The 144,179-nt window shown below is 47.6% G+C and overlaps 2 protein-coding genes across 2 annotated transcripts; one reads left to right on the forward strand and one right to left on the reverse strand.

Annotated features, from left to right (window-relative positions):
- The first annotated feature begins 32,369 nt into the window (after window positions 1–32,369).
- On the forward strand, window positions 32,370–40,627 carry ZC3H12B (zinc finger CCCH-type containing 12B). The gene is made up of 5 exons (XM_056859594.1): window positions 32,370–32,992; window positions 34,839–34,978; window positions 37,444–37,678; window positions 38,136–38,242; window positions 39,207–40,627. The coding sequence occupies exons 1-5, from the start codon at window positions 32,391–32,393 to the stop codon at window positions 40,625–40,627; spliced, it is 2,505 nt and encodes an 834-aa protein (XP_056715572.1). The 5' UTR covers window positions 32,370–32,390.
- Window positions 40,628–46,478: 5,851 nt separating this feature from the next.
- On the reverse strand, window positions 46,479–100,489 carry LAS1L (LAS1 like ribosome biogenesis factor). Its single transcript, XM_056858947.1, has 13 exons — window positions 100,314–100,489; window positions 95,595–95,720; window positions 94,806–94,875; window positions 94,074–94,155; window positions 88,904–89,098; window positions 86,917–86,963; window positions 84,775–84,884; window positions 67,886–67,971; window positions 66,508–66,714; window positions 65,373–65,523; window positions 62,925–63,298; window positions 59,418–59,562; window positions 46,479–46,569 (listed from the first exon to the last, which is right to left on the reverse strand). Exons 1-13 carry the CDS (start codon window positions 100,487–100,489, stop codon window positions 46,479–46,481), a joined length of 1,860 nt encoding a protein of 619 aa, XP_056714925.1.
- Between the last annotated feature and the right edge of the window lie 43,690 nt (window positions 100,490–144,179).

The following is a 144,179-nucleotide window of genomic DNA, read 5'->3' on the forward strand; positions in this document are numbered from 1 at the left end:
GATTGGTGTGGGCTAGTATGAACCTGAATACTGAGATGTCTCCCACAAAAATCCTGCTTCAGATATGCAGTGCATTTTTCTGGCCTTTGTGTAACTCAGCATGGTGTCTTGATGAGATGTCAGACTAGCATCTGGGAGACCTGGGTTTGAATCCCCCCCCCCCGCCATGGAATCTCGCTGAGTGACCTTGGGCCAGTCACACTCTCTCAGCCCCACCTACCTCACTGGGTGGTGGTTGAGAGGATAAAACAGAGGAGGGGAGGAGGAAGTTGTAAACCAGCTTGGGTTCCCATTGGGTAGAAAAGTGGGATATAAATATCTAAATAAAAGAAAAGTGTCATATGTGACATTTTCAGGAGATGCTGTCTACGCTTTCCGTTTTCAGGGTGCATCTTTTTATGGAGGAGCATTCAGTCACATAAGCCTCCCCCTGCACTCTGAGGTAGCTTAGTCCATGAACAGGTTTTCCTTCTGGACTGCTATTTCGGAGAACTACCTCTTAATCTATTGCCAGTTCTTAATCAGAAGCTATGTGGTATAAAACACTGAACTTTGGAAGAGGAGCAGAGCTGTTTCTAGACGGTTTGCTGCCTGATGCCACTGTCACCTCCACTTGGAAGTCAGAGTTGCACTCTCTCCCCCTGTCCTTGATAAATGCTCCAGCAAGCCACACATGCCCCATATGGCTTCTCAGACTCTCCCAAGATACCTCCCTGTTGCAAGAGCTTGGCCATCATTTTGATTGTTCTTGCAGGTGGTTTGGGCTGTTTTTTAAAGAGAGGGCTGGCATCTATGCATATCCCAAACTCTAATGAGATATCTTTGGCTCACAAGAGTCTGGCCATCATTTTGGTTGCCTAAGCAACGTTGGTAATTGGCAGGGCTGCAAGGGCAACCAAAATGATGTCTAGACTCTCATGAGAGAAGGGCATCTTGTCAGAGTCTGTGAAGCTGCATAGGGCACTCATGGCTTGCTGTGTTGTTGTTAGACAGGGCTGGGGGAGATCAGTTTTTTTTCCAGGCACCTGGGATGCTGCAGAAGTGAGAATGGGTAGACAAGAGGTATCGGCCTCTCTTGGCCTAATTGGAGAGCTGGCCCTAAGAGGAGTCTAAAACCACTGTAGTCTGTAGTAGTAGAATAAAATTCAAGTCCAGTAGCACCTTAAAGACCAACCAAATTTGCCAGGTACAAGCTTTTATGAGTCAAAGCTCACTTCACTTATGAAAGCTTATACCCTGGTCAATTTGGTTGGTCTTTAAGGTGCTTTGTGTGTGTAAAGTGGCGTCAGTCACAGCGACATACGCCGACCCCAGCAAGGGGCTTTCAAGGCAAGTGGAAGCAGAGGTGGTTTGCCATTGCCTGCCTCTGCAGAATCTTCCTTGGTGGTCTCCCTTCAAATGTCGACCCTGCTTAGCTTCCAAGATCTGACAAGATCAGGCTATACCATGCCACCTTCCCTCCCCTTTGCTGTGTGTGTGTGTGTGTGTGTGTGTGTGTGTGTGTGTGTGTGTGTGTAAAGTGCCATGAAGTCACAGCTGACTTATGGCGACCCCTTTTGGGGGGTTTTCATGGCAAGAGACTAACAGAGGTGGCTTGCCAGTGCCTTCCTCTGCACAGCAACCATGGTATTCCTTGGTGGTCTCCCATCCAAATACTAACCAGGGCTGACCCTGCTTAGCTTCTGAGATCTGACGAGATCAGGCTAGCCTGGGCCATCCAGGTCAGGGCTCCCCTTTGCTACTGGTGTTGAATTTTGTACTCTGAGAGGAATGTGGAGCAGCTATCTCTCTTGTCTGGCATTGCTCCTGCCCCCTTGAAAGGGGCCTGGTGGGAAGAAAAGTAACAGCTGCTGCTTTTCTCACAGTAGAGGAGAAATTGTGTGTGTGTGTGTGTGGGGGGGTGCCTTCTGTGTACTACCTATAGGGAAGAGACATTTGGGGAGTTTTTTTGCAGGGGAATGGTCAGAGGGGGACTTAACATAGTAATTGTTCCAATGGTACCACCCATGCTGGAGCTTCAAAGGAACTGAGGCTGCAAATGTGGACAGGAAGTGGAACTACCATGGTACTTGGCTTAGGAATACACAGTCAGTCACTAATGCCTGTTCTGGAAAGAGAATTCTTTCAGTAGTCCAAGAAGTTCTTCTATGTGGCTGGTTATGGTCACTCGCATCCTGTATGAGAAAAGGCCTGAAGTGAAAGTGGGCCTTTAATCACTGGAATTTGTTTTTCATTTGGTAAAATGTTAAGTCAGCTGATCTTTTAAACTCTTTTGTTTCACCCTGAAAACTTTCCCAGCCCCAAGCCCTTGTAATTTCGATGAGTCACCACTTGTCTGTGCTTAAGAACATACAATTTTGGAAGGGATTCTATCACTTGCCTTACTAGTAAGCAACTTAACAAATCATTTTTAAAAATCCATAATTGGCAATTGTTATCACACTGCCATTTATTATTTATTTAAGATATCACCAATTCTCCATTTGTATATGCTTGGGGCAGCTTACATGATCATGTCTTGTTCCTCATGCTGTTTAACATCTAAATCACTGATGGAAGAGATCATCCAGGGCTTCAGAGTGATGTGTCATCAGTGTCCTCATGCTCATCTTTCTCGTTCTCCTTTATATCTCATTTCAGAGAGAGTGAAAATGCTAAAACAGTGTTTGGAGGTAGTGAACAGGCTGAAACTTAATTCAGATGTGATAGAAGGGCTGTAGATTGTTTTCCTTCTGAACAGCAAGCAAACAGCTTGGGGGTGCTCCTGGACTCTCTGTTGTCCTTAGACAGACAAGTGATAGAGGTGACTAGGAATGCTTTCTACCAGCTTAAGATGGCTTGCACGTTGCCACCATTCCTGGAGAAAACCAACCTGGCTACTGTAACACATGCCTCAGTAACTGTGAGGTTCCATAGAAAGGGGCTGTCTTTCAAGGTGGTTAGAAATCTCAACTAATACAAACTATGGTGGCCAGAATGTTAACGGGGGCCTGCAACACTGAACATGTTCAACCAGTGTAGTAAATTTGTGTCCAGTTTTGTATCCAGGCACAATTTAAAGCCCTTGATGGCTTGGCTCTAAAATACCCAGATTGTCTCCTCCTGTATAAACCCACCTAAGCCCTGAGATCACCAGAGAGGTGCTTGCTTACTGTGGAAACTTCAGAAGTTTGGCTGGCTGGAGTAAATTGAAGGGCCTTCTCAGACACAGGCCCCAATCTGTGGGATTAGAGGAAGTGCAGTTGGTGCTATCATTGCCAGTTTTTTTAAGCCTTCTTGAAAACCGTTGAAGGAATGTGATGCTTGTGACTTGGGTTTTAATTGTATCTTTAACTGTTGTATTGGATCATGTGTGAGCCAACTTGCTCATTTTTAATGGAAAGATAATGGAGAAACAGTTGTGTTTCTGTTAGCAGTAGGAAGTACTATAAGTACTATACTAGCTCTCTGGGCTAGTCTCCTCACCTAAGGTTTATTTCATAGAATCCTCCCCCTTTTTAATAAACTGTTGCCTCATTCTTCAGACCCTTTATGGGGAGCTGACCTTTTAAAAAGTAAACTACACAGTGGAATCAACAGGAGCAGAATACAGGATGAGACAAATAGCAAGTTGAAATAAGAGAGCCTTTGCCTGGCACCTCAAGTTATCATGGTTGGGCCTACTGGAGGAGGGTGTTCCAGCGGTGTGGTGTTAAAACTGAAAAGGGTTTTAGTTACCAACCTCCTTGCCTCAGATGGTAGGGGCCCCAGACCACAGTTTTTGCTCTCTTGGGGAAATCCAGCATGTGCTGCTGATGTTGGAGGAAATAGCTTGCATACGATCACCTGGTGTGGGGGAAGAGTTTTCTTCCTCTTCCAGGGAATTCACTGACTGTTGCGAGTCCTTGATGGCTTCTGGAAAATCATGCAGAGGCTTTTTGTACTTTCAAGGACCGCAGGAGAAAAACCAACAAATTATAGGAATTAAGTCTGTTTAGGTTCCCTTGATGAATGATGTCAATTATTACTCAGTGGGGGATTTCCCCCCTCCCTTATGATATTATTACAGTTAGTAGCAATTTTTACTGGATCTTGTAAAAGCATTAATGTGTTGGAGAAAATGGCAAACACATTAAACGAAACTTTTTGGGGAGTTTGTGCTGTAAATAGAGCTAATAAGATTTCCATATGCCCCCCCCCCCCCCAACCCTGCATTTAGAGAGAGGTTCTTTTTGGTCCCAAAGAGGCTGCATGTTCTGGGTGTCAGTATCATGCTGCTCCAAAAATATTTGGTATGTGGAAGAGACGGATCATGACTTGTCCCTGCATAGCTGGCACTAATGTTAACACGTCAATACACTGGATGATCTTTAAATACTTGAAAGGAGGGCAGGGCACTTAGAGGAGGGCAGGGAGCTGTTCCTGTTTGCAGCAGAGGCTAGGATTCCCAATAATGGGTTTAAATTATAGGTGGAAAGGTACTGGCTGGATATTAGGGAAACTATTTTTACAGTAAAAGTAGTTCAGCAGTGGAACCAACTGCCCAAGGAGGTGGTGAGCTCCCCCTCTCTGGCAGTCTGCAAGCAGTTGGAGAGACATTTGTCAGGGATGCTTTAGGCTGATCCTGCATTGAGCAGGGGGTTGGACTAGATGGCCCATATGACCCCTTCCAAATCTATGATTCTATGCTGAGACTAAAATATTAGTTTTTTGCTTCTAGGGAGCTTCTGTTTATATTATTTTCTTGGGATTGGTTATTCTGGGAACAGAAAACTGGCTTATTGGAAGCTGCTGGTTTCAGTGGCGTCTGCAAGGTCAGAAGAACCATATGAAGTCTTTCAAAAATATAGTCTCTGCATGGAAATCCAAAGTATTAGCGACAGAGATTCTTGATGTTTATTCTGGCTGCATCAGGGTAAAGCAGTTTTGTGAACAGTGATTTGTCTGCCTTTATGCCTTCTTTGAAAAACTGGAATAGAAAACATGCAATTCAAAAATTATTTAATCACTGTGTAATCTTGTTATAGTGTATTATTACTGGGTGGGCATCTTTTATTTTATTATATGACAAATTGTATTGATACTTGAAAATTCAGCACTATGTGAGCAGAATGCAAGCACTCCTGAAACATTAGTTCTCTCTTTCTGAATCGCATTATCAGCCCCACCAGTCAGTCGTGACTCTGTTGAAAGGAGGTGTTTAGGTAGGGATGCCTGGTTGCTAAGCGATGGGCATCAGAGGCTTAAACTCTTAAAGCTGTAGCACAAAGTTTTGCTTTATGAGTTGTACATGTTAAAACGGAAGGTTTTTGTGCTGGGCCTTTTCTCATTCAGACATATGTTTTATATAAGGCAGACTGTATTACTAGGCTTGCTTTTAGAGAAACTCACATTTCTGTAATTTTACATAGTTTTCTTGATGGGAGAACAAACTCTTTTTTTTTTTTGCCTTCAAGTCACAGCTGACTTATGTCGACCCCATAGGGTTTACAAGGAAAGAGACATTCAGAGGTGGTTTGCCACTGCCTACCTCTGTGTCATGCCCCTGGGATTCCTTGGAGGTCTCTCATCCAAATACTTGCCAGGGGCTGAGAGAGTGTGACTGGCCCAAGGTCACTCAGCAAATTTCCATGGCAGAGTGGGGATTTGAATCTGGGTTTTCCAGGTCCTAGTCCAACACTTTAACCACTACACCACACTGCGCCATGTGCTTGCTTTTAGAGAAACTAACATTTCTACAATTTTGTAATTTTACATTGTTTTTTCTGGTTGGAGACAGAACAAAGTCATTTGCCTCCTTTTTATTAAGTTACTGGGAAAGGAGGAGAGAACAAGGCATCCTTTTCAAAATACTTTTTTAATTATATGCAATTTGTGTACATTTTCAAAAAATTGAAACTGCTAGTTAAACTGTATGGGATCAAAACAAATAAAGAGCTAAGGCTAAATGATTGCCTGGCAGCCTGTGAAGTATCTGGCTTCTTTCATTACCTGCAGCATGTCTGTCGTGTGCAAATGTGGAAGTGATGGCCACAGGCATAAATGACTTTAAAATGGCATTAGACCAATTCAAGGAGAAGAGGTCTCTTAGTGGCTACTAGCCGTGATGACTAAAGGAAACTTCCACATTCAGCGGCAGTCTACATCTGAATCCCAGTGCCAGGAGGCAGCATCAGAGGAGGTCCTCAGCCTCTATGCCCTATAATTGGGCCTTCAGAGTAACAAAGTGGTCACTGTAAGACAGGAAGCTGAACTAGACAGACCACTGGTCTGATCCAGCAGGGCTCTTCTTATGTTAAGACAATGGGGATAGTATTCTTCATGCACTCTCAGCTTGACTGTAGACATCGATTTTCTCAAATATCTGGCATGGCAACCTTTCTCTGTGGATGTGCAGGGAAACATACCTTTCCCTTTCTTTGGAAACTGGAACCAAATAGCACCCCCAACCCCAAAACCAAAGATCCAATCCAACTTTTCTTTCATGTTCTTGAGCAGGAGGTGCTTCAGAAGAGCCCAAGAGGTGTTTTCTTTCTAAGTGCAGGGGAGGAGAAGTGCCTGTTTCCAGGCCCGAGTTGTAGAACACTTGGGTTGGAGTCCTACTGCAATTTCGTAAAAATCTCCTACTGTTTTATGATGGGATCTTGCCCCCTATGGCAGCCATTTTTGTGGTACTACCTGCTACCCTTTGTCAAAATTCCGAAAGTGCCTCAGTGGCTCATAGATGTGGGGGACTCTTCTCTAGGTTATCTGATTTTTAAGTGAATTCTGAACAGGGTGAATTTGATTTAAATCAAATCGATTTAAATAATGAGCCCAGAGCCTTCATGAACTCAGTCAACTTAACCGAAGCCTACCTCCATGTGCCTATTTATCTGGCTTAGTGCAGTTTCCTTCATTTTGCTTACCAGATCAAGGCTCTTCCTTTCAGCTTGGCATCAGTGCCAAGAGTTTTTTAAAAAGTTCTAGTCACCCAGTGTCAGATAGGGCTTCTGACAGCTCCGTGCTCAAACAAGATGGTTTCCCCACAAACAAAATGGAATTCTCCTTGCACTCCTTCCCCCCCATTTTGCACACGAGCTCCGGCCAGAGATTTACAATTGTATGGGGACCCGCCCGTGTAAATCTTCGATCTGATATCGGGTCCCGCCCACAAAGCTGAGGGCTCGGCCATCTCCTCCACTGATTGCTCATGATTGTTTCTGTTTCAGTTTTACTTAAGTCGTTACCGGCAGGAAACGACTACATTGTCTCTTTGTTCCTGTAACCCTATTGTATCAGCCCTATAAATGTATCCACTCTCCCCCTGTCATGTATTCCAACCTTGCGTGTCTCTTACTGAAATCACTGACTTCTGAAATAAATCTTTGAATCGCTGCTCTGCCTGGATTGAAGGTCCATTGCTGAAACGCTGTGAATTTGCTGAAGCCTGACATTAGGTTGGAATCCATCTTTTTTATTTTCTACTAGTTAGTTCTTGAGAAAGATGTTCGCAGTTCGACCCGATCCGCCAAACTGATCCGGCGGTACGAACACCTCTGCCTGTCGGAACAGCAGGAAGCGGTCCTGCCCCGGGAGGAAGCAGCCCTGAGAGGAGCAGTTCCAAGCCGGGAGGAAGTAACCCCGGAAAGGTGCCCCGCAGAACTTGCGGAGGGGGCACCGCGGATCGCCGGACAGTACGTCCACCAATCAACCAAAGGGCCAAACTTCGATCTCCTATATCGAGGCCTGCTGGAGGACTGGTACTCCAGGGAGGAGGAACCGCTCCGAGGCCGAGCTGCAGTCACCTCAACCCCATGCCCCCGAGAAGAGGAACGCCGTCTTCTGCAGGAGCAGAACCACGACTTGACTCGGCAGAACCAGGAGCTTCAGGACCAGCTGGGGATCCTAAGGAGGGAGATGACGGCGCTAGCAGGAACGGTGCGAGGACTCCGATCGTCCATCGTCGCTACGACCTCCCCCCCGTTCATCCTCCACGCACAGCCCCCCGGGACCAGAGAATCTCCTTTGATGGAACCTTTGCCCTGTTACCCCACTTCTTACTACAACTGTCTGGCTTCATGAAGGACCAGGGTGAGACTTTCCCCTCCAAAGAAGCCCGAGTTTGGTACGCCATCGGACTTCTGGAGAAGGAGGCGGTGGAGTGGGCAGTAACAGCAACGGAAGTTAATCCTGGACTTTTGCTCTCCCTCAATGGGTTCCTGGAAGCCCTGCACCGCCGGTTTGAGGACCCGCACCGGGTGGAGAGGGCCAAGATCACCATGCGCAAAATGAGGCAAGGGTCCCGTACAGTACTGGAATATGCCCAAGGATTCCAGTCCCTGGCGTGCAAAGTAAGGGAGTGGAGCGAAACCACCAAGGTCCAACACTTTCGCGAGGGACTGCGATGGGAAGTGTTGGAGGGCTGCCTGACTCTGGGCGACCCTGAAACGGTGGAGGGCTGGATCCGGCTGGCAGGGCAAGTGGAGCACCGTAAGCTTACCTTGCAGTTTGCCAAGGATCGCCCGGGGAGGGAACCCCCCCCAGAGGCCCAACCAGGGGGAATGCCGCGGCGGGGGCGCACCATGGCGAGGGGAACCGAGGCAGGTTCTCGGAAGTGAAGGCGCGTAGTTTCAAAGAGGGGGCCTGCTTGCGTTGCGTGAGAATGGGACACTTCACGGCCAAGTGTACAAACGGATCCCCTGGACAGACGGCAGACAGAGCGATTCCGACCGACCCCCGAGTTCCAGACCGAAGGAGAGCAGAGGGAACACCCACCCGCGACGGCGCGGCATCTCTAAGCGCAGACCTGGGGCCTACTCCGTGTGAACATCGCTGCTGCTCCGGAGAAGCCTCACCGGCAAAAAACGAAGAATGCTTCCTGTGATTGAACCGGCACAGGAGGCTACCTTTCAAGACAACGAGCCGGTTCCGACCTGGGTGAGTGACCAGGGAGAGACTCAACTGGTGCCAGTGGTGTTAAAGAATCCCCGGGGAGGGGATCCAATTGCAGTGGTGAGCATTTTGGACTCTGGCTGCTCCAGGACTTTAATAGACCAGGGTGTGTTTGACCGACTGCAGTTGGGGGCTGTGGAGTTGGATCAACCCTTGCGCTTCCGCCAGATGGACAGGAGCGACCTACAGGGGGCCCCCGTTCATTTGCGCTCTGAACCAGTATTGTTGGGGGTAGGTGATCACTGGGAGCAGATCAGCCTTACCATTGCTCCTGGGATCGCTTACCCAGTGGTTCTGGGAAGCAACTGGCTGGCGGGTCACAACCCCAGCATTGACTGGACGCAGCGTCAAATAGTATTTGAGTCTCCACAATGCCGGTGGCATTGCCGGGAGGACATGCCCGATGGGGTGAGGGTGACTGCCACGACAGCGACCCCCGTGACACTACCCCCGGAGTATCAGGACTTTATGGACGTATTTGAGGGGAAGGATTGTGACTTATTACCCCCTCACTGCTCTACGGACTGTGCCATTGAGCTCACTGCGGACATGAAACCCTCCAAGGCCCGGGTTTACCCCATGAGCCCCCTGGAAAAGACTGTGTTGCGGGAGTTTCTGGACAAGAATTTGGCTAGGGGGTTCATCCGTCCGTCCAAGGCTGCATTTTCCTCACCCTGCTTCTTTGTAAAGAAAAAGGGGACTTCGGACCTCCGGTTGTGCGTAGACTACAGGGGTCTCAATGCAGTGACTGAAAAGAATACGTATCCCATCCCCCTCATCCCTGACCTCCTCAGTCAGTTACAGGAAGGCAGGGTATTTTCGAAACTGGACCTAGCGGAAGCCTATTACCGGGTTCGGATTAAGGGGGGGGATGAGGCGAAGACAGCCTTCTCATGTTGTTTTGGTCTGTTCGAGTTTAACGTGATGCTGTTCGGGTTGTCTGGAGCTCCGTCCTGCTTGTCGTGGTACCGGCGAGGAGCGAGGGCTGTAAGCGTAGTCTGGAGAACAGTCCAAGGTCATTCACAGTGAAGGCAGAGTCCGAGATATCAATACAGGCAAGGGAAGTCCAAAGCGTTAGTCAGAGCCAGTCCAAGAAGTCAGGATACCAGGAATCCAATGGATAGCAGGGAAACAAGGCAGGTAAACAAGGCAGGTACTCAAGGAGGTTGGTGACAAGTTGCTTGCACAACAGCCAAGCCTAACTGATGGCTTAAATCCCTTCCCCTGCTGCTGTAGCAGCCAGCTGATGCTGATGAGGCTGAGTTCACAGGTGGTGCTTCAGCCCTGCTCTTCCTCATCACTGCTACTGGGGAGGTTCCTCTGTAAAGCCTTCAGCCTAGCACTCTGCCGTCTCTGCTGCATTGCCAGACGGACCTGTTTTCTTCTCTGCTCCAGTGGCCCTGGCGAGGCCTCTGGAGACACTGCATGTTGCAAGGTGTCAGGTCCAACTGGAGTCCTTGAGTTGGCAGGCTGCAGACATGGTGAGTCATCTCCTGACTTTGGCTGATCCTCTATTCTGGCCTCTACCTCCTCTTCATCAGAGGAGGTCTCTGCAGGCTGACTCATGACACTGCTTCATGCAACTCATCAACGAAATTTTACATGATTTATTGTTTCGGGGGGTCATCGTGAACTTGGATGACATTTTAACCTATTCTCGGGATCCGGAGGAACACCGGAAGTTGGCGCGGGAGGTACTGCGCCGACTGAGGGAGCACCATGTATACGCCAAACTGTCCAAGTGTGCCTTTAATCAGGACAAGCTTGCGTTCCTTGGGTTTGTAGAGTCTCCCAACGGGTTAATCATGGACCCCGAGAAGGTCCAGGCGGTCCGAGACTGGGAGCCCCCCCCCAACCCGTAAGCAAGTCCAGCAATTTCTGGAATTCGCAAATTTCTATTGGGGATTCATCCCGGATTTTGCCGAGATAGCCCTCCCGATCACGGACCTCCTTAAGACCAAGGGGAGGGATCAGGCGGCCATGGCCGCCAACTACCAGGTGGCGTGGGACGACCACTGCCAGGCAGTGTTTGACTTGCTTAAGAGCCGGTTCACGTCGCAGCCCGTTTTAGCTCACCCCGACTGTTCTCAGCCTTTCGTCCTGCAAGTGGACGCTTCTGACAAGGCAATGGGGGGAGCGCTTCTGCAAAAGGACTCTCAGGGGAGGCTCAGACCCTGCGCTTACTTTTCCAAGAAATTCTCTGGGGCCGAGCTCAACTGGCCGATTGGGGAGAAGGAGGCCATGGCTATCAAACATGCCCTCACGGTTTGGCGCCAGTTCTTAGAGGGGGCGCCGGTACCGTTCAAGGTTTGGACGAACCACCGGAACCTTGAGGCCATCTTGGGGCAGAGGAGGCTCTCAGCCAAGCAGCTGAGGTGGGCGGACTTCTTTTCTAGATTCCGCTTTACCATTAAGCATGTCCCCGGGAGAGAGAATTGCCTGGCGGACGGTCTCTCCCGCATGCCGCAGTACGACTGCAGAGTCGAGCGGCCGCTTGGGTCCCTTTTTACCCCAGAACACCTGGGCTTGGACCCGGAGGGGGCAAGCGCAGGCGTTCTGACCTGGGCCCAAGCCTGAGTGGCACCCCCCTCACCTGCTCCGGTTCTTCCACAAGGCGGCACGAGCAGTGCCACCCGTCCCCTAGGGGTTCAGACCTGGGCCCAGACCCGGGCGGTGGCCGCTCGGCTGTACCAGACCTCCAGCAGGAGGAAGCGCCCAAAGCCTCCCTCCCCCGGGGGCCCTGACCCAGGCGCAGACCCGGGCGGCGGGTCCTCTGCCTCCTCCGGCCCTCCCGCAGAGGGTGACTCACGATTCCCCCTGTTCCCAGGGGGTCCCTGGAGACCTGCCCACTGCAGCAAGGACCAGGTGGGAGGAGGTCCTTCACGAGGAACGAGGGGAGGGCTCCCTGGGGGTGGAAGAGACTGGGACCCCGGAAGGAAAGACATATGTTTCCCAGAAGCTGCGCCGGGAGGTGCTAGAATGGAGCCACAGCTCCAAGACGGGGGGGGGGGGTCACTTTGGGTTCGTTAAAACCCTACACCTGGTTAGGCGGTGCTTTTGGTGGCCAGGGATGCGCCAGGACATCGATGGGTTTGTAAGGTCCTGCCCAACGTGTGCTACCAATAAACGTCTTATGGGAAAGCCCCCTGGACTGCTGAATCCCCTGGAGACCCCGGAGGCCCCCTGGCGGGTGGTTGGCATGGACTTTGTGACCAACCTTCCCCCTAGCCAGGGGAAAACCGTGCTTTGGGTGATCACAAACCTGTTTTCTAAGCAGATCCACCTTATTCTGTGCGAGGGCTTGCCCTCAGCCCACAAGTTGGCCCGCCTGTTTGTTCAACAGATCTTCCGTCTGCACGGTTTTCCCCGGAAGATCGTGAGCGACAGAGGCTCGGTGTTCCTGTCTAAATTCTGGCAGGCGTTTTTGGGAATTGTTGGGGTACAACAAGGTCTGTCGTCAGCCTATGACCCCCAGACGGATGGGCAGACGGAGAGGGTGAATGCTGTCGTTGAATGCTACTTGCGCTGCTTCACCAATTATCACCAGGATAATTGGGTCGATTTGTTGCCCCTGGCGGAGTACGCCTATAATAACTCTGTGCACTCTGCTACTGGACAGTCCCTTTAAGACTGTGTATGGGATGGAATTCGACCCTTTGGGGGCGGTTCCCCTCCCGCCGGGAGGCGACCCTCCGGAGGTATCTGCTTGGTCTAACACCGTCAGAAATACTTGGCCAGGACTTGTTAAACAGCTGGACCAGGCTAAGGAACGGTACAAGGTGCAGGCTGACAAACACAGAGTGCCTCAGTGGGATCTTGTGGTCGGGGAAAAGGTGTACCTTTCCACCAAGAACTTAAAGTCTCTGCGTCCTTGTAGAAAGCTTTGCCAGAAATACGTGGGTCCGTTTACCATATCCCGGGTAATCAATGAGGTCACTGCTGAACTGGACCTCCCCAAGACTCTGCAGGGGGTACACCCGGTGTTTCATGTTAGCCTCCTGAAACCCTTTTCTCCCGCCCCGGATTGGCACCCCGAATCCCCAGAGGCAACACCTATCATGGTACAGGGGGAACAACATTTTGAAATTTCTAGGGTCCTGGACTCCAGGCTGCGGAGGGGTCTGCTGGAGTACCTGGTACACTGGAAACATTTGAACTCAAGTCACGATGAGTGGGTTGTGGCAGAACACGTGAATGCTCCCTCTCTGATCACCGAGTTCCATCAGAATTGTCCCGACAAGCCTGGGAACCCGGGGAGGGGGTCTTTGGAGAGGCGGAATGTCAGATAGGGCTTCTGACAGCTCCGTGCTCAAACAAGATGGTTTCCCCGCAAACAAAATGGAATTCTCCGTGCACTCCTCCCCCCCCCCCCATTTTGCACACGAGTTCCGGCCAGAGATTTACAATTGTATGGGGACCCGCCCATGTAAAACTTCGATCTGATATCGGGTCCCGCACACAAAGCTGAGGGCTCGGCCATCTCCTCCACTGATTGCTCATGATTGTTTCTGTTTCAGTTTTACTTAAGTCGTTACCGGCAGGAAACAACTACATTGTCTCTTTGTTCCTGTAACTCTATTGTATCAGCCCTATAAATGTATCCACTCTCCCCCTGTCATGTATTCCAACCTTGTGTGTCTCTTACTGAAATCACTGACTTCTGAAATAAATCTTTGAATCGCTGCTCTGCCTGGATTGAAGGTCCATTGCTGAAACGCTGTGAATTTGCTGAAGCCTGACACCCTGGTCATATTGTTAAGAAAAGAGGGAATTCAGATCCATCCCTACTTGGACGATATCCTCATATGTGCCCCATCCAGCGAATTGGCATCCAAGCACACCACCAGGGTCATTCAGACACTAGAGGATTATGGCTACCTCATAAATCAGGCAAAGAGCAATCTGGTATCCCAACAGAGGCTCCAGCACCTGGGTGTCATAATAGACACCAGATCCAATTTCCTTTTCCTTCCTCAAGGCAAGATACCAAAAATCTCAGCTCTGGCAAGTTCCACAGCCAGCACCAAGTCTGGATGGCTCTTGTACGGGTTCCATCCCATGGGCTTGGTTCCTTGCTTGCCCCTTACAGTTGCTCCTTTGACCTCACCAGCTCTCTATCCTCCTCAAAGAAGACATAAAAGTCCACGTGAATCTACGGTGGGGGTCCAAGGAGTCCAACTTCAACAAAGGCAAGGCCAGGCCTATCTCCACAAGGATCCTATTCAGATGCACATGGACACTAGCCTGGAGGATTGGGGAGCAACATTTCAGGGTCATCTGGCCCAGGGCTCCTGATTAAGGGAGGAGAGGCTTCTTCCTATCAATGTGGGGGAGCTGAGAGCAATCCACCAGGCTCTGTTCGAGTTTCAGCCAATGGTACAGGGCCGGCATGTTCTGGTGCAAACAGACAATGTCTCAGCCAAGGCCCATTTGAACAAGCAGGGAGGTGTCAAAGAGCTCCAACCAGTCTCCACCAGTTGGAGGCTGTTTTGGTTTGGTCAAAGGTTTCCCAAAATATTAAACTCCAGGTTTTCACCCCAAGTTTAACAGGTAGCTGCCACCAACCCTGGGGTTCAAAGGGTGAGCCTCCAGCCAAGCTCCAAAAGTTAAGTGCAATGCTTACCCTGCAAGGTAGAAGCCTGCTGGGGAAAGATTACACTCCCAAAATGTCTTAGGTTTTTGGTAGGTGGTTTTTACACTCAAACATGGCACTTAGAATTTAGGCTTGGAATCCCAAAATCACACACACAAGCCATTTAAAGGCTAACAATTTATTTATAAGATTCAAGCTGGTTTACAGGAAAGAAAAAGTCATGAAGTGTTAAGCAAGAAAATAATAAACTATTTAGCATAGCTAATTAATACATTCAAAAGCCTTTTTAATTCAAAAGGATTGGCAAAGGTTTCTTGCATCAGGTTTATAGTTACCAACGTCCAAAGATGCTTTCAGCATTCAAGAGTTGCACAAATTGTCCAAAGTTTCTCCAAGCAGGTCAAGTGGACCAGAGTTTCCCCGTAGGGCCAAAATCAAATGGGTTGTTATGCAGCCAGCACAGCTCTCCTGCTGTACCCCAAAGCGTGCATAGTTTGTTTAGGGTTGGTCTGTCCTTATATTTGTTTTCTCAAAAGGATGAGCTCATAGAAACCAATCGAGAAAACGAAAGCACTTAGCTGGTAATTAATCGCTTGGTCAGAAATGCTGACTCCTTAAGTGATGTGTTCAGGTGAGGAAGCTTACAGAACTACCTGCACCTGGACATTGTCATGATGGCTGACTGATTAACTACTAGGGCAAGGCACGGCCTTGCATTCTAGATAGGGGAGAGAAGGCTTTAACAAGCACCAGCTGGGGCCCATCTTGTTCCCTCCACCAAAAGCAGTTTTCAAAGTGTAACTATTTTACTGCTCCAAAATCCTAATAACACAAAACTCATAGGCCTCCCAGGCCTGAACCAAAGAAATAACACACTCCAAGAAATTGAGAGGCCTCAACTTCTTGACAGGAGGATCCTGGTTGTCTGCTCTTGTTGGGAAGCTGAGGTCAACTTCTTGTAGGCGGAGTCTCACCTGAAGTCCCTTTGGGCAGAGCACATCCAGAGGATCCTAAATGTTCAGGCAGACTAGCTGAACCGTTGGAACATCGATGAGAGAGAATGGTCCCTGAACAAAACAGCCTTTCTGGAGATAGTCAGGTGGTTTGAAATGCTGATGGTAGATCTATTCACCTCCCAGGCGAACCATCGCCTCGATTCTTTTCATGATACTTCTACCAGGAGGTGGAGCAGACAGATGCCCTTCTCTCACCGTGGCCCCCAGATCTTCTTTACAGATTCCCTTCATTACTGATTCTACCAAAGGTCCCGAGAAGGATTCAACAGGAGAGGCAGAGGTAATATTGATTGTACCAGAGTGGCCACAGAGAACGTGGTTCTCCACGCTGATGGAGCTGTCAGGAACCATGGCGCATCCCTCCATTCTGGGATCTCCTTTATCAAGGGCCCTTGTTCTATCCAGAGCCTGACTGGCTGAGACTGACTGTCTGGAGATTGAGAGGTAATGGCTTCTAGCCTTGGGTTATTCCACCGATGTAGTCAATACTTATCCTGGAGTTGAGAAAACCATCCACTAGAAGAATTTGCAATTCTTTGTGGAAAGCTTTTGTGTGGTGGTGCAGGTGGAAGCACGTGGTTCCTTTGGCAACCATGGTAGGGAAGCTTCTGGCCTTCCTGCAAGATGGTGTCAAGCAGAGCTTTCGGGTCTCCACTCTACGTAGGCAAGTGGCAGCGATCTCCACGGTAGTACCTATTTTAGATGGTTATGTCTTATCTGGACATGCCCATATCAAGTCCTTCTTAAAAGGGGTCACTCAATCTAGTCCACCAGTTATGCACAGATTCCCCACGTGGTGCCTTCACACTCCTTCATAGCCAAAAAAGATGTCCAGGGTGACCATAAGTTATGCCATCAGGCAAAGCATTGCTCATGCCTACAGATCCTGCAATATTCCTGTGCCCAAGGGGATCATGGCTCATTTTGTCTGTAGTGCAGCCACATCAGTGGCCTTCAACAAGCAAGCCTCAGAGGAGGAAATCTGTTGTGCAGTTACGTGGTCCCCCATCTCTACCTTTGTTAAACATTACCTCGTTAACCCCTTTTCGTCCGCAGATGCAGCACTTGGATGCAGAGTTCTTCAGAACGTGTTGGAGGAAGAGTAATCCCACCCTTGAAGTTACAGCTCTTGGAGATCCCACTTCTCAAGATGCCCTTCCCTCAGAGCGAGAATGGAATCTTGATTACTTACCATGAGGGTTCCTTCTGCTCTGAGGTAAGAAGTGCATCTTGCCCGTCTGGAGAAGATGGGATAATTTTTTTAAAAAAGAAGAAGGACGAGGTGAAAGCAGAAGTCAACCTCTGAGTATCAGAGTACAGGAAGAAACGTACAAAGATATGGAGCTCATCCTTACCTTTCTCATTCCTCATTCATTTACTGTTCACTAACTGTTCTTCAGTGGTTACACTATATTTTACATGTCTTTTCTATAGTTCCTTCTATCAGTTTTCTGTTTGTTGACTCCTGTCTTGTTTCAACTCAGTAAGTTTGCAACTGAACTGGGGGGGGGGATTCCCGCCCAGGAGATGGGAAGTCTGAAATTTGATCCTGCCTCCCTGAGAACACAGCGGGAATGAACCACTTCTCAAGATGCCCTTCTTACCTCAGAGAAGAAGGAGCCCTCACGGTAAGTAATCATGGTTCTAGTCTAAACCCATTGAAATGAATGGGCTCTGTAATGTCACTTGACCACAGTCTCCTACACACAACCCTGTGGGCATAGGAAGGTACAAGTGCACTGGCTCCATCCACTCACCAGTGCAGTCTCTGGCTTGTGATCACAGAATCCACTAGTGTATGAAGTATACATATATAGACTTGCTTTGTGATCAGGAGCATTAAGAAAACAACAACAGTGTTCCTAATCATTAGAGGGAGCACATGCGTATAGAATCATAGAGTTGGAAGGGACCACCAGGGTCATCTAGTCCGACCCCCTGCACAATGCAGGAAATTCACAACTACCTCCCCCCCACACGCCCAGTGACCCCTACTCCATGCCCAAGATGGTCTCCAAGATGGTCAAGATGCCCTCCCTCTCATGATCTGCCTAAGGTCATAGAATCAGCATTGCTGACAGATGGCCGTCTAGCCTCTGCTTAAAAACCTCCAGGGAAGGAGAGCTTGCCACCTATATATATAGCTATGTGTGCATCTACTGTGTTCACAAGCTGGCAATCGTGCATGCGTGCGGTGATCATGCCCACTGCCACAGTGCATGTTGATTTCATTGTGTGTGGAGAGTGCCGACAAGTCGACCTGGATCACCTCTGGGCTTATTCTGCCCGCTAAATGTCATCTTTAATGTCTCTGGACTTAGTCACAATTTGCAAATATGTATTGTTTCACAAGTCTATGCCATCGTTCCTCAAAGAGGGGCTTCCCCATTTATTCTTACAATAGTGCTGTGCAGCTGGCTGAGGCTAAAATTAGTCTTTACACGCAGTAGTGCAACTTCCATAGTTTTTATTTTTATCAAAAGCAGTATGGGGAAGCTACATTTTTAAGAAGAGGAATAGCCAGGAAAGGAGTTGCTTAACTTTCTCCTTTGGACATTTTCAAACCGGAATCCCCCTCCCCCAAGCCAGACACACACTGCTTTTCTTCCCACAGGGGAACTTGCCTTCAGAAGTAGAAAGGCACCTTGAAGGGGAAGAGTTTGGCTGGAGGGAAAGGGTGGGTTAAGCAGTGCCCCCTCCCCACTGCTGAGCCCCCTTGAGGCCCCTTCTCTGCAGCTGCTTTTGGTGCGAAGAAAAGGAAAAGTTTCATGCAGCAGCTTACAGTATTGAATTAAATATGATGCTGGTGAGATAAAAGCACTTTTTCCTAGGACTCGCTCCGTGTCTCCCTTAACCTGGGCTGCTCCCCGTGGAAAGGTGCTGTGGGGCATGGCTGCTTTGCATGAGTAGTAGTATAGTAGGCTTTAAGTCGGAGTCTCTCTAAACTCACCATTCCATCTCCTTTACCGGAGACATTGTAATGGAAAAGAAGCTTATATTTACAGTTATATGGTTGGATTCAGGCTGTTTATATAACATGTTTTCCCATTTTTTCTGTCTGAAGAGTAGCAGTATGTTATCTGGACTAAGCTGCATCATATTTAGCACTGCAATATTTATTGTAAATGTGATTTCAGTGTTGAAATGTTTTCATTTTTGCCACTTTGGGGACCCTGTTTGGGTGGAAAGGTGGCATAGAAACATTTTAAGTAAAATTAATGTAAATAAAATGTTTGTTATGGAGAGAACTCAACATAATGCTGAAATGGCGGTCTTGAGAATGAGTCTGTGAATAGATATTTTGGTAAGGTTTTTTAGAAGGCCTCTTGAGAGAGATGAATGCAATCCATTCTACTCATGCCCCTTTAGTGCAATATCAAAATATTCCTCCCCATGTTGCTTGCTTGCTTGCTTATACCTATTTCTTGACAACTCATTTCTTAAAAGCTTTTCTTCTTGCTAGGAACAGTGGACTCTAATCTGGAGAACTGGGTTTGATTCCCCACTCTTCCACATGAAGCCAGCTGGGTGACCTTGGGCTAGTCACAGTTCTCTTCCAACTTTCTCAGCCCCGCCTACCTCACAAGGTGTCTGTTGTGGGGAGAGGAAAGGAAGGAGATTTTAAGCCAGTTTGATTCTCCTTAAAAGGTAGAGAAAATTGGCATATAAAAACCAACTCTTCTTCTACAGGAACCTACCATATTTGGAAAGGACCTGCACATATTCTTCTGGTTCTATTGCTTCTCTAGCATATGTGCTCCTAGAACGTCGTTTTTATGAGGATCTAAGATCAAGTCTCATGATTGGAATGTATTAATTGAAGGGTATAACCCAGTGGTGTCGAACCTATGGCACGTGTGCCAGAGGTGGCACTCAGAGCCCTCTCTGTGGGCACGCGCGCCATTGCCCCAGCACAGAGTTCGCCTGAGTTTGTTCCCCCGGCTGAGGAGGCTGGGGACCAATGGTGCCTTCTGGGCTCCTCCGGGAAGCACTGGGCTCCTTCCCAATGCCATCTCCGCAGTTGCTGGCTGCTTGCTCTGGAAGTGAAGACAACAATGAGCCTTTTGCCAAGGACTGGAAGAGACGGAGCTGGGACAGGGCTGGACCGGGAGTGGGATGCCTGGGCGGCCGTCTGCGGCGGGCTGGTTGGTGACTGCAGCACGGGGGATTGGCAGTGAGAGCCGAACAGGGGTTCGCCTGCCGTTTGTGCTGGAGCCGAGCCCTTCGCTTAGCTCAGGTTTCCACTCTGCTCGTTCATGCAACCGAAGATGCTTCTGACCGCGTTCAGAGGGCTGTCCCCACCATCAGCCCACCCCCCGCATAACAGTCTTTTTAAATTTGTATGAAAATAACAGTTGGAAAAAGAACCAAACTAAGGGGTGGGAGCTATGCTCCAGCTGCTTTCCTTCCCCAACTCGTCTGCCCATGCAGGGTTGCCAACCTCCAGGTAGTTACAATCCGAAGCAAGAGGCACCTCCGTGCTTGTACCAATATGGTTAGGAAAACAGCACCGGAGACCAAGTATACAAAAGTTGCAAAATTCTTATTAGTGCTTAAACATTAAACATCAGTGACAAAACAAAGTGGAATACATAAACAAGAGCATGTCAAAAATATACACAATATATACAACACGGGTTGGAAAATTTATTCAAGAAATATATACCAAGAAGATTGCATTATTCTGTTGCACAGAGACTGCATCAAACCCGTGCTGTTTATATTGTGTATATTTCTGACATGCTCTTGTTTATGTATTCCACTTTGTTTTGTCATTGATGTTTAATGTTTAAGCACTAATAAGAATTTTGCTACTTTTGCATACTTGGTCTCTGGTGCTGTTTTCCTAACCTCCAGATAGTAGCAGGAAATCTGCTATTTCAGTTCACCTGAAGAAAATGGCCACTTTGGCAATTGGACTCTATGGCAATGAAGTCCCTCCTCAAATCCCACCCTCCTCAGGCTCCACCCCAAAAACCTCCTGCAGGTGGCAACGAGGGACCTGGCAACCCCTAGCCCCATATGGACTTCTAGCTGTGTTGGCACTTTGCGATAAATAAGTGGGTTTTGGGTTGCAGTTTGGGCACTCAGTCTCTAAAAGTTCGCCATCACTGGTATAACCTATTTCGGAGAAATAGACAAAATCAGAAGTTGAGAGGGGTAGCATTATACATTAGGGATGATTACATCTGCGAGGAGATCCAGGACTTAAACGCTGGAACCCAGGTTGAAACCATCTGGGTAAAAATTAAGGGAGAGAAAAATAGTGATGTCATTGTGGGGGGTATATTATAGACCCCCAAGCCAGACTGAAGAGTTAGATGATGCTTTCCTGGAACAGATGTCCAAACATTCAAAAAAGAAAGATGTAGTAGTAATGGGAGATTTCAATTATCCTGACATCTGTTGGAAGGCTAACTCTGCCCAAACAACTAGGTCCGACAAATTACTCACTTCCCTTGCAGACAACTGCATAGTCCAAAAAGTGGAAGAAGCAACAAGGGGAACAGCCATTTTGCATCTGATCTTAACCAATTATGATGACTTGGTTTATGGGGTAGAAGGAGTGGGATTTTTAGGTGGGAGTGACCATGTTCTCCTGGAGTTTGTTATACAGCAGAAAGGAGAAGCAAGAAATAGTCAAGCATGTACTCTAGACTTTAAGAAAGCTGATTTCAATAAATTTTGAAGGCACAATTTCAATCAATTCCCACGAAGAGAAAAAAAGGTAGAGGTTTGAAGAAACCAGGGTGGATGACCAAAGATCTTTTGGTTGAGATAGGATTTAAGAAGGGCATGTACAAGAAATGGAAAATGGGAGAAATCAACAAAGAGGAATTCAAACTAGTAGCCAGCACATGTAGGGAGAAAGTCAGGAAGGCTAAAGCGCAGAATGAGCTCCAACTAGCCAGGAAAGTTAAAAACAACAAAAAAGGGTTTTTTGGTTATGTTCATAACAAAAGGAAGATCAAGGTCACAATCGGGTCATTGCTTGGAGAGAATGGTGAGTTATTAACAGGGGAGGCAGAAAAGGCAGAATTATTTAACTCCTTTTTTGTATCAGTCTTCTCCCAAAAGGGGAATAGTGCTCAACCTGGGAATAATGGAGCAGAGAATACAATAGGGGAATTACAGCATACTATATATACTGAGATAGTACGGGAATACCTGGCTACTCTTAATGAATTCAAGTCTCCAGGGCCGGACGACCTGCATCCAAGGGTGTTAAAAGAACTGGCTGAAGTGATTTCAGAACCACTGGCAAAAATCTTTGAGAATTCATGGAGAACAGGAGAAGTTCCAGCAGACTGGAGGAGGGCAAATGTGGTCCCCATCTTTAAAAAGGGGGGGGGAAGAAATCCCAAACAATTGTCGCTCAGTCAGCGATAATCAGGTAAAATACTAGAGCAGATAATTAAACAGACGGTCTGTAAGCACTTAGAAAGAAATGCCGTGCTCACTGACAGTCAACATGGGTTTCTCAAAAACAGGTCATACCAAACTAATCTCATATCTTTTTTTGAAAGAGTGACAAGTATGGTAGATGAAGGGAATGATGTAGATGTAGTGTACCTTGATTTCAGTAAATCCTTTGATAAAGTCCCCCATGATCTTCTTGAAACCTAGTAAAATGTGGGCTGGACACTGCTACTGTTAGGTGGATTGGTAATTGGTTGACCAACCAAACCCAAAGGGTGCTCATTAATGGCACAACTTCATCCTGGAGAGGAGTGACCAGTGAGGTACCACAGGGGTCTGTCCTGGGACCGGTACTATTTAATATTTTATAAATGACTTGGATGATGGAATAGAGAGCATGCTAATCAAATTTGCAGATGACACCAAGTTAGGAGGGGTAGTTAATACCCCGGAGGGTAGGGTCAGAGTTCAGAATGACCTTGATAGACTGGAGAGCTGGGCCATAAGCACTAAAATGGATTTCAATAGGGAGAAGTGTAAAGTACTTCACCTAGGCAGAAACAACATAAGGCACAGGTACAGGATGGGAGAGAGTTGGCTTGACAACAGTACATGTGAAAGAGATCTGGGAGTCTTAGTGGACCACAAACTGAACATGAGTCAACAATGTGAAATGGCGGCTAAGAAGGCCAATGCAATTCTGGGCTGCATCAATAGGAGTATTGTGTTTAGATCAAGGGAAGTAATACTACCACTGTATTCTGCATTGGTCAGACCTCACTTGGAATACTGTGTCCAGTTTTGGGCTCCACAATTTAAGAAGGATGTTGACAAGTGGGAGCGTGTCCAGGGGAGGGCGACCAGAATGGTCAAAGGTCTGGAATCCATGCCCTATGGTGAGAGACTTAGGGAGTTGGGTTTGTTTAGTTTGGAGAAGAGAAGGTTGAGGGGAGACATGATAGCCATGTTTAAATATTTGAAGGGATGTTATGTTGATGAGGGAACTAGCTTGTTCTCTGTTGCTCCAGAGACTAGGACATGGAGTAATGGATTTAAACTAATAGAAAAGCGATTCCACCAAAACATTAGGAAGAACTTTCTGACGGTGAGGGCTGTTCGACAGTGGAATGTGCTGCCTCGGAGGATGGTGGAGTCCCCATCTTTGGAGGTCTTTAAGCAGAGGCTAGATGGCCATCTGTCGGGAGTGCTTTGATTGTGGGATCCTGCATGGCGGGGGAGGTTTGGGGTCACTGGGGATGTGGGGGGAGGTTAATTTCCTGCATTGTGCAGGGGGTTGGACTAGATGACCCTGGTGGTCCCTTCCAACTCTATGAGTCTATGATTCTAAGTTATATTATTCGTCTTCTAACAGATTGGACTAATACCTCTGTGTCTGAGTTAATACCCTATTTATTAAGCGACAGCTATCCTAAGTTTACGTTGGTAGTGGCAACATTTTATCTCAGTCCTTATATCCCTTAAATAATAGATTTAGAATTATGCTGCTCAAGATTTATGAATCAAGGAGCTTCTAAAGGAGAAAGGAAATAATAGTATTATCGACTTCTGTAGCAGTCCTGGTCTGTACACCCTTTCCCGCAATGCATACGTGTACTTAAACCCTGACCTGGAAGACCCAGGCTAGCCCGATCTCATCAAGCTAAACTGGGTCAGATCTGGTTAGTATTTGGATGGGAGACCCCAAGGAAATCCAGGGTTGCTACACAGAGGCACACAGTGGCAAACCACCTCTGTTTGTCTCTTGCTTTGAAAACAATGCGGGGTCACCATAAATCAGATTCAACTTGGCGGCACTTTCCACGACCCCTTAAGCTAGACCCTTTCCTCTTGCTCCTCATTCTCAATATTTCTCCTGTACCTAACTCTTCCTGTGCTGCTTTTGCTTTACTCCTCATCAGTTTTCTTAATAAATAAGAACCTTCCTGCATCACTCAGGCTTTTTTTTATGATGGCATGCCTGGTTTCCTTCATCTATTAAAAGGTGATACTTGCATCAATCACCATTTGCTTATTTAAAGACAGAATTTCCTCATCTCTTCCCCTTTCCTAGATTTTGCTTTTGTTCTTCCACAGATGTGGGACTGTTAGCTATTAGACTAATGTTTCTATAGGTTTCCTGGGAGGAACACCCACCCAAGGAGTGAGTCAAAGTAATCCTGTTGATTTGATATTTTTAGATGCTATCATTTTCTCCATGAGGACAGTCAGTATGTTCAAACTAGGTTGATGATATAGCTTTCTGGCCTGGATTTAATTGTGCCTCTGTGTCTCAACATTTAGTAGCTCCGTAGGGACAGTAATGTTTCAGGTCTTATATAATGACTTCCTCACAAATGTTGACTTGGGGGCAATAGTGATTTCATCTCACGTGACATTCTTTTTTTTCCTGTTCTTTTTCAATGGAAAGATGACACAACTGAATTTTCCTGGTTAATCGTTCTCAACTGAGAGTTGACAGTTACTTTAAAAAAATGCTGAGAAACTCCTGTGAGTCATGGAAGTGGGTGTGTTTCTGTCGAGAGCAGCTTTCATAACACATCCACCAATCCATCACCAGAGGCCAAAAAATAGAAAAACCCCTGCACACCGGCTGTATGCTGGCAGAGAGCAGTCCTCCCTGACTACATGCAACACCTCCCAACCTGAATTACAGCTGAGCAGCTCTCTTAAAGGCAAAGTGGAAGTGAGTATGCTGGCAGCTGCGACCCCATGTGCTGTTGAGGTGGATTTTCTGCTTTGCTTTTGAAATCTGTTTTGGATTTGGGGCAAAGGCAAGCGTCTCTTATTCATAATATTGTCATTCAAAAGAGGCAGTCTCTTGGAAGCATCTGTGAGAATCGTGAACAGTGATGGGAGGCTCCAAAGTGTGCTTAAAGTTTTACGTAGAGAAATAGGTCAAAAGAGTGAATGTGGCCCAAAGAGGTAATAAGAGGAATGGTAAATAAAATGCTTTAATATTTAAGGAAGGGTACCTTACCATTGATAGAAGTTCTGGGAATGTGAAGTAGGTTCCAGTTCTCCATTAGTATGCGTACTACATGTTACACTTAGGAGGGACAGTTTGCATTGGGAAAGGGAGGGGGTGAGCATGCCCATGAAGCTTCCCTGCCATGTTTACCCTCAGCAGGGTACTTGTGTCTACCTTACAAAATGGGATCTAGAACTCTGGTTAACAGAATAAATTGAGGGAAGGCAACGTTCTGGAGAAAAGACTTGCATCTTCTCTTCTAAGCCTTCTCTATGTGGAGGACCTCCTCTCAGACTCTTGGCAATAAAGAAAGGGCTGTTGGGGTGTTATTACTACCCTGACATCAGTGTAATGTATCAATTGCCCTATACTACTTGCTACTTAAAATAATAATCTTGCATTGTTAGAAAAAATAATGAAGTTCATCAATAAAATCATAAAGGTTTGGTTTCTGAGGCTGCTTATTGAACAAGGAATTGGACACAGCAAATCCACAGACTCTTCCTTACTGTGATGACTTGCTAGAAAGTGTCAGTAAACCAGTAAGCAGGTTAAGCAGTCACTGAATCATTTTTCATAAGGATATCTGTGTATCTTCTTCATTAATTTCCTTTTCATTTCTTTTCTGCCCTGTTGTTCCCTTTAAGCATTTGCTTTGCTCAGCGCAGGACAGTAGGCTCTAGATACTTTTAAATAATAGTGAATTTATTGTGCACACCAATGATTTGATGTATTGTGGAAATACAGGTAGATGTGAAAAAGAAATAACCTGGAGATGTCTCTTTGGGAATGTGATGCTGCAGGGGTGTTGCGGGGGTCAGACAAACCCCTCCTTCCTGGCCAAAATAAATGAGCAGAAGGATTAGTAAGGCATCTGTAGTGATAGGGCCTGGCAAAAATCCTAACAGGAGGAGAATCCAGTAGTGACGGAGGGGAACTCACCAGAGTGAAGGGCATCTTGAGGTATTTAAAATTTATTTAAAATTTAAGAACCAATGTGGCTTAAATATGCATCTGAAAATATGAAAAGGACTTTAAAAAAATCACAACAGATTACATAGGATCAGAGTCCCAGATACAAGAGCATGGGACCTAAACAGATGTGAATCCAGTGAGTGCCTGGCTCAGGGGGCACCGGGTGCCATTCCACAAAAGGTTCTGAGCCACATACAGAGAGCGGAATTCAAGTATAATAGATAATACGAACAGCCTGTAGTAGTCCATTTCTGCCTGATCCACTACTGAAAGGAGTTTAGGGGATTGGTACAGACCTCATGGTTAGACTGAAAACATCCGGACAGCATTCCAGTTTCTTTCTGCGAAAGTTCAGGATGTTACACGTATTTTCAAATCCTTGAACAGAACTCATTCACGGTAGGCTACCACAAGATTTCCAGAGAGATTATATATTTTTTAAAAAAATGTTTAATTCATGTATACCTTTCTCTCCAACAGTGACCCAAAGCGGCCGCTTGGTCAGTCTTTCTTGGCCTAGGCACAGGGTTGTTCAGAGAATAAAACTGGAGGGAGGAGAGACTGTTGAATTCCTTGGGGATAGCTCAGGGTAACGAAGGATCACTAGATCTTGGTGACCTACTCCTGGAGATTTTGAAACCCTCTGTGGGCTGTAGTCAATGCCACCATTATTTAGTCCCCGTTGAGTGGCAATAACGGCTCTGTGTACTCTTTGGTCACTTCAGCAATTTATTTCCGGTGTATGGTAATGTCCACACTGTGTTCAAAAAAACCTTTGCTAAATAGTGTGAAGAAGGAGGCTGCAGTTTCTTAGTTAGATCCATCCAGTTTTCCCACTCAGTCCTACCCAATTTCTGTCCTTTCTAAATCCCCCATCCCACACGGCTTCTGGCCAGACAGAACCCATCATCTCCAACCATTTGAGGTGGTGGGACTCTTCCTCCCTTTTTTCACCACTGGAAAATCTGGTTTGGATCCAGCCCTCTTTGTCCAAGGACAATACCTGAAGTAAATATAAATATTTCCCAAAATAAAGGGTTGATTCAGACACTACTTTTCCTTGTGGCTGCCTTTAGGACCTTGTATCACCCCGTGACAGAAGTTCCAGGCCTCCCAGCTGTGTGGGAGCTATACTCCAGTTGTGATGGTGTGGAGAAGGGAGCTTGAGCCTTCCTTCCGTGCCATTTTTGTAAACGGAGCCTGCTCTAGGGAGCCACTATCTGCTCACTTTGGAAACTTTGGTGTAGCTGTCATTGCCCAGGTGTTTTCCAATGAAGTCCACAGCTACCTGGGCCGTTTCAGGTTGCAGAAATGACATGGGCAAATAGGCAGAAGCCCCTTCTCCATGTGTGCCGTGTCCACAATCAGAATATGGTCCCCGCAGACCTGGGCAGTGGGAGCTGCATGCTTCCCATGTATTACAAAGTTCTCAGGTCAGCCATGAGAACTTTGCATTGCGTTTATCACCCCTACGAATGTCAATGTGTCTGGGAGGATACCCTTTGTGTGTGTATGTCGGGGATGAGTGGTTCATAACGTATCAATTTCATACAAAATCAAAATTCTTTTTACAGTAGCAGTTTATTTTTGTGTTTGTGTTTTATGCAGCACCCCTGCTGTCTTATCATGAGTCTGGATGAGGCTTAAGAAGTAATTGTTTGTATTGTAAGCTTTATAGAATGGCCTGTGCCTCTTGTCTTTGCATCTGTAAAATGCAGGCAATTAATCATTATTATGGTATTATGTTATCGTTTTTATGACTGTAAGGCTGTGATAACATAGCTCAGTGTGCTTTTGTCCTGTGTGATTAATATAACTTTTGGCTTGAGAAAAGTACTTCAGGTAGAAAGGGTAGAAATCGCAAAAAGCCTTTGCTTTATCTCTGATTAAGCAATAATGTAAGAATGCCAGTTGCAGATGTGTGAAAGGATCTGACAGCTCAGGAAGAGAAACAAATTGTGGCCATGTTATCCCTAAATATGATCCTTTCCCCATTTTATTTATGATGGGTTCAGATCCAAGGTCTGGTTACTATCTTGCCTTGTTTGTCTCCAACTGACATGAAACTGAGGATAGTTAAATAAGGCGGTTGGTCTTCATCTGATAGTATGCACTTTTTAGGACTTGTATTTTTTAAAAAGTTGTAAGCCACTTTGAGTCTTTTTTCGGACATAACTGTGTTAAATGTAAAATAAGTTGTCTGGAACACTGAATTAGGGTTCATTTTCATAGTTTCTTCCAGCATAGTAGCTGCTGGGTGCACTGAGTTCCCCTGGCCAAGGCCAAATGCAGGACCCAGCCACAAGAAGTAGAGTTGCCAACCTCCAGGTACTAGCTGGAGATCTCCTGCTATTACAACTGATCTGCAGCCGATAGAAATCAGTTCACCTGGAGAAAATGGCTGCTTTGGCAATTGGACTCCATGGCATGAAAGTTCCTCCCCTCCCCAAACCCCGCCCTCCTCAGGCTTCACCCCAGAAATCTCCAGGTATTTCTCAACCCAGAGCTGGCAACCCTAGCGAGAAGGCCAGCAGTTCCTGCAGGACTGTGCATAGTGACTTGCTGCCTGCTCCCGCAAGAGTGCCAGTGTTAGGGAGTTCTACAAAGGCCACTGCTGTTAAATATGGCACCAGTGGATGGAAGTCTGTGTGGTGCGTTGTTAACAGATCAGAGGTGGTAATGAGCACTGTGATCAGCCATTGGTTTCTTAACTGAGTCACACACTGATTGTTTTTAAATTTCAAAATTCCCCTTTTTCATTTGCATAGTTAAACTGGATTGCTAAAACAAGGGATTCACCAATTCAGAGAGTAGTTTTCAGTTTCTGATTGAGGTAACTTTAAGGCAACAGAATGCTTTAAGGAGACCATCTTACTGTAAAACTATTCCTCTCTTGCAAAATGTGTTACTGGAATTGTCTTTACCATATTAGTAGCTTAAGTTTGCTTATTAGCCTGGTAAATGCTGGGGGAAATTTGGTGGAAATGGTAATGACCCTGTCCAAAGCCAGTTTTTCTGGGCTGTATAATTCAAAATAGGTGAGTTCTGAAACAGATCTTTACTACCTAGGGGTTGTGGGTAATGCATGAAAGGAAATCGTGCAACAAAACCTGGAACCCAGGATGCTGCTTTCAGCAGCACCTGTAGATCAGTTCTGTCGCTATTCCTCGGCCACTGCTTATTTCACTGTAAATATATTTTGTTGTCAACAAAAATGTACAAATGTTACTTTTAAGTTCAGAAGCTTTTACCTAGAATTAATATCTCTCTTAAATAATAATAATAATAGTTTACATTTATGTTCTACCTCTTTTCCATGGGGCAGCTCTGATCAGACGAGGCCTGCTTTTCTTCGGCAAGGGTGACTGTATCATGTACCTTAGATCAGGGGTGTCAAACTCAATTGTTATGAGGCCGGACATAAAAGTCACTTGGTCGGGCTAGGCCATGCCTCGCCAGCCCAGATCAAGAGTGGGGGAGGGGGCTGGCTGCCTCGGCTGGCTTGTGGGCCAGATAAGCACTCTCAAGGGTCCAGATTCGGCCCGTGGGCCTTATGTTTGACACCCCTGCCTTAGATCATGGCCCAATACTATATTGTGTTCCTTCTTATCTTTTCAAGCAGCCTTCCATATTTACAGTTATAGGGTTGGATTCGGACTAGTCAATTTTCACCAGTCCCCCTTTCTGCTGCAGATCCTGAGGAATGACGTGTGTCCTGTCTGCTTCTGTGCCCCAAGAATGGCATTCTGTGGAGATCAGTGGGCTGCAGTGGGAGGGGAGAGGCAGTAAAGTTCCATTCTGCCTTTGGAAAACAGTCTGGATCCAATCCATGGCAATTATACAGATAATTTAAACATGGGTTCTTGTAGGCTGTGTGACCTTGGTCTTGGTATTTTCTTTCTTGACGTTTCGCCAGCAGCTGTGGCAGGCATCTTCAGAGGAGTAACACTGAAGGACAGTGTCTCTCTGTCCTTCAGTGTTACTCCTCTGAAGATGCCTGCCACAGCTGCTGGCGAAACGTCAGAAAAGAAAATACCAAGACCACGGTCACACAGCCTGGATAACCTACAAGAACCAATGAACTCTGACCGTGAAAGCCTTCGACAATAATTTAAACATGCTAAGGATGGTAATCTTGAAAACTCCATCCACAGCCAGGAGGTTCTTGAGAGGACAGAGCAGGTAAAGAAGGGGATATTTTCAGTGCTTCCATTTTATATGCCAGCAACTGATTTTCAGTAAATAAATGAACACTGAAGCATTTCTTCTGAAAATGAGGTTCCGTTCTTCAGAATTAAGTTTCTGTGTCACAAATGCAAAGGTCTATTTTACAAATCACTACACTTAGTTGAGCAGTACACCTGCTTGGCCCCATCTTGGCTGTGGCCCTGTTTTCCAGCCAGTCTTCAAATTACATTTTTGTGTATAATGGCCCACAGTCATATATCCACATCCTATCTATAAGGGCTCCCTTCTGAGGTATCATGCATGCAGTTCAGTTTAAACAATACACCTGCTCTCAACGACTTCTGTGCCAGCACCCTGTGCATTTTCGTCTTACTTGAGTTGTTTCACAGAAGAAAATAGGAATACTCCTATACTTCTGTCCTCTTACCAAGGTCACTGTTGTGCTTGATGAAGTTTGGTTGCCTCCTGCTGTATCCTTTGTCTGTTTGTGTATGTCCGTGGCAGCCTGTTTTGCAGTGGTGGTAATAAACTGACTGAGCTTCTTCTTTAAAAGAAAAAGAATACCCACCAAACAAAAATCAGGCACCCCAGAATGTTTCAGCTTATGATGGATCTGATCACACTTACTGTAAAATAGCTACAATTCAAGCTGGTTCAGCAAAATTTAATATCTGGATTGTGCCTGTGTGGAAGGGGAACAGTGCACTGGCTTTCTATGTCCACATGTGTGAAATAGTATGCATGGGGGTCTTAGAATCAAGATGCATTCCCCTCCCCTTCCCCAGAGAATTAGGGCACATCCCAGCAAAAGCAACAGGACTTAGTTGCATCCACCATGTCCCATTGGTTTCATTGGAGTTTAGATGTGACTAACTGTTGCTGGATTGTACCCAGGAGAGGGGGCAGAAACTAGGGCATGAGTGCACACTGGCACATGTGCCTCAAAGGCAAAATAGGGATAATTGGAAAATATGGGGCTTTTGTAGCTAGTAATATAGAAAGAGCCTGTGTGGTATAGCAGTGTTGTGCTAGGATCTGGGAGACCCAGGTTCGTATCCCCACTCTGTCCTGGGAACGTCCTGGGTAACCCTAGGCCAGTTACACACTCTCAGCCTAACCTGCCTCACAGGGTTGTTATGAGGATTAAATGGAGGAAGGAAGGGTGATATTGTAAGCCTCTTTGGGTCTCCCATTGGGGAGAAAGCAGGGTATAAATGAAGAAAATAAATAAATGGCCGCACTGATACCTTTTCTCGTATTGAGACTATTGTTGAGTTTAACATCAGGAATAGCCTGGCTATTTAGCAGAGTTTTGAAGTAAGATGAAACTGCACAGGGTGCTGGCATAGAAGTCGTTGAGAGGGACCGTAGCTCAGTGGTAGAGCGTCTGCTTGGCATGCAGAAGGTCCCAGGTTCAATCCCCGGCTTCTCCAGTTAAAGGGACTAGGCAAGGAGGTTATGTGAAAGACCTCTGCCTGAGACCCTGGAGAGCCGCTGCCGGTTGGAGCAGACAATACTGACTTTGATGGACCAAGGGTCTCATTCAGCATAAGGCAGCTTCATGTGTTCAACACCGAGAGCAGGTATATTGTTTAAACTGGATTGCATGCATGATTCCTCAGACGCGAGCCCTTATAGGTAGGCTTCCAAGTAAACATGCTCTGGGTTCTGTGCCTTATAGTGTTAATTTTTTTTGCAGTAAAAATGAACCAGACTAAAGCCCACAATACTTCTTTTTGTTTTTCAGACCTCACATCTCTCCATTCTCCAAAAGGGAATTATTTCAGTCAGTCATCATGACTAACGTGGCTTATTGATTTCTATAAGACTGAAATACAACTAACTTCCTCTGGATTGGCACCAACATCTTTAATCCTCAGCAGTGGTTGTGACAGACAGCTGCTTGACGGTGCATTAACTTAGGTTGTGAATTTGCCATGTGGGCGGTGCTGGTATAATAGTCATCGCTATCTTAAATGCAATTGTTGTAGGGAGTGAGGGAAAAGGAATTCAATTTCTTGGACCAAGCTTAACATAATTGCAAAATGTCTTTCAAATCAAATTAAATAAAATGCCTTTTGCAAACATGCATTTTGCAGTAAAGTGTTTTGCATCAAAGTTTAATTGTGCATGTTGTGTATTTTTCCCCTCCAGAAGAACATATGGTTGGCTTTACATGCATCACAGACAAAGCCCAGCCTCAGAAGTAGCAGCCACGTAATGCTGCGGAGTAATCATTCCAGGCAGTTTTGGAAGTGAGACCAATTTTGGGGTATCTGGCTGGAAGGTGAACGTGATGACGGCCTGGTCTATGGTGGAAAGGCTGAAAATGGAGAAGAGGCGTTGCCCAGAAGAGAGACCTGTAGAGCAGGATGGCGGGGATTGCAGCGCCGAATCTGAAGAATGGACCAGCTCAGAAAGTGAGCCGGAGCAGCCCGGCTTCAGGAACAGTGCTGGCAACACCCCGTGGCGGGAGAAAGAGCTTTCCCACAAGCCCCATCGGCAGCTCTGCCGCTCTCCGTGCCTGGATCGTCCCAGTTTCTCACAGAGCAGCCTCCTTCAGGATTTGAAGTTGGAAGAGAACAAAGCCAACTTGAACAAGGAGTATCAATCTAAAATTGATTTTGCTGTAAAGCTGGGCTATGCCGGAGATCAGATTCAAGCTGTGTTGAACAAGCTGGGTCCTGACGCTCTAATCAATGACATTTTAGCAGAACTTGTGCGACTTGGAAACAAGGCTGAGAGTGAAGGACAAGCCAGTACTGGAAGCACCGCTAGCAGTGCTGGCCCTGGGACAAAGGAGGCGGCCAGCCCGGAACTGTCTCTGGAAGATGAAGTGGTGGACAGCTCTGACAATTTGAGACCGATCGTCATTGACGGAAGTAACGTGGCAATGAGGTAACTCGGCGGCATTAGAATACCTTTAAGGAACACTGGGCTGTGTGTGTATGCAAATATTCAGATGGAGGCCACCTTTAGATTTTGTTCTTTAGTTTTGTTTGGAATTGAAGGAGATTTTCTGCTTGAAAGAGAAGTAAAATTGAAGGACGGCCCACTTAAAGGACAGTTGTGAGAGCTGTTCTGAAAACAATCGACTTTAGTACATAGTCTCACAAACTGCTTTTGAAGCTTCTTGGTTTCAAAGGCACTTTGCTACACAACACAGAGGCGGTTCCACGGTTCTGTGTATGGATGGGCGAGGGGAACAAGTGCAGCAGAGGCCTTCCTTATGAATGCACTGGGTGGGATCCTGTGGCTTATCAGTGAATGACACCCAAGAGTCAATGGACCCTTTGAAGAAGAAGAAGGTTGTTTTTTATACCCCGCTTTTTTTACCTTTAAGAAGTCTCAAAGCTGCTTACAATTACTTTCCCTTCCCCACAACAGGGACCTTGTGAGGAAGGTGGGGCTGAGAGAGTTCTGAGAGAACTGTGACTAGCCCAAGGTCATGCGGCAGGCTCCAGGTGAAAAAGTATGGAATTGAACCCAGTTTGGATGTTCCTTTGCCTCCAGAAGTCCTTTATGAACATGGGAAAGTTGATTACCAGGTTTGCATGACCTAGTAGCCACACTGAATGGGGGGCGGGGACTCTATTGGTAGGAAGGGGGAAATTACTTTCCTGCCTTTTGGGTCAGTGAAGATAGCGCTTACAGAAGTGTCAGAAAGGGGCAATTACAGAGCCAGTCTGATGTAATATTTAGAATGTTATAGTAGGGTCTGAGAGAGCCAGGTTCAAATCCCCAATCTGCTGTTGAATCTTGCTGGGTGATCTTGGGCCAGTCACCTACGTTCAGCCCAACCTACCTCACAGGATTGTTGTGAGGATAAAACAGAGAAGAGGAGAACAATGTAAGTGGCTTTGGGTCCCCATTGGGGAGAAAGACAGGGTATAAAGGAGGTAAATAGTTTTCTTATCACCCCCTTCTCGGCATAGCCCCCTTCCCCAAGCCATGTGTGTGTTAGTTCACAAGGTGTCCTGTGATCGGAGGAATCAGTTTTACCAGCATTGGAAAGGTCTGTATCTAAAGAAGTGTGGCTCACGAAAGCTCATACCCTGCCAGCTCATACCCTGCTGGACTCTTGCTCTTTCCATCTGTACTGTCACTATTGTGAGATTCAGGACATTATTGTTAGTCTGCGGAAGGCCAAAACGTCATGCCTAACAGGCATTGGTCATTTTGTATGTTATTTTGATACATTTATACTTAACTAGACACATTTAAAGGATTCAACACTTTTTAATCATATACATCCTTATTAAGGGTTCCAATTGGGCAATACAAATGGGTTGCGTATTGCGCAACTGCTTCAACCCCCCCAGCCTTACAATCTTTTTTTTTTTTTAAGCAAATGAGAATAACAAGACCAATGTTTTTGGCACCATGTTTTTTTTTCATTTTTCCAAATTAAAAATAAATGGTATGAATGGCATTAACTTAAGTAAATTATTGATATTTGATTCATACTCAGTGGGGATTATTTTGCTATGTGGAACAGAACAGTTTAAATTTTACAGCCTGTTCACTAAGCAGATAGTTCACATTAAGGTCTAGCCAGAGCTCATTAAAGGGAAAGATTACTGTCAAATGGATGCCAGGCTTTTTGACAGCTTCTCTCCCTCCCTCCCCCCCATTCTGTTTTCTAATGTGGTCCTCTTCTCTGGTTTTAGTTTATTTTAGACAGCAAGTAGCACCACAGTCCTTCATAGCAATGCTCTCTAAAATACTGTGCTCTGTTTTTCAGTCACGGGAATAAAGAAGGATTTTCCTGTCGGGGGATTCAGCTAGCTGTCGATTGGTTTCTGGAAAAAGGTCACAAAGACATTACAGTATTTGTGCCTGCATGGAGAAAAGAGCAGTCTCGACCGGATGCACCAATTACAGGTAGCAGTTCAAATGTAAGCTTGTTTTCTTCAGTTGGCAAAACAGTTGCTGTTACCAAGAAGACAGCTTTTAGTGTGGAGGTCACTAATGTTACCTGTTGCAGTGGCATTCCTGGAAGGAAGGAGTACTCAAACTGTTTGTGACACTAAATTCCATCAGATGGTAGTTTTCACCTCTGTGAATTCATAATGTGTCTGCATATGTCGCTTCAGTAGACTTGGCTACCAAATTAATGTTTGCTCTGAGAAATCACTGCACTAGCCAAGAAAAGTCACTTAGTAAGGCAGGTGACTAATTTCTTCAGGCCTACCAACTGTGTGCAAGTTAGCGTAATTTTGTGGTACAGGGAAGGTAGCATTTCTGTACTGCAAAGGGACCAGTGAGCGTTTTCTCCCCGTTTTCATGGGCTGTGGAGCACTGTATGTGAGGCTGTTCCCAGGGCAGAACACAGGGACCCTTCTTCTCCAGGGGGACTGGTGTCTTGCACTGGCTTCTTATACTAATCTCCCCAGCACAACTCAACACTGTGTTTTCAGTAGTAAAACTTGGAATGTCTCTCATCTTACAGACTTAAGAGATGTCAGCTTCTCTGTTTTCTCCATTAAGGTTGTTAGAGCAATGTCATAAAGGGCATGTTGTGGCCATGTCGCAATTTAATCTTAAATTATTTGTCTCATACTTGATATTGCTAATCGCATGTCACACCTGGTAAGACTTTGAAGTGGATTGATATAAATTGAAATTCCTCTGTCTACAAAAGAATTCTCCAGAGCTGTTCAGTGAGGAGAGCTGGGGAGGTCTGCCTGTTGTGTTGCGACTATTGGTGGCGGCGGAATGTGCCATCAAGTTGCAGCTGATTTGTGGCAACCCCGTAGGGTTTTCAAGAAAACAGACTAACAGGTAGTTTGCCATTGCCTGCCTCTTTGTAGCAACCCTGGACTTCCTTGGAGGGCTCCCATCCAAGTCCTAACCAGGGCCAACCATACTTTCAGCTTCCAAAAATTGATGAGATTGGGCTAGCCTGGGCCATTCAGGTCAGGGGCCCAACTATTTCCCATGAGTATAATCCAGAAAAGGTTAGGCATACCTCCAACCTGTTGTTTTAGAGCACTTCACAGTGTAGTTGAATAAGTCCCACTGATTATATGAGCCTTCAGGTGCTTTTGCATGATCCCTCCCAAGCTTGCCTCATCCCTCTCCTTCGACCTTCTCTGGGTGTTTCAGGAATGTTATTCAGTCTTGACACACAGTGAACCAGAAGCTTGCTAGTCACCCGTGGCCACTGAGCTCACCAGCATACTGGTTGTACCCGCCTCTGGTTGCAAAATGTCTTCTCAGAACTTTGCGTGAAAATATGTGAATGCTATGATTATTGTGCTTTTAATGGTGCTTTTGGGTTGACACCTCCCTAGATTTCTGTGGGTACAAGGAAGGGGGATTATTTTTGCTGCTGTCCCCGAGTCCTCTGATTCTCCTCCTAAGCTTTTCCTGGGGCGGGGGAGTCTCCTGTCCCCAGGAGCAGCATTTTGAGGTGGTATTTGGGACTGTAATGGAAGGGCTAATAAGTGGGGGGAAACAAACTTGCACCCGTGGAAATCCAGGCAGGATCTAACCCTCAGTTGTGGTGCCAGGCCCCACTGGGGGGAATTGAAAAGGTCGTTATGTTGCATTGTTGGCAGTGGGGCTTTGCTTCTTTCAATGGCTCGGGTCCTTGGGGGATAATGCCTCATTGACAAGGAAGATGGGATGGGGTGGTTGTGGATCAGCATGCAGAAACTGGGCTCGCGCTGATGGAAGACTAAGGCACAGTCTGGCCAAACAGCCGATCACCAGTCCTCTTCCTGGATTATACCATCTGAAACTGCAATTAAGAGAACACATTGCCATTTTGTGTGTGTTTGTGTGTATGAGGGGAGGAAATCCATACACATAGGAAAAAAGTATGTTCAGGAGATGGCTAGACTAGAACCCCTCTCCCTGGTGTCCTTGGTTTCTCTGTGAGTTGGGGTTTGGTTTTAAATATGGGAGAGCATTAAAGCATGTGACCTCTCACCTGCAGTCTGAAGTCCAGTAGCAGTGTCACCACAGGGCAATTTAGTCTGAACAAAAATGTGAGAGGAGCAAAGGAGGAGGAATTAATTTTCAGACTGCTGAAGACCGTGATGAGCATAGGAGGTTTCATAACGAGCTAGGTACCACTTCATCACCTTTACAGGTGGCAAAGGAAAGTCTGGAAGGATGGTGATAGTAAAGGTAGAACGCACTGTGTGGGGTGAAAGGCCCCTGTTCTGGAAAATACCATAGAAATCCATGGATGAAAAGTAGTGGCCCAAGACTTCTTCAGCAAAATAATATTGGTCAAAACATCCTTCTCTTTGTTCCATCTACAGAGCTGCTAAGAACAACATATTCTTTATCAGGGCATCTTGATTTTAAAAGGTTCTTGTATAAATGTAACTTTGCAGATCAAGAAATTTTACACAAACTGGAGAAGGAAAAAATCCTTGTCTTCACACCATCTCGGCGAGTTCAAGGCCGAAGGGTAGTCTGCTACGATGATCGCTTCATAGTGAAACTGGCTTATGACTCTGATGGCATCATTGTGTCAAACGACAATTACCGCGACCTTCAGAACGAAAAGCCAGAATGGAAGAAATTCATTGAGGAACGGCTGTTGATGTATTCTTTTGTGAATGACAAGTAGGTTTCCTTTTTCACAAGGGGACTAACAGGCCTTAGCAGGATCAGAGGAGCATTCCTATTATCTTAGGTGCTGTGGAACACAGGCAGGATGGTGCTGCTGCAGTTGTCTTGTTTGGGGGCTTCCTAGAGGCACCTGGTTGGCCACTGTGTGAACAGACTGCTGAACTTGATGGGCCTTGGTCTGATCCAGCAGGGCTTTTCTTATGTTCTTTGAGTGCCGGAAGACCTTTGCTCACATTCTCAGTAGTCCTTACAGCAGCCCCTTGGCAGGAGACTAGTTTTATTTCTCCCATATTACAGATTGGGGAGGGAGAACCTCTCCTGCCTAATGAACAAATAGTTGAAGTGACTTTGAACTGTGGACCTGGTTCACATTCTTAGCCACTCCATCATGCCGTAGTTTTAGGTAATTTGCACGTTAGCTGATAACATTGTCCTGTCAACGTTTCACCAGGTTTATGCCTCCTGATGACCCATTGGGACGCCATGGCCCCAGCCTTGAAAATTTCTTAAGGAAAAAGCCCGTTATTCCAGAACACAAAAAGCAACCATGTCCCTACGGTAAGTGTGTAAGACTTGAATGTTTCATGAGTTGGCGTAAGCCTGCCTCTTTAAAAGAAAAAAAAAATACACACATGAGTATGTCTGTGATAAGCCTAAAAAGAGCAGCAGGCTGATGGGGCGGAGGGAAGGGGCAGAGTGCACTGAAGCCCAGTTGGAGGAGGGAGGCGCTTAGATGGGTTGAAACCTTTGGAAGATGGTTGGAAGAAGAGGGGGTCGCCCAGTGAGCTGTACTTAACAGTAGCCGCAGTTTGATGTTTTTATTTAAAGGAAAAATTAATAAGGATCATTGTTTGTAGTAGAGAAAGAGAAGTGTCTGGCCATGCAATCAGGACTGTAAAATAATCTCTAAAATAAGTTTGAGTATGTATCATACATAAAAAGTCCATGAGTATGAATGACCCCGTATTCTAGAAACTAGTACAGCATAACATTGCCACGAAAATATGGACACATTCAGTGTCTATTGATGGGTTACTGAACCTTGTAACTATTGCATGGAAATTAGAGCAGCTATTGATTTGATAAATTGGAATTTTCACATCCTGTAAAAGATCCAGATTGCTATTTTAGGTGTTTTGAAGGGGAGATAGGGTACAAGACCAGTGGGGATTTTGACAGATTCTCCCTTTCCCCAGAAAAGTGGTTTGCCTTGTGGTTTGAGGATTTACCCTTTGAGAAGCACAAACACAGTGGTTTCCTTGCCAAGAAGAATTAGTTATGAGGTTGTTTAGAGCCTACCCTTTGGGGTATTTGCAGCGTCATCCTAAACAGAGTTATATCTTTCTAATCCCATTGATTTCATTGTTTAGGATGACACTGTTAAGGCCCCAAGCATCTTGGATGCCCACTCTTTATTTTTCTCCATTCATGTTCAGGGGCCTAAGTAGCCCAGATTGTTTTAGTGATATTTTTACAGATCTCTTTTAAAGGATCATATCTAATTTGGGAGGTTTCTTTACAGGGAAAAAATGCACCTACGGACACAAATGCAAATATTACCACCCTGAACGAGCAAACCAACCCCTGAGATCCGTAGCAGATGAGCTTCGCATCAGTGCCAAATTATCTGCTGTGAAAACAATGAGCGAAGGAGCTTTGGCTAAATGTGGCACAGGCACTCTTTCCAAAGGTGAAATCAATTCAGAAGTGAAGCGCATTGCTCCCAAACGTCAGTCGGATCCAAGCATCCGTTCTGTGCCTGTGGAACCCGAGGAAAGGCTGTTGATGACTCGGAAGTCAGAGGCCAACTCTGTTCCTTCCCTTGTTTCTGCGTTGAGTGTACCAACCATTCCACCTTCCAAAAGCCATGCCGTTGGGGCATTAAACACCCGCTCAGCAAGTAGCCCTGTACCAGGGTCATCTCAGTTCACCCACCAAAAGTCCTCACTGGAACACATGGCCAGTGTCCATTATCCTCCCATCCTGGTCACCAATAGCCATGGCACTTCCATCAACTACACAGAACAGTACCCAAAATATGAGTCTTTAGGAGATCATGGCTATTACTCCATGCTCAGTGACTTCTCCAACTTGAGCATTAGCAGCATGCATAATACAGATTATTATGGGGCTGATGTAGACCAAGGTATCTACTCAAGGAATTCTAGCCCCTGTCCAGAAAGCTGCTTAAACCATACAAGTAATGATTCTTATTCCTCTTACACTGACTTGTACTTGGGTGTAGGAGATGCAGGTCCAGAAGACAGTGTCAAGATTCATCGACTTCCCCCACAAAGTCGTCTTCAGCCATTCTCCCATGGCTACCACGAGAACTTAACTAGAGTTCAGAGCTTTGGTGCCGAAGGGTCGAAGCACCTTCCTCGCAAACATTCAGCTTCCCATTTAGCACTGCACGTCCAACACCCGGTTGTTGGCGCACGGTCCAGTTGCCCAGGTGACTATCCGGTGCCTCAGAACATTCACCCGTCAGCCACTGCCCAGCCAAGCCGTGCCCTCGTCATGACGAGGATGGACAGCATTTCTGATTCTCGGCTCTACGAAAGCAATCCCGCTCGACAAAAAAGGCCGCCCCTCTGTCGAGAGCAGCATGCCAGTTGGGATCCATTACCATGTGCGTCCGACGCCTATGCTTACCACTCCTACCCACTCAGCAACAGCCTCATGCAGCCATGCTATGAGCCTGTTATGGTGAGGAGTATGCCTGAGAAGATGGAACAGCTCTGGAGGAATCCTTGGGTTGGAGTCTGTGGGGAGCCCCAAGAGCCCCACATTATCCCAGAGCATCAATATCAAACGTATAAGAATCTCTGCAATATTTTTCCTGCTAGCATTGTCCTCTCTGTAATGGAGAAGAATCCCCACATGACAGATGCACAGCAGTTGGCCGCTATGATTGTTGCCAAATTGAGAACGGGGCGTTAAAAAGAGTATGGGGTGGGGGTTTTCTTTGGAGCTTCTCTTTGAATTCCAAAAGATAAATAATGAACTCATAGTGCAATTATTCTGGAGGAGATTTCCACAATCCTAAAGATAGTCTCGATTTGTAAATATTTTCTAACTGCGTTATACAACTCTGTATATTGTTGTAGCAATTATATTTAATATATATGTGAAGCATTCTGTAAAATCAGATTGTGTTATAAATAGAAGTATTTAAAAACATTTTAAAGCGGGGATTTTTAAAAAGGCATTTTACAGGAAGTGCATACCTTATGCATGGATGTATCATTATTGAATTCGAAAGGTCAGATGTTGGTATGTCTGAGACAGATCATTCAAAACTATTAGCAATTATATTGCATGAGTCAGTGTATAGTTTCAGTATTAACTGCCATGTTGCTTCGTAGCAAATGTGGCTTTTAAAATAAGCCCTGTGCACTTGACAAATCCTCACAGAAAGGCATCTGGCCTGTCAGGTATCCATCTTCAAGGAGTGACAACCACATCAGCCCAGTCAGGTGACAGGATTGGGTCCACGATGTGCCCACAAGAGCACTGGCTCACCAATCCACAGGCTCCAGCGTGCATTGGCGCTTTGGGGCGGGGGCCATCCAGATAATTTTTTGACCCGGGGGAATCTCCCTTGGGCACTGTGGGGTTTTTCTTTGACTCACAAGAAGCGCTGCCTCACCTTAAAAATAACGAAGGGGTGGTCAATGTGCCTACGGGGGGCCACAGTGTCCACATTGGACCTCCTGGATAGTCTTAGCCAGTGCTCTTTTGGGCTGGAACAGGCGTGGCCAGTAGCAGAGGCAACAAGATCTTCAGCTGCCTTTTGACAGATGAAAATTTGCCCTTTTTGAAAGTTATGCATGGAATTTCTGATCTCGGGTGCCTGCTCACTCTAGATGGAGATTCAACTACCAATCAGGAATTGGGACTTTGTAACCAATTCAGTTTAAGTTCTGCGTTCCTGCCAAAAGACACCAAGAAATTATTGTGCCTAATGGATGCTGATGTGATGTGCCCCCCCCCCCCAAAAGGGCAGCCTGTTTTAGTTGATGTTGCAAAGCAGGCTGACCTGGAAAAGGGAGGCTTGGAGCTTTGGCTTCCTGCCAAATTGTTTCACTTTTGCACTTTAAAATCCATGCCAAGGTGTGCATGTACTTCCGGGAACTCTTTCTGACAGGCCAAAATTATCCGTCTACGGGGTGGCAGCGTTTGTGCCAACTGGTGGGCAACTTTGTAACTGAATGCCTCCCCTGGTGGCACTGATGGTGGCAGTGGCTTTTTAGTTTTTCTTTTGTAAGGCTGCACTGACTGGGACACCCTTTTTAAATCCATGTGTATTTCAACATTTTGAACCACTACTAACTCGATACGTCTCGAGCTAGGACTTGTTGACTTCTACTGTAGTTTTTTTTCATGAAAGTTGAGAAGGCCTGGTTTATGGCCTTTTGTTTCTTCATGAGAAGGTGTGACACTGCCTAAATGTTTCTTACTATGAAACACACAGAACGTGAGGCTGCAGTCAGGGTTGTTTCTGGTGTTTTGATAATGGCTTGCATGCTGCTTTTCCGGTTATTTGTTCATCCCAAGGCCAAAAAGCAAAGACAAACCATCAACAAGAGATTGGATCCTGTGCTCAGGTTGTCTGAAGGCTCATTTGCTTTGTGCCAGCAATGTACACTTTGGGTGGTACTGTGGAGGGACCGACATGCAGTAAGTCGCTGGTGGCCTGGTCTAGATCCACGCGGATCCATTCTGCTAAGTGCTTTCTCCCGGTACGAGGAGCCTTTGTTGAGCCTCTAGGGGAGGCTCTTTGCACCTGGGAAAGGCACCACCGTTTGTGGCATGGATCTGCAGGATCCACGCCCATTTGTCTTCACTCAGAAGGGCAGACTTTGGCCCCTGGTGCCCAAAGCAGAAGAGGAGACCATTGCCAGCTTGCGGTGTGTCTGGCCGATAGAGTGTGCAGGAAAAGGCTGTCTGGATATGCCCTTTTAAATTTGGTCACGGATGACATCACTTTGGCTGTGAACAGTCGGCTAGCTCAAGGGACTGAGTGCTTTTGTGCACTGCTGGTGTTCAAATCTGTGTCACAATCACAGATTGTAGTTTAACACTTGAGCTGCTGGCTGAAGATGTGGGATGGCATTCCTCACCGAGGGTGACCACCCAGAACACCAACTGTTTTATCCGGTCTTTAAGAAAGGCACAGTGGTGGCACCGATTGGCACAGTACTTTAACTGGCACACCGTCACCCAGTGACTTCCAGAATATTTGGCATTTCAATCTGCATTTTTGTTTTAAAAAAACGTTGGGCCAGATTTCTCAGCCAGCTTGTCGGGATGTGATCTCTTTATCCTTCAGTTACTTTCTACTTAAAGCAGCTGAGAGCAAATGCCTCAAATAACCAGAAATGACCTTTTGTTTGTTGATACAAATTGTATCTCTTTCTTGATTGTATAAAATAAATGTACAAAAGCCATCTCTAGGTTAGCTTCAATATTGTACTTTCATCACTATGTTTGTGACACTGTGTGTCACACAGAAGTAGCCCATGGAGGATTATGAATCTTTTTATTTAAAATGGGCACTTAACCGTTTCTAGAAGAACAAAGACAACTTTTCAAATCCACTTTATTAATATAATGTGCACAAAGTGTGTACAGTTAAGGGCACTATGCTGCATAAGCTATCTTAAATCTATTTATTAAATGAATGCATTCTTGCAATGGATTTCTTTTTTTGTAAAACGTATCAGTGTTAATAAGGTAGATGTTGATATTTATATCCAGAGCTATTAACAGTAAAACTGCTGTAGATTTTGCTTTTGTTTTCCACGGAGACTTGCTACAGTATGATTTGAATTCAGTGTGAAAATTTATTCACCCACACCCTCTTGCATGGATTTCTGTTTCTTGTATGTATAAGAACAGATGTTCCCCATTTAACTCCTATTTTAAGGTGCTCTCTGGCAAGGGATTTGGGAGCTGAGCAGAAGCGATTGCATGAGTTTTTATTTGGGGATATTTTCTTGTAACCGTCTTGTCATATAGTTCTTAATATATTGAGATTTTTTCAAGCCTCTTTTTAGAGCTTTCTTGGGAAAAAATATTGGTCTGGAGAGGTAGTGGCTTACCAGAACTGTAGCACACCTCTTCCTTAAACCCCTCTCCCTAAAATGCTCCCCCAGTTATTTTTCTGCACAAAGATTCTGTTTTACAAGGCAGGGAGAATGAAACACTCTAGAAGGAGCCTGCAAATTTCTGACTGCTGTTTATTTTTCTTCAAGAAACTTTTATGCCTGGTTCTGTTCTATATCTTGATCAACTTCTGTTAACCCTTTCTCTATAGCCAGTTCAAACACACTGACGTTTCACAGTAGACTTTGCTTTAAAATGCTCTTTTTGAGAGTACAGTATCCAATTTTTAAAAAAATTGTGTAGCAAAACGGCTTCAGAATATGTATCTATATAGGTTTTACATGGCCCAGTGGAGACCATATAACATTAATCCCTCACTTGACAAATATTAATTTGAATTTTTAGTTTATTTAATTTATTATTGAAAGTGCTTATGTTTTCAGTTTAATAGTTGACTGAGTTGTGTCTGGAAAGTGCCAAAAGGGTATTTCTTTGAATGTGATCTTAAGTTAAGTGCTTTTGTAAATAGTAACTGTTTCCTTGTACGGTTTTTGCTTGTACACGTTATTTGACTACTGTTAGTCCTGTTGATGTATTATTGAGCTACAGTAGTTTGCTTTCCTCATTTGTAGAATTAAACATTACTGTTTAATTGTTGTAAAAAAATTTATAAGATCTCTTTGGGTTTTTGGTTGACCCAAATATAATGTAAGTCTCAATGACAAAGAGTGAAGATGGGTTTTAAAGCCAATTGACCTGATCCAGTTTGAACGAGGCGTGCATAGAAGCTGGCTTCTGTGCATGCAACGCAATCAGATGGTGCTGCTGTCTTGGGATGCTCACCCAGGGCTTATTGAACTAGCTGGGTGTGCCTTTTGATGCTGAAGGTGATGCACACCACCATCCATGGCCACTGTTGGTCATGCGCAACCAGAGCTGGGTCAGGGCCAGCATGTGGTGTGTCTGTGAGCAGTATACTATTTTTGTGCAATGCTTGATTTACAGATGCATGCTTGAGGCATCCACTGGCATGGGCATGCATGCTGCCTTTTAAAAAAGTGTTTTACAAAAGTTAAGTGGTTGATATAATTACCAAAGCATCATCTTGCTGGGGGCAGAAACCAGCTTTGCTTAATGTGAAAATCTATGCCTTTGGACTTTTTTTTTGGGGGGGGGGGAATCTAAAGAGGACAGACTTTTCCTAGCAAGCCAGTTGTAGATGTTTCCCTGTCATACTTCCTGTGTGGATGGTAAACTTCGGTGAATCTCTTCTCGATAGGACGTCACCTCAGCAACTGCCTGATAACACTGAATAAGAATGTGAGTAGGCCAAATTTTGTCAGGTGTGTCTTCCCCATAGTGTGCATCTGAACCAGTGGTTGGAAAGTCTAAAGTAGAGAAGTTTTTAGTGCTTAGAAAGCTGACCAGAGACACATTACTATTTGAAGTGCTAATTCTAAGGAATTATGTGGCACATTTGCTGGACAGCTGAACATTCAAGGGCTCAGAGCATTAGACAATCCTTGGCAGACATCTTGGCAAAGGGATCAGTCCACCAGCCACTGCTGATGCATACCCCCCTCCCCCAGTTGGGGCTTCGGCAGGAGCGTACTTCCCTGAAAGTCATGGTGCCTAGTCAGTGTGTGTGACACCCTGAAGGGTGCTATTTGTACATGTATGGGCTTTCAGGTACAGACTGTGTTGTCATTTCAATCACACACGAGGCTGTTTAATGTGGCTCAGCCTTACTTGGTACTTTGGGCCCACAATTTGTGCTGAGTGATGCATACGAAAAGGTTTTTGTACTGATGCATCCCAAAGGTTGTTACAGGAATGGTCATCTTATTTTCCTCCCTGTTCCTTAGCGCAATTCTGAATACTGTATACCAGGTTTATGTACCTATTTTATATCCCAGCATTTATATAAATGTATCCAGTATTCATTAAAATGAGTTGCTTGATCCATCACCTTTAAAATTGTCTTGTGAATTTCTCTTTATGACTTTTGAAAAAATACAAGCTTACTTGGAGTAGTTGTCAAAACACAGTCTACAGATTGTCATCCTCCCAATATTTCAAAATTGTCTATGAATTCAAAAGAACTGAATGATGCGCCTTCGATGCTGTTCCTGTCTGCTGACTCCCAGAAACAAAATTTAGGGGGTGCTTGCCCTGACCTGGTTAGCCCGATCTCAGAAGCTAATCAGGGTCAGCCCTGGTTAGTATTTGGATGGGAGACCACCAAGGAATACCAGGGGCATGATGCAGAAGCAGGAAATGGCAAACCACCTCCAAACATCTCTTGCCTTGAAAACCCTACAGGGTTGCCATAAGTCAGCTGTGACCTGATGGCACTTTCCACTACCAGTAGGCTGGTTAGATACTCACCATTAAGCATGACTATTGTGCACGGTAACTAAGCCCCAAACCACCTTCAGAAGGAACACAAAGAATATGGTCCTTTTGGGGGGTTCGAGTATTTTTTATTAAAATGCAAAAGAAGTGTTAATATAGAGAGTTTTATTATTAACTGTAAGGCAAGGAGTTTACAGATTCATTGTCCTCCATAATTTCAGTGCAAAAAATCAACACCTGCAGCTAAGTAATGAGCTGCCCTGGACAGGAATTCAGTCCTAAGTCTGGACACCCGTCAGCACTTTCTCTTCTCTTGTTGAAATCCCACTCAGAAAAGCTGAAGGCCGCTTTTTAATTTCTGGAGGTCGCTCTGTGTCCACAATAATCCCTCAGGACTGGACCCAGTCCATTCTGAGGAGCTGCCGGGGGGGGGGGGGGAAGGAAGAGAATAAAGTTTTTAAAAGTTTTGTTTCACTGAACACACCATTTCTAATTTGAAAAAGATTTTAAAACAAGTAATTGTTACAATCGATGTGTTGGGCATAGTAAAGAACAAGCCAATGCTTCATCATTATATGTCATTAACAACCACACATCAAACAAATTAAAGTTATTTCTTATAAGCTACATAAATAAGCAGGGGACCTGCTAGGACTTCCCCTCCATTATTTCCTCTTTTCCTTCCCTTTGTACTTCAAACTCAATGACATTTCTTGGTGCTAGAGTGACCGAGCGCCTGGGATTCGTCAAGCCCTGCACCAGAATTTCCCCCCCTCACTGCTGCAGCCTCTTGTTTTCCCAGGCTGTTGAGGGTTAGAGGTCGAACCGTATTGCAGGAGTGGGCGGGGGCGATAAAAGGAAATCAGCAGTCTGCTTATGCATGAATGGCGGTACTGCCACCTTCTGCAAATGTGAAATCCAAAGCCTAATCTGTATTGCGTTTTATTAAAAACAACTTTATATTTACTAGAGGAGTACATCAGTGGACCACAGTGAAAGTTTCCTTTTCATTAGTTAACAGGGACTTCTGAATACAAGAGCTATGACAGGAGCAATTCCTGTGCTAACAGCCTAGCAACTGCCATGCTCTCTGCAGCTCAGAGAACAGATTTTCCTGAGAAAATGCAAAGACAAGCTGCTAGACCTGCCTGTGTAGGAAGAGATGCAGGGTAGAGCTCTAGAGTTTAATAGATCTCCACACTTCAGCAAATGGTTCAAACATCTTGTGAAGAAGCAAGACTCACTGGAGTTCAAGGGGAAGTTGATTGTTTTTATTTTTTGTTGGTTTTGTTTTTCCGACTATCAAGTTTGCGCAGCAGCTAACAATCTATTCAATGCAAGCTCAGATCAACTAAAGCTTTAACCAACACATGATTAAAATCAGCAGTCTCATTCAGAAGCCCCTCCCCCAAACATTTTTAGTAGGGTTGATTGATCAAATCACAATCGCCAGTCGTAAATGATTGATGATTGGATTGTGTGTTTGCCAAGCCACTTAGCAGAACATGCAGGTATGCATGGTTGGACTTATGTCTACAGATCAACCGATGCATGTGGCTTAAGTAGTGCAGGAAATGACTGTGCAGCTGCCAACTAATTTGTAAGGAGTTTGGGAAGTTTGCTGATCCAGTGAACTAATCTTGGGATCAGCTCATCACAATCGCTCTCATCTAATATGGTAGGTTCATCTGACGAATTCATTTGAAGCAAGGTTTGTGGCATCCTTAATTTTCAGCCCCTCCAGAAAGAGGGCGAATCAAAACCCTCATGAGTTTCTTTTGGCCACTCAAAAAGTATCTATTCCCAAGGGCTTTCCACAGGCAAGGGACCAGCACCAGAATAACTGCATTTGTAGTATAGATCAGTCTGTTTTCTTTATGCAATCTGCATCTCACCTTCCTACCTCCTAGACCACCCCAGGAAATTTACAGTTAACAGTAAAACACAAGATGAGAGAATAAGAATAATATATGAAACAAGCCAACCCCTAAAAAAGGCAAGGTGACCAAAGCACACATGATGGCAATAATCCACTCCCTTGAAAGTGGCCAGCTGCAAGAGCAACACCCAGGCAAATATCCATTAGTTTCAAAGGTCCTCTGGAACAGGTTTTTAAGACTGCCCCAAAAGAAGAGGGGGGCAGCCACACTTCCAGTGGCTGGGAGTTCCACAAATGGGGGCAGCAGCTGAAACTTACCCAGTGTCCATCAACCATAATTCCAGTAGCAGGCTCTTGCAAGAGGGCAGAATGGACTGAAATCACAGGGGGTGGGGTGGGGGTTGTAGTGGCAGAAGCTGCTCTCAAGGTATTTTGGACTCGCAACAAACTGGGAAGCCAGTGCAAGTGGCAAAGTACTGGTGTTATATGTCAAATACATACAGTTGCCTTATACTGAACACCGAGTCAGACCATTTGTTTCTCAAGGTCATTACTATCTACTTTGACTGGCTGCAATTCTCTGGGGATCAGGTGGAGATCTTTCAAGTCACCGCACACCTGATCCTTTTTACTAGAGATGCTGGAGATTGAATCTGGGACACACACAAAGCTGCCTTATACTGAATCAGACCCTTTGTCCATCAAAATCAGTATTGTCTGCTCAGACTGGCAGCAGCTCTCTAGGGCCTCAGGCAGAAGTTTTTCACATCTCTGTAAGTCGGTTTGCTTCTTCCTTAAGTGGCAGAGAAAGTTGGCATATAAAAACCAACTCTTCTTCTAATTCCTTTAACTTGAGATGCTGAGGATTCTGAAAGCCAAGCAGATGCTCTACCACTGAGCCACAGCTTCTGCTCTCTACCTGCAAAGCAGATGTCCTACCCACTGCCCACAGCCACTAAGTCTCAATTCAAGTTTCCAGATAATCTTCAAAGGCAGCACCACCTAAAGCACACAACAGCCATTCCGTTTGGATACTACCAAGGCTGGTGTGACAGTGTCCTCCAAGGGCGGCTGCAATTGGGATGCCAGCCCAAGTGACCAAAGAGCAGGTCCATGACTTGCAATATCCAGCAAAAGTGCAGGGAGTCGGTAGCACCCTGAAGCTGTGAGCCTGATCTCTCAAGGGAAATACTGCCTCACCTAGCGCAGAAGGTTAATTCCTGGGTCAAACTTACTGCCGGGCCATTTCATCTATATTAAGTGCGTCAACTAAGCCTAATCTACCCTTCTGCTGACTCCAGTTTAAGGTTTCCACAGCTGCTGTGGAATTGGATGTAAAGGAGAACACGGTATCCTAATCAAATTGAGGATACCTCGTGCCAAATACCTGGCTAAACCTTCCGCGCTAGCTCTGCGCAGACAACCCACCTGTTCATTGACTCACCATGCGGGGAGGGACAGTGGCCATGAGCATGCTGGCGCCACCTTCATGCAAATGCTGAGTCATCAGCACTGTTTGAATGTGCGGAGGAACTGCCTATGTACACAACCCCTCCTGGTGATCAGCAGCATCTGGAAAGCGGTGGCTCTGATCACAGGGAGTGGGCCTACGCGCAGGTTGCACCAGGCAGAAAACACGCCACTCTTACCTGCTGCCCCTCCATTAGTTAACACGAGGTGAGCATGACTGTACATTACTATGGTTTCACGTAGATATTAACTAGCATGGGAGATGAGCTGGAACCCTGCAGTGTCCTGAAGACTAGAGGCAGTGGGGGAGAGCAGGTAAATCTCACCCTGGAGGCAGATTCTGGTCTCAGTTACAGGGCAAGAGGCTTGTGTTCAAAAAGCAAAAGATTCTTTCCGTTACAGGCTTGGAAAGGGGTAGGGAAAGTGTGTGTAGGTGTGAGAACAAATGATGTTTGTAATCAGCCATATAGAACAGGCAGACACTGATCTTCCCCTGCCAAATGTCTTGTAAACATGAGCAGCTCCCCATCGGTGATTTCTTCCGGAAAGCAGCTGCATCCTGTACGTCACTCAACCTCTTCCTCTTTTGCTTACAAGAGGCTGGGGAAGACCCTCCTCCCCATGACAGGTGTTTGATACTGATACTTGGCTGTCAAATTCCCCCATTAGTATGCAGAACTTCCTTCTTGAGAGATTTCACAATTGAGAACCTAACCTTATCCCCCCCCCTTCAAAACAGATGCTGGCCACCACAAAATTCACACCTCACTGCTGAAGTGAGATCTCTAGGTTTCCATGCAGGCGGCTCACCATCGCTCTTAGAACAAGAAAAATCTTTTAACACTGATGTCACTTAAATCTCCCAAGTGGGGCCAGGTGAAGCAGAAACAGAAGACCCCCCCCCCCCACAGCCTGGTATTTGAAAAGGTTCAGACAAACCAAAAGTGCCTCTTGTCAGTCTATGTTTAGGAGCCAGTGGCTGAGCGGGATTTCTTCTCTGTGCTGGTGGGGGAGGGTCTGGCTGGTGGCCAGCAGAGGAGAACCTGGAGGCGTCGAGAAAACAACCAGCTTGAGTCACAAAGCGAGTGAGGTCGGATGACTCCATTCTATCAATGATTTAAGGAAGAGGAGTCCTTCGGGAATCATCGGTGACCAATCTGTTCTCTCGCACACGGGATCAGCAGGACTCGCAATAAGAATGGAGAGGATCTCCTCTCATGCTGCATGCTGAATTTCCCTTGTATCTCAGGGGGTGAGTTTGGGCCCAAGTCCTGGAAAAAAATGTCTCCTTGCAAAGACGTTGGTGTGCTGGCAAATTAAAGGAGGGAGGGATGGGGGTGGTGTGAGAAGCCGACACTTGACCAGATGCACCTGGAACAGGACCTCAAGAGATTCACCATGGTCCTGTCTGGTGGGTGTGCTGGTCCAGGAAGGGATGTCAGGCCTGAGGAGGAGGTGTCTCTCAGTGGCTACTAGCCACAGTGACTAAAGGGAGTATCTACGTTCAGAGGCAGTCAACCTCTGAATCCCAGTGCCAAGAGGCAACATCAGGAGAAAGCCTCGGCTTCTATGCCCTGCTGTTGGACCTCCAGAGGAACGGGTAGGCCACTGTGTAAGACAAGATGCTGGACAGGATGGACCCTCACTGGTATGATCCAACAGAGCTCTTCTTAGGAGCCATGTCTGCTAGCTCCTCCTGCACTGCTGGGGTCAGCTATGCTGCCAGAGATCTAGCCCCAAGTAAAACAGCTTGGTCTGCTGCTGTTGGCACCCGTGCCGGGGGGTGCCTCCCCCTGTGGTATACAGAGCTCACCCTCTCCATTTGCCTGACTGGCTGCTGGAACACCAACCTTACCCCCTCAGGAGGTACCCTGAACGATGAAGCAATGCTAAAGGCACTGCTGATGAGATGATTTCTCCCACCCTACATACCCATTCAGGGCTCACCTAGATGACTCGCGTGACACGTACCAGGGAACCAGCGAATGTTGCCATGCCCTGTGGAACCGGATGCGGCCCATGAATGTGGCACGGGTAGGAGGGGCGACGTATCACCAAGCTCAGCCGTCAGTGACAGGCTCTGTTCAGCTTCCCTCCCAGCTTCACAGATGTCTTGACCAGCCAAGGGGTGCCAGCAACCACAAACAGTGCAGGGAAGAGCACAGAGGGCTCAGGGCGGGCTGCAGAAATTCCACATGGAAGGGAAGCATTGCTGCCAAGCCCTACGTCCAGAGAGTCTGGTCTATCTCACCTCCCCTGCCAATCATGGGATGCCGAGGGCCCTGGTCTTCAACGACTGGGTCAGGCCCTGAATTAAAGGGGGTCACACCAAGCAGCACTACCACCTTTTTTAAAAAAGGACAGAATGAGAGCAACAGGGAGGGAGGGAAAGACAAGAAAGAGAGGAAGAAGAAACTGGACCCCAGGTAAGAGGTTGGGGCTCAAGGAAGGTCCCAACTTTGAGAAGGGCAAAGCTGAAGCACCGTTCATGTGGGACAATGGCCAGACCTGCTGGGCCTTCCAGTGGCTCCTTGAACTGCCAGGGGCCCTTGGCCACACCCAGCACTCCTGTGGATGAACGCAGCAGGGATGGGGGGAAGCAGAGGGCGCTGCCTTTGGGAACAGATCACCTGTCATTGGGAAATACCCTGCCAAAACATCTCCAGAGAAACACTAGCTTCCCAGGGGCACAATATGAAAAATGCCAAAGAAAAAGGCTCACAAGCCAAGGCATGAAAGCAAACGGTGCTCAGAGAAAAGGAGGATGCACATAATTTTGCCACTTCACTTGAAAAGCCAGACAAGCCCACCAGCCTCCTCTGTGCCTACATGAAGTATCTGAAAGCAATGAATTACCCAGCCTGAAAACTCGTCGCTGGGGGTCCAATCAAGGAGGAGGAGAAAGAGGAGGAGAAGAGTTGCTTTTTGTATGCCGATTTTCTCTACCTTTTTTTAAAAAAGGAGAATCAAACTAGCTTACAATCTCCTTCCCTTCCTCTCCCCACAATAGACACCTTGTGAAGTAGGAGGGGCTCAGAGAGTTCCAAGAGAACTGACTAGCCCAAGGTCACCCAGCTGGATTCATGTGGAGGAGTGGGGAAACCAACCCGCTTCACCAGATTAGAGTCCACAGCTCATGTGGAGGAGTGGGGAATCAAACCCGGTTCTCCAGATTAGAAATTTCCACTCCTAACCACTACACCATGCTGGCTCTATAAACATCCCAAGGAAACAGCCACCTTCCAAAGCAATCTCTTCTACTAATGCTGGCACCTCCGCTTGGTGTTAGGAACCTTGTCCTGTTGCAACTCATACCCCATGGGCACCACACCACACCAACTCCCCCTCCCCACCCCATATTCTACTTGGCTAAGGCTAATAAGAGAGCCGGGTATCTATCAGTATGGCAACACCATAATACTTCTGGCCCAGGTTTGCCAAGTTGCCAGGACGTCTCCTGTGGCCAAACTCCCACCACATACATCTATTCCAACAAATTTGCACAATTTACTGAATGCCAACAGTACTAGATGATTTCTGCAGGTGTAAGGTCCAAAAACTGTTATTGGTTTCCCCATTCTGATGAGCTATACCATTGGGCTACCCTTCCTAGATGGGAATCGATCAACATTCATAGGTATAACTCCATTCTCAAGCATCAGAAACTGCATCCAACAGAGTCAACATTCACATATAAACATCAGTTATCACTGACTATCAAGCCAACTTATTAGAAGTATGTGCACCATCCTTATGCAGCCCCAGATAGTAAAAGACAAGTCCAGATGTTTCAGTAGTAGGCCTAAAGATGTATTCTTCCCTTGTCTCACATGAAGCTGCCTTATACTGAATCAGACCCTTGTTCCATCAAAGCAAGCACTGTCCACCTAGATTGGCAGCAGCTCTCCAGGGTCTTAGGCAGGGGTCTTTCACATCACCTACCTGCCTAATCCCTTGAACTGGAGATTCCAGGGATTGAACCTGGGACCTTCCGCAAGCCAAGCAGATGCTCTACCCCCTCTTACTTTAACTTTTAGATTAGTGAGTGTTTCACTGCCACTGGACAGGAAGAAGAGGTGGTATCAACAGTACCAGCTGATGGATCGGCTGATCTCGAGGGGCCTCCTTTACCCACCTCCTTTTCTAACCCTTCTCAGGGCAGTGAACCCTTACCCAGGCGCTGAACATGTTCAAATTTAACAGTAACTGTGGACCAAGGCAAAAATTACATTAGGAGACAATCCAAGCTGTCCCCCTGTTCCACCCATGAGCCTCCTCCTAGGCAAGAGAACTATTTTGCACTCTACGCTGCTAAAAGCCATTAGCACCACTTGCAATGATGGATTATGCTGCTCCCAATACAGATCAGCCCTGACTAGGAAGGCCCAGGCTAGCCCAATCTCATCACATCTCAGAAGCTAAGCAGGGTTAGCCCTGGTTAGAACTTGGATGGGAGACCACCAAGGAAGTCCAAGGTTGCTATGCAGAGGCAGGTCATGGCAAACCATCTGTGTTCATCTCTTGCCTTGAAAAGCCTATGGGGTCGCCATTGGTTGGCTGCAACTTGACAGCACAAGTTAATCAGGGCCAGCTACAGTAGTGGTTACCATGCCACACGCACTCCTCAGTACCTCGCTGAAGAACCACCTTCTGGGAGCAAAAGAGGTGATGATATGGTTCTGGGAATCTAACAAGAAGGGCACATCAATCGCAGGTCCTTGGTTTAATGCCCCCTCCCACTTGAATGACTCCAATTTTTATGCAAACTTGGTTTGCAAATGCATTTACACACCCTCGTGCCTAGTAAATCCTTGAGGCCTGTGAATAAAGTTCAAGGACCGACAAACCAACACCCTAATAGACATAACACCATGAAGCTTCATGTCCTTGACTGTACCATCTCTGAAATGGTTGAGTTCATTGTCATGTCTTCTGTGCTGACCTGCATGGGACTGCGCAGGCCGGCCCCAGAGGAATTTTTTCAAGCTTCTTGAAGCTTCAGAGCGCTCAGAGTGCTCTTTCTCCTTGTGTGACCAGGGCAGGGGGAGCGCTTCTTCCCTCGGTTCTCCTTTTGCCGCCGTGGAGGGAGGATGTGATCTCGAGCAGAGTGAAATCACCTCACAACTATTCGACCATTGTCGGAGGTTTTACTTAGCACAAATGGCTTTATTCCACAAATGTTCTAAGTGTGGGATGAAGATAGCTTCGAACGACAAGCATTCAGATTGTCTGTTTTGGAAAAAACTGTCTGCAGCCCACTGAGCAAAGATCCTGGCATATCACCATTCAAAGGAGAACAGAGCTCCGGATCCTGGTACTATATGCCTATCAGGGCATGCAAAAATCATGGTGCATATTCCTGCCAGAGCAATGAAGCAGCTCTTAATTCAGCAGCTACATCGGCACTAGATCTCAGGCTTAGGTTATTGCAAGTGAACGATGTTACTGCAAACCAGGGCCCCCCAACCTTTCTGCCTGTGGGCACCCTTGGAATTCCGAAACACTGTGGTGTGTGCTGCCACAAAATGGCTGCTGCAGCTTATCTTTGGTCACACCGTTGAAGATCCTTGTGCTGTGGTGGCAGATGCTGCCGAAGCAACATTTTAAAAAAATCTGCCCAGCCAATCAAATCTCCCATGGCCAATCAAAAACCTCGCTGGGCAAAAGCCCCACCTGGCCCCACCTCCTTTCTAAAAACACTTGATGAGAGCCAGGAAAGATGATGGCAGGTGCCATGGTTCCCACAGGCACCACACTGGGGACCCCCCTGCTGTAAACTCACTCGTCTCCTTCCCAAATGGTTGAACTGAAAAACTAGGGACTAACTCAATGCATAGAGCTGAGGTCATCTGTGGCTTCTAAGAAGAAGTCAAGTAAAGAATTAGCCTCAGTCTGGGCAGAATTTGTGGATTTTCCTTTGTACGTGCTCACATTCCAGCTCTGTTGGCTTAAAGAAGAAACACGTGGTCTAAGTAACTAATTTTAAGGGCTTGGAAATTCAAATCTCCAGCTCACATTGATGCCTGAGCAATGGAACATCTAAAATTAGCAGCCCAGGAACATGTAATACTTTTGTGAACAAAAAGACAGTATATAAATTTAACGGCACATGGGATATCTTTCTTGAGTGCTTTGATGACAACCAGATTTGCTCTATCGTAGCCAGTGTAATCCAATATAATTTTGACACACAACTCTTTCCCCAATTTCTTTCCTCCCCCACCACCCCCATTTACTTGAACGAGGAACTGAACTGTGAATTCACACACCAAGAATATAATTTTAGATGCTGCTTCTCTTCCAGCTAACTTTGAACTCAAGCCAAATAATTATTTTCTTTTCTGAATCTCAAGGTTTTTTTTAAATAACATATTGGGCTGCTTTGATAGAAGGTTACTGCACTAAAGAAAAACCATAATGTTAGCAGGAGGTATCCAAAGATCCAAATGCCTGCATGCTCTTTCTCTCTCTCTTTAATTATTAAGAGACCATGGAAAATTTCAATACACTATTTAAAAAAAAATACTGTGAAAGCTAAGAGGGAAAAGAGTAAACAGGGAAACAAAGAACTTGTTCACAAATACTCCTCTAAGAAAGATTAGTTTGTTAAAGGGGCTGTCCGTATAATCCAGTTTCACCAGTATCAAAAATGGTTTACTACTGCAATAAACAACTGCCACCATTAGTGCTGGTGGCTTAAAAAGTGGGGAAGCGGTTACTACCATGGCCTGTCTGTGTGAGCAAAGTCATGTACTTGCTGAACTTGTGCAAAACTGTGATGATTCTGCCTCTGATAGACAAATCACAATTAGCAAATGTCTAGCTTCTGGAAGGGAAAGGGAGATCTTGTGTAACGCTGTGCTTCCAGAGTTTGGAGGGGCCGTAGCTCAGTGGAAGAGCATCTGCTTGGCCGGTAGAAGGTCCCTGGTTCAACCCCTGGCATGTCCAGCTAAAAAGGACCAGGAAATAGATGATGTTAAATGCCTCTGCCGGAGACCCTGGAGAGCTGCTGCCAGTCTGAGTAGACAGTACTGACTTTGATGGACCAAGGGTCTGATTCTGCAGAAGGCAGCTACATGTGTTCAAACACTACACTGCCTAAGAAAGTAACAGCAATGCCCCAGGTGTTGGCCTTCAAAGATTTGTTTCATGTGTGTGCAGGTGGTGGTGGCGGGGGGCGTTTGCGCCCAGCGTTTTTTGTCTCATGTAGCACAGATCCAGCGCTACAGGTTTCTGGGATTCAAGCGCTTTAGCAGCAGCAGCTCTGTGTTGAAGACAAGAAGCTGAAAGAGAGCGGCTGACCTGTGGCAGAGGCAGGGCAGGAGATGACGGCTTCCTGGTTTGAAACTCAGCTGCTTCTATGGCGCCATAAAGGCAACTGCCAGGGAAAGGGCTTGCACAGATATCCCAGGCTGACCCGGTCAGCTGTGACAAAACCAAGGCAGTCCGCAATCCTGTGGCTTCACATCCTCCAAGGCTCTCTGCAGCTCTAACTGAGGACCGCTCACTCAGCACCACTTAACACACAAGCAAACCCATCCAAGTGCTGATGTGTAGCAAGTCTTATGCTCCTGCACACAGTCTTGCACGAGGACACATTTAGGGGAGCAAAGATCTGAGGGCAGGGGTCCCCAATGGGGTCCCCAAGGGCATCATGGTGCCTGCCAACACCTGTCCTGGCACCCTCCAAGAATCTTAAGAAAATGGATGAGGCCAGGTGGGGCTTTTGCCCAGCAAGATTTCCAAAGAGCCATGGGAGATTTGTTTGGCTGTGCAGATTTTAACCAATGTTGCTTTAGCAGCAGCTGCCACCGCAGCACAAGGACCACAGAAAGAGCTTCTTTCTCCAAACTGCAAAGCACTGTCCTCTTGTCAAATAAGAACACCGGCAGAGGAAGCTCCAGAAAATGACCCACCGCAGCAAGGGCACCTAATGATTCTTGTAGGTTATCCGGGCTGTGTAACCGTGGTCTTGGAATTTTCTTTCCTGACGTTTCGCCAGCAACTGTGGCAGGCATCTTCAGAGTAGTAACACTGAAGGACAGTGTCTCTCAGTGTCAAGGGTGTAGGAAGAGTAATATATAGTCAGAAAGGGGTTGGGTTTGAGCTGAGTATTGTCCTGCAAAAGTATTGTCCTGTAAGTATCAAGATAATGTGCTAATGAGGGTATGGTATGTTAATATGGAACCATTGTATCCTGAAGTGATCTGTTAATGTGTGTAATCCAAAACTAATCTGTATGGCTGTTGTTGAATGTTGTCTTTGTCTGGAGGTTTTTCAGGGCAGGAAGCCAAGCCTTATTCATTCTTAAACTCTCCTCTTTTCTGTTAAAGTTGTGCTGATGTTTATGAATTTCAATGGCTTCTCTGTGCAATCTGACAAAATAGTTGGTATTACACATGTGGATTACACACATTAACAGATCACTTCAGGATACAATGGTTCCATATTAACCTACCATACCCTCATTAGCACATTATCTTGATACTTACAGGACAATACTTTTGCAGGACAATACTCAGCTCAAACCCAACCCCTTTCTGACTATATATTACTCTTCCTACACCCTTGACACTGAGAGACACTGTCCTTCAGTGTTACTACTCTGAAGATGCCTGCCACAATTGCTGGCGAAACGTCAGGAAAGAAAATTCCAAGACCACGGTTACACAGCCCGGATAACCTACAAGAACCAATGAACTCTGACCGTGAAAGCCTTCGACAATATTTTGGGCACCTAATGAGTTCACCATCAGAACAGCTGAGCAAGATGAACTGGAGGGGCTATAACAGACCATAATTGCCCCCGCTGCTGTGGCAACCCATGTTAGATTGTTGGAGACAAAACGGTCCCAGTCCACAGTGCTGACTCAAACTGACAATTAGAAGCTTCCAGGAAAAGACTAGCTACAACTGAAGGCCTGCGTAGGCCTAAGACGCTGCTCGACGAGTCTAAATGTTAGGTCGCAGCAGCTCCTGGTATTTTTAGCAATAACGTTCTGGTAGTGTCTCTCGGTGAGAAGTACAGATTATCATTTTGCATCAGAAAATGTTTTGTTGTGTGGCATAAAAATCCATGTGCACAAGGTTCTTGTCATTGCTTCTCTGTAGGTTAACTTCACACAATTCAAGGGTGGTGGATGAATTCATTTCTTACCACCTGCTTTCTATACTGGCTCTGATATTAAATTAATAGGAGCTTTTAAAACAATAATGGGATCACCAGAAACTGGGGAGAAGTTAGTTTAGGATTACAAGCATTTTGTTTGTGGGGGCGACAACCTGTACCCAGCGAGCAAATGAAGGGAACACCTCTTGTAAGATGAAGCCTACCACCCGGTTCCTTTCTTAAAATACTCAACTGCGGCTACATGCTGGTGACCTATCAACTTGGGATTTGTGCACCAGATTTAAGTCACAAATCCCAGTTTGCGCATGACTTCTGGTTTGCTCACTCCATGCTTCTCCGCCACTTCCTGGGAGGGTGGGCAGCCTGCCAGCCTCTCCTGCCCAGTGCCCAGACAGCTGAGACCACAGGCTCAGGAACGTCAACTCTACAGATGGGGAAGCCCAGAAAGGCCTCCCTGGCCAGAGAGTCCAGAGAGCCCAGGGCAAAAACAGCCATCACGGATCTGGACGCCTAATAACCCCTCAAATCCAGATGATAAAGTAACATGTCTTGAATATATTTACATGTGGTCTGTCACTGGGAACACTGGAAGGATGGACTTTGGCTGATGTCCTATTAGGGCTTTTTTTTAAAAAGGGTACACTTTTGAATATACGTCTTAGACGTATTTATATTCTGATTGCCTCCCCGAAAACTATATCACAAACAGCTGCAAACTACCAAGCAGGGAGGCTTTTCCATGCCAGTTTGTGATACAAAACCCACACAATCATCACTGTGATACTCACCTGACACAAGGTGGGGCTCTCTGGTCTCCGTTCACCGGCTGGTCCAGAGCCGACATCATGGAATACTCTTCCACTCTCAGGGCATCGGGGTCATCTGTCTGACCGGGCAGTTTCCCCAGAGGAAAATGCTGCCACTTGGTTCCCTCTGTGAGAGAAGAAACGTTGAAGGGGCATCACACACCGGGATCTTATGTTTTTGACTTGGGGACGGCACGCCCACCGGGGGCCCCGCTCTCTGGGCTGATTCTCAGTGTTTTCATTCCAGCTCCCCGGGTTGCTCTAGGCTTTGCCTTAACACCCTTTTGGGCATGAGATCAGGGCAGAGGGGGATGCGAACTCCCCCCATGGGTGAAGCCGGCATTGATACAGCTCAGCAAATGGGGAGGGGGGGATAGACAGCTCCTATTGCACTGACAGAGATATCGCCCCGATCTGCATCTGGGTTGGAGACTTGTTGGGAGCTCCACTGACCGCTCTCAAAGACCAGGGAAGGAGTATAAATATCAAGGGAACAACCTGATAGCCTGAGCACAATCCCTCCTGGATAGAAAATTCAAAAAATACCTTCATAACTTGAAAAAAAAAAGTATGATCAGTACTTTGATCAACACATATAGGGTACGCTTAGAACTTGATATATTCTTGACTCCAGGCTGTTCCTGGAAGTCTGCGAAAAGGAGACATTTGCCATCTCTTTTTGGAAATCTGCTTTTGCGCCATCTGGATTTGGGAAGTGACTATTGGACCCCCCCCCCCAACACTTTGTGCTACTCAACTGTGTAAAAGAGTAGGTCAACTGAGAAAGAGGGAGACAGATTTGGGAAAAGAACCAACCGCTGTCAACTCACAGGTGCTCTGACTAATGGCAGTCTTTGGATCAATGATTCTGCGCACCTGGACGGAATTCGGCCTCCTTCCCTTTAATACTGGAAGGCCCCAGGTCCCGATAGGGGGAATTACTCTTGCCTAACAAAAGGGAGAATTTCACACAATCTGCTTCAGAAACTCATTGCTACAAGATGTGAGGTCCATTAGTTTAGGTGGCTTTAAAAAAAATGACAAATCCACATAGGAAGCTCCTGATAATTTATCAGCCACATTAGCTAAATGGAGCTTCCATGTTCAGAGGCAGTGAATCCTGCTGGGAAAAGGCAAATGATGGCTATCATCCTGATACTGAGAAGGATTAAACTGCCCTCTATGGGAAACAGACCTGGGCCTGACGCAGCAAATGAATTATTTGCTTCTTCATATGGGAAAAGGAACAGAAGGGGAGAGATGAGGAATGGCAAATTTGTAGGGTTTCATCGCATACTGGGATGAAAAGTTTTCAAATGATGTTGTACTGCCTGATTTCCTGCCACCTTATTTGACTGTGAAATACATTTGGATGTTTTATCCACTCTGGTTGAATTTTAATTAATTGGACTGACACTGAAGGACAGGTGTCCCCAACGTGGTGCCCGTGGATGCCTTGGCACCCAACACCTTCTCTGGTGCCCACCGAGTGCTTTCAGATAGTGGGTGGGGCCAGGTGGGGCTTTTTCCCAGCAAGGTTTCCGATGGGCCACTGCAGATTTGATTGGCTGCACAGATTTTTAAGAACACTGCTTTGGCAGCAGCTGCCACCACAGCATAAAGATCTTCACTGTGTGACTGAAAGCGCACTACAACAGCCTTATTGGGGCTGGCCCCGCCTTCTGCGGTGGCCATTTTGTAACAGCCATTTTGTGGCTCCACCCATGCTGTGTCAAAATTCCGAAGGTGCCCGCAGGCTCAGAAAGGTTGAGGACCCCTGTTGAAGGAAAAGGAGATTAAAAACCACTCTTAAAATCTTCATCCCTCTGTGAAAGAAAAGAAATATTCTCCCCTCCATAGCACCTGTAGCCTTCAGGGCTAAGGGGGGGGGGGAGGGTTGGTCTAACAGTGGCCAGCAAAACCAAATGGAGCAAAGCTCCATAGAAGGAGCAAAGCTGCCGTGTAATGGATCAGCTCAGGAGGGATCAAGTCTTTGCCACATGAATTGTCCTTTTACCTAAGTATGTAAGTTTGCATTAGGGCTGCCAATATCCAGGTGGGGGGCTGGGGATCTCCCACTATTACAATTGATCTCCAGGCAACAGAGAGCAGTTTCCCTGGAGAAAATCACTGCTTTGGAGGGTGGACTCTATGGCACTGTACCCTGCTGAAGTCCCTCCCATCCCCAAACCCCAACCTCCCAAGGCCCCACCACCAAAATCTTCAGGTGTTTCCCTACCCAGAACTGGCAACTCTAGTTTGCAAGCACTGGCCTTCTCCTTCCCTCCCCCCATTCTACAAATCCAGCCCAACTACATTACTAGATCTTACTAGGGATATGTGCAATTAGTGTCAAATATCATATCTTGTAATCTGCTTATTGATCGACTGTATTTCTTTTTACCATACCTGATGTGATAGAAGTTTATAAAATTATACATGGGGTGGGCAGAGTTGACAAAGAGGACTTTTCCTCCCTCTCCCAAACTACTAGAACTCGAGGGCATCCAATGAAGCTGATGGGCAGTAGATTCAGAAAGACAAAAGGAAATAATGCTTTACACTCAAGTGGGTAAAATGTGGAATTTACTGGCAAAGGATGTAGCAGTGACCCCAGGCATTAAAAGGGGATTAGACAGATTCACGGAGGAGAGGCCTATCAGTGGCTATCAGCGTGGTGTAGTGGATAAGAGCAGTGGTTTGGAGCGGCAGACGCTAATCTGGTGAACCAGGTTGGTTTCCCCACTCCTCCACATGAAGCCCACTGGGTGACCTTGGGCTAGTTACAGTTCTCTCTGAATTCTATCAGCCCCACCTACCTCATAGGGTGTCTGTTGTGGGGAAAGAAGGGAAGGTGATTGTAAACCGGTTTGATTCTTCCTTAAGTGGTAGAGAAAGTCGGCATATCTACTAGCCATGGTGACTAAAGGGAACCTCCCCGTTCAGAGGCAGGAGGCAACATCAGGGAAAGGTCTTGGCCTCTATGCCCTGATGTTGACCCTCCAGAGTAACTGGTTGTCCACTGTGTGAGACAAGATGCAGGGCTGGATGGACCCTCACTAGTCTGATCCAGCAGGGCTCTTCTGATGTTCTCAGACTTGTCATGTGCCTGCAGCCCCCATGAAAAAGGCGGACTATAAATGAAAAGACTATTAACAATCCACTGGCTGGCTTCTAGACTCTTTGGATAATAGAATGTGAGTGAGAGTGGTCAGTGCCACTTCATCACCTTATTCGGTTGCTGGCTTTGGGCAAGACATCAGCAGGGAGGTGTTGGTGTTACGCACTCCCTGGCTGGCACAGTGTGTTACCATTGGGCCAAACAAGCCCCAGATCCTGCATCCCACCCCTCTCCTTCCTCCCCCCAACCCATTCCACACACTCCACCCAACCACTGCTGCTTGTGCGCACATTTGGAGTTGAAACCAGCTTCCAACTTGACACATGGACAACTCTCCTGCCCCCACCAAACTGAGAGGCAGTGAGCACCTGAACTGACTTGCCAGGCCGATCCCTGGAGTGCGGCCCTCTTCTCAGCTAAAGCCCTGGAGTTCTCAGCATGGAACGATTCTGGCAGAGGCACAGACTGAGTTTCCATCTCTTCCTCCTCCTCTTCCTCGGCCAAGTCTTCCTCTTCGGCAGGCCCCACCAGCCATCCCGCACTCTTGTCGAGCCTGTGGGCTGCCCCACTCTGTTTGGCTTTCCACTGCAAGCTCTCCACTGTATAAATGGGCTGCCTGCGGAGTTCTGCAGCTGAGCCCGGGTTGGGGATGGAGTCGGCTTCTTGGGTATAGATGGAGGTGAGGTAGAGAAGTTTCTCCTGCGTGTCCGAAGGCAAAGGGGGCTCCGTGCTCAGCAGGATCCTAGGAACAAAAATCAAGCCGAGGCAAAAACAAGCATTCTTAAATGGGCATAAGGGTGAATAAGAACCCAAGAGAAGACGTGTCAGATCAGCCCAAAGTGCCATCAAGATCAGACACCCGTTGCCCCCGGGAAGTCCATAAGCAAATCATAAAGGCAGCTGCAATCCCCTACCCTTGGCCCATCCCAGCACGTGGTACTAGTGTCATACTGCTTCTGAACATGGAGGTTCCATTTACCCGGATATACTTCCCCATACAACGTAATGCCATTCTTTCTACTTTGGGGAATGCTCTGCTGTCAGTTGTCTTTGCTCCAGCGTGGTGTAGTGGTTAGGAGCGGTAGACTCTAATCTGGAGAACCAAGTTTGAGTCCCCACTCCTCCACATGGAGCAGCAGACTCTAGGTGGTAGAGAGTTGGCATATAAAAACCAACTCTTCTTCACTGTGTGATTGAAGGTAAGCTGTGGCAGCCATTTTGTGGTTGTCTCTGCCTCCCATGGCCGCTATTTTATGGCTGCTCCCACCGTGTCACAATTCCAAAGATGCTCACTGGCTCAAAAAAGTTGGGGACCCCCCTGCTCCACCCACTGTACCACACTCCTCTCTTCCTTTGGGCAACATGTCAGGGAAGGTTGGAGGTGGCAAGAAACCGGCCCTGCTCCCCACTTTCCTTACAGCCAGCTCAAAGCAAAACCAGACTTTTCTGCAAGTGCTAGAGGAGAGGGTCAGGGATGGACCCCCCAGTCTGAGACAGACCCCTCCCTCTCCAAGTTCCCCATAATCTGTGGGAAGGGTGGGCCAGGGAAAGATTTTGTACTGGGCATCCAGGAGAAGGGAAGCCATCAGGAATGACAACCAAGGCGGTGGAGTGGTAAGAGTGTTGGACACGGGCTGTGGTTCAAACACCCCCTCCCTCCTGTGGCCACAACAAAGCTCACACTGAGGTTCTTGAAGGAAGGGTGGCACAATAACACACGTGGGGATGGGAGAGGATATACTCATCGGTCACCCCAGGCTACCTCTTTAGAGACTCCTGCCTACAGGCATTACTAGAAACAAAAAAGACAAGCAAAGCATGCACTTTGCTCCTGTACTTAGAAACATGGTATTTCTGTTGAAAGAAACACAACCGAAATGGAGATAAGACACACTGCCATCGTCTCAACTGTTCATCAAGAAAATGAAACAAGAGGCACCAAGAGAGAGGGCAGCTGGGCCTTTGGCTAATTCCCAAGGGGTGATTACTCCAAAACAGTACGGCAGCCTCACAACTTCCATGCCGTGGGCCATTCTCCTTCCTAGTCTGGCGGACAAAATGATCAAGAAGACCTTCCCAGAAAACCAAGCAGGTCTATGATGGGATACAGGAAAGATGGAGCCTCTGGAGCAGGGGTCTCCAACGTGGTGCCCGCAGGAACCATGGCACCCATCGACTCCTTTTCTAATGCCTGCCAAGTGCTTTTAGAAAGTGGGTGGGGTCAGATTCAGCTTTTGCCCAGCAGGGCTTCTGATTGGCTGTGCAAATCTTTTAAAAATGTTGCTTTGGCAGCAGATTGCACCACAGCACAAAGATCTTCACTGAGTGAATAACGGCAGGCTGTGGGCATGGGAGAAAATATTTTTAAACAGTATGCTCATTTTAAAAGGCATCCTCCTAAACAGAGCTTCTGCCTGAAATGTGGAGGAGTTACCATGAGAGAGATGCATGATCTCACTGTGACACTTTCTCATTGACTCCGCCTCCCGTGGCAACCATTTTCTCATTGGCTCCACTTCCCATGGCAGTTATTTTCTCATTGGCTCCACCTCCCGCGGCAGCCATTTTCTGGTTGCACCCACCACCCTGCGTTGGAATTCCAAAGGTGCCCACAGACTCAAAAAGGTTGGGGATTGCAGCCCCAGGGTATGAAGGCTCCAAGCCCTTTAGAATCTGTTAGGGCAGAACTGAATCCACAGCGTTGGAGAAGCCAAAAGGCACACCGTCTGCACCTGGAAAATACTCCTAGGTGTTAAAGCCACAGAGCTCAACTCTTCACACCCAAAGTCCAGGCCAACTGAATGATGTTCACTTACAGATGAAGGAGGTGGGGACTCGCCCAACATGGAGCTTCCAAGCAATCCTCAAGGAGCTTCAACCACTGAAGCGAAACACGATGGAGAAAAAGCCCTGGAGAGGCTTCGCTTGTGTTTTTGGAGCTCTTGGAAGAGCGCCTTGACTTTTTCTCTTCAGGCCGAACCATGGAAGAAAAGAAAAAAGGAAGAAATTTAAGCTGGTGGAACGTCATGCGTAATCAATCAGAAGACCCGGCAGAGAGCCAGATTGGCCCTGAACTCATCACGTGGCCATGAGCCACCTCCTGATCCGGGCTCAATTCTTCCACCTAAAGAATGGGTGTAAGAATGTCTTATTTCACATTTAATCTTAAGACTAGAAGGAAATCAACCCAATTGCTGCTACTTCCCACAAGCCTTCAAGGTAGGGCAAGGCAGGTAATGCTGGCTACTTGTCAGTTTCAAGACAAGGACTGGTGGCTGGAACTGATCTTTACTTACCACACCTAGCAGGCAAGTGTCTTATTTACAAGCCAGTTCTAACAACTGAAGTAGTGATTCTTCATTCCAATGCCCCTGAAACCCAAGTTCTTATTACTTTAGGTAAACCGTGACCTTCATTTAGGATCCTCAAACTGTATTTTACTGAGATGTTGGGATATACAAAAATGAAAATCATAAAGGCTAAGTCATGGAGGAAGAACCAGACAAATCATCAACAGGCTCAAAGACCTTTCAATGCCTTCTGGGCCCTAGAAGTATGTGTGCTAGTTTGATTTTGAGGCAAAAGGAAAGAGGGCCACACCAAACCAAAACAGAGACAAAAAGCAGCAACTGGTGCAATGGAAAAACTGTTTAAATAGTTAAACTGCCCCAATGCATTTTACATAACACTTTTTCAGGGGGATCTTTCTTTACTCAAATGTCCTGAGCAAGCAATGAAACCATCCGTTTTGATTTTGAAACATCCAAGTTAATTTACAGTCAAGAGTTAGATGAGAAAGAGAGACTGGAACCCAGTCACAGAATCTTACTGGGTTCTGCGTATTAAATACATACACACCCACTAAGGACCATGCAGCGGGAGATCTTAGCTTCTAAGTCCACCACCTCCCTTATTGGCGGCGGGTGGGGGAGGCGCCTCTGAGACACTCACTGGCATGCATGTTGGTCTTCAGAATTTCCGTGATCCAGCTGATGAGGTACCGGGTCTGGAGCCCTGAGTCCCGTGCGTGTTGCTTTAGCTCGCTGAACATCTTCTCGAGGAGGGTCTGTGTGAAATCTCTGGAGTGGAGACCCTTCAGCAGCGGCTGCCAAAAGCAAAGGAATGCTGGGGGGATTCTAAAATCCCACTCTTTGGTTTCTGTAGACCGCAGCCAAAGGGGAGCAACAGGTTATGGTTTTAAAAACAAGCAAACAAGGATGACACAAAACACTTAAGAGGGGGAAAAAACCCAAACCCTATGCCCTTCAAGTTTCACAGCAACAATGACTAAAGGTTATTTTATTTAAGGATATCAGCTGGAAGGGGGCAGCTGAAAATGGCAGCTCCTGGCAGACAGGCAAATCTTGCTTAAGAACTCTCCTCAATTGCCTGAATCGGCACAGCCCCCCTCCACATTAACACAGCCCACATTTGCTTTCCCCACCTTCAATCTACACTTTTGTAGCTGATATTATAATTGGTTTTATTGTTCTATTTATTGCTTTTATTTCCATTTCATTTGTATTAATTCTATTTTAAATGTATTTTTAAATGTTGTAAGCCGCTCCGAGTCCTCTGTGGTGAGAGAGTGCAGGGTATTAAACAAGCAAGCAAACAAACTCTACGCCGGCTCTTTCAGGATCAGGTCAGGCTACCTTGCTCCATCTTGCTTCCTGCACTACAAGGCAATTTAAGGGGATGCAGAGTAGGGCCTTCTTTATGGTGGCACCTATTTTCTGTGGTGTTCTGCCTAGGAAGACCCACCAAGGGATATGCATCTTCTTATTTACTTATTCACTTATTTAACACATTTCTTAGCCACCTCTCCAAGGAAAAATGCTTGAAGCAACTCACAACATTAAAAAGTTAAACTGAGATGAACAATAACAAAAGCAGCATTTATAGTAAGTCAAATCAAGGAGACAAGAGCAACAGATGAAACAGCACAGATATTTTAAAAACCTACACAATTCGTCAAATACCTGGGCAAGAATGGTTTTCCCAGCACCTAACAAAGATCAGCCCTGACCTGGACGACTCTTGTAAGCTCATACCCCAAAAGCCTACTCCTCTATCCCTGGAAAGTCTGACTCACCAAGGTAAGATTTCAGGCCCTATACGTGTGCCCTGCCCCTTTGATGGAGGCTTCCCGAGCTGCTATTGCCCAGGTGATGCTGTTCATCTCTGTGTCATGAAAAACTTCACCTGCCCATTCTGACACATCCAGCCCCTGCTGAAAGGAGAGGGCATTTTCCTCCAGCCTGTTGGCCACCCTGCCCAATGAGCACCCTCCCCTTCGGGTCAAGCAAGAGGGAGACAGGACGCTCACCTTGAAGGTCGAGGTTTAAGGTCTGCAGGTCTTCCGCAGCTGGGATGAGAAAGCCATTGCCGAGCATCGCTCTGGCCACCACCTCCCTGGCGCAATGACAAACCCCTGTTAGCATGCTCATCCAAGACCTCGCGCCGACTCATAAAAACACCCGGCATTCAAAACGCGGCATCTCAGAGGAGTCATCCGGACTTCTCCCAGACCGGGCACAGTCAGGCAGATTCTACAAAAGGGGCCGGGCTCCAAAGCTAGCCGCTGAATGGGTCACATAGAGCAAACTGAATTGGGATCAGGATGTATAAGTGGAGGTTAGTTGTGCAGTTTGGTCCTGCTGCCAAAGCAACATTTAAAAAAAAAAAAAAAACTGCACAGCCAATCAAATCTCCATTGGCCAATCAGAAATCTTGCTGGGCAAAAGTCCTGCCTGGCCCCACCCACTTTCTAAAAACACTTGGGGGCACCAAGAAAGAGGTTGGCGAGTGCCCACAGGTACCATGTTGGGGATCCCTGCACTAGTGGCTCCTGCCCTAGTTGCGCTCTGTTGTGAACATACTGGGAGAAAAAGAGCCAAGTCAGAGGGTCAGCAGATGAACGTGGAGCATATGGGGCCAGGGGGCCCAAAGGAGAACCGGTAGGGGGAATGCCACCATTTTTATTGACATAGCTGAGCTGTTTAATTATTTGTTTTATTTAAAAAATCAACATTTTAATAAAAATTATGCACAGAAAAAATTACAACAATGAGAACAATGAATAAGACTTAACATTTTACTGGTTCCAGCGCACCAAGAACAAACTCAATTTTCTCCACAAATCTCCATTTTCCTCTTTAGCCCTCTTGTCCTGTGTTAATTGAGTCATTCGAACTACGCTACAGATTCTTTTATATCCCTGTACCAGTGATGGAGCTTTTCCTTCCAGAGGCTATAAGAATTTTTGTTGTAAACAAATTATTAATTCAACATTATGCACTGTGATAGCCTTTGAAATAATCTATAAGTACAATGGGATAGTATAGAAGAAGAGTTGGTTTTTATATCCCAATTTTCTCTATCTTTAAGGAGAATCAAACCGGCTTACAATCGCCTTCCCTTCCTCTCCCCACAACAGATATCTTGTGAGGTAGGTGGGGCTGAGAGAGTTCGGAGAGATCTGTGACTAGCCCAAGGTCACCCAGCAGGCTTCATGTGGAGGAGCGGGGAAACCAACCTGGTTCTCCAGATTAGAGTCTGCCACTCATGTGGAGGAGTGGGGAATCAAACCCGCTCTTAACCCCTACACCCCGCTGGCTCTCAATACCCCATCCTTTCATTGACCACTTCTAAGTATCCATTTTCAGAACTGGAAGAAAAAAAGTAGGGGAATAAAACCCAACCTAAAAACTAAAGCTGGGTACCCGAAGTTGGGTGAAAAGAAAATATATATAAGTCTTTGCATACATACTGAAAGTATAATTTATTAGGAGCGCTACCGTATATAAAAGTTAAAATTATTTAAAAGCATTAAAATGGCAAATGCCCCCCTCCCCCGCATAGGAGAAAAGCCTAGTCTGACAAACAAGGGAGGAGACAGATGCACTGATTTATTTATATTCTGCTTTTCTCCCCACAGTTGGGACTCAAAGCGGCTTAGAGCACAGTTCTCCCCTTCCCCATTCTCTCACAAAAACAACCACCACCCTGGGAGACAGGCAAGGCTGAGAGTTTGTAATGGGCTCAAGGTGAGCTTCCCTGGCAGAATTCGAACCCAAGCTGCCAGGATTCTATTCCGCCGCTCTACCAAATACACCACACTGGCTTGTCAAAGTAGGGCATAAATAAACACAAGCACTTTTCCTATACTTGATGGAGGCGCGTGCAAGTATTCCATACTCTGGTGCATATTTTAAAAAGAGTCTCCCTCATCTCTTTTCTTCTTATTAAAACATTTTGCTTTCTGGTGTAATTTATGCACAGTTAGTTTCATTTAAGCCGAATTTGCTAATGAGGACTTTAACGTGTGGGTCATTTTAATTGCTTAGAACATTGCAGCCATTAATTTTTTACTAAATTCATCCTTAACATGAGAAATGCTTTCTACATAAAAAAATCTTATTTTAAATATAGCTGCAATTAAAATTTAAATAATTTCCCCCCAGGTATTTATTTTATGTGCACCAGATATTTTATATGATCTTTTTCTATCATGGAGCCTTGCTAATTAGTTGTCGGAGAATTATCTTTTTCAATCTTGTTTCATGATCCACTATTTTTTAAAAAAATTACTTTCCAGATTTATACCCTGCCTTCCTCCCCAAGGAGGACACAAAGCAGCTTACGCCATTCTCCTCTCCTCCGTTCCCCCCTCCCCTGTGAGGTAGGTTAGGCTAAGCAGGTGAATGGCTGATGAAAGAAGTTCCTGTCCAAGATCATAGAATCATAGAGTTGGAAGGGACCACCGAGGTCATCTAGTCCAACCCCCTGCATAATGCAGGAAATTCACAACTGCCTCCCCCCCAGATGCCCAGGATCACAATGCCCGGCATTAGAGTGACAGCTGACAAACTGACTAGAAGATGAAGGGGACCACTCTTCCGTTTTAAAGGGTTACTGAAATAGGCTTGCTGCCCCCTTTAGAGTAGACGAATAATATCCTAAAGTTATTTACTGGTAACTATTTATATAACAGGGAGGGAAGGCAGCATGTTATAGCCCAATCTCGCCAAATCTCAGAAGCTAAGCAGGGTCAGTACTGGTTAGTATTTGGATGGGAGACCACCAAGGAATACCAGGGGCGTGATACGGAGGCAGGCAATGGCAAACCACCTCCGAACATCTCTTGCCTTGAAAACCCTTCAGGGTCGCCAGACGTCGGCTGCGACTTGACGGTGCTTTACACACACACATTTATGTAACAAAAATCATTAAGCTGAAGAATATCCAAAGCAAAAGGTGAATCACAGATAGCAGCTCCCCCCCACCCCAGGCCCCAAACCAGAGGCTGGGAAACTCCTGCAATGAGAAAGGAGATACCCAACTTCTGGGTATTGCAGCTGAAAAGCTATTTCAGGCTTGAGGTTTTCAGATTTACGACCAATTTACAAGTTCTGTCTTTTCCCACTCTGAAACTGAGGAAATCCTTGCCGGTGAAATGTAGAACTGAAATTTCAGCATTTGTTTGGTCTTCAGGCCTACACTCCAGACAACAACCGACCTCAGCTGACTGCTGGGGGAAAAGCCCTTCCCTGGCTTCTATGTTCATCACAAGGAAAAGCTAGCCTTCTCTCCAGATCATTTTTATTTAGATTTTATTACAGTTTCCAATAATCCACCTTATATAAGAATAGGACGCTTAAATGATACAGCATTAAAAACCCTGGCAATATTATTAGCAACAGCAATTCTCAGCATTCATGAGCCATCTTTAGAGAGTCCAACCCACTTCATATGCAACATTTTAATAGCACTACAGCACCAACATAAACACAATAGACAAGAGCACACACATCTTTTTTAATGCACAGAGGGATTAAAAATATTAAAATAGCGGAAGCCAACAACTTTGGAAATTTGCAGAATTTGGGATGGTTCCCAGAAAGGCCCTTGAAAGCTGTTCTGATGCATAAATATCTGCTGCATTTGCCTTTCCACCCCCTTCCTCCGCCAGAGAGCGCCCAGTAGCATTCCTCTGCCCCCATCTTATCCCCACAACAGCTCTGCAGTGTGGGCTGTGTTAAAGAGTGCCTGACCGGCCAAGGGCATCACATTAGCTTTGTGGCAGGGCAGAGCTTGGAATGTTGACCTCCGTGGTCCTGAACTGGCCCTCTAACCACTACGCTGTCTACTTACACCATTAGCAAGACTAACACAACTCCCCCCACCGAGGGCCTCTCGTGGTCTATGAAGCAGTGAATGGAATAACTTTTTTTTTAAGGGGAAGGTTGTCCTACAAGAATAGGAACCCCAAAGGATGAAAAACCAGGAGAAAAATAATTGAAATTCAATCAGTTATAAAATCCGAGCCCCTGATCTGGATGGCCCAGGACAGCCCAATCTTGTGAGATCTTGGAAGCTAAGAAGAATCGGCCCTGGCTAGTACTTGGATGGGAGACCACCAAGGCAGTCCAGGGTTGCTACACAGAGGCAGCCAATGGCAAACCACCTCTGAATGTCTCTTGCCTTGAAAACCCCATGAGGGGATCACCACAAGTCGGCTGGGACTTGACGCCACTTTCTACCCCGACAAAACCTGAACATATGTGTATAACATACCGTGCACAAGATCGTTCAGAATAACTGCAGCAGAGAGTCATTGTTACTTTGGGCTTCTGTGGAATTCTGGGGACTTCTAGGGCTAATTATTATTTGGCAGGAATTAAATCATCTTTTTATATGGAGATCTGGCAAGGAAACACCAGCACAACCATGGCAAAAGGTGGCGGCAAAGAAAGACACCTGAAACATTCACCATGCTACTGGGGTGATCACTGTACGGCAGTCGGAAGGAGAAACGTGTCCAGGGATTCCCCCCTCCCCTGAGATCTCCGCAGGGCAAGAGACTCTTGGATGCCTCCAGGGACTTCCCTGCCAGACCTTGGGCTTCGGAAGGTTGCTCCAGTCTACTTCAGGCTGAACGCGCTGGTGAGGAGGTGCTTGGAGAACACCCAAGATGTGGTGGCTTGCCCCAAGACAAGAGGAGGCAGACAACCACCCCCTCACAGTGTCTTTCAAGGACAACAATGGAGCTGAAAGAGCCACGTTGCTATTAGCCAGTTGGCTGGAGGAGGCTGGCTACAAGGGGGGGGGGGGGAACAGAGCAGACAGGCATCAGAGTGTCAAGGAACCTCCCGCTGAAAAGGCAAAACACACCAGAAACAGCAAAAGTGGCATTCAGAATGAGCCCAGCCGTCAACTACTTAGAAAGAGCACAAAGCCATCTGGAGTGTAGAGAAGAGGGGCAGTTAGTGGACGCCTGGGACTTGCACCCAGGGATGGTCCAGGGAGTGGCCGTCATTCAGTCACATTGACCAAGCGATCAGAAGATGCTCAGCGCAAAGAGAAATGGCAAAGAGCTTCGGCTTCTTTCCTGAAAGGACCCACTTCTCAAAAAGCACTTCCCACAACCTACAGCCTAGAACTTTCCATATTGGCTGAATACCCCAGGGGTGGGGTGGGTGGGCACGTCTTGGTTTTGCAGAAGTAAAATTGGAACCTGGCACTTTCACTTCTACCAAAAAACGGAAGTTTGGCTTCAATCTGAGTGGCATTTTGGAAGGACTTTCACTGGCCTTTTGATCGCCGGAGAGTGAACCAATAGTGGACGCCTTCACACCGTGCTGTGACCTAGCCCCAGCAATAAAGTTAAGCCACTTACCTGCCTACATTTCACAGAGGATGTTGGCAAGCCAGACTTTGACCTGAACAGTCATGGTCTGAAAAATCTGCTTCCCACCCACCTTTTTAAATATTTTGTAAAATCCAGCCTAATGAAGAGCTCTGCTAAGCTCAAAAACTTGCAGTGTTGTGTGTCAGTTTGGTCAGACCTAATAAAAGACAGCCCCTGATCTGGATGGCCCAGGCCTACTCAATCTAGTCAGAACTCAGACATTAAGCAGGGTCAGCCCTGGTCAGTACTTGAACGGGAGACCACCAAGGAAGTCCACAGTCACTATGCAGAGGCAGGCAATGGCAAACCACCTCTGAATGTCTCTTGAAAACCCTATGGCAGTGATGGCGAACCTTTTAGAGAATGAGTGCCCAAACTGGACCCAAAACCCACTTATTTATCGCATAGTGCCAACACGGCAATTTAACCTGAATACTGAGGTTTTAGTTTAGTGGCCCACATCTATAATGAGGAGGTAGCACATACCCATCAGGGTTAGTAACCCATGATGGACTTTTCCTCCAGAAATTTGTCCAATCCCCTCTTAAAGGCATCTAGGCTAGATGCCATCACCACATCCTGTGGCAAGGAATTCCACAGGTTAATTACATGCTGGGTAAGTGGGTGTTCTTTCTGTTAGTAGGGGATTTCACTGAAAGGTGGGAGGCTCCACAAAGCCTGCACTGTGGCCCGAGCGCTCTTCTCCCCTCCAGCTATGCCACGCTGTGAGCTATGCTCCCCTCCAACCTAGCTCCTCTCCAACCCCACCACGGGAATCACCTTTGCCACAGACTCAACAGGCTGCCGTCCGTGCCGCACCCTCACGCCGCATGTGAGCCGTTCGGCATGTGAGCCACCCTGCTACATGTGACAGGGGAGGGAGGAAGTGCTCCAATTGGGCTGCTGGGCAGAGGGGCAGGTGATGTGAGAAATGCCCTCAGGCGCACGTGGAAAGGGGGAGGGGAGCAGCCCGGCCCCGTGTCCCTCCAGCTTTCTAGTAACGAATTCAGGCGAACTCTGTGCTGGGGCGATGGCGCACATGCCCACAGAGAGGGCTCTGAGTGCCCTCTTTGGCACGCGTGCCATAGGTTCGCCACCACTGCCCTATGGGTTCGCCATAAGTGGGCTGCAACTTAGCAGCATTTTATAAGCACACATATATGGCATGTATGGATACAATCATACATGTGTGTGCAAAGTGCAGTCAAGTCACAGCTGATTTATGGCAACCCCAGCAAGGGGCTTTCAAGGCAAATGAGAAGCAGAGGTGGTTTGCCATTGCCTTCCTCTACAGAGTCTTCCTTGGTGATCTCCCTTCCATGTACCGACCTGGCTTAGCTTCTGAGGTCTGATGAGATTGGGCTATACCAGGCTGCCTTCCCGCCCACAAACATACATACACGTATTTTACGAGCCTTTTCTGATTTTGCACTTTCCTAAAATCCTTAACTCCGTTACAGCATTTGGTGTTTCTCACCTTTCAAGATCACAACTGATGGGCCACTGCCAAAACTCTAGCGGTATACACCGAAGATCAGAGGCGGCACTATGAGAAGTATGTAAAAACTGCTGTCTGATGACAACTTGAACATTTACCCTTTACAAAAAAAAAGTGTAGAGCCTTTTTCAGGAGGTGATGACCATTTCAAGAATCTCCAATTTCTCATCTGAAATGATGCAGTCAATTTTCCCACCTGCAGGCCCCAGGTGTCAGGCTGCTATCTCGGTTTCGTTATTGCCTCTGTCTCTGTGCTGTATTGTCTGCCCCCCAAGGTCGCATGCCTAAGCCTAAGCCTGGGAACTCAACTCCTGGGAAACTGTATTCCTGCGTGTAATCTCCCGCCTTTCCTGCCTTATAATATCTCCCAGCTAGTGAGCCTTTCATAGCTGTCATTTTATTCGTTTGCACTGTATGCCTATTTGATCAGTAAAATCCACCTGTTTGGACTCTATACGACTTTGTGGTGATTTCTGGTTCTGTGGGCCAAGGGCTGACATTATGACAGCTATCTCACATCTTCACCGTTCTCCTAGCCAGGCTGGAGCCCAGGGGGGTTCGCCTGCCACTTGGATGGGAGCTGTGCAGCTCTCCAGGTGATCTACTACCCTGGAGCCCTTCTCAGAGGACCCTACTCTGTTACAGGACTTAATTGCTGAACTTTTCCGGACGAACCGAGAGGTTTGCCGCTTGAGGGGACTGGTACACGCGCAGTGGCAATCTCTTACAGGACGTCTCTGGATGTTAACATCGGAGGATACTGATGCTCGTTTAGATCTTCAGGACTTGGATCAATTACTGGACGATGCCCGATTGGCGACTGAGGATTTACAAATATTAACTGGACTTCTGGATAATCTTATTTCTCGACAAACTCTTTCTACCATGGCGGGAGCCCCACCGGAGGGTTTTTCCCTGATCCCGGATGCGGCCAGCTGCCAGGCTGAGGCCAAGCGAGTCGCTATTAGCACCGCTCTTCTCCTTGTGGAATGTACAAAGGACACCCCGGTAGCCACCTTGGCTCAAGTTTTGACCCCGACGTTTGGAGCCGAGGCATCCGCACTGGCGGTTCGAGTACAACCTCTGCTGGGCGGGGAACCTGACCCCATACTCTTGCTCCTCGAGACAGAACTTTTGCCGCGCATTACGGCAGAGGCTGCCCTAAGACTTGAGAACGCCAAAGTTCTTGCGGATCAGCAAGCCGCCGAAGCGGCTAGGGTCGCAAGAGAGAGAGAGGCGGCGGAAGCAGCCAGGGCGGCTGCAGCAAGGAATCAGGCGAACGTGGACACGCGCCCCAAGGACTATGTACTGGGACTATCAGGTCTCACCTTTTCCCCGGCATTTGTCCCGTCGCGTACGACCCAACGCGCACGCCGTTTGGCTGACCGACGTCGAGACTCAGATGAGTCTGAAGACGAGGATTTATATGGGGATAGCTCTCAATGGGCCACGAGCTTCCGAACCAGTAAGCCTCATCTTACTGGGGGCCCAAGTGAGGAGGTTCATCTTTTACGAGCCCAGAATCGGGAGCTCTCCGACCGTGTGGATCAACTCCAAGAAGTAATGGAACTTATGCTTCACGAGAACAGGCAATTACAACAAACCCTGATAGCTCAGAGACAGCCCGTTCCGATACCGGGTCAGGCGGTACCCGTACAACCACCCGCTAATGTGCCTGCTCCACCCTTACCTCCTGGAGCTCCTGTTGCTCCTCCGCTCCGACCACCCGTGCAACCACCTGCTAATGTGCCTGCTCCACCCTTGCCTCCTGGAGCTCCTGTTGCTCCTCCGCCCGGACCACCCGTGCAACCGGGTCAGCCCGCGCCCGGCCCTTGGAAGCAACTCAAATTGAGGACTACGTATGACGGATCTCTTGAGACTTTGCCTTGTTTCTTGCATCAAGTGGACAGTTATATGCGAGAACAAGGTCAACTTTTCCCCACGGAAGATAGCCGGGTGCGGTACGTAGCTTCCCTCCTGACAGGCAAAGCGGCTGACTGGATGGTCCTCCAGTTTGACACCCGCTCTCGTGCGATTCGTTCCCTCAACAACTTCATGACTGCCCTGAGAAGGAGGTTTGAGGACCCCTTCCTGGGAGAAAGAGCCAAAACGGAACTTTTACAATTAAAACAAGGCTCTGCTACAGTTCGGGAATTTGCCGATGAATTTCAGCGACTGGCAAGTAAAATTGTAGGTTGGCCCGAGACCACCCTAATCCATCATTTCAGGGAAGCCTTGCATCCTGACATTCTGAACTGGTCTTACATGCGGGGCGATCCCGATACCCTCGAAGGCTGGATCCTATTAGCCGAGGAAGTGGAAAGCCGCCGCCGCTTTATTTCTCTCGTCCGTCAAAAGCACAAGGAGAAGGGCACCCAAAAGCCTCAACCCAAGGCACCACTGCTCGTCCCACGAAATCCCCCACGTCCGCTCCAGGAACGTGAAGTCCGATTTCAGAGGGGTGCCTGTCTTACATGCGGAGAAATGGGCCACTTTGCAGCCGTTTGCCCACGCCGCCAGGAATTATTTCGTCCCAGCACGACAACCCGCGCCCGAGGTCGTCCACCACGCAGAGGCACCGCGGCCACCCGCAGCGCAGCTCCGGGAAGGCCCACACCCTCTGCACTCCATGCCGGGGACCCAGCCTCCCTGCCTGCTTCCAACGACCCCGCCGGGTCTCGGATTACAAGTGCCCCATTGGGGGACAGCTTTCCCTCTTCGGATGAGGAAAACCCTTGGATTTCTCCAGCCTTAAACCTGGAATCTCCCCTCGACTTGTCAAAAAACGGCTCCGGTCTGTGGTGAATGGAGCATCTCCACAGACCTCTCAGGATCTTCCTATCAAACCGAATGCTCCTACCAAAATCAAAGAAGTGGACTCCACCGTCTACGTAGATGCAGTTTTACAACAACTTAACGGAGGTCCACAAATCCCCGTCAAAGCACTAATTGACTCCGGTTGCTGTCGCACTCTCATAAGCGAAGCCACGTTTGCTGCCCTCAGAGCCGACTCAGAGGCTTTACCCGCCCCCGTCCAATTTGCTCAAATGGACGGGAGCCAATTCCAGGGGGGTCCAGTTGATCATCGCACCATAGGGGTGGCAATGGGAATTGGTTCCCACTGGGAACAAATAGACTTCACTATAGCCCCTATCCGATTTGAAGTGGTCTTGGGAATTAACTGGATTAAAGGACATAGTCCCAGTATTGATTGGGAAACAGACACTATTTCTTTCGCTAGTCCCACCTGCGACCAGCATCGGCAAAACTTTGCTCTGCCATTTCCGCCCGTTCCAGCGTTAACCTCTACTGCCCCAGTACCACCGGCTCTACCCGCTGTATACCGGGACTTTGAAGATGTCTTCGACCTTAAGGAATGTGATGCCTTACCCCCCCACCGGGCCTCAGACTGTGCGATTGAAGTAGTAAAGGACTGCACATTAACCAAAAGTAAGATTTACCCTATGAGCGCTTCCGAGCGCACTGTCCTCCGGGACTTTTTGGACAAAAACCTCGCCAGAGGGTTCATTCGCCCTTCGAATGCCCCAAACTCGGCCCCCGCGTTTTTCGTCCGGAAAAAAGAGGGCGACCTTCGCCTGTGCATTGACTTCAGAAAGCTCAATGCGGTTACCCAGACCAACGCCTATCCTATCCCATTAATATCGGATATTTTGGGACAATTACAGGAAGGCCGTGTGTTCTCTAAATTAGACTTGGTGGAAGCCTACTACCGAGTCCGTATCCGCGAAGGAGATGAACACCTCACTGCCTTCTCTAGCTGTTTCGGAATGTATGAATTCCTTGTAATGCCGTTCGGATTAAAAGGGGCCCCGGGGGTCTTCATGCAACTCATCAATGAAATCCTACATGACCTTCTATATCGTGGGGTGGTGGTCTACTTAGATGACATTCTCATTTATTCGAAAACTATGGACGAGCATGTGACTCTGGTCAGAGAAGTTCTACAACGCCTGCGTAACCATCAACTGTTCGCTAAACTAGCTAAGTGTGAATTTCACCAAAGCAAACTCACGTTTTTGGGATACATCATCTCCCACCAAGGTCTTCGCATGGACCCCGCCAAAGTCCAAGCCGTCCTCGATTGGACTCCCCCCACCAACCGTAAGCAAGTACAGCAATTTCTGGGATTTGCAAACTTCTATCGGGGATTCATCCCTAACTTCGCCCAAGTGGCTCTACCCATTACGGACCTGCTGAAAACTAAAGGAAAAGTAAGCTCGGCTGCCTTGCCCTCCGCAAAGATCCTATGGACTGAGCAATGCCAAGCCGCCTTTCTGGCCCTCAAACGCCTCTTCACTTCGGAGCCGGTGCTACGGCACCCAGACCCAAATCAAATGTTCATTGTGCAAGTCGATGCTTCCGATGTAGCCATGGGAGGGGCTCTCCTCCAGCAAGGACCGGACGGTCTTCTTCACCCTTGCGCTTACTTTTCAAAAAAATTTGCGCACGCTCAATTAAACTGGCCCATCTGGGAGAAAGAGGCCTCTGCAGTTCATCATGCACTGACTTTATGGCGGCAATTCTTGGAAGGGTCTAAAATACCCTTTGAAGTTTGGACCGATCACAAAAATCTAGCTGCCCTCACGGGGTCCCATAAGCTATCGGCGAAACAACAACGGTGGGCGGAGTTCTTTGCTCAGTTCCGTTTCACCCTGAAGCACGTCCCTGGGAAGCAGAACGTTCTCGCGGATGCCCTCTCCCGTTTACCACAATATCCGGTAAAACTCGAAAGACCCACCAACTCTCTGTTCACCCCTATGCAACGTGGGGCCCTACCTATGCTGGCTGTGCAAACCCGATCCCAGCATCAACACACCTCGCAAGCTCCGCCAGCCCAACCGGCTGCCCAGCCGCCACCGCAACAGACCGGAGTTCCCGCCCCTCCTACCCCTCCGACCGCTCAGCCGCCTGCAGTCTGCGCGCCGCCACACGTAAGCACTAGCCCTATAACTATTTCTCAGATCTCCAGAACCGACGGGGGGGCTCCCTCCAAACTCCCCATCTCCGAATCCTTTTTAACTGTCCTTCGGGACCAGTGCCTTTTAGAACGTTCCGCTCATACCCTACCTCCTGGTGTTTTGGAACAAGGGGGGTCCTGGTACAAAGACTCAAAATTGTATGTACCCAAAGCTCTCCGGAAGGACGTTTTACATTTAGCTCATGGAGCCAAAACAGCTGGGCACTTTGGGTTTCTGAAGACCCTTCACTTATTGCGCAGACAGTTCTGGTGGGGGGGAATGCGTTCCGACATTGACTCCTTCATCCGCAGCTGTCCCGTTTGTGCCGCTGCGAAACGATCGCAGGGCAAACCCCCGGGACTGCTACAACCTCTTGAAACGCCCAGCAAACCTTGGGAAGTGATCGCTATGGACTTCATGACTGATCTCCCTCTCAGTGGGGGTAAAACTGTGTTGTGGGTTGTTACTGATTTGTTTTCTAAGCAAATACATTTGATTCCATGTGCAGGGATCCCCTCTGCTCAGAAACTGGCCCGCCTCTTCGTGACGCATATATTTCGTTTACATTCGTTTCCGCGTAAAATAATTTGTGACCGCGGAAGTGGTTTCGTTTCTAAGTTTTGGAAAGCTTTCCTCAAGTTGGTGGGGGTGGAACAGGGATTGTCTAGTGCATACCATCCTCAAACCGATGGTCAAACTGAACGTGTCAATGCTGTACTCGAATGTTATTTGCGTTGTTATGTTAACTACCACCAGGATAACTGGGTGGAACTGCTACCTTTAGCAGAATATGCCTACAATAATGCCATGCATCAATCCACAGGTTTTAGCCCGTTTTTTGCTGTGTATGGACAAGATTTCAGTCCCATCGTTCCTACAGATAATGTAGAGGGGGAGGGGAACCCCGACATTGCCTCCTGGGCACACGCCCTCCGTACCACTTGGCCCTGGCTCGTTAGCAACCTCGACCGGGCCAAACGTAAATACAAAGCGCAAGCTGACAAACATCGCTCCCCCGGGGGTGATCTGCAAGTGGGTGCTTTGGTTTACCTTTCCACCAAAAACCTCCGGTCCACCCAACCGTGCCATAAACTCAGCGCCAAATTCATTGGCCCTTTCCCCATTACTCGGGTCATAAACCCTGTCACAGTGGAACTGGCTCTCCCCAAATCTTTGAGGCGTGTGCATCCTGTTTTCCACATAAGCCTCCTCAAACCCCATGTTGCTTCTCCACGGTGGCATCCGGACCCACCGCCTGCGCAACCCATCATGGTGGGGGGGGAAGAACACTTCGAAGTCTCCAAGATCCTTGACTCCCGTATTCACCATGGTACTCTTCAGTATCTAGTTCGTTGGAAACATTTCCCCCCTGCCTATGACGAATGGGTGCGCGCACGGGATGTCTCCGCCCCCGACCTCATTGACGCCTTTCACATTGCTTACCCGAACAGGCCAGCCCCCTTGCGAACTGGGAGGGGGCCTTGAGGGGAGCAGAATGTCAGGCTGCTATCTCGGTTTCGTTATTGCCTCTGTCTCTGTGCTGTATTGTCTGCCCCCCAAGGTCGCATGCCTAAGCCTAAGCCTGGGAACTCAACTCCTGGGAAACTGTATTCCTGCGTGTAATCTCCCGCCTTTCCTGCCTTATAATATCTCCCAGCTAGTGAGCCTTTCATAGCTGTCATTTTATTCGTTTGCACTGTATGCCTATTTGATCAGTAAAATCCACCTGTTTGGACTCTATACGACTTTGTGGTGATTTCTGGTTCTGTGGGCCAAGGGCTGACACCAGGCTAGAGCTCCAAACAACACAGAACTCCAGATTAAATTGATGTGGAAATTCCAATGATTCAAGATTCATAAAACAAGATAGGGCTGCAATCCATGTGGAAACGGGGGGGGGGGGGGAGCAAAAAGAAAACACCCAATAGCAACCTCCCCAGCAGCCCAACATGATTTATGAGCATTTTAGATCACGATGGGCAGCCAGGTTAGTCTTTCAGTAGCAGTAGAAAAGAGTAAGATTCCAGTAACACCTTAAAGACTAACACAATTTCTGGTAGGGTATGAGCTTTCGTGAGCTATGTTTTGTTAGTCTTTAAGATGCTACTGGACCATTGCTATGAGCATTTTAGTTCAACAGTTTCCTTTCCAAGACATCAGGATCTGGGACTCAGCCCTTCAACGGCTGAGCTCTTTTCTCCGTGGTCGGGGACAGAGAGTGATGCTAGGGGAGGAGGTCTCACATCGGCGCCCTTTCATGTGTGGGGTGCCGCAAGGTGCAATCTTCTCCCCTATGTTATTTAACATCTATATGCATCCTCTTGCGCAGCTTGTCCAGAGTTTCGGGCTGGGATGTCATCAGTATGCTGATGACACCCAGCTTTATCTGTTGACGGGCGGCCATCCAGACTCTGCCCCGGACACACTGGCCAGATGCTTGGATGCAGTGACTGGGTGGTTGCGGCAAAGCCAGCTGAAGCGAAATCCATTGAAGACGGAGGTCCTGTGGCTCAGCTGTGGTGGCCTCGGGGCAGGGTGCCAACTCCCGGCTCTTGACGGTGTGCAGTTAACACCTATGCCCGCTGTCAGGAGCCTGGGTGTAACCTTGGATGCCTCCTTATTTACGGAGGCCCAGGTCACAGCTGCGGCCTGGTCGGCTTTTTTCCATCTCCGCCGAGTTTGGCAGTTGGTGCCTTACTTCTCCTGCCCCGACTCAGATACAGTGATCCATATGATGATCACCTCCAGGCTAGATTACTGTAACTCACTCTATGTAGGGCTGCACTTGAAGTTGACTCAAAAACTCCAGTTGGTACAAAATGCTGCGGCAAGGCTTCTTATGGGGTTCTCATTGCAGGCTCATATCACGCCAGTGCTTAGCTGCGCTGGCTCAGCTGGAGTATCGGGTCAGATTCAAGGTGCTGATTATTATCTTTAAAGCCTTACATGGTTTGGGACCTTCGTATCTGCGGGACCGCATCTCCTGGTGTGTTCCCCAGAGGACTCTTCGTTCAGCTAATAACAATTTTTTGGTGGTCCCCGGCCTGAGGAGTGTCTGGCTGGCCTCGGCCAGGGCTTTCTCTGCCCTGGCCCCTGCCTGGTGGAATAGCCTCTCTAGTGAGACCAGGGCCCTGCAGGACCTCAAAGAGTTCCGCAGAGCTGTTCTGCCAGGCTTATGGTTGAGGCTAGCTACGGTTCCTATATATAAAGGCTGGCCTCCCTAACCTCCCCACTGCAGTAATAACCTTTTTTATTCAACCTGGTATTTTCCACCTGCTCGCCTACCTGAAGTTTGTGTGTGTTGTGATTCATACTTTAGAGGCACCTAGGTAATTCAGTATAATATTTATATGATTTTATAGGGCTATTTTAAAATGTATTAATGCTTTTATTGAGTTAATACAAGTTTTATATTTTGTAAGCCGCTCTGAGCCTGGCTTTGGCAGAGGAGAGCGGGGCAATAAATGGAAATAAATAAATGGTTGTTGGAAAAAGTCGGCACGGAAATAGTTTCAGAGTATGTGTATTTGAGGAGATCACTACAACTGTTTGGGCTCCTGGAGCACTTGTTCCATCCCTGCAACTACCTATGGAAAACCGAGTTCCCATCAGACTGCTGCATGAATGACCAAGAACTTGGAATGAGGCCATGCAGAAGAACATCAGAAGATCCCCACTGGATCAGACTAGTGGTCCATCTAGTCCAGAATTCTGTCCCACTGAGCGGCCAACACACACACACACACACACACAAAAACACAGAGAGACAGCTTTAGTTCAGGGCTTCTTAAACTTTCTCCACTCCCAACCCCTTTTCACCCGAGAAATGTTTACGCGACCCCAGTATATAGGTATATAAAATAGGTATACCAATCAAACATTTACTGATAATAAATCACAAAGAAATTTATTTTAAATTTTAAAAATGTTTCATGACCCCCACATTCAGTTACGCGACCTTATATGGGGTTGCAACCCACAGTTTAGGAAGCTTACTTTAGATTACTCCTGTGCCGAGAGCAAAACATGTTCTCCTCCCTGCCAGAAAAGATACACAGAGACATAGCATGCACCGCCAGCATAAAGCAGGTGGATGAGCACACCAACCCCATGGAATTCTAGCAGCAGACAAGCACCCCTCCACAGATATCCCTCCCATCCCAACGAATTATAATGAAAGGCATGTTGCTGGGTCATCCGGCTGACTTCTCAGAGCATAAAAGCAACAAACGTGACCAGAAAAGGGTCCATTCTCTTCTGCATTTCTAGTTCTCGCTGAAGAGGTCAACCTGTGTCTGAGCAGGACCTGGTGGGGGTTCATACGACTGAATGGCTCTTTTCCGAAAACACTCCCCCCCCCAACACAAAGAAGGATAGGCTAGAACCTCTTGCCCTGCCAGTTTTCCATATGCAGGGGAGTATTTCTAACAGGGGGACACACTTAGTTTTGTGATCATCCCACCTGCAGTTCAGGGGTCTGCCCAGACACTTCAGTAAGAACCAAGTCTTTAACAATACATGCTTAGCTGGAAAGACAGAAAAGAGGAAGACTCAAGGAGTGGGGAAACTGAAGATTATATCACATCATGGGTGTTAAGGAGAAGAGCGAATATGGGGGAAATGCCCTCTCAACCCCTGTCACTTACAAGCAAAAGAACTTTGACACGTAACATGGAACTCTTTGACACACAACAATATTGCCCTAACCAGCACAAGCACCTATAAATGTCAATCACAGAAGGCTACCAGTTGTAATCAAAAGCCTAGACTGCTTACAGAAGAAGACAAACTACAAGGTGGTGTGGATTCGACCATCTTGTGCATCTCCCCATGGTGCCTGGTTGTCCGCTCTGACCCAGCAAGGTACTGATGCCGACGCACACATTCTGCCCTCACCGGCCCTGCTGGCAGGGGCTCCAGCCTAACACCCTCGATTCTAACAGCACGCGCCAGGCACTGAATCCCAAGCTCTCCGTGGCTGCTCACTGGCTGCTGCGCAATGGTCCCTTTGCAGGCTCCGCTCCTGCGCAAGCCGCCGTGCCCCTTACCTGTTGTCTTGCAGTAAGTCTTTCATCTGGGCCACTATCCACTGCACCTCCGAGGAAGAGCCGCACCATTCTTGGCAGGCCCTGTCAACACTCTGCAGTTCCCGAAGAACCTAAAGGGAAGAAGGAGGGCCTCACTTAGTGACAGGGCACTGTGGGGCGGGCAGTGCAGACAACCTGGCGATAAGGAGCCGGCACACTTGGCACATATGACAGCAGCGGCAACAAATCACATGGCACGGGCCTGCGCCATTCCCCTTTTAGTGCTGCAGGCGGGGAGCGCATCTTTCCGCAGCAAGGCTAAAAGACTACCCAACAGAGCAGGGGGTCCCCAACCTTTTTGAGCCTGCAGGCACCTTTGGAATTCTGACACAGCACGGTGCACGCAGCAAGAAAATGGCTGTCACAGGAGGCGGAGCTAACAAAAAAATGTTAGGGTGCAAGGTTTTATATGTAAATCGAATAGTACCTCTTCGACATATCAGGAAGGGGCTCTGTTTAACAGGACACCTTTTAATCTACACATGCCCAACCTAGTTCCACCTACTTCCTAAAAACACTTGGGGGCACCACAAACGGTATCAGCGGGCACCATGACACCCACGGGCACCACGCTGGGGACCGCCTCGGTCCCAAACTTTGGCCTGCACCCGACTGATCTGGGCCCCGAAAACTCATTTCAAGATGAGCAAACAGAAGCCTCCTTTGCTGCCAGGCACATCTCTTCCTGCACAGAGCAGCATAAATGGTACCCAGGGCTTCAAACGTTCCTAAACAGTTTTCCTTTGCCAAGCAGAGCAGGAGCCAAGCAAGCAAGCAGACAAACAGGGCTCCATGGATTTTGCTTCTGTGTTTTATGGACCAAGATCCAACTTGCTTTTGTATAGTCTGAGAAGAGGCTCAGTGGTAGAGCATCTGCTTGGCATGCAGAAGGTTCAATCCCCAGCATCTCCAGTTAAAGGGACTAGGCAAGGAGGTGATATGAAAGACCCCTGCCTGACACCCTGGAGAACCACTGCCGGTCTGAGTAGACAATACTGACTTTGATGGACCAAGGTTCTGATTCAGTATAAGGCAGTTTCATGTGATACAGAGTTCATGTGATCATGTGAAGAAAGAGCAGAGGATGCTTCTCTTGGCTCTGCACGAATACCACTGTCCCGACCAGCCCAGAGACAGGCAGTTTGCACAGCAAAACGCTCAGTGAATTGTTCAGTGATCCACAGAGGGCCTCGCGTCACCTGACAACAAGGGAGGACACAGTTTTCCCAGTGCTGCTTAGAATAGTTCTGCCAGAGGATTCTTTGCTGATACAGTAATAGAATAGAAAACCAGATTTTGCTCACACAGTAATAGCAGAGAAAACCAGATATCTTTGCTGTATCAATGGCATAGTAAAAAAAACTCCAAGATGTGATCAGTCATGGGCGCAGCTTCCTCTGCTTTCAAGCTAGCTGCCTTGCAATCTCAAGGTCTCAAGATCCTTCACAAATCCACGCCTCTGTTGTGAAAGGAAAGGGTGCCAGGGAGCCATCATGCTGAGGAACTGGGAGAACTGGAGATTCCAGCCATCAATCAGAGGACAGGCGAACAAGGCTGGTGAAACTGCTGACCAGTTGACCAAGGCATTTTGGAAACCAAATGGATCCATCAGCTCTGAGAGCTGGACCAACAATCTCATCCCTCCCACCCCGGCAGAGATTATAGGCTTCCACAATTTGTTGTTCTGAAATGTCGGAGTGAATTTTGGGATTCACATCACCAACACAAGTCAAGCTCAAACACCATCACCCCATATCCATTTTCAAGGGAACCAGGAAAAACATAACATATGCTGCAATGCAAGGTGAGTATGGTTGCCAAAGTCCAGGTGGGGGCTGGAGATCTCCCAGAATCACCCCTTATCTCCAGACTACAGAGATCCCTTCCCATGGAGAAAAGGGCAGCTGTGGAGGGTAGACTCTATGGCATTATACCCCACTGAGGTCGCTCCCCTCCCCAAACCCTGCCCTCCCCAGGCTTTACCCCAAAATCTTCAGGATTTTCAAAACTCGGAGTTGGCAACCCTAAAGATGAGGCATCTCCCACTTGGTATTTAAAAACAAAATGGGGAAAAGGAGGTGTATAAGCATCTGTCAGACTTACCCCAAATTGTTGTTTTTTATAGGAAACCAAAACACCTATGACTTTCTCTAAAAGAGAGGAAAAGAGACCATTTTCAAGACTCAGAAATACACAAACATAGCCCAATACATCCTTTCCAATACAGCTATCTTGGTCCCTGAAATAAAGTGCTTTCCTCAAGCATTAATTTGGCCACATCGTTTTTTTAAAAAAGCAAATGAAACACAGCCAAGTCAGCTAAGAGAAAGTCCCTTCCACCCTGCACAAGAAAAAAGTCACCACCACATCATTATCAGAGGGGCTTGACAGACACATGGATCGCTGGAGGCCTGGCAGCAGCTGGAATAGCCCAGACTAGTCTAAACTTGTCAGAACTGGGAAGCTAAGCAGGGCCGGCACTTGGGTTGGGGAACAGTGAGGAAGGCCAGAGTTGCTGGGCAGAGGCAGGCAATGGCAACCCACCCCGAACGTCTCTTGCCTTCCTACTCTCTTAGAACAATTTTAAAATGAAATAACATATAAACTAAGTAATTTTACAAATGTAGTTCTACAGGTATAGTTAAGTTATCCCAAGAAACACTACAAGACTAGTAGGTGGGGATTGATGTTTTTATCCTCCTATACAGTAAAAATCTAGTAATAGTAAAAAGCACTAGTTTACTATCTAAATATTGGGGTAAAATAGACCCCAACGCAATTATCATTAGATAAAAAAATAACTCAAGGTATCTTATGGTAACTCCAGTTTCATGTTAAGAAGTATGAAGTAGAATGAAAGATTCTTGGAGCTATAATATAGAGCAGGGATTCCTAACCTTTTCAAACTTGCAGGCACCTTTGAAATTCTGACATGGGGGGGGGGCAACTAGAAAATGGCTGCTGCAGGAGGTGGGGCTAACTACAAAATGTCAGGGAATGAAATCTTGCATAACTCTAACACTAGCTCGTCAACATTTCAGGCAGGAGCTCTGTTTAACAGGATGCCTTTTAAAATGAACGCATTGTTTAAAAAATATTTTCTTGTGTACTTTGGACAACACAGAAGGTGGATCAGAAGGTGTAGGGACAATGCAGGCCACACCGCCAGTAATCACTGCAACGGGATATAATCCTATTCTATTATAAAGGTGTCCTCCTGGGCTGTTCCATTCTGGTGATGGAAAGAGCTGACAACTCGCAGCTGACTCCATGGGGCATTCAAGGCAACAGATGAACAGAGTTGGTTTGCCATGGCCTGCCTCTGCATAGCAACTCTGGACTGCCTTAGTGGTCTCCAATGCAAGTACTAACCAGGGCTGACCCTGCTTAGCTTCCAAGATCTGATGAGATCAGGCTAGCATGGGCCATCCAGGGCAGAGACAAACAGAGGTGGTTTGCCATTACCTGCCTCTGCGTGGCAACCCCAGGCTGCCTTAGTGGTCTCCCATCCAAGTACTAACCAGGGCTGACCCTGCTTATCTTCCGCGCTCTGAGATTTACTACCGTTCTAATTTCTATTTTAAAATGCCCTCTGGAACATTACGGTTTTGCACTTTCTGGAAGAATGATGGAAGTGTAGGGGTCTTCCGGCCCTTTGACAGGCCCTTCCGCAGGGCAGAAGCCACCACTGAGAATATGCATGACTGGGAGAGCTGCCAATTCTATCTACTTGCAGGGTGGCACTAACCTGGATGGCCCAGGCAAGCCCATTCTCGTCAGATCGCGGAAGCTAAACAGGGTCGGCCCTGGTTAGTACATGGATGGGAGACCTCCAAAGAATACCAGGGCTGCTCTGCAGAGGTAGGCACTGGCAAACCACCTCTGTTAGTCTCTTGCCTTGAAAACCTCATAAGGGGTCGCGGTAAGTCAGCTGCAAATTGACTGTACCTTAAACACACGCACACTTGGAGAAGACAAGGAAAAGCTTAATGGAAGAGTAATGTGTATCTAAGTAAACTTTAGGTAATTTTTTTAGGAAAGGCATTGACCAAAAAACACACAATTAAAAAAGTCAAAGAGTAAATCTCACCCCGAAGTTCCTGGTGCTTCCGACGGACACTTGATTTCACTTCGTCAGGTTCCTCCAGGCTACTGTCTGCCTCGGCCTCAATATCAGTTGTAGGCAACTCCTCTTCCTCCTCCGCTTTGCATTCTCCAGCAAGGTTGTTGCCCAACTGACGGCTCCAATACGTACGTCGCAGCCATTCCAGGACAGCATCACACCCTGCAGGAGGGAAGCGACAGCATCGTGTTAAACAGACCCCTGCTCTTCCCCGACCGAGAGAAAGAGCGCCAAGTATTATAACTGCTTCCTATTTATTTATTTAAAACACTGATTAGCCACCTTTCTTCCTTACAGAGTTCAAGGTGGCTTACAATATGAATAAAATACATAAAATAGAGTACATAAAAAGACATAAAACCAAAAGTCAAATGTAGGACTGCATAAATAAAACCGTCGTGAGCTGCCTCCTGAAGATCGACAGTGAGGGGGCCAGGTACACCTCCCTGAGGAGGTTGTTCCATAATCGTGGGGCTGCCACTGAAAAGGCCCTCTCTTGTGTACCCACCAAACGAGCTTCTTTAGTTGATGGGACATTCAGGAGGGCCTCTACCTGTGATCTTAATGCCTGAACAGGAACATATGTGAGAAAGTAGTCCTTCAGGTACTCTGGTCCCAAGTCATGCAGGTCTTTAATGGTCAAAACCAACACCCTGAATTGGGCTCAGGAGTGGGTCAGTAGCCAGTGCAATTGCTGTAGTATCGGGGTCACATGAGAGGCAGTGTGGTTAAGAGGCGCAGACTCTAATCTTGAGAACCGAGTTTGATTCCTCCACATGAAGTGGAGGCTAATCTGGTGAACCGGGTTTGTTTCCCCACTCCTCCACATGAAGCCTGATGGGTGAGCTTGGGCTAGTCACATTTCTCTCAGAACTCTCTCAGCCTCACCTACCTCACAGGGTGCCTGTTGGGGGAAGGAGGGAAGGGGATTGTGAGCCACTTTGAGACTCCTTTCGGTAGACAAAAGCAGGGTATAAAAGCAAACTCTCCTTCTTCCCCACAGCTGGCCCCAACCACCAGTTAAGCCGCAGCATTCTGCACTAGCTGCAGCTTCCAAACACTTCCAAGCTACAGGAATCCAGATTCATAAACCGAGGCTGCTTTGGCGGCACAACCCAGGGAAGGGGGCATTTGAAGTAGGGGAGGCATTTCAAAGCTTTGCTGTGTGTAGGCAGCTAGCCTTCAAATTTGGCTAGTCCAAGATTCCCACCCATTTTGACAAAGGCTGCTTTATGTTCTCCAATGCTCTGCCAAAGATCCAGGTCACCCACACTGCCACCAGGAAGGTTTGGGCAGGTCCCTATGGGAGCAGGTGGTCCTTCAGCTACCCTTGATGCCAGACCATTTAGGGTTTTACTGGCCGAAGCCAGCACTTGGGCTACCCATTTGTTTCTGGGCCAGTTCAGTGGAGGTCTTGAAACCCTGGCAAGAGATAGGCACTCTTCTCCAGACCAGTCAAAAGCCTCGCAGGTGTATTCTGAACCAGCTTCCCTCGCTACAGGGGAGAGCTCTAATCTAACCTATTTTTTTTAATAAAATTTTTATTTTTTCCCCAAATAATCATTATACACTCCATTACACATTTTAAAAAGTATAGTTCTTTAACTTCTCCTCCCCCCTCCTCTGATCTTTTAGTTAACATTTTTTTCTCTTTGTATTGTTTTTCTAATTCAGTTATAACAAAACCCGTCAATATCCAATATATCCATTCTGAATTAGATCAAAATACATTTGTTAATATCACATTTAAATTCATTTTTACAATTAGTCCATGCCTCCCATTCTTTTGCAAATTCATTGTCATCCTTTTGATTTATCGACGCCGTAAGTTTTGCCATTTCTACTAATTCCATCATTTTTTCAATCCACTCCGATTTATTTGGTATATCTGACATTTTCCATCTCCTAGCATATACCATTCTGGCGGCAATAGTAGCATACATCAAAAAAGGTCTCTGGTTCACTATGGTGTCAGGTATTATACTCAATAGCATCATTTCTGTTGTTTTAGGAATATTTTGTTGTAATATCAACCTTAATTCATTATAAATCATATCCCAATAATTCTTAGCCTTCTCACATAGCCACCAAACATGATGAAAAGAACCCACTTCTTTTTGACATTTCCAACAGTTCGGTGACATATTACCATACATTTTGACTAATTTCTTTGGTGTTAAATACCATCTATACATCGTTTTATAGATATTCTCTCTCAAAGATTGTGAATATATATATTTCATATCCTTTAACCAAAGTCTTTCCCACTTATGCATATGTATATCATGACCCAAGGTTTGTGCCCAAGTTATCATTGTTGGTTTAACCAAGTCTTGTTCGGTATACAGTCAATAATATCTTGTATATCTTGGATATTAAATGTTCATTGTTATCTAACAACATTAGTTGAAAAAGTGATTTATCTTTCGTAAAACCCAACCTCATATCTTGAGTGAACACAGATTGTAACTGATAATATTGGAGCCAGGTAATCTGTTCCTTGATTTCATCATATTCCTTTAAGGCACATTTATTATCCTTCCATACCAGTAAGTCTTGATAAGTAAGAAATTGTGCTGGTCTCAGTGGTTTCAATGTAGCACTAATCTAACCTAGATGCTCCCAGAGCATGGATCGTGGGGGCCAGATTACACTGCTCTGCCCTTATGTTTTCATTCGTTTTATCGACTTCCTTGTTACCCTGCCTTCCTCCCCAATGGGGACCCAAAGTGGCTTACACTGTTGTTCTCTCCATTTTATCCTCACAACCGTGTGAGGTAGGTTAGCCTGAGAGCACGTGACTGGCCCAAGGTCACTCAGCGAGCTCCCATGGCACGAGTGGGGACTTGAGCCTGGGTCTCCCAGATGCTAGTCCGACACTTAACCACTACACCACACTGGCCTTCTAATATCATAGCTGACAGTCAAACCCCTTTCAGGAGGGAGCTGAAATTGGGTCAGCCACAGACAAGCCAGCATTTCTGCTCACTCCTGAGTGTGCAAAAACCTATTTGTTTATGAATTAGAACTGCCCCCTTCCATAGGTTCACCAACTCTGCTCACCAGGCAGCCATCTGTTGGCTAGCCCACCGCTCGGGGTGGCCCGCCTGGCATTGGCCAGAGCCTGGCCCTGGCCCCCGTGGCTCTGTCAAAAGGGCTCCCTGAAGAGGGGCTTTCACCAACAGTTACTGAATTCCGTATGTGGTACTGGCATCAGATTGCATGGGCCCAAGGTACTAGGGAGACTGTTGAGCCAACCAGCTCTCAGTGTAGATGCTGCCCCTAACTTCAGCCTTGAGCAATGGAACTCCCTGCCCCAGGATGTGGTGATGGCTGCCAACTTGGAAGGTTGTAAGAGGGGACATGTTAATGGAGGAGAGGGCTATCCATGGCTACTAGTCAAAATGAATTCTAGTCATGATGCACACCTATTCTCTCCAGGATCAGGAGTGTGACAAATATATTAGGTGCTGTGGAACACAGGCAGGATAATGATGCCGCAGTCGTCTTGCTTGTGGGTTTTATAGAGGCACCTGGTTGGCCACTGTGTGAACAGACTGCTGGACTTGATGGGCCTTGGTCTGATCCAGCAGGGGTTTTCTTATGGAGATCTCCAGGAGGCAATGCCAGGCCGGCCTGTTTTCCAGGGCTTTGGAGGGGCTTTGAATGGCAGGCATCTTTTAAGGGGCGGAGGGGGGGAGATTTGGGGTTGGCTAATTTGTTTTTGGTTTTAACCAAAAATGTTTTTAACTAAAAAAAAACAGATTCACAAAAAACTGAACATATTATAGGAGCCACAGAAGGCTGAGGGCAAGTGAATATCGGTTAAAGAGAAATTAAAAAAAAAACACCCCCAAAAAGAAGGATAGGAGGATGTTGGCTTGCTCGGTCCCCTACAAAAATGGAATCTGGGAGTTTGGGGTCAGGGGGAGGTCTGCCAGTGATTTACTCCTCCAGTGATCTCTCCTGGGAACTGGCCATCTCCCTGCCACATGGCTATGGAAGCAACTCCCCCCCACACGTGCTAGGTCTCCCCCTCCTTTCTCCCCTCCACTGATGCTCCTCTCAAATGGCAGTCCACTTCTGCCCCAAACACTCCAGGCCCCCGGCAGCAGGATGCAGAGAATCGGAACTCCCCTTTTCATTGCAATCCTAAGCAGTGTTATTCCAGTCAAAGCCCATTGATGGGCTTAGAAAGGAATGACTCTGCAATCTCTGCATAGGATATGAAAATAACACCTCTATGCTAAATTAACACAATCACAAAATTCAGCATAGGAAGTCAAAATACAATTATGTCTCTTATGTCTAACAGCATTTTACACATACAACAAAGAAAATAACGTTGGTCCTATAATGCACAACTTGCACCCCTTTGTTCAGACTTGGATTTTTTCTTTGTTGTATGTGTAAAATACTGTTAGAAATAAGAGACTTCATTATATTTTGGCTTCCTATGCTGAATTTTGTGATCTCTGCATAGGATTGTTGGTGTCCTTTTGTATTAAATGTTTGGGAGGTCCTAATGCAGCAGCACCACCCAGTGGAAATCTCAAAAAACAGCACACAGCAGCGACTTTAAGACAATGGGGGTTACCGCACTTTGTATTCCCAGCGATGTATTAAGAGTTTGAAAATGTTATAAAAACATCACTTTAAAAGGGTTTTTGGATACCACAGCTAATAAATGGTTGGAAGACGTCTTCACGGCTAAAGGGGCCAAACAATGTGCGAACAGTATTTTTTATAATCTTAATACATCGGTGGGAATACATAGAAAGTGCAAACAGTATTTTTTATAACATTTTCAAACTCTTAATACATCACTGGGAATACAAGTGCAGTAACCCCCAATGATCAATTGTTTTTGGGAGAGCGGAAGGTGGCTGGATAAGAGACATCGTTTCTCAGAATGCTCGTGTTGTTTGTCGCCCTGTTGGTGTTTAAGCAAAAAGCATCGGGACAACTAAAGATTTGCAAAATCTAAGAATTAAGATACGCACACATACCACAGGCAACCCAGCTCGTATCAGACTTTCTCAAGTCATCAAAAGAAAAAAAAAACACACAAAATTATCTGACTCCACCCCAAATAAAAATTCATGGACTGCCAGCACAACCTGTAAACGGAACTTACCTTTTCGACAAGCACTCAACTGGGGAAGGTTCCCGTGGGTCAGATCGTGACGAAGGTCCACAATCCAAACCGGGATGTTCAGCTTCATGAAGAACCAAACAGAAATTAAGATCACAGAAGAGAAACATCCACCCAACACTCTATCAGCTCAAAACACATGCTATTTATTTATTTATTTATTGTAGGTTATCCAGGCTGTGTGACTGTGGTCTTGGTATTTTCTTTCCTGACGTTTTGCCAGCAGCTGTGGCAGGCATCTTCAGAGGAGTAACACTGAAGGACAGTGTCTCTCAGTGTCAAGTGTGCAGGAAGAGTAATATATAGTCAGAAAGGGGTTGGGTGTGAGCTAAATCATTGTCCTGCAAATCATTGTTCAGCTCAAACCCAACCCCTTTCTGACTATATATTACTCTTCCTACACACTTGACACTGAGAGACACTGTCCTTCAGTGTTACTCCTCTGAAGATGCCTGCCACAGCTGCTGGCGAAACGTCAGGAAAGAAAATATCAAGACCACGGTTACACAGCCCGGATAACCTACAAGAACCAATGAACTCTGACCGTGAAAGCCTTCGACAACATTTATTTATTGTTCATTTCAAAAATATACATAAGGCTCTAATCAAGGTGGCTCATAAGGTAAAAAAATGCTACTTGTAAGCCAACTGTGGTAGATGCTCTTCAAGACCTCACAAAGGATATAATTTGTAAGACGCTGGAGCTCTCCCTACCTCAGTCGCTAACCGTCTCAGGGGCATGATGACCATTTTCTGCTTCCTCTCTGTGATCAGGTTCACAAACCTGTGTGTAATTTGAGAGAAAGGTGACCGTCACGCACCATTCCAAATTTCACAGATATTACGCGCGAGAGCAAAGTTCAACTACTGTTATTTGTGGACACCTACGGTAAGTAGGTAGCATGCATATGCTGAAAAAAAGGGAAGGAGACCAACTCAAGAAGGTCAGAATCAGAGATCTCTCAAAGGAAACCTAGATGGGGCAAAGCCTATTTTGTCCTGGCACTGGGCTTGCAGCGGCTAGGAAAACCCCAGACACCCAGAATTTCAAAATACTTTGGTGCCCTGACCTGGGTGGCGCAGGCTAGCCTGATCTTGCCAGATCTCCAAAGCTAAGGAGGGTCAGCCCTAGTTAGTACTTGGATGGGAGACCACCAAGGAAGTCCAGGGTTGCTCTGCAGAGGCAGGCAGTGGCAAACAACCTCTGCTCATCTCTTGCCTTGAAAACCCCATGAGGGTCTCCATAAATCAGCTGCGACCTGACAGCACTTTCCACCACCATAGCCCCTTTCATCCAAATAGCCATGGTGCCATCTAATCAGAAATGTGACAGAGGAGATATAAGGCTACGCTAATTCTGAGGCGATTCTAAGGGTTTGGTTTTAGGAGGATGCCACACAGCAGCCATCTCAGTGCAGTTCCTGTGAAAAGCTAAGCCCCACTGCTTTCTTGGCACTATTCTCCTACGAAGCTCTTCCTCCCCCTCTCAAACCCATAACTCACCTCACAAGAGCCAGGCCGTACGTCAGGACCAGTTCATGGGATTTTAGTCCACCGGAAGCATCCAGGATTTTACAGCGAATCAGATCTGCAGTGCATTCCACTGCTAAAGGCATTCTGTGCCCGTACCTAAAATCACAAAGAATCCAACGAGGTCAAGACAATCTCCATTCCATGGTTAAAGGCATACATTGAAAGCTCTACACGGTTTGGCACCAAAATATCTGAAGAATTGTCTTATCCCACACGTACCTGGCCAGGAATTAAGATTGCAGGGAGATGCCTTCCTGACTGTCCCATCAATTAAAGTTGCTCATTTGATGGCTACACGAGAGAGGGCCTTTTCAATGGCAGACCCCAAAATTATAGAACCTCGCAGGGAGGTGCATCTGGCCCCTTTACTGTTGATCTTCAGCAGGCATTCAAAGACTGGTTTATTTAGGACTGCATTTGATCAATTTAGCTTTTATTATTGGCAGTCCTAATTGGAGCTTTTAAATTGTAACGTTTAATGGATTTTATAATTGTAGTTTTTAATTATGCTTTTATAATGTTTTATTTATACTGTCACTTGACATTTGATGAAGTTTATAGTTTGTGTCCAAAGGCCATCACAATCTATTATACAAAACATTAAAATATCTTTAAAACAGTCTGACCCCCAGGAAGCTAGTAATTAAATATGATCAAAAACAGCTTTAGCTCTGATTTTCTTGGCTGCTAAAGCAAAGAATGACACTCTGTATGAAACATCAGGACTGGCGTCTGATAGGAAAAAGAGCAGCTTCTCTGGATCTGAAGATTTAGGCCCTTTAGAAACGCTCTGAGAAATTTAGATCTGGGCTCTGTGTGAAGAGGACAGAATAAGGTGTAATGAGGTCCTCTGGAACGGCTCCACAAATACATAGACCCATGATGTTCGGAAGTAATGTCCAGCTAACAAAGCCGTTGGCATGGTTTGAAACTGGAAGGAGGTAAAAGCTGTTCTGAGGTTATGGAAGGGGATACTGACCAGGTATGAAGCTCTGACATGATCCCCTTTAAACTGTTTAAACCATCATGAGAATTTGGACTGGGAGACTGATTGCCTACCTGATGCAACATCACACTTACACACCCAGTCCCGAATGTTGGTACCTTCTATGGGGACAGCCTGGGTGTCATCTGATATGGAGTAGCAATGCAGGATGTTGTTACAGCAGGCTAGCTTGTCAGCATCATTTTGCATCATCAGTTTAAAACACTGCCTGCGATGTAAACCGCCTTGAGTTCCGCAGGGGAGAAAAGCGGCTAATAAATCTTTTAAACAAATGAAATAAATAAATATGTTTGCCTACTAGAGCTAGAATTTTCAAACTAGGGAAACTGTTAGGAGCTCCTTAAGGAGGAGATGATCAGCCGTGACTGACAAGCATCCCTGATGCCCAACTAAAATGGACCTCACCACAGAGGCACAGAAGTGTGGGCATGCTTTCTAGGACATGCTTTCAGCTTGCCTGGGAGGTGACTGGGCCAACATGTCTGATCAGCAGCCCATGAGGACTGTGCTCTGGGACATGCCCCAGAAATCTTTGCACAGTTCCCTGGTAATTTTTTTTTTGGGGGGGGGGTTCTTAGAAGATGGGCAAAAGGGACCTCAAGGGTGTGTGAAAATTATTGTTTCAGAAGTAAAAAGCCTGCAGAACAAAACCATCGCTTAGAAGTCAGAGGAGAGATGGACTAGAACAGAACAGGGTGTGTGACAAACCAGAAGCGAAGAGATTTCAGAGTACTCTTCACTTGGTTATATTGATCAGCAAGGTTAATGAGAAGTTCTCTGCTGCAACAGAACTCCGGCGAAGCTGCCTTATACTGAATTAGAGCATTGATCCATCAAGATCAGTATTGCCTACTCCGACAGGCAGCAGCTTTTCAGGGTCTCAGGCGGAGGTCTTTCACATCACCAGCTGTCCAAATCTTTTAACTGGTGATGCCAGGGATTGAACCTGAGACCTTCTGCATGCAAAGTGGAGGCTTTTCCACTGAGCCATGGCCCTCCCCAGGCCATACTGTACCATATGCTTGACAAAATGTGAAACCACCATCTGCATAAAAGATAGCTTGCCCAACCAACAGTGGACTGCAGCTGCAATGCAGACATGCATGAGTCCACTCAGTTCATGCATCAATTGTTTCCATCAGAAGCCAGGTCCCAATTAGTTCCCAAATTCTTAAAAGGGAGGACAGCCAGCCAGCTTAAAACAAACTTGAAGAAGGCCAACGAATGCCTTCATCCAGAGGAAAAAAATATCCGGGCCAGAGCGGTTTCTGTGCTTTTCGAAGGTTAAGTAGACAAGTTGTCACCAGTGAGGCTGGCTTTATCCAGAGATGGCCCCAACTGTGGCCCGTGGGGATCTGAAAGAACTCACATGACCTTGAGCCTCAGCCATCCCACAGAGCTCTCAGGAGTCACTGCAGCAGAGAACAGAACATTGAAGGGCACAGATCCGCACCACTACTTCTCCCGCCTCAAATTTTCCCTGGGAAGATGTGAAGGATAAAAACTAAACTCAAGAATACTTTATGCTGTACTAATGTCTAGACAAAGCTGGCAGCATACAAAATAAGCAGTGCAAAAATCTATTCAAAAAGCCAAATACAAATGCCATTGTAACACTGACACACAATAAATATACTAAATACAAATGCCACTATAACACTAACAAACAATGAATATACTATTACAGCAATTATTGAGCAAGTTATATTCCTTCATTTATCCAATAAGGGGGGGGGGGGGAAGTTCGTAGCGATGAGGAAAAGAGAGTTTCACAAGAAAGTGTTTCTCCTTTACAATTTAATGTTTTAATTGTAGAGAACTGACTTTATTTAATGTTTTAATTATAGAGAAGAACTGAAAAAGCCAGAAACTCCTTGGGGGCATGGCGAAACAACTGCAATTCAGCAGGCTAAGTCGTCTTCTGTCTCCAATAGACAGCATGTGTGGAGAATTTTCCAGCAATAGCAATAAAGAGAATTACAGGAACTCTTAACCACTTATTTCGCATATTGAACTCACCCAAGGATCATTAGTGAAACTGTTCTGCCCCTCTTACCTCACATGCATCATTTGTTCAGTAGCCCCTTTCCCTATGCTTGAGCAGGCCGGAAAGGGCAGGAAATGACTATCAAGGCTACACAACTGGGCAGAAGAACATCCTAAGCCCACATAACCACAGGAGCACTCTGTGCTTGCCAGTGCAGTTCCTTGGTAGCAGCAGAGAGGGTTCCAAACTGCGCCCAAGCAGAGAGACTGGGGAGGGCACCATGATTTCCATTTTGAGATATCAAGGACATCTTGCCTGATCGTGAGCATCAACCGTCCCACAGAGATATCAGGAAGTGCAGAAGCAAAGAACAGGGCATGGGAGGGTGCGGAGCCACCGTGGGGACCCTATTTACGTGGAAAGGTCAATGTTTTCATAAATAACAATAAAGGATAGAGGAGATAATGTGAGCAACTAGGATAAAAAACAAAATTAGAGAATCAAAAACAACTGAAGACCAACAGTTTTCTAGGGTATAAGCTTTTCTGATTTATAGTTCACTGTGTTAGTTATCTGATAACTGATAAAGTGAGCTGCAACTCATTAAAACTACGCCCTGGAAAGTTTTGTTGGTCTCCACTGGATTCAGATTTTATTCTACTAGTACAGACTAACATGGCTATCCACCTGAAACTCGGACCAAGGGCCTGGAACAGAATAACAAGAAGATGCTGCTAAAACAGGCCGTACAACAAATGAAGTGGTAGCAGGGGTCATGACTCTGAAGCCAGCATCTCTCGGCTCCATTTCACTTATTGAACAATCTGATGACCCAGCAGTCTTGGACAGACCCGGTCCTACAAATACCACCCTCTAGTTCCATCCTCACACAGGAGAAATTTAGCCACAGCCAGAGTAACACCAAGATCAGGATCAGCTAGCAGAGAAGATCCAGAAGCAAGGGAAACGTTGGAAACTGTCACCAGATATATCCACAGATCTCTCAAGGAGGCAGTCAATATACCATCAAAGAAAATATGGGATATAATTGCCCCATACCCACAGGCCAGAAATCTATCTGAGAAGGATACTCCTTAGAATCTATCCACCAAAAAAGTACAAGGGAAAGCATTCAGCCTAACCAAACAAAGCCTCCCTATATTTGAGGTCAATAAAATAAGATGGAAGGGGAAGAGGGGGTGTGTTACCAAAAAAAGCAAAGAGCGTATTCTCCAAGACTTTTCCTGAGCTGACTGACTGTCTCAGGCCTCCAGTCTAAGGATAGTCTAGCAGCTCATGAGCCAACAGATAGGAAGAACACAGGGGTCAGCCCTGAAAAAGGACAGTTGGATTCCACATTGGTCTGACAATGTGAGACAGAAGGCTCTGAATATAGAACAGAAAGGAAACAACTGCTATCCTCAAAAAACTAGACTTTCAAATAAAACAATCAGTATCCTAGCATGGCATTCCATTGATCCCAAGCCCTGTTCCAATAGGAAAACCAGAGAGGCGACACAATGAGAACTCTGTTGATTTTCAGCCAAAAAACCTCAAAAGGTCGATCAACGGAGCTATTGACTCTAGCAACCAAAGGGCCACCATCTCTTTGTTCCAAGGCTCCCCTCCTCCCCACCAGCAAGGCTCTGCCTCCTTGCTTCTATAATGCCCCCACCTTTCCCACACACCTCCTCACCTGCTCTTCCAGGCCGACACTCGGTCCAGCGCATCGCGCTGCACCTGGCAGTCCCCACAGTACAGCCCCACCATCACTTGGTCCCACTCGGCCTTGCTCTGCCAGGCCACCACACTCCACGACCTCTTGCATGTAGGGGTCGCAGCCACTGGCCCTCGCTCCCGGCCACCAGCCATGCTTCTGCTGGACTCTCCCGCAGCCTTCCAGAACCCAACTTGATCAGACCTAAGGTTTAAAAAACAAAACAGAAAAAGAAGAAAGAAGCACCCCCAAAAAAGCCTTTTCTCCCCCAAAGGGCCAACGCTTCTCCAGCCGCACCTCCTGGAACCTCAACTCTCGCCCAAGTGATGAATCAAGTCATCCCACATCTCAAAAGTCCATCTCTTCAGCTCTCCACCCTCTTCCCAAAGTAAGACTCTGTCGCAAAGAGCAAGAACTGGGTGTCATTAAGGGAATAAGAAAGGGGAAATAAATATGGCCCACAAAGCACTGGAAAGCTCTCCAAAGCAACCCCCGTTGGGATGGATGGGAGCTCAGCTACAGCACGCTAGGGCACAGCTGCCCTTCAGTTTCGAGGTGCTGGCTCCCGGGTGGATTGTATCCCATGTTATTTAGTGCGTGGGAAGGGAGTGCATTTGGATGTACTGCCTCAGTTCTCCCAGCGACCATGCTGGTCTGACAAACTCAAGGCTCTTATCCCACTGCGGACTCTTCCCAAATCAAGAATGAGTTCCGCTTCCCACTCCCTCAAGGATAAGGGCCAACAGAGCTGCAAACGTACACACAATGTTTTGTGAGCAAGGCCCAATGAACTCCCTCAAAGTAGACACGGATAGGACCGTGCCTATAAAGTTGCTATCCTGAGCAAATCAGTTAACGTGCTGGAGAAATACAGCTGACTTCTGAAGAATAAAGACAGGCTGGGATCTGCTGCTGTGAGAGCCACAATGCAATCCTTAGCATGCCTAGGATGAGCTTCTTCTCCATAAACATGGGAAAGGCCATTTTTTTTTTATAATCTGTAAATGTGCTTTCTTAGGAGTTAAGCACCACTGAACTGAGTGAGGATTACTTCTAAATTAAAACGTGCTTTGAATGCAAGTGCAGATTATACTAGAACCTGGGTTCAAATCCCCACTCAGTCGTGAAGCTTGCACACTCTTGTTCTCTTGCAGCATAACCTACCTCGCAGGGCTGTTGTAAGGATAAAATGAGAGAGGGAAGAACCAGGTACGCCACTACTGAACTCTTCAGAGGAAGGACAGGATAAAATCGCACCGAACAGGTATGATTCCACACTGTCCTTCCCAGCACAGAAGGTGTTCCTTCGTCCTGCAAGGAAACCAACCCTCGGGGCATGCAACCAGCCTCCAAGTACAACCTTCATCCTTCCCGCCCATCTTCACCTCCCTTAGGGTTCACCCATGATGATAAACTACTTAACAGGAACATGGACTCTGGCACCAAGGCCTGCAACAAACCAAGGTGCCAACTTTGCCCTCATATAGATTCTAGGAACATCATCTCTGGACCCACCAATGTCAGCCATACTATCTCAGGTTCATACTCCTGCTCATCTTCTAATGTGATTTATGCCATCACATGCCAGCAATGCCCTTCCACAATCTACACTGGACAAACAGGTCAGTCTCTTAGACAAAGATTAAATGGACATAAGTCTGACATCAGAAACCACAATATTCAAAATCCAATGGGAGAACAATTCAACCTTCCAGGACATTCTGTTGCAGATTTAAGAGTAGCAGTTCTCTTACAAAGGAATTTCAAAGGGAGATTGATGTTCAAACTAAAGTCAATGCATTTACCTGGGCTGAATAAAGACCTTGCATTCATGGCTCATGACCAATGCTGATTTCTCCACACCCATCTCTCCCTTGGACATCACAGACTCTTCTGCAGACCACACCTAATCCCATCACGCCTGCTATTCACATTGACATACTGTTAACATTTGCATACTAATGCTTGTCTGAATTCACTCTCCTCTACTTAAAGACAGATCGATTCACATCCTAGCTGTATCTGAAGAAGTGAACTGTGGCTCACGAAAGCTCCTACCCTACCAGAAAATATTTTTGTTAGCCTTTAAGGTTCTACTGGACTCTTGCTCCGCCCCCCCTCGGAGATCTAAGCCCCCCCCCGGACCGACCACCCTCCGAGCTCCCAGCCGGGGACCCCCCGCCCGGCCCGGCCTACCTGGCCCCAGAGGCAAGCAGGCCGGCGGCTCCGAAGCCGGCGGCAGGAAGCGCAGCCGATTGGGCGGGGAGGCGGCGCGTCGGGAAAGAGAAGCGACGGCTCCGATTGGCACGCAAGGGGGGTGGGAATTCAGACCCGGAAGCGGGTGGGCGGGGGCGTCACACACGTTGATTGGCAGCCGCTGCCGCCCCGACGCGGCCATTTGGGCGGCGAGGGGGGGGGAGGGGCGACACACACTTTGATTGGCTGCCGCCCCGATGCGGCCGTTGGGGCGGCGGGGGGGGGGAGGGGGCGTCACACACTTTGATTGGCTGCCGCCCCGACGCGGCCGTTGGGGCGGCGGGGGGGGGAAAGGGGGCGTCACACACTTTGATTGGCTGCCGCCCCGACGCGGCCGTTGGGGCGGGGGGGGAGGGGGCGTCACACACTTTGATTGGCTGCCGCCCCGACGCGGCCGTTGGGGCGGGGGGGGAGGGGGCGTCACACACTTTGATTGGCTGCCGCCCCGACGCGGCCGTTGGGGCGGCGGGGGGGGGGAAAGGGGGCGTCACACACTTTGATTTGCTGCCGCCCCGACGCGGCCGTTGGGGCGGGGGGGGGGGGAGGGGGCGTCACACACTTTGATTGGCTGCCGCCCCGACGCGGCCGTTGGGGCGGCGCGGGCGCGCGCTCCAGGGTGCTTCAGTGTTCCTCTTTTGAAGATGCCTGCCACAACTGCGGGCGAAACGTCAGGAAAGAAAATACCAAGGCCACGGTCACACAGCCCGGATAACCCACAAGAACCAATGAACTCTGACTGTGAAAGCCTTCGACAATATTAAGGGCATTATTGTACAGTATGTGCAAGATTTCTGCATTCTGGTTCCCACAACGTTGTTCTAGAGTGCCGTTAACGCATCCCCTTTGTATTTGTCCCTGCTTTTGCCCCTTCCCTATTATATATAGGGTTACCAGCCTCCAGGTGGTGGCTGGGAGTAGGACTAGGGTTGCCAGGTCCTTTACCATTGGTGGGAGGTTTTTGGGACGGAGCATGAGGAGGGCGGGGTTTGGGGAGGGGAGGGACTTCAATGCAATAGAGTCCAATTGCCAAAGCAGCCATTTTCTCCAGGGGAACTGATCCCTATCGCTTGCAGATCGGTTGTAATAGCAGGAGATCTCCAGCTAGTACCTGGAGGTTGGCAAACCTATTTAAGGAACCATTGGGTACCAAAGGAGAAAAGGCTGCCTGCTATAGGCTGACCTTGTCAGATTTTAGAAGCTAAGCAGGGTTAGCCCTGGGAGAGGAGACCACCAAGGAAGACCCTGCAGAGGAAGGCAATGGCAAACCACCTCTGCTTCTCACTTGCCTTGAAAGCCCCTTGCTGGGGTCATCAGAAGTCGGCTGCGACTTGATGACCGTGACTATTGATACCCGCACACAGTGGGTATCAATAGTCATTGTCTGTTATTCCTGCTGGTAGAAGGACCTCACCACATTCTGTCTACCCTTAACCAATTGTGTTCCACCCCTGGCTAGGGTTGCCAACCCCAAGTTGGGAAATTCCTGGAGATTTTGGGGTGGAGCCTGGAGAAGGTGAGGTTTGGGGAGAAGAGGGACCTCAATGGTCCCTCCTCTCCCCAAAGAGCATGGTGTAGTGGTTAAGAGCGGTGGTTTGGAGTGGTGGACTTTAGTCTGGAGAACTGGGTTTGATTCCCCACCTCTCCACATGAGTGGCGGACTCTAATCTGGTAAACCGGGTTGGTTTCCCTACTCCTCCACATGAAGCCTGCTGGGTGACCTTAGGCTAGTCACAGCTCTTAGAGCTCTCTCAGCCTCACCTACCTCACAGGGTGTCTGTTGTGGGGAGGCGAAGGGACGGTGATTGTAAGCCGGTTTGATTCTTCCTTAAGTGGTAGAGAAAGTCGGCATATAAAAACCAACTCCTACTCCTTCTTATAAAGTCCACCTTCCGTAGTAGCCATTTTCTCCAGGGGAACTGATCTCTGTTGTCTGGACATCTGACGTAATCCTGACAGATGTCCTGGCCCCTCCTGGAAACTGGCAACCCTGCCTTACCCACCACCTCATCTCCAAAAGGCAGCTGTATGTTCCTGAGACTGAATGCTATGCACATTTCCTTGGGAATAAGCTCCACTGAAGACAGTGGGACTTACTGCTGAGCAAACCTGCAAAAGTATAGGTAGCACTTCCATTGATTGCAGTGAAGAATGGATATCTCCAGCTAGCATGAATCTGCTATTCCAAGAGAGAGAGAGAAAATACAGATTCTTCTTCCTGCCCTACCAAACGTCTGTCCCTTATTGGCTGTGAAGGGATCAAGCATCATTCATCTCCCCGCTCAGCACTGCTTGAGTGAAAGACCTGACCTGAGCAAAGGCTAATGAAGTTGGCTTTTGAAGTATGTTCAGCTCAAGCCATTTTTAACTTCCCTGTAGAGACTCAATACAGTAAAATGCTCAGAAAGATTTGTTTGTGTGCTAAGGAAGCTTGCTATTCCTTCTCGCCTCTTTCCATGATAGGGAATGCCAGCCTCTATAGTCATCTGCAGACTACAGAGATCAGTTCCCCTGGAGAAAATGGATGTTTTGCAGGGGGGACTTGAGGGCATGGTATCTGGAAGTGACAGGTGAACTCCCCAGGCCCTGACCCCCAAAACCTCCCGCCGACGGAGAGGAGAGACCAGGCAACCCTAAGCATAAATGAGGCTTGCATGTTTTCTGAGAACGATGGAGGAGTGCAAATGGGATAGATCTGACAACCTGTGGGGTTCTGAGTAAACATACTTAGGATTGCTCTGTTCACTGTATGATATAAAACTAGTCAAGCGCCACATGAAAACTAACTGGGCAACGAGTGGTCTGTGTTGCTTGGTCAGGAAAAACTACCCTTATTTACTTCATTTCTCAGCAATGGGGGACCCACAGTGCCTTACACTGTTCTCTCTTCCTCCATCTTATCTGCACAACAATCCTGTGAGGTAGGCTAGGAGAAGAGTTTGTGTGACTGGCCCAAGGTCACCCAGCAAGCTCTCTTGCGAGAGTGGCAATTGAAACCTGGGTTTCCTGGATCCTAACGTGACATCCTAACCACCACACCACTCTGGTTATCATCACCATTATTGTTATTTATCAGGATCATTCTCCAGGGGAAGGAGCCCTTTTTCTTCATATATGTCTAGTTGGTGCTAGAGCATGAGGTGGAAGCCTGGGAAGCGCTCATGCAGATGCCCTGCAAGGGTCAGACTCAAGGAGCAAAGAGCCACTCGGATCAGGAAAGAACCTTGTCATCAATTGACACAGCAACTGACAAACCGAGGTCACATATTCATGACCGTTGCTTTAATCGCACGACAGAAGAGCACTTCAAGATCAAATCAAAACTTATTTTACTGCTTTAATGACATTCACTAAGTTGGCTGTAACTTAGTTACTATATAAAATGGTATAAATTGGCATATTCATGAGATTCCAAAGTCTAAATACTTCCGTTTTCTATAAATATAACCAGAATGTGAGCGAGACCTGCAGACTGTTTCACCGTACCCAGTGTAGCCCACACATGTTAATTTTTGACATCTGTGAGCTGGGTGAAATTGGAAAAAGTGGCCGCATTGCAAATTTGCTCCACTGATGCTCTGGTTAAAGGCTGTGGAGGTAGCAGCTCTCCGGATAGAATGTGCTGTGACGTTCTGGGGAATCTGTAGGCCTGTTGCTTTGTATGCATGTGTGATGCATCTTTTTATGGTCCTGCTCATGGCAGCTCTGGACATCGCTTTCCCCTTATTAGGGGCTGTTAAGGTTATGAAAAGGTAGTCTGATAAGCGGAGGTGCTGTGTACGTCTAATGTAAATCCTTAGTGCTCTTTTGACATCCAGGGAATGCCACTCCTTTTCCTTCTGGGTAGTCGGATTAGGGATGTAAGTGGGAAGAACCACTTCCTGCTCGCGATGAAAGCGGGTATTAATCTTTGGAATGAAGGTGGGATCTGTGCGTAGTACCACCCTGTCTTTGCGGAAGACACATAACTCTGGTCTTATGGATAGTGTGCCGAGTTCTGAGACCCTTCTAGCTGATGTCACCGCGGTTAAGAACAGCGCCTTCATCCGCAACCACTTCTCACAGCCTAACTCCGATAAATCAAATTTTGGAGCCAGGCAATCCAAACAGTGACATTAGGGGGTCACCAGAGCCACTTTGCTTCAAGGTGGGAGACCTACGCAGATCACTGGGTGGCTCAAATAATCAGCAGCGGCTACCTGATAGAATTCCAATGCCCCCCCCCAACAAGGATCATTTCCCTTGGATGTGGTTGCCACTTTCACTTTTCTAAGCATTTGGCATTCCTGTTGACTTCTCTAATAGCTCTAAAACAACTGGAGCTGTAAGGAAGGAGGGGGGTCATTTCCCCCGGGAGACAGGATACCCATAGAGTTTTTTTCCTCCCTTCCCTGACTAACAGAAAGGAAATAAGCTGAGCTGAAAACGCCCTCCTCCCTCAGAGCGAGAATGAGAAGTCAGGACCAGGGAAGGCCCTCTGCAGCAGAGCGGGTCACTTGGCACCCCTTGCTATTTCTCAGTTTACAAGGGTGTTGGGAGCATGAGAAGATGAAGACCATCTCAGGAGCCCTGGGCACTTTGGAAAACAGGAGGTGGGAAAAGAATGAAAAGAGGGCAAGGAGAAGGCCAGGTGGAGCCCTTCTCCCCGAGAAGCTACTTTTCTACACCCAGGGATCTTTTTTTAAGTGGGACAACGACGAACGGTCCTCTCTGCCCACTACATCACAAAGAGTTAGAGTCCACAGAATGCGCTCGTACCATCTTCAGGGGGCGTGAGATTCCAAGAGGGAACGGGACTGGCTCTCAGAAACCCTCCAGGGCGGGCTGCTTGCGTTGCTCCAAGTTTCCCCAGGGGAGAAGCAAGCTGCCCTGAGGCGGCTGGAAGCTAGATTTCTGGCATGGTGTTCTAGAAAGGCAAGTGGAGTTGGAGGCCCAGCGGGGCAGGGGCGATGGGGTGTTTCTGCTGACTGTGAGGCGATACTTTATCCCCCAGCTTTTGAGGGATGCCCTCCTCTGCTTGGCCTTGCAGAGCCTGAAAGGAAGAGGAAGCTGGGATGCTGAATCCCCACCCATACAGAAACCCTTGTAGGGGGGGGGGTCGGTTTTGGCGAGGGGATGGACCTCAGTGAGAGAGAATGCCAAGGAGCAGACCCTCTAAGGTAGGCAGGTAGGTCGGTAGGCACAGATTTATTGTATACAGCCAAAGTCCATTACAATCAAGTAGAGAGTAGACCCTCTAAAGCCAGCCCATTTCTCTAGGGAACCCCATCTCAGTTGTCTGGAGACAGTTCCAATTGTGAGACATCTCCAGGCTCCACCTGGAGGTTGGCAAGCCTGGAGTGGTCTGCCAAGCAGACGGACCAGCTCCCTGACAACCTTCCCTGACTCTGTCTCTGGCTCACAGCACCTGCTCACTTCTTCTGCATTGCATGATGACGTCCTCTTTCATCACCACCCTCTTCCCCAAAGGTTCTTTTGTCTCTACCTCACAACCTGTAGGATTACCATTTTTTATTTTTATTTTTTGCCATCGAGTCACATTGGACTGATGCAACCCATGGCGGGATTTTGAAGGAAGGCATGTTTACAGGTGGTTTGCCTTCACCTGCCTCTGTCACGACCCTGGTGTTCCTTGGGGGTCTCCCATCCAAATACTAGCCAGGGCTGACCCTGCTTAGCTTCTGAGCTCTGAGGAGATCAGGCTAGCCTGGGGCTACCCAGCTGAGGGCATTACCATAGGGATGGCAGGAAAAAACCCTGCATCACAAGACTTCTGTTGGGTAACCCTTACTGGACACTCAGTCTGTTAGGAGTATCCCTGCAGGACACAATCTGCAGCTAGGAGAAGAGGCGGTTGTCCTTCACTCCAGTAGTTTGACAAATATTTCTGGCCACGTTCTTAATTGGGAGTTTTCATCATGTCAGGTAGGAAATCCTTAGAACGGGGTGTTCCTAGACCTCTCTCCCCTCCCTGCATAGAGTCACTCTGCCGTTGGTGGGGATGGGGGAGGAGAAGTTGCCCGTGGCAGGAATCCAGCGTTCCTTATCGTTTGGGATTATGCCTTGGCTGTTCCACAACACGCAGGGCGATTTTGGTGGCCCATGTGTGGCTGCTTTACCGCTTCCCCTGCTCTGTTGAGGGTTTACCCCATCCATCCCTCCATCCCCCCATTTTCTGTTCTTTTTCTAGATGAAGCTCTGAACCATTTGGCAGGAGGAGCCAAGCCATATGATGGGAGGCATTCTTTTCTCCCGGCCATCATCACCTTGGAGCTGCCCCGTGACCACACAGGTGTGTACGCCAGAGGCCAGCGGGGGCAGCACAAGGTGCAGGGGAAGGCAAATGTGCTTACAAGTCCCCCCACCCTGCCGCCCCTGGCACACAAACCTTCAAGGGACGGCCCAGGACTATCCCTGTGCCGCTTGGGGCATGTTGACACCATCCTGTGGACAGGGACCCTGCCTGATTCCAAAGGGCCCCCCAAGGCAACAAGGGAGGTGGAGAGAACTTGCCCGACCATCCCCACCTGCCAGGTGTGCTCTTTCACTCGGGAGCCTGAGCACGCAGGGAAGGCTCCTCCGGTGCCGGCTGCTGGCTTTCCTCCTGCCAAGCCTCTTCCCAGGCACAAAAGGCTGCCAAGGCTTGGCGTTTGGGGACAAGCAATGGCTCCCACGCCACAAACGGCACCACCCCCAATGGGGATGGTGTCGTGGCCCAGCCTGAGCTCAGCGACAGTGAGAACTCAGAGGATGAAGGAACCAGTACAGCACAACCACAGCTGTCAACAGACAACCAGCAAAGAGACCAAGTGCAGGCACTCCCAGAGGTGCAGCCGACAATCAGCTCAGAGGCACCTCCACCTCCCGACCCTGAGGCAGTAGCCCAGCCCCCAGCTCCCCAGGGTCACCAGCAGCCTTGGAAGCCCGCAGAAAACAACTGAGAACAGAACTGCAGACGCGAAGACAGAGTGCTCGCCTGGCTGTTCAACGTCAGCTGCAGACAGCGATGATGAGTAGTTGCAGGACTGTTCTTGAGGAGGGAGGAGGGAAAAGGGCTCCTCCAACCATGATAAGGAGGCGCGCAGACCCGCCCCCCACAAACAGTGACATTGCCTTCGAAACTGAGGGCTCTCCTTTCTCTTAAAAGGGAAATGCCACACAGACGCTTTGCAGTTGTGGAGGAATCCTTCTGCCCCTCCACCTAGGCTGCAGAGCCCCTGCCCACATCAAAAGCCTGCCAGTTCATACAGGGAGCTACCGTTTACCTCCTTGTAGTGTACTCTCGTGCAACTCACTGGCATAAACAGGTTTTGAGGCTTTGACAGGCAGCAGACAAGCCTCTCATAAATGAAGCCCTTGCTTCAGACACTGATAGATGTCCTTTGGTTGTCCAGTCGGCCGGAAACGTATGGGGGTGGGAGAAGAACCTTTGCCTTGTACACAATCTGGCCCAGGTTTTCTTCTGTTCTATCGACAGGTGACTGACGCCACCCCGTTGCAGCCTGCCCGCCCGCCCTTCCGTGCTGGATCCTGAAGTTCTTGTCCAGGAGCTCGCCCCGATTGCTGAGCAGCCTCGTTGGTCCAACAGCAGTGAGAGTGGAAGGCGTTTTTAAGGCTTGAGCCCATTACTCCCACATAAAGCCTTTCTGTGCACCAGAGGATGGCTGACAGGTGGAGCAACGTGATCCCTTGCGTTTGAAAAATCAACAGGAGAGCCCAAGAAGCCCCTTAAATAAACTGAGTCTCTTCCTCTCTCTACTTGTGCCACTCTTTTCGTTTACAGTCTGATTGTCATCTTTGCTGTTCAAAGTTGACTGCGTTTGTCGAACCTCCTGAACCTATAATTCCGTTCTCTTCAGTGACTCTACTTCAGTAACTTTGACTCAGTGACTTTCAGTTTTCTTCAAATAGACTCTGCCTAAGCGACTTTCGTTTTCTCCAGTGACTTTAGTCCTGTTTCTTCAAAGTGACTCTAATTCAGTTTTCCTTCAGTAACTCTCAGGATCACAATGAACTCTTTAAGTGCCTTAAGTGTTCTATGGTTTGCATTTCTGTCTAACCCTTGTGATTTTCTTACAGTGAATAGTTGGTGCTATCTCTGCTATGACTATATAGGTGCCATCAAGTATACCCACATGACACCTCCATGTAACAGCAGACTTCAGAACACCAGAATATCACATGCATTTTATTCTTTTGCCTATGTGAATCTTCAATCCAGACCTTGGGTCTGCCTTCCAAGGCCACAGTTGCCAAAAAGTCCAAACAGCCATTGTGCAAAGTAAACACCCAGCCTTGGCTGTGGCAACAGAAACTCCATCTCAAAGCTGCTCCAGCCCCCGCCAGCAAGCCCATCAGCTCCCTCCCCGCAATGTACCAAGAAGTTGCAATCTTCAGCCCAGCTGTCACACCCTGCCGAGAATCTCTTTTCGTTGCCTTGGAAGAACGCGTTGCTCTTACTCTGAATGTATCTGATTGCTGTGTGTGTGTGGGGGGGGGGGGACTGAGATGTCCGAGCACTAGCCCTGGAACTCTGTGTACTTCTAGGCGACCGTCACAAGTGGCATCATCGATTATTATGTTTACCCGTGTAATCAGACTTCAGTCTATTCTAAAGGTGATTTCTAATCAAACCACCACTGCCTTTGCTTTATTAGCTCATCAGTAAACACAAATGAGACCTGCTAGTTACCAAAACCAGCTGGCTTTGGATTATCTGCTTGCACGTGAAAGTGTGTGTGTGGGAAATGTTCAAGTTTACAAATTCTTGTCTGAAGGTAGATAACAATGGGGAGGAAGTCCTAAATATGTTGCCTCTGAGAGCAGAAAGATATCGAGTGTCCCAGTTTAAACCTGGAAAAGTGTATTAAAAACCCAGCGTGGTAAAATAATGTGTTTGGTGGGGGAAGCTGGAAGAAAGTGATGTGGTTTATTGGTTGTGTATTAGCAAGCATTATTTTGTTTCCTTGATTGTATTCCATGTTTTGTGCAATTAATAAGGTCCGTCATTGACAGCGCACACTTAGTTGCAATGCCTGTTGACATCCCCCCCTCATGGCCCTCATGGGGACCCTGGAAAGGTCATGATCCTTCGTTCCTTTCCTAAACACCAGCCTACAGGAACCCTGACTTTACATGCACCTCTCTCCTTTTGGAATCATCCAAAATGTAAAAAAAAAAAAAAAGTGAGGGATGTTGTGCCGGAGTAATCATACCTGCATCACAATCAGACGTACACGCAAGCTACACGCATAAGCTGCTTACAAGCAAAACCACAGAAGCCGCTTCCCAGTGGCCCCCCTTTCCTTTAGCACCAAGCACGCACGCACACACATTCCGATGTCTGATAAGGAATGCTCCGGCATTCCCCCCTCCCCTTCAGTAACTATCGCTTTGCTCTGCAAAAGGACACTGAGGTTTCTCAAGGAAACAGGCTCCATTCATTAATGTAGCGAGGCTCATGCACGTGCTGTAGAAACTAATGACGTTGCATTGACAAGTTAACATTGGATGTTAAGAAAATGTATCATTGTTGTACTGGAATGTCAAACGTCTATAAAACCTCTTGCATTTGCCCTGCCTCAGTGTGACCGGATCACAGAGCTGTTTGTCTGTATCCTGACTCACCCAGTTATGACGTCTTGGCCAATAAAGCAAGCTGTAAGCTCAAACTAACCTCCTTGCCCTCATTGCTCATTCGACTCTATGAGAATAGGGGGAGCACATCAGAGGCAGCCGGCCCACCACGCCCCAGCTATAAAGCTTCCAGACAGGAGCTGGTGGGCGTGGACACAACACTTTCAGTAGGCATTGAACTGGCTGACACTACCTGGTTTATCTCCTGTGACCTGACCTTGGACCGGCAAACCTTCCTGGGTATCTTTCTGGCTTCGTTTTGACTCTGGAATGTTTTGACTCTGCGTTACAGACATTCCTTTGGCTCGTAAACCTCGAAGGCTGGGAGAGACTCTGTACCCTGACACCAGCCAGGTGAAGGGGGAAATTCCCCCCCCCCTTTTGGTTCGTTGTATTTGGAATTCCCGGCCTGCTACTCACCAGAGCAATGACCAGAAGCTAAGCAGGGTCAGCCCTGGCTAGTATTTGGATGGGAGACCCCCAAGGAACACCAGGGTCGTGACAGAGGCAGGTGAAGGCAAACCACCTGTAAACATGCCTTCCTTCAAAATCTCGCCATGAGTCGCATCAGTCCAATGTGACTCGATGGCCAAAAAAAAAAAAAAAGGTAATCCTACAGGTTGGAGGTAGAGACAAAAGAACCTTTGGGGAAGAGGGTGGTGATGAAAGAGGACGTCATCATGCAATGCAGAAGAAGTGAGCATGGGCTGTGAGCCAGAGACAGAGTCAGGGAAGGTTGTCAGGGAGCTGGTCCATCTGCTTGGCAGACCACTGCAGGCTTGCCAACCTCGAGGTGGAGCCTGGAGATGTCTCACAATTGGAACTGTCTCCAGACAACTGAGATGGGGTTCCCTAGAGAAAAGGGCTGGCTTTAGAGGGTCTACTCTCTACTTGATTGTAATGGCCTTTGGCTGTATACAATAAATCTGTGCCTACCGACCTACCTGCCTACCTTAGAGGGTCTCCTCCTTGGCATTGTCTCTCACTGAGGTCCATCCCCTCTCCAAAACCGACCCTCCCCCCGTCTGTACCCCGAAATCTGCAGGAATTTTTACATGCTGGGTTTTTAATACACTTTTCCAGGTTTAAACTGGGACACTCAATATCTTTCTGCTCTCATAGGCAACATATTTAGGACTGCCTCCCCATTGTTATCTACCTTCAGACAACAATTTGTAAACTTGAACTTTTCCCACACACACGTGCAAGCAGATAATCCAAAGCCAGCCGGTTTTGGTAACTAGCAGGTCTCATTTGTGTTTGCTGATGAGCTAATAAAGCAAAGGCAGCTGTGGTTTGATTAGAAATCACCTTTAGCATAGACTGAAGTCTGATTATATGGGTAAATATAATAATAATGGGAAATTTTGCGCACAGAATCTGACCCCGAGCTTTCTCTGGTCATTTCTCTGGTCAGGTAGCAAATCCTTAGAACGGGGTGTTCCTAGACCTCTCTCCCCTCCCTGCATAGAGTCACTCTGCCGTTGGTGGGGAGGGGGGAGGAGAAGCTGCCCGTGGCAGAAATCCAGCGTTCCCTATCGTTTGGGATTATGCCTTGGCTGTTCCACAACACGCAGGGCGATTTTGGTGGCCCATGTGTGGCTGCTTTACCGCTTCCCCTGCTCTGTTGAGGGTTTACCCCATCCATCCATCCCTCCATCCCCCCATTTTCTGTTCTTTTTCTAGATGAAGCTCTGAACCATTTGGCAGGAGGAGCCAAGCCATATGATGGGAGGCATTCCTTTCTCCCGCCCATCATCACCTTGGAGCTGCCCCGTGACCACACAGGTGTGTACACCAGAGGCCAGCGGGGGCAGCACAAGGTGCAGGGGAAGGCCAACGTGCTTACAAGACCACCCACCCTGCCGCCCCTGGCACACAAACCTTCAAGGGACGGCCCAGGACTATCCCTGTGCCGCTTGGGGCATGCTGACACCATCCTGCGGACAGGGACCCTGCCTGATTCCAAAGGGCCCCCCAAGGCAACAAGGGAGGTGGAGAGAACTTGCCCGACCATCCCCACCTGCCAGGTGTGCTCTTTCACTCGGGAGCCTGAGCATGCAGGGAAGGCTCCTCCGGTGCCGGCTGCCGGCTTTCCTCCTGGCAAGCCTCTTCCCAGGCACAAAAGGCTGCCAAGGCTTGGCGTTTTGGGACAAGGAATGGCTCCCACGCCACCAACGGCACCCCCCCCAATGGGGATGGTGTCGTGGCCCAGCCTGAGCTCAGCGACAGTGAGAACTCAGAGGATGAAGGAACCAGTACAGCACAACCACAGCTGTCAACAGACCACCAGCAAGAAGACCAAGTGCAGGCACTCCCAGAGATGCAGCCGACAATCAGCTCAGAGGCACCTCCACCTCCCGACCCCGAGGCAGTAGCCCAGCCCCCAGCTCCCCAGCTCCCCAGGGTCACCAGCAGCCTTGGAAGCCCGCAGAAAACAACTGAGAACAGAACTGCAGACTCGAAGACAGAGTGCTCGCCTGGCTGTTCAACGTCAGCTGCAGACAGCGATGATGAGTAGTTGCAGGACTGTTCTTGAGGAGGGAGGAGGGAAAAGGGCTCCTCCAACCATGATAAGGAGGCGCGCAGACCCGCCCCCCACAAACAGTGACATTGCCTTCGAAACTGAGGGCTCTCCTTTCTCTTAAAAGGGAAATGCCACACAGACGCTTTGCAGTTGTGGAGGAATCCTTCTGCCCCTCCACCTAGGCTGCAGAGCCCCTGCCCACATCAAAAGCCTGCCAGTTCGTACAGGGAGCTACCGTTTACCTCCTTGTAGTGTACTAACTCACTGGCATAACACAGGTTTTGAGGCTTTGACAGGCAGCAGACAAGGCTCTCATAAATGAAGCCCTTGCTTCAGACACTGATAGATGTCCTTTGGTTGTCCAGTCGGCCGGAAACGTATGGGGGTGGGAGAAGAACCTTTGCCTTGTACTGTACACAATCTGGCCCAGGTTGTCTTCTGTTCTATCAACAGGTGACTGACGCCACCCCCTTGCAGCCCGCCCACCCGCCCGCCCTGTCGTGCTGGATCCTGAAGTTCTTATCCAGGAGCTCGCCCCGATTGCTGAGCAGCCTCGTTGGTCCAACAGCAGTGAGAGTGGAAGGCATTTTTAAGGCGTAACCCCATTACTCCCACATAAAGCCTTTCTGTGCACCAGAGGATGGCTGACAGGTGGAGCAACGTGATCCCTTGCGTTTGAAAAATCAACAGGAGAGCCCAAGAAGCCCCTTAAATAAACTGAGTCTCTTCCTCTCTCTACTTGTGCCACTCTTTTCGTTTAGTCTGATTGTCATCTTTGCTGTTCAAAGAAGACTGCGTTTGACGAACCCCCTGAACCTATAATTCCGTTCTCTTCAGTGACTCTACTTCAGTAACTTTGACTCAGTGTCATCCTTGCTGTTCAAAGAAGACTGTGTTTGTCGAACTCCCTGAACCTATAATGTGGTTAAAAACCACCCCAAAGCCCTTGGCCCAACGTAATAAAATTCTCACTTATACCCCAAAGGTTCGGCCACAAGTGTGGAAGTTATCTCATTCAGTAGTGGCCCATCTCTGTATTTCCTGGAAACCAACCAACAGATTCACAGAATCTGTAGGAAGTTCGGCCTGTTTTCAAATATTGTCAGTAATGTCTTCCAGTATGACTTGAATCCCCAAATCCCTGAAAGCGATATGGTCACCAGTCCCCCTCACTAGTAATTGCACTACCTCAGGGACCCTTTATAACTGCTCCGTTAATAACCCATTCGAGGCGTTTACCCGGCTCAAAAGGCAGTGGGCAAATCCCAAGGATAGTGGCATAATCTGGATTCTTCTGGCTTTGTGGCAGGAGTGCTTACTCCCAGCCAGCACACAACTGGTGGGGAACATGTTCATTTGGGACCATTGTCCTGGGGTTCTTCCTCCTCCCAAGACAACGAAGAAATATTCTGGGTACTCCTGTGTTCGATGACTTAACCCGAACTAGAAGGAGTATCAACATTGGGGGGTTCACAATGGGGGAAAAAATGGCCACCCCTACATGTCATTAAAACCTATGGGCCAGCTACTTGGACTCAAAATGGAACATGAAAATGTCACACGCCAATGTTCAAGGTAACCCCTGTCCCCGTTCAAACACGGAAAGGACTACAACTTGGATGGTTTGAAACTTGGTTCAAAAATCTAGGTGGTCTAAAAGCCATGGTAACCTATCATCATAAAAGGTTTTCATCCGAAAAGCAGCAGCTGCCCTAATGGCTATACGGAAAAAAAACCTCTAAATGGTGATAACCAAGGCCCAAAGGAGCCTTGGGATCAAAGGGGGGAATGAAGCAGCAGACCTGTAAGAGTTAAAAATTAAGAAATATTATTATTAAAACTCCAAAATCAGAGGGCCTCTGGAAAGATATATTTAGAAGTTAAAGACAGACAAAAGAGAATTCAAGAAAAGAGAACTATACAATATTGCTTGTTCTTCCAAGGTTGGCCAGGGTTATAACAAACAGACCCAGACGCCAGAGTGACTGGAATGTCAAGGAAGGAAAGATTAATTGGAACTAGATAAAAATGCCAGGTGTTAAAACAATGGACTCTATACACAAGCTGATCTGACCAATCAAGTAATTTCTGTTTTATGATTTACCAATGAAATGTCTGTATGAGTAAGCCAATTAACAAATGGATTACGTATTAATCAACCAATGAGTTAGTAAAAGATTTGCATAACCAATCAACAGTATAATGTATGTGTGATGTATTTTTGAATGTATAATGAACCTATAAAACTGTTTGCACCATTGTAATAAGTGCTCACCTTTTTTTGGATGCTTTTAAACCCGAGCTGAGACAGCAGCTGCTTTCAGTAAAAGCTGATTCTACAGAAATCTGGTTTGGGTCCTCTTTATTCTAATCCTTGGCCCATAAATCTGCTGTAACAGGAATCATCCAAAATGTAAAAAAAAAAAGTGAGGAATGTTGTGCCGGAGTAATCATACCTGCATCCCAATCAGACATACACGCAAGCTACACGCATAAGCTGCTTACAAGCAAAACCACAGAAGCCGCTTCCCAGTGGCCCCCCTTTCCTTTAGCACCAAGCACGCACGCACACACTGGGCCCGTAGATAATTCTACAGCTCTAGTTCATCATATAAGCCAATCTGCCGCCTCCCCCTCCAAAAGAGTACTGATGTATCCTACCATACTGGCCTCTGAAGGAAAAGTCTGTCCTTGTTCCCTCATAAATCCATTCACCTGAATAAGAAAATAAGGCAGTCTCTCTGTCTTGCCATCAAAAGTCACTTTGAGTTCCTGATTAATCCCAAACCGAGGCAAAGGATCTAGAGGCGCCGGAGCTCTTGGCACCGGTTGGGGTAAGATTGGAGCTGGCACAGCGAAAGCCTCAGCACTCTGTTTTCGCAACCAAGCCTTCTCTTCGTCTAAAGAGGTATGCTCCCGTGGTGTCTGCAGGAGAACTCTTTCTCCCCAGTGACCGCTCGGCCGGTCCTATTCCAACTCCTGGGGCTCTTCCCAACCCGGCTTCCACCCTTGGTAGGTCTTACCATGCCTTCTTCTTTCCAACACGCGTGAGAAATCTCGCCCCAACCAAGGGCAGCTCTCCGCTTCACTGGGCCTGGTGTCCCGGAGTAATTAAAAAAACGTCCTGTGGTTTTGGGAACGGCTCCCTTTTGAGACTCCCCCACCGCCGTAGGGGCGTCCTCTGTGTCCCCGACATGAAGCTCTGTCTCCTCCTCATTCTCCTCCTCGAGGTGATCCATAATAAGGGATAGACCGCACACACCGATAAACAACACTAAAAGCTGTTTTGATGAACCTCGTCAGGATATTTCTTTTTGTTGGTCCTCTGGCAGCCAAAAACGGAGATTAAAGTCTTTCTGAGAGGTTTCTCATTGTCCCGACAATATTCCAATAATTCCAGGCACCCAGTATTTGTTCTGCAGTAACCGGTGGTTTTATTGTATTTTCAGGGAGCATTCAGAAAATCTCATGGCTCTTGGTACAGCATGAAGACTTTAATGAGCATACATTCCAGTGGTTTCTAGTTATAGCCAGCCATGCTCCCATCCCCCTTAGGTCCAGGTGGAGGCTTATCTCCCCTCAAGGTCGCTCTTCTGCCTTGCTGTGTGAATTCTTCATACCCTCCCCCTACATACACACAGCTCCACATTCCCAACTCCCGCCCGGGATTCAGGTTACAGATCTGGTTACCACACCACTACATCCTTATAGACAACCTTATATACATGATGATAGGCATTGAAGACAAACAATCCTGACACTCAGATGCCTCCTCCCCTCTAGTGTGGGGACCCTGCTGTGGGCACGTGTCTCCCAGTGGCTCCTGGTCTTCTGCAAATTAGTTTCTTATACCCCTACATTCACCTACATTCACCTAGAGCACTAGATGTGCGTCACTTTTGCCTTCCAGTTTAGTGCAAACACTCCAGAGGGTCGTGGGATGCACTGTAGTTATGCTTTCTTCAACTTTTTTTAATGCCGTCAAGTCCCATCTGCCTTGTGGCAACCCCTACTGCAGTTGTCGAAGAGCACGCCTATGATATGATGTGCTGTGGAACACAGGCAGGGTAATGCTGCCGCAGTCGTCTTGCTTGTGGGCTTCCTAGAGGCACCTGGTTGGCACTGTGGGAACAGACTGCTGGACCTGATGCGCCTTGGTCTGATTCAGCAGGGCTTTTCTTATGTTCTTAAGTAAGCATGGTGGAGTGAACAGAGGGAGAGCCCCTGCCATGGGATGAGTGTTTTGCTGAATGTTTACAGAAGGGATTGTGCCAAGGAGTCACAGGACAGGGGACTAGAATGAATGTGTTCTAGCTGTTTTATTTCCCTGCCCCCCCCCCCCGCCCATAATTTTAACACAGCTAGAGGTACACCTGCCCTGACCGAGGGGAGGCCAGTTTCTGCTCTCATCGGGGTACCTGGGGTCCCCTTGGGGAGAACTAAAATATGCCTTAGAAGATGGTTTTGAATCGTTTCCTAGACTAGCCATTGTCCTTTTCCCATCCCCACACTTCCATGCCATAAAGGAGGTGTGGAACAACCTTGCTTTTGTATTATTTCAAGACAGGGTCTAAAAAAAGCCTCCCTTTGTATAGAAAACATGTAAAATGGACCCCACTATCCTTAGCACAGAGGACCTAACTGCACAGTCTGGTTGAGGGTCTCCATGAATGGAACTCCAAGGTACTTAAGGGAGCTACACTGCTTAATTGGATGACCTAGAATACTCCAAGGAGATATTTTAGCAGAAAGGAAGGAGGGCAAGTTGAAGGCCAGGTGGAGCCCTTCTCCCCGAGAAGCTACTTTTCTACACCCAGGGATCTTTTTTTAAACGGGACAACGACGAACGGTCCTCTCTGCCCACTACATGACAAAGAGGTAGAGTCCACCCAATGCGCTCGTACCATCTTCAGGGGGCGTGAGATTCCAAGAGGGAACGGGACTGACTCTCAGAAACCCTCCAGGGCGGGCTGCTTGCGTTGCTCCAAGTTTCCCCAGGGGAGAAGCAAGCTGCCCTGAGGCGTCTGGAAGCTAGATTTCTGGCATGGTGTTCTAGAAAGGCCAGTGGAGTTGGAGGCCCAGCGGGGCAGGGGCAATGGGGTGTTTCTGCTGACTGAGAGGCGATACTTTCTCCCCTAGCATTTGAGAGATGCCCTCCTCTGCTTGGCCTTGCAGAGCCTGAAAGGATGAGGGAGCTGGGGTGCTGAATCCCCACCCATACAGAAACCCTTGTAGGGGCGGTCGGTTTTGGCGAGGGGATGGACCTCAGTGAGAGAGAATGCCAAGGAGCAGACCCTCTAAGGTAGGCAGGTAGGTCGGTAGGCACAGATTTATTGTATACAGCCAAAGGCCATTACAATCAAGTAGAGAGTAGACCCTCTAAAGCCAGCCCTTTTCTCTAGGGAACCCCATCTCAGTTGTCTGGAGACAGTTCCAATTGTGAGACATCTCCAGGCTCCACCTGGACGTTGGCAAGCCTGGAGTGGTCTGCCAAGCAGACGGACCAGCTCCCTGACAACCTTCCCTGACTCTGTCTCGGGCTCACAGCCCATGCTCACTTCTTCTGCATTGTATGATGACGTCCTCTTTCATCACCACCCTCTTCCCCAAAGGTTCTTTTGTCTCTACCTCACAACCTGTAGGATTACCATTTTTTATTTTTATTTTTTGCCATCGAGTCACATTGCACTGATGCGACCCATGGCGGGATTTTGAAGGAAGGCATGTTTACAGGTGGTTTGCCTTCAGCTGCCTCTGTCACGACCCTGGTGTTCCTTGGGGGTCTCCCATCCAAATACTAGCCAGGGCTGACCCTGCTTAGCTTCTGGGCTCTGAGGAGATCAGGCTAGCCTGGGGCTACCCAGCTGAGGGCGTTACCATAGGGATGGCAGGAAAAAACCCTGCATCACAAGACTTCTGTTGGGTCACCCTTACTGGACACTCAGTCTGTTAGGAGTATCCCTGCAGGACACAGTCTGCAGCTAGGAGAAGAGGCGGTTGTCCTTCACTCCAGTAGTTTGACAAATATTTCTGGCCATGTTCTTAATTGGGAGTTTTCATCATGTCAGGTAGGAAATCCTTAGAACGGGGTGTTCCTAGACCTCTCTCCCCTCCCTGCATAGAGTCACTCTGCCGTTGGTGGGGAGGGGGGAGGAGAAGCTGCCCGTGGCAGAAATCCAGCTTTCCCTATCGTTTGGGATTATGCCTTGGCTGTTCCACAACACGCAGGGCGATTTTGGTGGCCCATGTGTGGCTGCTTTACCGCTTCCCCTGCTCTGTTGAGGGTTTACCCCATCCATCCATCCATCCCTCCATCCCCCCATTTTCTGTTCTTTTTCTAGATGAAGCTCTGAACCATTTGGCAGGAGGAGCCAAGCCATATGATGGGAGGCATTCCTTTCTCCCGCCCATCATCACCTTGGAGCTGCCCCGTGACCACACAGGTGTGTACGCCAGAGGCCAGCGGGGGCAGCACAAGGTGCAGGGGAAGGCAAATGTGCCTACTAGACCACCCACCCTGCCGCCCCTGGCACACAAACCTTCAAGGGACGTGCCAGGGCTATCCCTGTGCCGCTTGGGGCATGCTGACACCATCTTGCAGACAGCGACCCTGCCTGATTCCAAAGGGCCCCCCAAGGCAACAAGGGAGGTGGAGAGAACTTGCCAGACCATCCCCACCTGCCAGGTGTGCTCTTTCACTCGGGAGCCTGAGCACGCAGGGAAGGCTCCTCCGGTGCCGGCTGCCGGCTTTCCTCCTGGCAAGCCTCTTCCCAGGCACAAAAGACTGCCAAGGCTTGGCGTTTGGGGACAAGCAATGGCTCCCACGCCACCAACGGCACCACCCCCAATGGGGATGGTGTCGTGGCCCAGCCTGAGCTCAGCGACAGTGAGAACTCAGAGGATGGCGGAACCAGTACAGCACAACCACAGCAGGCAACAGACAACCAGCAAGGAGACCAAGTGCAGGCACTCCCAGAGGTGCAGCCGACAATCAGCTCAGAGGCACCTCCACCTCCCGACCCTGAGGCAGTAGCCCAGCCCCCAGCTCCCCAGCTCCCCAGGGTCACCAGCAGCCTTGGAAGCCCGCAGAAAACCACTGAGAACAGAACTGCAGACTCAAAGACAGAGTGCTCGCCTGGCTGTTCAACATCAGCTGCAGACAGCGGTGATGAGTAGTTGCAGGACTGTTCTTGAGGAGGGAGGAGGGAAAAGGGCTCCTCCAACCATGATAAGGAGGCGCGCAGACCCACCCCCCACAAACAGTGACATTGCCTTCGAAACTGAGGGCTCTCCTTTCTCTTAAAAGGGAAATGCCACACAGACGCTTTGCAGTTGTGGAGGAACCCTTCTGCCCCTCCACCTAGGCTGCAGAGCCCCTGCCCACATCAAAAGCCTGCCAGTTCGTACAGGGAGCTACCGTTTACCTCCTTGTAGTGTACTAACTCACTGGCATAAACACAGGTTTTGAGGCTTTGACAGGCAGCAGACAAGCCTCTCATAAATGAAGCCCTTGCTTCAGACACTGATAGATGTCCTTTGGTGGTCCAGTCGGCGGGAAACGTATGGGGGTGGGAGAAGAACCTTTGCCTTGTACTGTACACAATCTGGCCCAGGTTTTCTTCTGTTCTATCGACAGGTGACTGACACCACCCCGTTGCAGCACGCACGCCCGCACGCCCGCACGCCCTTCCATGCTGGATCCTAAAGTTCTTATCCAGGAGCTCGCCCCGATTGCTGAGCAGCCTCGTTGGTCCAACAGCAGTAAGAGTGGAAGGCGTTTTTAAGGCTTGAGTCCATTACTCCCACATAAAGCCTTTCTGTGCACCAGAGGACGGCTGACAGGAGCAACGTGACCCCTTGCGTTTGAAAAATCAACAGGAGAGCCCAAGAAGCCCCTTAAATAAACTGGGTCTCTTCCTCTCTCTACTTGTGCCACTCTTTTCGTTTACAGTCTGATTGTCATCTTTGCTGTTCAAAGAAGACTGTGTTTGTCGAACTCCCTGAACCTATAATGTGGTTAAAAACCACCCCAAAGCCCTTGGCCCAACATAATAAAATTCTCACTTATACCCCAAAGGTTCGGCCACAAGTGTGGAAGTTATCTCATTCAGTAGTGGCCCATCTCTGTATTTCCTGGAAACCAACCAACAGATTCACAGAATCTGCAGGAAGTTCGGCCTGTTTTCAAATATTGTCAGTAATGTCTTCCAGTATGACTTGAATCCCCAAACCCCTGAAAGCGATATGGTCACCAATAATTGCACTAGCTCAGGGACCCTTTATAACTGCTCCGGGAATAATCCATTCGAGGCGTTTACCCGGCTCAAAAGGCAGTGGGCAAATCCCAAGGATAGTGTGAGGCTCTCCAGCCACCCTGGGCAATTCTCAAAAAGCCACTCGCTCAGACGATCAGGTCAGAAGCAGGTAAACTTTATTGTAGAAGCAACAGGTTCAGCCAGGTCCTCGCAAAGGCAAAGCTGCTAGTGACTACTTAGAAAACATTGCATAGTTATAAACACATCTACATCACAGGTGCACAGCCCAGAGGCCTGGGAAAGGGATTGATAACAGAGACTTGAGCAGGAAGGCAAAGCAGACATCAAAACACAGTCTTGGGCTTGCTTGTTAGCAGTTGCTTGTTAGCAGTCAAGGACATGGGGGGGGGGGGAGGGAATCACTGGGAGTGAGAACATACCGGCAGAGGCCTGACTCATGTCAATAGCCTGGCCCTCGTACCAGATTCTAGCCGCTTGTACGGGCCAAACCAAAAGGAAAGCATTCTGCCCCGCTTAAGACCCCCCACCCCGGCCACCTCCGGGTGTGGTTTGTGGGGGTAGGCAGCATGGAATTCACAGTCCAGGCGAGGGGCCGCAACACGTGGAGCTGCTACCCATTCGTCGTGGGCAGGCCCTAGGTGTTTCCAGCGAATCAAATAGAACAGTTTTCCCTTCTTTAGATTGGAAACCAACACTTTAGAGACTTCAAGATGAACCTCCCCACCCACCACCGTAGGTACCTCCGGCTTGGGCTGAGGGTGGAACTGGTTGGCTGCAGTGTACGGTTTGAGAAGACTAATATGGAATACAGGATGCACTCCCCTGAGCGTTTTAGGGAGGGCCAACTACACGGTGACTTCATTGATTACTCGAGTGATAGGGTAAGGACCCACATACTTGTCACTGAGTTTCTTGCAAGGACGTAACGACTGAAGGTTTTTGGTGGACAGATAAACCTGATCTCCCACCTTCAACTCCCACCCAGGGGAACGATGTTTATCAGCTTGTTTCTTGTACTTGCGCTTTGCTCTCTATAGATTTTTTTGAAGCCAAGGCCATGTGGTTTGTACCACCTGTACCCAGTCTTGAACTTCATTCACACCCTCAATCTCAGGGAAAAGGGCTGTGGTACCAAAGGGCCCAAACTCCCTCCCATATACAACTCAAAAGGGATTGAACCCTGTGGAAGAATGAGGAGCATTATTGTAAGCATATTCAGGAAAGGGTAAAAGATCCACCCAATCATCTTGGTGATAGTTCACATAACACCGCAAATAACACTCCACCACAGCATTGACTCGTTCTGTTTGTCCATCTGTTTGAGGATGGTAGGCAGAAAACAATCCCTGTTCTTCCACCCCCATCACCTTAAGAAAAGCTTTCCAAAACTTAGCCACAAATTGTGGTCCTCTGTTGGAGAGGACCTTCCATGGGATCGAATGATGTTTCACCACGTGTGTAACGAACAGGTGTGCCAACCTCTGGGCTGAAGGCAACCTTGAACAGGGAACGAAATGAACCTGTTTGGAAAACAAATCAGTTATCACTGATTTGATCAGTTCACCTGGAGAAAATGGCCACTTTGGCAACTGGACTCTATGGCATTGAAGTCCCTCCCCTCCCCAAACCCCACCCTCCTCAGACTCCGCCCCCCAAAAACTCCTGCCAGTGGCAACCCTAGTCACCCAGCAAGCTCCCATGTGAGAGTGGAGATTCAAACCTGGGTCTCTGGGATCCTAGTCTGACCTCTAACCACCACACCACTCTGGCTTTGGTTATCATCACCATTGTTGTTATGTATCAGGATCATTCTCTAGGGGAAGGGGGGGCTGTGTTTTTTTTCCATTTATGTCTGGTTGGTGCTAGAGCATGAGCTGGGAGCCTGGAAAGCTCTCACACAGAGGCACGGGGAGGGTCAGAAACTAGGAGCCGAGAGCCACTCGGAGCAGGAAAGAACCTTGACATCAACCGACGCACCAACGGACAAACCGAGGTCACGTCTTTATAGATGAAGCCCCTCACCATCCAGCAGACGAGCCCTGGGCAACCCCAAAAGGACCACAGCCTGTATCTTGTATAAGTTTGGGGAGGCCACAGCAGAGGAGGCCTCTGGGAAAAGGGTGATTTGCATAGGCCTAAAGACGCATCAGGTATGTCTAGAGACATCGAACTGTAATTTTGGGTGAAACAGAAAGATCCTGACTTTTCTATCAAATGAAAACTTATTTTACTGCTTGAATGACATTCGGTATGTTGGTTATAATCTAGTTACCGTATAAAATGGTATCGATTGGCATATTTATGAGATTTCAAAGCCTAAATATCTCCGTTTTATAAAAATATCCCCCAGAACTTGAGAGAGACCTGCAGACTGTTGCACCGTACCTAGTGTAGCCCACACATGTTAATTTTTAACATCCATGAGCTAGAGGAAATTGGAAAACAGAGTTTGTAATAAACAGACGACAGGGTTATATTGGGACAGAAACCACCTCAGACTGTCACATTAGGGCTTCCAGCACATCTGGCTATCAAGGTAACTTTTACAGCTTTGAAAACATTGCGTTCATTAGTAATGTACCAGCATCCAACGTATTCTAGCACATTATTTTCAAATTAAGCACATTGAAACAATAAACATCTCCATGAAAATAAATTGTGCATGTTTACATTATCTAGAGCTGTCGACGGTTTTCCATAAGAATGTTCATCCTACACATTTTAAGTGACTAAAACTTGTCTTAAAATTCACCTCACTCATTCTAAAGGAGAAATATTTCCTAGGTGTGGTCCCTCAAATCTCCCAAGTCTTCCATTGGAATAATTGAATGAAAGCCCTTGCCGGGGCGGCGGCGGCGGGGGGAGGGGGGGGCTTTTTGAATTTTTTTGGTCCAAATCCTCACTTCTCTAGGCCACATGGATTGACACATGAGGTTGCCACACCCAGCTTGGCAAATTCCTGTATTTTAGTGTGGAACCCGAGGAGGGTGGGCTTTGGGGAAGGGATGGACCTCAATGTGCCATAATGCCAAAGATTCCACCCACCAAAGCTTCCACTTTCTCCAGGGGAACTGATCTTGGCAGTCTAGAGATGAGGAATAACTCTTGGGGATCTCCAGGCCCCTCCTGGAGCTTGGCAAACTTAGCATCCAGCCAGCAGCAGCAGCAGCAAGAGGAGTTCTTCCTCTCTCTCCTCCTGGGCTATTGAAACAGCCATGCCCACTCCGAAGCGAAGACTGGCCAGTTGCAGCAGGGAGCTGCTGAGGGAGGCAGCCCTGGATCTCATGGCGGTACGCCTGCTTTGCATCCAGTATGCCACGGACTGTGGAAGGAAGCAGCACGTTTGTCAGGATCAGGCGTCTGTCCCTAGCATCCCATAAGCAAACTCATCCAGGCAGGTAGCTCTGAAGCAATAATACTTTATTAGGAGCAAAAAGACAGATTAAATGACTGACTGCCCACAGGCAGGTGAGGCTAGTAATGGTGAATACAGGCAGGTTACTTGCTTAAGACACTACGGGCTGAAAAGGTACACATTGCTAAACAACCATGAGATAAGCGGTTCCCAGGAAGACAGACTAAACATTACCACCGCTGCAGAAAACAGGACGAGCAAAACTGTACACAGACGTTCATCGGCATGAGAACCAAGGACTTGACGTGGGGCCAGAACCTGGCCTAACTCATGTAAAGAGCCTTTGCTCTAGCTAAAAGGCAAAGGCCTGACAATGTTAGTCTCTGCGTCCCAGGCCAAGACATGGCATGACGCCCTGCCAGACTGCTGGCAGCTGTGCCCACCAAGGACTCTGCTCCTTGGCAGAGAGATCCCCTGGCAGCAGTCCCTCGTGTTTGCAAAGGGGCTCTGCTCCTGTAGGGTTGCTGCCTGCCCCCATCCTGATCTTGTGCCCTTGTGCAGAGAAACTGGGACAGTCAGCTCCCAGTCTGGCTGGCCCTTTCCTGGACAAGATCTCCCCAGGAGGAAAGGAACCACTCTAGGACTCTCCGCCAGCCACAATCTGGGGGCCAGTTTCAACTGCCGCCTGGACTGGAGCGCTACGAACTGTGGCAAGGGGACTGCATGCCCGAACATTCCTCCATTCCTCTGAAGCCACAACTGGAGCACATCACCTGTGGGTGTGAGAGAGAGAGAGACGACGGGGGCAGTAGTGAGAATGAGAAGCCAGGTCCAGGGAAGGCCCTCTGCAGCAGAGCGGGTCACTTGGCACCCCTTGCTGTTTCTCAGTTCAGAAGGGTGTTGGGAGCATGAGAAGATGAAGACCATCTCAGGAGCCCTGGGCACTTTGGAGGACAGGAGGTGGGAAAAGAATGAAAAGAGGGCAAAGAGAAGGCCAGGTGGAGCCCTTCTCCCTGAGAAGCTACTTTTCTACACCCAGGGATCTTTTATTAATGGGACAACGAATGGTCCTTTATGCCTCCCACATCACAAAGAGGTAGAGTCCACAGAAAGCGCTCTTACCATCTCAAGGGGCCCTGAGATTCCAAGAGGGAACGGGACTGGCTCCCAGAAACCCTCCAGGGTGGGCTGCCTGCATTGCTCCAAGTTTCCCCAGGGGAGAGGCCAGCTGCCCTGAGGTGGCTAGAAGCTAGATTTCTGGCATGGTGTTCTAGAGAGGCCAGTGGAGTTGGAGGCCCAGCGGGGCAGGGGCGATGGGGTGTTTCTGCTGATCGTGAGGCAATTCTTTCTCCCCCAACATTTGGGGGATGCGCTCCTCTGCTTGGCCTTGCAGAGCCTGAAAGGAAGAGGGAGCTGGGGTTCTGAATTCCCACCCATACAGAAACCCTTGTAGGCCAGTCTGTCCCTCTCCTGCTGGAAGCTGGCCCATGGACTCCAGACCCAAAGAGGGACGCGGTCTCCTTGGCATCTCCCTGACATGCCTGAGGAACACAGTTCTCCACAGAGCTGAGGCTTTCCAGCCTGAGGTGGGGAAATCCCTGCAGATTTGGGAGTACAGCCTGGGAGGGTAAGTTTTGGCGAGAAAATGGACCTCAGTGGGATAAAATGCCAAGGAGTAGACCCTCTAAAGACAGCCCTTTTCTCTAGGGAACCCCATCTCAGTTGTCTGGAGATAGTTCTAATTGGGAGACATCTCCAGGCTCCACCTGGAGGTTGGCAAGCCTGGAGTGGTCAACCAAGCAGATGGAACAGCTCCCTGACAACAGTCCCTGACTCTCTCTGTCTCTGGCTCGCAGCCTCTGCTCACTTCTTCTGCTTTGCATGCAAGCTGCAATTTCTGGCATGTTTCCATTTCGGGGATGCCCAGATTTGTTTTTCTTTCTTTCTGAGTCAGGGCGAACGTGCCTCATTGGGGGGTCTCAGCTCTGCCTATTTCGCAGGGCCATCTCAGATGCCTCCTCCCCTCTCGAGTGGGGATCCCGCTGTGGGCATGAGCTCCAGTGGCTCCTGAAAATGAGTTTGTCGGTTTGCCTCCATGTCATGTCCCTGGTATTGGTTCCATCTGAGAAGGAGTTGGTGTCGCTGGGACACTGGTTCTCTGAGAAAGCCACATGATCCCATGCAGCTGCTGGCCTTAGAAGTAAGCAGGGTGGAGTGAACTGAGGGAGCGTTCTGTTGAGTGGGCACAGAAGGGATTGTGCCAGGGGGTCACAGGAAAGGGGGCGGAAAGAACAGAAAAGGCTTGGCTTGAGATGCTTGGAGCAAATGGATCTCCAGCTAGTACCTGGAGGTTGGCAACCCTAGGCGTCAGCCTTTGAAATAGGTTAGTTAAAAAAATACTCTTACCATGCAATCAGAGCCGCATAGGAGCTGGTGTTATCCCTAAACTGGTGTCCTACTTAGGCACCTTTGAAGGTTCATCACCTCAGTGCCCCATCCATCCACCCACCCATTTTATTTTATTTTTCTAGATGAAGCCACGAGTCGTTCGGCAGGAGAAGGAGCCAAACCATATCAACGGAGGCATTCCTTTCTCCCGCCAGTCGAAGGCCAAGGGGCGATGCACACCATCATCTAGGAGCTGCCTCAGTACCACACGGCTGTGCACAACAGAGGCCAGTGGGGCCAGCACAAGGAGTGGATGAAAGTACCAGCTGGGGGTAGAAGACCACCTACCATGCCGCCCCTGGCAAACCAACTATCCCTGCAGGGCATGTTTCACACGAGAGCCTGAGCAGGCAGGGAAGGCTCCTCCGGTGCCAGCTGCTGGCTTTCCTCCTGGCAAGCCTCTTCCCACACACAAAAGGCTGCCAAGGCTTGGCATTTTGGGCCAAGCAATGGCTCCCACGCCACCAACGGCACCACCCCCAATGCTCCTCCCCACACACGGGGTAGTGGGGAGAACATCCTCCCTCATGGGCCCAAAGAAGAGTCCCATCAGTGCCCCCATCCATCCATCCATCCCTCCATCCACCCATTTTCTGTTCTTTTTCTAGATGAAGCTCTGAACCGTTTGGCAGGAGGAGCCAAGCCAAAACAACACTTTCTCCCGTCCATCATCACCTTGGAGCTGCCCTGTGACCACACAAGTGTGTCCACCAGAGGCCAGCAGGGGCAGCACAAGGTGCCGGGGAAGGAGGCTAGAAAACCACCCACCCTGCTGCCCCGGCAAACAAACCTAGGGACGGCCCAGGACTATCCCTGCGCCGCTTGGGGCATGTGGACATGACTTGCCAGCCCATCCCCACCTGCCAGGTGTTCTCTTTTACATGAGAGCCTGAGCAGGCAGGGAAGGCTCCTCCGGTGCCGACTGGTGGCTCTCCTCCTGGCAAGCATCTTCCGAACAACAAAAGGCTGCCAAGGCTTGGCGTTTTGGGCCAAGCAATGGCTCCCACGCCACCAGCGGCACCACCCCCAATGCTCCTCCCCACGCAGGGGGTGGTGGGGAGAACGTCCTCCCTCGTGGGCCCAAAGAAGAGCCGGGAAAGGGCTTTACAGTAAAGATGCAGCTGCCTGATGGACGTTGGATCCTGGCCCATGCTCTGGTGGACTCTGGAGCATCCCGTTTTTATATGGATGCTGACTTTGCTGAGCAACGCCAGTGTCGTGGTCAGCAGGGACCAGGACACTGAACAGACAGAGCTCCCGGATGAGTTGGCAGCAGAGGCAGAGGCTGGGCCCTCTACCTCCTCGGAAGTTAGCAAATGGTCTCTATTTGATGGGAATAATACCCTTGTCAGAGGAAATGGATCGTTGAATATTAATGGTATTAGCGGTAGAAGCTAATTAATGTTGCACGCACACAATAAAGACTCGCAGTCTCTTCTCTTAGCAAAAATCACTTTTACTTACTAACATCAGGGAAGGGTAACTTGGATTTCGAATAACAAACTCCTTACTACATGCTAAGTTTCCTATCGCATCCCAGAAGCTGGGAGTTCTATGGCTTTACATCTTCTCATGGTAAAATCTAAAATACAATGGCGGTGGCTTCTTCTTGCTAAACAAAGAAGAAGCTCTCGGTATGCTAATACTTTTACAACTGTCCTGTTCAACCAACAGCTACTTGACACATACTGTAGGTCACATCACCTTTGGTCTGGTCAGCTTGGTTACAAACAATTCAACCCTTGAGTGACTGAAATACAATGAAACTCGCTACCTAAGACCTAACAGTTGGCAGCAGAGGCAGAGGCTGGGCCCTCTACCTCCTCGGAAGTTAGCAAATGGTCTCTATCAAAGGCTGAAGCCCCCGCTCCTAGCATGAGTAATGAGGAGGAGAGACAGCTGCAGCTGGTAGAATCACCTCCACCTGTAGCTAGGCTGAGGTAGCTAGACTGGTAGAATCACCCCCAGGTCTAGGTAGCTAGACTGGTAGAATCACCCCCACCTGTAGCTAGGCTGAGGTAGCTAGACTGGTAGAATCACCCCCAGGTCTAGGTAGCTAGACTGGTAGAATCACCTCCACCTGTAGCTAGGCTGAGGTAGCTAGACTGGTAGAATCACCCCCAGGTCTAGGTAGCTAGACTGGTAGAATCACCCCCAGGTCTAGGTAGCTAGACTGGTAGAATCACCCCCAGGTCTAGGTAGCTAGACTGGTAGAATCACCTCCACCTGTAGCTAGGCTGAGGTAGCTAGACTGGCAGAATCACCCCCAGGTCTAGGTAGCTAGACTGGTAGAATCACCCCCAGGTCTAGGTAGCTAGACTGGTAGAATCACCCCCACCTGTAGCTAGGCTGAGGTAGCTAGACTGGTAGAATCACCCCCAGGTCTAGGTAGCTAGACTGGTAGAATCACCCCCAGGTCTAGGTAGCTAGACTGGTAGAATCACCTCCACCTGTAGCTAGGCTGAGGTAGCTAGACTGGCAGAATCACCCCCAGGTCTAGGTAGCTAGACTGGTAGAATCACCCCCACCTGTAGCTAGGCTGAGGTAGCTAGACTGGTAGAATCACCCCCAGGTCTAGGTAGCTAGACTGGTAGAATCACCCCCAGGTCTAGGTAGCTAGACTGGTAGAATCACCTCCACCTGTAGCTAGGCTGAGGTAGCTAGACTGGTAGAATCACCCCCAGGTCTAGGTAGCTAGACTGGTAGAATCACCCCCAGGTCTAGGTAGCTAGACTGGTAGAATCACCCCCAGGTCTAGGTAGCTAGACTGGTAGAATCACCCCCACCTGTAGCTAGGCTGAGGTAGCTAGACTGGTAGAATCATCCCCACCTGTAGCTAGACTACGCAAAGATTTAGACACCCGCAGCAGGAATGCACAGGAGTATAAGCGAACACAAAGCCCTGAATACTGCAGGAGCCAGGCTAGGTAATGTGGGGCAAAGGAGTGCACTGCCAGAGAACCATATATTCCAGGCTGTTGGAAGGTTTCTCTGTGGAAGCAACGATTCAGTTTCCAGACTGCTTCGCATCCACTTTGGCTCCTGACCCTTTCTCCGACCGGCTTGAATTCCTGGAACTCTGATCCTCGGCTTGATTCACGACTCTTCTTCTGGACACGTTTGGACTCCTGTTTTGATCTCCACTGACTCGACCTTGGACCGCACGACTACCCAGCCTCCTAGCCCAGCTACCCCCCTCCATCTTATAATAAATTTATATACTCTTTTGCATAAATTTCTAATCCTGATGTTATATTATACAGTTAAGTATAATTACTTTGTTTAATTATCAATTAAATTATAATTTCATACTATTGTAAAATTTAAATTTCATTATTTCAAATTCACCATAATATAGCAATTATAACTTTTAATTATCAAACATTATTTATAATAATAAGAAAAAATGGATTAGATCAATGAATAACCTTTGAGCATCCCCATTTGAAATTCATTTTCACAGTAAACCCTCCATGCCTCCCATTCCCCCATAAATTGTACATTGTCTTTTTGATTTATCAGTGCAGTAAGTTTTGCTATTTACATCAATTCCAGCATCTTTTGTATCCAGTCTTTTTTGTCTGGAGTTTCCGCTGTCTTCCATTTAGCTGCATATATTAATCTTGCTGCAGTGGTGGCATATATCAAAAATTGTCTTTGAGTTAAGATAGACTCTGGTATCATACTTAGTAGCATCATCACAGGCGTTTTAGGTACATTATTCTGTATAATCAGCCTTATTTCATTGTATATCATGTCCCAGAAATTTTTTGCTTTATCACAAATCCACCACATATGATGAAACGAGCCTATTTCAGTATTACATTTCCAGCATTTCGGGGACATTGATTTGTAAGTTATTGCAAGTTTTTTAGGTGTTAAGTACCACCTATACATCATTTTGTAAATATTTTCTCTTAATGATTGAGAGAGTATGGATTTCATATCTCGTGACCAAAGTCTTTCCCATTTATGTAGCATTATATCGTGGCCTAGCATCTGTGCCCAACTAATCATAGTAGGTTTTATCCGTTCTTGCTCGCAATAGAGTTCTAACAATAACTTGTACATCTTTGATATTAAATGGTCATTTGTAGCCAATAAAAGTTTTTGAAAAGTTGATTTACTTTTGGAAAATCCTGTTTTCAAATCCTGAAGAAAGACAGAATTTATCTGATGATATTGAAACCAGGTCAAAAGGTCCTTAATTTCATCATAAGCGAACATTTATTGCCATCCCTCTTTAAAAGATCTTGATATGTAATGAACTGAGCTGGTCTTAATGGGCGTAATGTTAACATTTCTTGCGACAAAATCCATAATGGGGTCTTTGGTTCTAAAAGATGTTTATATTTAGACCATATTTTAAATAGCGAGGATTTGATCCTATGTTGTTGAAATGATGCATGTATCTTAATTTTGTCATACCACAAATATCCATGCCAACCACTTCTATTGTCAGAACCCTCTAGATCCAGTAAACGTGTGTTAATCAGTTCCATCCAATCTTTTAGCCATACTAAAGCAGCCGCTTCAGCATATAACTTAAAGTTAGGAAGTGCAAAACCATCCCTATCTTTTGAGTCCACCAAATATTTATAAGCAACTCTTGGTTTTTTCCCTTGCCAGATGAAATTCAGTAGGTCTTTTCTCCAAACATTAAAGTATTTTACTTGGGAGATTATAGGTAGATTTTGGAACAAAAATAATAATCTCGGTAGTATATTCATTTGGGTTGTCGAAATACGACCCAACAAAGAAAGTCTTTTATTCGTCCAGTTTAACATATCTTTTTTTATTGTTTCCCATAGTTTAAAATAATTATTGGTAATCAAGTCTTTATTCTTAGTGGAAATCCAAATTCCTAAGTATTTTACTTTATTTGTTTTCTCCCATCCTGTGGTAGTTGTAAAGTCTTGTTGCTCTGCTCCAGAGAGATTTTTAAATATTGTTTGTGTTTTCTCTTGGTTAATTTTGAATCCTGAAACACGGCCATATAAATTCAATATTTCCCTTAGTTTGTGTGCAGATTAATTTGGGTCATCCAGGATTAACAGAAGGTCATCCGCAAATGCTCTCAATTTAAATTCATGTTTATTTATTTTTAAACCATGGACATCTTCCAATTCATGTATCTACAGCACAAGGTTTCCAAGACCAAAATAAAAAGTAAAGGAGACTCCAGGTGGGGCCTGGAAATCTCCTGGAATTGCAACTGATCTCCAGATGACAGAGATCAGTTCCTCTGGGGGAAATGGCTGCTTTGGAGGCTGGCCTCTACGGTGTTATGCCCATTGAAGTCCCTCCCCTCGCCAAATTTCACCTTTTCCAGGCTGTACCTCTAAATCTCCAGGAATTTCCCAAGCTGGAGTTGGCAACTCTAGTTCCCCTGGAGAAAACGGTTGCTTTGGAGGCCAGCCTCTAAGGCATTATGTCCGCTGAAGTCAATCAATCAATCAATCAATCAATCACCTTTAATAGGCATAGTACCGCTGAAGTCCCTCTCCTTTCCAAATCCTGCCCTTTCCAGGCGCCACCCCGAAATCTCCAGGTATTTCCCAACCTGGAGCTGATAACCCTATGACACATCTACTTAGATCCTCTGACAGGGCCAAACCAATGTGAGTCGCTGCAAAGCAGTGATGGGTAGGGTTGCCAACCTCCAGGTGGGGACTGGAGAGCATCAGGAATTAGAACTGATCACCAGGTGACAGAGATCAGTTCCCCTGGAGAAAATAATTGCTTTGGAGGGTGGACTCTATGCTATTATAAATAAGGCTTTTATAAATATTATAAATAATAAATATTTTATAAATAATAATTATGTAAATATTTTATAAATATTATAAATAAGGCTTTTATATTTCTGTGCAGACATATTTATATGACTTTATAACGCTGTTTTAAAATGTTTTTAAAGTGTTTACTGATTTAATGGGATATCTGTATTTTGTAAGCTGCTCTGAGCCTGGTTTTGGCTGGGAAGAGCAGGATAATAAGTGGAAATAAATAAACAAACAAATATTATATCCTGCTGAGCCTCCTCCTCTTCAAAAACCCCACCCTCCCAAGACTCCACCCTCCCCAAAAGTCCAGGTATTTCCCAAGTCAGATCTGGCAACCTTAGTGTAGGGAGATCTCCGGTTTCAGAATAGCAGGAGCAGGAAAGGGAAGTTCTTAACTAGGGTTGCCAGCTGCAGGTTGGGAAATACTGGGAAATATTGGGATGGAGCCTGAGGAGGGCGGGGTTCAGGGAGGGGAGGGTCTTCAATGGGGTATTAATGCCACAGAGTCCATCTTCCAAAGTGGCCATTTTCTTCAGGGGAACTGATCTCTGTTGGCTGGAGACCAGTTGTAATAACGAGAGATCTCCAGCCACCACCTGATCTCCAGCCAACACTCTAAGTCCTAATGGACTAAATACAGAACCTGACTTATCTTGTATCATATAAGAGCATGTCACTTTAACATTATTATTTTCTCCGGGGAAAGCTCCACACGTGGGATTATTTAACCGAGACGCCGAACCACCCCAGCATTATATGCTTTGATCTGTGAGGTAACAAGCCTAGAGAGGCAGAGCCAAAACGGCAAGCCCTACGGGGCTTTCATGAGCCAGTTGTGCCAATGAGACGTATGTATCTAAGTATTGTTTCATATCTCTGGTTTTTCTGCTACTGAACTGTGTTTGTTTTTTAAATTATAATGTTCTCAAATGATGTATGTTTTTTGCCAGGCTGATGAAGCCCCTAGTGGCGAAAACGCATATACCAATCCGGAAAGCGTTCCTATTTTCCTTTCTGGCTGTGAAGACTTCTCTTGAAGCCATTTCAACTCTATCTACAGCCCCATGGGCAAATAGAAAGATATTGTTAAGAAGCACCATTCATTTTTTGAACTGTACTGTCATGAGCAACTAAGACACGTTTTTGTCACTGCATACTGCAAGAAAATTTTGTTGTATTGTTGTCATTGTCATGTTTGTATAGTCACACTTGGTGGTTTTTCACACTTGTCATTTTATTTGTCAATTTGTTAATACACTTGTTGCAATTGTTCTTTGAGCCTTGTGCTATTGTTTTCTGCTACCACCTGGAGGTTGGCAACCCTAGTCTTAACCCTTCTTTCATCTCTGTTTTCCCCCCTTGCAGCTGCCTTCCTTCAGCTGAGTTCACCTTCATTGGAGTTCCTGACGCACGTTTGCTGCATCCAGGGGGATTGGAGGGAGAAACGTGTTGTGGTGTGTGGTGGGGAGGAGGGGGGAAGAGTGGGAAGAGGTTGATCAGGAGAGAAACCCAATATTTTTTATAAGTATTGCTATTAACAGACAGCTAGAAGAAGGCAAATGTCACAGCCAAATAATTGCTAAGCAACCAAATATGTTGATCTGTGGTTCTCTGCCTTGTCTCTTGGGTTATTGCCAAAGAGGTTTTTGTTAAGTAAGCGCTGTGGCAAGTGAGTTTGGCACAGAGAGCCCATCCGTCTTGCCTGGTAATAAAAGGAAACGTCGAAATGCACCAGCTGATGCTGGGACAGCATATTTTTTCAAGATGACTGTTGCCCTCGAGGTTCTTCTCTTCACTCTGCAATCGAGCTTAATGGGATTAGTTGTCAGCTACAAGCCTGCAAAATGCATTTCCAGTTTACTGTCTTTTTACCTTGCTAAAGGAATTGGAAATGGTGTGTGTGTGGGGGGGAGCTGGGGGCAGTGGGAAAGTCAGGGTCCAACAGCTATGAAGCTGGGAGTTCCTCCAACAGAGCTCTCAGGGACTTTTTATATTCAATTACCAGGAGACTGGCACTCACTTTGGATGGTGACCTTACTGGGTGTATGGTTGGGTGGGGGAGAGTTCACGTCTTTCCTGGTAGTGGTGGAAAGAGCCATTAGTTGTGGCCGACTTATGGCAACACAGATAGGGATTTTAAGGCAAGAGACCACCAGAGGTGGTTTGCCATTGCCTGCCTCTGCATAGAAACCCATGACTTCCTTGGTGGTCTCCTGTCCAAAAATTAACCCTGCTCATCAGAACTTGTGAGGTCTTATGAGATTGGGCTAGCCTGGCCCATCCATGTCAGGGCCTCATTCCATCCTCCATCCTACTTAGTGGGCTGGATTCAGGAGGGAGGAGGAACCTCCACCAGCTCTGTGATGCTAGTGAGTAAAGCATGTCTTTCCCATCAAGGAAGCCATGAAAGGCAATATCCAGAAACCCCTCTAGCCTTCATCTGCCTTCAGCTTCTACTGCCATCGTATGGACCATCCATAGGAGGGCAGGAAACAAAATATAAAGCCGATAGCACCTTAAAGATGGACAATGTTTATTTTATCATGAGCTTTCGTGAGCTCACTTCTTCAGATGCTCTATGGAAGGAAATACAAAGGAAATTACCAAAGGGGAAATTACCAAATTGGTGTGAACCCTGTCATCAGTCTTCCAGGTATGATTCCCTGTGTAAGGGACTGGAACACATCTAGCAGAGGCTACATGGCCATCTGTCAGCAATGCTGATTCTATGACTTTAGGCAGTTCATGAGAGGGAGGGCATCTTGGCCATCTTCTGGGCATGGAGTAGGGGTCACTGGGGGGGTTGTCGGGGGAGAGGTAGTTGTGAATTTCCTGCATTGTGCAGGGGGTTGGACTAGATGACCCTGGTGGTCCCTTCCAACTCTATGAGTCTATGATTCTACATATGGTAAGTACACAGAATGGACAGTGTAAGAGGCCAGAGATTCCAGCCTTCCTGGGGGTTACAGATAAAGTGTAATGAAGTAGGATTAACTCTACTAAGCAAGGATTAAACAGTCTGGACTATAAGAAAAACTAACATCAGTAAAGGGTTCGAGCAAGATGCAGTTTTTTAAGAGGAGCCAGTTGAAGTCTCTCAAAAGTGGGTCCTGTTGAGCTGTTACAAATGATAGTAAGGAAAACCAATTCTCTGTTTAGGCCAGGGTGATAAACAGGGGTGAATTTCTTGACAAGTTCTAATTCAGCACTTTTGCGCTGTATATTCCCTTTAGGGTTTTTTGAGGAGGGGCACAGTGCCTTGCAGATTTGTGGCATATCCAGGAAGATGAACATGCATCCTGCCTTAGTCCAGCTCTGCTGAGAACCTCTTCCTGAAGGAACATAAAGCATTCAGCATGGTCATTTTCATGTGATTCCCACAAGCTACTTGGAGAGCAAAACTTTGACTAAAAAATGGGATCCCAATCTAAGAAAGGCCAGAAGCTTGGTTGCCACCTCTAGGTTGAGAAATTCCTGGAGGGTTTTTTTTTTGGGGGGTGGTGGAACCTGGGAAGGGCAGGGTTTGAAGCGGGGCAGGACCTCAGCAGGGTCTCATGCCATAGAGTTCACCCTCCAACATAGCCATTTTCTCAAGGGGAACCGATTGCTGTCATCTGGAGATCAGTTGTAGTTCAGGGAGATCTCAGGCCCCACCCAGATTCTGGCAACTAGGGTTGCCAATTCTGGGTTGGGAAATTCCTGCAGATTTGGGATGTGATGCCTGAGAGGGTGGGTTTTGTAGGGGAGGGACCTCAGCAGGGAATACTGGCATAGAGTCCACCCTCCAAAGCTGCCATTTTCTCCGTGGGAACTAATCTCTTTAGTCTGGAAATCATTTGTAATCCCAGGAGACATCCATGCCCCACCTGGAGGTTGGCAGCTCTATGTGGCAGCCCTAGAGCCTGAAGAGGCTCGAGGGGTCACTCCACCAAGTTGGACTCTATGTAGGGTAGCTAGGGTTGCCAAGTCCCTCTTCTCAACCGGCAGGAGATTTTGGGGGTGGAGCCTGAAGATGCCATAGAGTTCAATTGCCATAGCGGCCATTTTTCTCCAGGTGATCTGATCTCTATCGGCTGGAAATCAGTTGAATTAGCAGGAGATCTCCTGCTACTACCTGGCAGTTGGCAACCCTAAGGGTAGCCAACCTCCAGGTGGTGTCTGGAGATCTCCCAGAATTACAACTCATCTCCAGACTACTGAGATCAGTACCCCTAGATAAAATGGCTGCTTTGAAAGGTGGACTCTGTGGCATTATACCCCACTGAGGTTACCAGATCTGGGTTGGGAAATACCTGAAGATTTTGGGGGTGGAGCCTGGGGAGGCTGGGGTTTGGAGAGGGGAGGGACCTCAGCAGAGTATAATGCCATAGAGTCCACTTTCCAGAGCAGCAGTGTTCTCCAGGGGAACTGATCTCTGTCGCATGGAGATGAGTCGTAATTCCAGGTGATCTCCAGGCCCCACTCGGAGACTGGCAACCCTAGACCTGGCCGAGGCGGCAGCCAGAATATTTGAATTGTACCCATTTGTCTTGGTCTTGAATTAAAAGAAATACAGTTGGCCTCCAAGTGGAATCTGTGATGGAATCAAGGCAAGACTCTCAGAGGGAAATGTCAAGGACATGACAGAGGTACTGATTTAATCCATTTTGTATGCAGGATCCTGTCATGACAAACCTCAGGACTGGATTGGTGTGAATCAGTCGGGGATGTGAGAAAGATGCTCACCGAAGAGAAATGAAACAATACTTTGTCTTCCAAAAACTAGCCAAGACCAGCCCTGCAGTTGGGTTGCCACCCTCGATGTAAAGCCTGCAGATTGCCCAGAACCACAACTGATTTCTAGATGACAGAGGTCAGTTAACCTTGAGGAAATGGCAGCGTCAGCAGGTGGACTCTAGGGCAATATATATTGTGCTGAGCCCCCTCCCTTCCCCAGATCCCTCCCTCCCAAACGCCACCCCCAAATCGCCAGGAATTTCCCAACCCAGAGCTGGCACCCCTTTGCAGCTGTTAACAAGTATTGAACCACTTCTTCTGTATCTAGCACCTTAACATAATTTAGAAGAAGAAGCGGCTTACAATTGCCTTCCCTTCCTCTCCCCACAACAGACACCTTGAGAGGCAAGTGGCGCTGAGAGAGTTTGGTGAGAACTGTGACTGGCCCAAGGTCACCCAGCTGGCTTCATGTGGAGGAGTAGGGAACCAAACCCCATTCTCCAGATTAGAGTCCACCACACTTAACCACTACACCACGCTTCGGGGCCTTTGGTGGTATTACTGCCAATTTTAAATTGCATTGGCTAGCGTATTCCGATATTTCTGTGCATGCTCCTATAGCCACCTCATGTGTAAAAACCAATCAGCTTTATCCTTAGAACAAACCCAGATAGCACAGCAGGAGGGAAATGTGCTGTTCTCTCTCTGTGTTTGCTGGACCGGCTTTTGCTTTGCAAGGAGTTTTTCACAGAGAGGAACATTCCAGAGACAACTTTCCCACTGTCAGCGGCCGTCCGCTCCACCACCGCAGTGTCCCCCTGCCTCACCCTTCCGCTTATGTTGATTGGCTGAGCCAAGGACACAGCCAGTCGCGCTTCTTAGCTTGCGCCACTTTCACGCGTGCTGAATAGTGCACTTTCAGTGCACTTTTGTGAGCAGGGTTGCCCACCTCCAGATCTGCTATTACAACTGATCTCCAGCCGATAGAGATCAGTTCACCTGGAGAAAATGGCGCTTTGGCCATTGGACTCTATGGCATTGAAGCCTCTCCCCTTCCCAAACCCCACCCACCTCAGGCTCCGCCCCAAAAACCTCCCACCAATGGCAAAAAGGGACCTGGCAACCCTATGGCATACGCACAGCCACATTGTCCACTACAGCAACACTCTGCTCATGGTGAAGACTGACAGCTGGTGTGGACGTGGTGTGGCAGGGTACAATTTGCCGCCTTTTACTGCAAAATTTATTAATTTTACTTATTTATTATTTACATTTATATCCCGCCCTCATTCCCGGCAAGCCGGGCTCAGGGCGGCTCACAATGCACTATAAAAACATCAATTTAAAATCTATATTAAAACATCTATATTAAAACAGACCTTAAAAATTCATACCACATATTTTAAAAGACAAGATGGCATAATTTCAGCTGCTGGACAGTCCTGGCCAGCCAGCAGGGAGGATGGGGAGGCCAGCAATGGGTAACGTTAGAAAGGCTTGCGGGCGCCCTCAGGTGTGGGCCTGGAGGAACACTTCTGTTTTACAGGCCCTGCGGAAGTCGCTTAGGAAATCTGGCCAACGCAACTGAAATTGAAGCTGTCCTGGAGAACAGCTTGTTTTTTCCAAACTGATCTCAGCCTCTGCTAGCAGGGTAGCACAGCCAGATGAATGTTAAATGTACCCCACCCCAGAAAGAGCTGTTGCACAAATTACCCATATATTTACCTGGAAGACTGAGCAACATTCCTCTCAAATGTGATAACCAACGGTGGGAACAAGGTAGGGTTGCCAGCTCTGGGTAGGGACATTTCTGGAGATTGGAGGGGGTGGAGCCAGGGGAGGGTGGAAATTAGGAGGGATCAGAGCACAGCAGGAATGTCGTTCCCTAAAGCAAAGCTTCTTAAACTGTGGGTAGCGACTCCATATGGGGTTGGGTAACTAAATGTGGGGGTCGCGAAAAATGTGGCAACAGTAAATGGTAAAATTATATGTATATCAAAGAATTGTTTTAAAATGGATTTCTTTATGATTTGTTATCAGTAAATATTTGATTTGTATACCTATTTTATATACCTATATACCCGGGGTTGCGTAAAAATTTCTCGGGCAAAAAGGAGTTGCGAGTGGAAAAAGCCCTGCCCTAGAGCAGGGATGCTGAACTCATTTGTTACAAGGGCCACATATGACATAAATGTCACTTGGTTGGGTCAGGCCATGCCTCACAAGCTCAGATCGGGAGCGGCAGGGTGGTAGTGGCTCAGGGTTGCCAGATTCCCCCTCTCCATTGGCGGCGATGCACCACTTCCGGGGGCAAACCCGGAAGTGACGTGATCGCATTGTGTGCAGCCACACATGATCCCCGCTCCGGAACAGCCAGGTGGATTGGCGGGCAATTGCTCTAGAGTTGCCAGCCTCCAGGTAGTAGCTGGAGATCTGCTATTACAACTTATCTCTAGCTGATAGAGATAAATTCACCTGGAGAAAATGGCCGCTTTGGCAATTGGACTCTATGGCATTGAAGTCCCTCCCCAAACGCTGCCCTCCTCAGGCTCCGCCCCCAAAGCCTCCCGCCAGTAGAAACGCGGCAGGAGCCCTAACTCCTCCCCTGCCCACTGCTTTCCCCCTGCAACCCCTTCCTCCAGAATATTGCCGAAGGCTTTCACGGTCAGAGTTCATTGGTTCTTGTAGGTTATCCGGGCTGTGTGATCGTGGCCTTGGTCTTTTCTTTCCTGACGTTTCGCCAGCAGCTGTGGCGGGCATCTTCAGAGGAGGAACACCGAAGGACAGTGTCTTCGACACTGTCCTTCAGTGTTCCTCCTCTGAAGATGCCCACCACAGCTGCTGGCGAAACGTCAGGAAAGAAAAGACCAAGGCCACGGTCGCACAGCCCGGATAACCTACAACAGGGGTGGGGAACCTTTTTTCTGCCAAGGGCCATTTCGATATTTATGACATCATTCGCGGGCCATACAAAATTATCAACTTAAAAATTAGCCTGCGATATTTGGTCAAACATTTAGCCAAGAGGCACGACCGGAGATGGCTCGAAGTGTCTGCCACGTAGAGCGACTTGCTTTTGAGCTCTGCCGTCCCCAGCTGGGCCCAAGAGATTCAGGCAGGGCAGCATCCTTCTGAGCTAGAGATAAGCCAGGACCCATGGAGGGCCAGACCAAATGATTTCGCGGGCCTTATACGGCCCCCGGGCCTGACGTTCCCCACCCCTGACCTACAAGAACCCTTCCTCCAGCTTCTTTCCTCCTCCTGGGCTTTCAGCCGTGTCCGACTTGCGTTTGGATGACCTCTGAAATCTGCTAGGCTGGCCTTGGGTCACTCCGCTGCAAGTTGAGAATGGGAGCAGCAGTGCGGCAGGCCTGACAGCAGAGGGCGCGCGTGAGCCATGCACACATCAGGCCACAGCCCAGCGAGTCAACGGGACTCCGAGGCGAATGTCAGCTCTGCCCTCATCCCTTTGGGGCCTGTGCCTTCTGGCCCAGGTAAGCGACAGCTGAGGATGGTTTCCTTATAAGCTCTTCAGCCGCAGACAGGTATGCACCAGTCGGTTTCAGGACCTTTTAACCAACCAGGCCACGTCCTGCATTTTTGCAACACCTCTACATGAACTAGGATCGCCAGCTACAGGTTGGGAAATACCTGGAGATTTGGGGGATGAGCCTGAGAAGGGCAGGGTTTGGGGAGGGGGGCGACCTCAGTTGGGTATCATGCCATAGAGTCCACCCTCCAAAGCAGCCCTTTTCTCCAGGGCAGCTGATCTCTGTAGTCTGGAGGTCAGTTATAATTCGGGAAGAACTAGCTCCCACAAGGGTTGCCAGCTCTGGACTGAGAAACACCTGGAGATTTTGAGTGTGGAGCCTGAGGAGGGTGGGGTTTCGGGAGGGGAGGGACTTCAGTTGGGCAGAATGCCGTAGAGTCCACCTTCCAAAGCACCCATTTCTCCAGGGGAACTGATCTCTGTTACCTGGAGATCAGTCATAATGACAGGAGATCTCCATCTACCACCTGGAGGTTGGCAATCCTAGCCCCCACCTGGAGGTGGAACTTAACAAAAGTCCTTTCCTTGACTAGGATTTACCATGATACACTTTTTACATAACTCAGACAATGACAGAACTAAATGTTTCAGTTGTTCCCGTTAATTACAAGAATAAACTCACATACATTGGCACCGTTTCACATATAAAAATGCTTAATTTTTCCATAACCACAAATTCCACAATGGCAGGGGCTTGATTAAGACTGCCTTCTCAGAGATCAGAAAAGCAGCAGTCACGCAGCTGTTTTTTTGCGGGGGAACAGTGGGGGGGGGGACTAAAGCCACCCCTCCACTACTCCTCTTGACCAGCATGACCATCAGTTATCAGATTGGGCTCTGCACGCTAAGGCCCTTCACGCAGGGCTGTTTCCTCTAGATGCTGGCTAAACACAAATCCAGAAAATGCGGGCAAAATGTGCAGAAACACACAGGGAGAGCAAGGTGACTTCTGACAGTCAGAAAATGCAAGCATAATCAAAGCAAAGCCCCGAAGTAGTCGGCAGGGTGACTACGAGGAAACAGCCCTGCATGAATGGCTTAATTCTTCTGACTGCACATGCAGTGCATGTTTGCATGCACAATTTCCCATGTGGCTTAGGCAGCTGGTACAGAAGCCTAGATGGATACATTTGGCTTTAGCAAATATAATTTAACTTGGATTTTTCTAAAAGGTTTTCCATGTTCGTTCTATTTCCCCTTTAACTAGGGTTGCTAGATGTAACCGAGGAAATTTTTGTATCCTTTGAGGCACTGGGTGACAAGGAAGAACATTTTTTTCCTGCTCGTTCCCTCCTTAA

The sequence above is a fragment of the Euleptes europaea genome, chromosome 13 (genome assembly GCF_029931775.1).
Source record: "Euleptes europaea isolate rEulEur1 chromosome 13, rEulEur1.hap1, whole genome shotgun sequence".
Lineage (NCBI taxonomy): Eukaryota > Metazoa > Chordata > Lepidosauria > Squamata > Sphaerodactylidae > Euleptes > Euleptes europaea.

Bases quoted from the DNA above. Each gene is read 5' to 3' on its own strand.
- ZC3H12B (XM_056859594.1), top strand. From the start codon at position 32,391: ATGACGGCCTGGTCTATGGTGGAAAGGCTGAAAATGGAGAAGAGGCGT. The intron at 37,679-38,135 runs GTAGGTTTCCTT...ACGTTTCACCAG, and splicing joins TATTCTTTTGTGAATGACAA to GTTTATGCCTCCTGATGACC. The intron at 38,243-39,206 runs GTAAGTGTGTAA...GTTTCTTTACAG, and splicing joins AAAGCAACCATGTCCCTACG to GGAAAAAATGCACCTACGGA.
- LAS1L (XM_056858947.1), bottom strand. From the start codon at position 100,489: ATGGCTGGTGGCCGGGAGCGAGGGCCAGTGGCTGCGACCCCTACATGC. The intron at 94,876-95,594 runs GTGAGTTATGGG...AATTACACACAG, and splicing joins TACGGCCTGGCTCTTGTGAG to GTTTGTGAACCTGATCACAG. The intron at 67,972-84,774 runs GTAAGGGGCACG...TCATTGCGCCAG, and splicing joins GACTTACTGCAAGACAACAG to GGAGGTGGTGGCCAGAGCGA.